The sequence below is a fragment of the Oryctolagus cuniculus genome, chromosome 7 (assembly GCF_051225735.1).
Source record: "Oryctolagus cuniculus isolate XC-2025 breed Fujian yellow rabbit chromosome 7, ASM5122573v1, whole genome shotgun sequence".
NCBI lineage: Eukaryota > Metazoa > Chordata > Mammalia > Lagomorpha > Leporidae > Oryctolagus > Oryctolagus cuniculus.
The window spans coordinates 17,127,514-17,271,692 of NC_142873.1; the positions used below are offsets into that span (position 1 = coordinate 17,127,514).

The window sequence follows — 144,179 nt, forward strand, 5'->3', positions numbered from 1 at the left end:
TAGAACTCATCTACAGCTGAAATCAGGGAAAAACAGTATCCTCATCAACCGTGTGGGAGTCCCCTTCTCTAAAGAAAGGCACTCACTGAACAGAAGGCTCCTCAGGCTGCAGAAAGACTCCCAGAAAGACTCACCAAAAGGAGCCCTTATTCCACGGGGAACTCCACATTTAAGATTCCATTGTCAGAGTCTGCGCGCCAGCGCTGGAAAGGGAGGAGGAAAATTGAAGAAGCTCAAACTGCCTCAGTAAAAGTTGAGCAAACATCAATCTTGGAGTTAAGACTTTGGTGGACCTGCGTGGAGAGTGTGGGAGCCCACAGTTTGGGACACCAATGGCAGACTCAACACACCAGCACTGGAACGCGAGGTGAGCCGAACCTCAATAGCCCAAGACACTGGCGGGCAAGCAGAAAGAGGAGACTAGAGGGAACGACCCCATGGGTAAAAGTTCACCAGGCTAACTAGAAGAGAGAGAGAGAGAGAAAAAAAGTGACCGATACGGACACGGGTTTCTCTCTCTCCGCTCACCTCTCATAGGCGAGCAAGACAAACAGCAGGTGCCATCTTGGACATACGTCATAAGCAGGGCAACCTCAGGTCTGCACCGGCCCTGAGCCTAGCAGAAAAACCTAACTCTGGGGCAGGGGGTGAATTAACAGGAGATTGCGACCTAGTGAATGTGTGGTGCTACTGAACTGAGGAACTGAGACTGTGAAAAAAGAGACCGTGGGGGAGAGAACTCACGGAACTCACGGAATTCACTTGAGTACTCTCCAGAGACGCTACAATTCGGTAACCTTGGCAACCCAGTGGGAGACTGCAGGAAAATTTGAGCCCACACTGAGGGCAGGACAGATTCCCTGTGTGGTCCTTGGGAAAGAGCTTCCGATCTCTGGCTCCTGTGGGTATATCATTTGCCTGCTAACTACCTCCAATTCTGTTCAGCTGTGCAGAATTACTTCCCTTTTGAATCAAAAGAAAGACAGAAAGACAGAAAGAAAAAGACAGAAAGAAAGAAAGAAAGAAAGAAAGAAAGAAAGAAAGAAAGAAAGAAAGAAAGAAAGGGAGAGAGATTTACCTTGCCTAACCTGGGAGTGTCACCTTTGGCACACCCTTAACCCTGAGGAACCAAACAGAGCTCTCAGGCCACACCCATCTCATGCCTATAAGGCTCCATCAAAAACAGACGGTCCATTTAATCTAGAGTCATAGTATAACAAGAAAAAACACCACAGTGAAGAAACCAAATATCTCCAATATGCCAAACAACAAAGGCAAAAACAGAGGTAATAAGAACAAGGAAGACACTATGATACCCCCAAATGAAAAAGAAACCCCAATTCAAGATTATGAAGATGATGAGATAGAAGAAGTGCAAGAAGCAGATCTCAAAAAATTTATAAGAACATTAAGAAGTTCTCAAAAACAAATTCTTGAACTACAGAAATCCTTAATGGACAAGATAGAAAATCTTTCTCATGAAAATGAAATGTTAAGGAGGAATCAAAATGAAATGAAACAACTAGTAGAACATGAAACGTACTACAAGGTAGGCAATTCATTACCCTTATTAACAAAAAATGTTATTTTAAGCATTTAATCTCAAATAAGCTATTTTGATAGATTCAATGGGGATAAGAAGAAGCCTGAGGCATATCCCAGCTGTGCAGGTGCATAAAATCTACTTGCCCAAAGAAACCAGTATCAGACTGGAGACCTCCAGAAGCAAACAGAAAATGTTCTCACACTGAAATATTTAATAATGACCATAGCAGCATCAATCAAGGAAAAAGAAAAAAAAAAACATTCCTGCTGATAAGTGAGAGGAAAATAACTCAACTAAAATCAAAAAATGTGACAGGATATTCGGTCTCCCCACAAAGTTGATTTAATTTATTTTTACGCTAGAGAAGAAAATAGTGCTATTTTTTCTCTGTATTAACTCTGTGTGTAATGATCACTGTTATTTTCCCTGTCATAATACATAATATTGTACTTTAACTTTTTTATATTTTGATATTTTTAAAGAACTTTTTCTTACAGTAGTCTCACAAGTATCCTGGGAAACAGCAGCAAGTCTGAAGTACAGAAAATGATGTCCTTGAGAAAGATCACACAATGTAGAACAATTCAGATACTCCAAATTAAATCTCCTGCTCATTAGTTGAATATGTGGTGTTCCTTTCCGTGATTCTTTGTTATTGCAGCAGGTTTGTGATCCTAAACCCTTTAGCTTTTTCTGAAATACTCAGTTAACTTCCAGATGCTTACACTTGCAACAAAATGATGCCTTTCCCCAAAAATAGCATTTGCTTGATTCAACATTGGCAATATGTAACTTAGAAACATGTATGACAATGTCTAGCACATTGTTTGATACCCTGTAGTTGTTCAACTGTCTACACACACAGTCTAATATAATTAAGGTTCCAAGTTTAATTGACACAGAAATACAAATGAATGGCATAGCTGAAACTTATTTTAAGGTCCTAGATACTCAGTCTAAGCTTTTTCTGTTCCTTTCCACTCTGCCCTGTTCTGGATAGTCGAGTTCTTAGATGAATTCTTATGGCTGGTTGATTTCTTACAGGATGGAGGGAACACACTTGAAGCATCTTTGAATGTTTTAGATTGTGCAAGGGTATGCTCCAGAGTAGCACGGGAGCCAGACCTGATGAGAATGTAAATTTGAATGGAAATTCTGGAAGTAGCAGGAGGAGATATACTTGGATATTCAGGTTGCTGTAGCTGGATAAGAATACAGAGGGGACAAAGTTCACTGGTCAGTGCATTACTCCCTCTGATTTTCCCTGCCAGTTCCTTTCAGCCCATTGATTTCCAGTGCTGATTGAGCCATGTTCATCTGCTGCTAAGAGGTCGCTTCATTTACTTTTTGCTCATTTTTTTTCTGCCTACTGGGCACTCCTCCACATATGCATGTCACTTCCACTAATCTCAATTGTCTCCTGTCAACAGACTGATATACTTTATTCACAGTGTGCGTGAGATTCAGGGTGGGTGGTTCAGGCAATCACTGCATAAAACTCCAACAGAATACACAGATTTCACTGTACTCTGCAGTCATTTCAGATCTAAAGCTACAATCTGGGTAAGACAATAGCCTCTAATGTTGGCAAGCAGGATTAATGCCCTGATCTCTCTGAATACAGATGATACCACAGTGCAGAAAATCACAAAACAGCCACCACCTTAAAGTCCCAAAGCTCTTTTTCCTGTCACACTCTCTAGAGGCCCTTTCATTTAGCAGGCATGTGAAGTTGTTTATGAAGACAGTACAGCATGTGGAGGAAATAGCTGCTTTTTCGAGGATGAGAACCTTTTGAATAATTTGTTTCAACAACCATTCCCTCTACTAGTGGATGCATTTCAAAATATACTTAAATACATCTTTTTTAAGAAGATTTTACTTACTTATTTGAAATAGTAACAGAGAATGAGAGGGCAGAGAGAGAGAGAGAGAGAGAGAGAGAGAGAGAGAAATGGTCTTCCAACTACTGGTTCACTTCTCAAATGCCTATAAGAGCTGGAAGTAGGCCAGGCTGAAGCCAGGCGCCAGGAACTCCATCCAACTCTCCCATGTGAGTGGCAGGAATCCAAGTACTTAGTCCACCATGTGCTGCCTCCCAAGTGCATTAGCAAGAAACTAGAGGTGAAGCAGAGTAACCGGAATTCCCAACTAGGCACTCTGGTATGGAGGAGGGTGTCATGAGGACCTTAACCCACAGTGCCACAATGCCTGTCCCAATATTTCTGTCAAGTCATCACATGGGTATAGGCATGAAGACTAGATTTGTTCATAAGAAGCATGCACACATTAATTGAAGGTGTTCTTTTATCACAGTCTCAATCATTAGGAACATGAAACCAGTTGGTTAATTGTACAGGAAGACTTATTTGAAAGGCAGAGAGACAGACAGACCAAAGGAGATCTCCTATCTGCTAAGTCATTCCCCCAAATGACTGTGATAGCCAAGACTGGGAATTCAATCTGGGTTTCCTATGTGGGTGGCAGGGACCCCAGCCACTTGAGCCACCACCAGCTGCCTCCCAGTGGCTACATGAAGTTGGAATCAGTAACAGGCAATGGGAATTCAAAGCCAGTATCTCCTGTAAGTGATATGGGCATCCCAAACAGCATCTTGACCCACAGAGCCCAATGGCTACCACTCAAACTGTCATGCAGATTCTAAATGCATTAGTGACAGGTGGACTATTTTTACTCTCTGTTCAAAATCATAAACATGTCTACAAAGAAGACAATAAAACATTTTTAAGACCACAGAGATAAGTCTTTAATGGCATTTTTTTTTTCAGGTTTGTTTTAACATTGAAGATTATCCCTTTGAATTTTTTTATATCACTTGGAAATATGATTTACTTTGTATTTATATTTAGTAATTGGCCATGCAGGTTTTGGCTTTAAATTTTATTATGCAACATTCAACAAGATTAACATTATCAAATGCTAATCAACTTTTAATAAGAATTATAAATGTTATCTCCTTGCTCAAGATAAGAAAAGTAGTCACTGCAATCAATCAGGCAGTCTAATCAATTTTAAAAATGAAATTAACCATGCTTCTTGTCAGAAAAAAAAGAAACCCTTGAAGAATAGTACACTAGGACTTTGCTACAGAAGGAGATAAACTCAGTTTTGTGAAATATTTTAATAGAATATTTAGTTTCTGTGTAATCTGCTCACTCTGATGGGTTTTCAAAAGGCAACTGGTATTTATTCTTATCAGTGTTTTCACTGACTTGATGGAGATTACAAAGTGTGTGCAATTTTTCTCTACTTTATTCCATACATGAATGATATCAAGAAGTGAATTTCAATAATCCTAACATTTATCCATGTCCTAAAATAATATAAACCTTGCAGGAATTTTTTTATTGAAGTAAAATTTTATTTTATTTTTTTAACTTTTATTTAATGAATATAAATTTCCAAAGTACAGCTTATGGATTACAATGGCTTTCCCCCCATAACTTCCCTCCCACCCACAACCCTCCCCTTTCTCACTCCCTCTCCTCTTCCATTCACATCAAGATTCATTTTCATTTCTCTTATATACAAAAGATCAGTTTAGCATATATTAAGTAAAGATTTCAACAGTTTGCACCCACATAGAAACACAAAGTGAAAAATACTGTTTGAGTACTAGTTATAGCATTAAATCACAATGTATAGCACATTAAGGACAGAGATCCTACATGAGGAGTAAGTGCACAGTGACTCCTGTTGTTGACTTAACGAATTGACATTCTTGTTTATGGCTTCAGTAATCTCCCTAGGCTCCAGTCATGAGCTGCCAAGGCTATGGAAGCCTTTTGAGTTCACTGACTCTTATATTTAGACAAGGTCGTAGTCAAAGTGGAAGTTCTCTCCTCCCTTCAGAGAAAGGTACCTCCTTTGATGACCTGTTCTTTCCATTGGGATCTCACTCATGGAGATCTTTCATTTAGGTCATTTTTTTTTTGCCAGAGTGTCTTGGCTTTCCATGCCTGAAATACTCTCATGGGCTTTTCAGTCAGATCCGCATGCCTTAAGGTCTGATTCTGAGGCCAGAGTGCTGTTTAGGACATCCGTCATTCTATGAGTCTGCTGTGTATCCTGCTTCCCATGTTGGATGGTTCTCTCCCTTTTTTGTTTTATTGGTTAGTATTTGCAGACACTAGTCTTGTTTATGTGATCCCTTTGGTTCTTAGTCCTATCATTATGATCAATTGTGAACAGAAATTGAACACTTGGACTAGTGAGATGGCATTGGTACATGCAATCTTGATGGGATTGAATTGGAATTCCCTGGTATGTTTCTAACTCTACCGTTTGGGACAAGTCAGCGTGAGCATGTCCCAAATTGTACATCCCTTCCCTCTCTTATTCCACTCTTATTTTTAACAGGGATCACTTTTCAGTTAAGTTTCAACACTTAAGAATAACTGTGTATTAATTACAGAATTAAACCAATAGTATTAAGTAGAACAGACGAAAAATACTAAGAGGGATAATGTATTAAGTTGTTCATTAACAGTTGGGGCAAGGGCTGATCAAGTCACCATTTCTCATAGTGTCCATTTCACTTTAACAGGTTTCCTTTTTGGTGCGCGCCTGTAGTCCCAGCTACTCGGGAGGCTGAGGCCGGAGGATCGCTTGAGTCCAGGAGTTCTGGGCTGTCGTGTGCTATGCCGATTGGGTGTCCGCACTAAGTTCGGCATCAATGTGGTGACCTCCCGGAAGCAGGGGACCACCAGGTTGCCTAAGGAGGGGTGAACCGGCCCAGGTCAGAAATGGAGCAGGTCAAAACTCCCGTGCTGATCAGGAATTTCAAAAACAAATATATTTTGTGAAAACAAAGATTCTTTCAAATGATAAAATTGTTTAAATTGCTGTCCTAACAAGTACTTTATTCACAATGTTTTAAAATAAGTCTTCTAAGATAGTAACATGTTATATAAAAATGAGTCATTCAATTTACTCAACCAATATAGAGTGCAGCAATATGCTGGGCACTAGACACATCAGTAAGAATCAGATTCCCTGGAAGTCAAGAACCATAAAGGAGACAGTCATGTGAACACAATAACAACCAATTTGTTAAATGTGATGACTGATGGGGAGTTACATACAACTGACTGTTTGAAGAGTTGGTTACGTATGTTACAAGGAGAGGTAATCTGAGTCATTAATGATGGTAATACAGTTTTTGCCACTTTGCTTTATTCTAGAAGTTCTAATAGATATCTAATGATGTCCCAACTTGATCTTAAGCTACATTTTTCAATGTTAGGTCAATTGAACATCTTTGCACATGCTTTTTTGCCGCTCATATGATACAACTTTAACATTAACTTCTATTAAATATTTAAGTGCTAACTCAACCTTTATGTATACCAAATCCTTTTATCTTCACACAAAATGGGTGGACTTTTTTTAAGGATAAGGAAATCAGAGATACAGTGGGTTTGAATAGTCTGTTCAAAGTCATGCAGTCACTAATTAGTGAACTTGGTTTGGTAAACCAAGCATTTAGCCCTAAAGTCACTCAGATGCCTAACTGCTTTGCTGAGATATACTTCAACTGGAAGCTCAAAAAACCCCATTTAATTTGACCTTTAATATGAATCGCAAGCCCCAAGAAATACCCCAAGGTACTGTTTACGATCATTTGCTAAGTATTAAACTAGTACTAATATTTTAAATGAGCTACTTTATTACCAGAAAGAAAAAACAGACATTTGAATTTGCCATTGGCATTAATGCTGCAACTCTACCTCATAACATAGCAGAAGCTATGTGCTTTATACAGAACTCTGAAAAAGGGAGATTTAAATGAGAGAGCAAGCATACTTGACAGCATATCCAATATTATCTATTAAGTATATACACTTGACATGGCAACACTTGAACAAGAACACACAATGATCATGTTTGCATGACATGGAGCTACCTTTTCAAAATAGTATCTAGTCTTGTTATTGAAAAGACTAATCAGGCCAGCGCCGCGGCTCACTAGGCTAATCCTCCGCCTAGCGGCGTCAGCACACCGGGTTCTAGTCCCGGTTGGGGCGCCGGATTCTGTGCCAGTTGCCCCTCTTCCAGGCCAGCTCTCTGCTGTGACCCAGAAGTGCAGTGGAGGATGGCCCAGGTGCTTGGGCCCTGCACCCCATGGGAGACCAGGAGAAGGCTCCTGGCTCCTGGCTCCTGCCATCGGGTCAGCGCAGTGTGCCGGCCGCAGCGTGCCGGCCGCGGCGGCCATTGGAGGGTGAACCAACGGCAAAGGAAGACCTTTCTCTCTGTCTCTCTCTCTCACTGTCCACTCTGCCTGTCAAAAAAATAAAAATAAAAAAAGACTACTCAAAATCATTTAGGCACACATACATAAAGTCCTCAAAAATCCTTTAAAACTACTTTCAAATGTTTTCTGATGCTACCATGTTACACACAAAAAATTATTTTGCAGTAATAATATCATTCAGAATATGAAACCATATCTATTAAAAGAAATCTGAGGTAAAACACTATTAAGGAATAGAAAGAGAATCAACATTTGTACGTATCATCTCAGTCAAACTCAGAATCAACCTTTACATCATTGTCACCACATATTCAGCTGTGGAGTATTGACAGGTAGAGGTTAATCAACAAGCCAGGGTCTGTTATGCAGCCAATGGACAGGAAAGCCAGAATCCATACCTAAAACATCTCCATACATTAATTTTCTCGATGGATCCATTCCTAAGATTCTTTGAAATTAACCAGAACATTTTAGGTGTTTACAGGACAAACTGAGCATTAAAATTCTCATAACATTATCCATACTCTAAATATGTTATCTGTGAACAGGTATATCGCACACACACACACACACACTTTTATACACAAAATGTTCTCTTTTATTATTCAGAATTTCAATAGTTCTGCTTCTCAGTATCAGGTGCCAAATCTACCAGGTAATTTACAAATGTCCAGTAGGTGTTATGACTCTCCTTTGTATCTGCCATCCACAGTAAAGGCAGCTACAGTTTCAGCACACACACAGATCATTCACTTTAAGATTTCTATTATCTTTCTCTCTCTCCCCCTCCCTGTCTCTCCTCCTCACCTGCCCTTTCCTTGTCTCTCTTCCTACTTCTCTCATCTCTCCCTGCAATTTTATTGCCATTTGTATATTGACACATAGTAAGAATCCTCATACCCTGTCATTTTCCATCTTTATACATGTAGATTTTCAACAAATTTGCACTCATTTAAATCCTCATCTATATGTACTTCTCAAGGTAATGAGTCAGAAACGTTGCATTCTTGTTAGACCAACAAAATATTCACCTTTTGTTTACATTTTCATTGTAGGGGAAAAAAGCAAATAAGGCAGTAAATATAATCACTTCAACCTTGGAAGAATGATGCTTGAATCTTCAAAGAATAATTGAGAGGTGATCTCTTTCAGATATGCCTGTCAGGGAAGTTCTCTCTAAGAAAGATTTAAATTTAAACAAAAATTCACAGCACCAGCATTGCGGATTAGTGGGTAAAGCTTCCACCTGTGATGCTGGCATCCCGTATCCATGCTGGTTCCTATTTCAGCTGCTCTACTTCCAATCAGTCTCCCTGCTCTTGTGTCTGGGAAAGCAGCAGAATGTGTTCCACATGCTTGGGCCCTTGTACCCAAATGGGAGATCTGGAAGAATGTCCCAGCTCCTGGCTTCAGTCTGGCCCAGCCCTGGCCACTGCAGCCATTTGGAGAGTGAACCAGCTACTGGAAGCTTGCTCTCTCTCTGTCTCTCTCTCTGTCTCTCTCTCATCACATGATGAGAAATAATGAATCTCAAGAAATTTGTTCTGAACAATGTCTAGAAATAAAAATATTATGTGTGATGTTCCTGAAGAAACTGCAAGCTTAATTTGCAAGAATGACTATTTATTTGAGAGGCAGAGTAACACCCAGAGAGAAGGCGATGTAGAGAGAGAGGACTTCCATCCGCTGGTTCATTCCCCAATTGGCCACAACTGCCAGAGTTGTGCTAGGCCAGAGCTGTGCTGATCCAAAGACCAAAGCCAGGAGCCAGGAGCTTCTTCCAGGTCTCCCACAAGGGTGCAGGGGTCCAAGGACCTGGGACATCTTCTACTACTCTCCCAGGACATAGCAGAGAGCTGGATTGGAAGTGGAGCAGCCGGGTCTTGAACAGGCACCCATATGGGATGCCAATGCTTCAGGTCAGGGCATTAACCCACTGTACCACAGTGCCAGCCCTCATATAAAGATAAAGAACATGAAAGTTAGCCAAAAATAGGTTTCCCACAGAGCTGTAAAGTAGATCTAAATTCAGCAGACATTTTCACATGCTATCTTGTAAAGTTATGTTTTATGTATATTTCTTTCTCTACAATAAGTATCTCATGTAATAAAGGTCAAGGGCCTTTCATTCCCTCTTGTGTCTTACCACATGGTTACTCAATTTACAATTTTACTGTAGAAATTTACAGAAATTAGTTCATGCCATGTCCTAGTCATAGAAATCATGAGGAAAAACGAATGTCCGACACTCATGCCTTGATAGCCTCAAAACAATGGCAAAATTCAAGGACTAAGGGTATAGCAGTGCTCATAGATAGAAAATGCCATCTCAAGCTTTTAATTAAAATCTAAGTTGACAGAGATATGCTGATACTGATAATTATCTAAAGTTTTTAAACAAATATTTAATCCTAATTATTTATATTGTTTTCTTTTTAAAAGTCCTACATTTTTGCTTGCCCCTCAACTTATATAATGAATTTCGTTTTCAAGACTGAATTTTCCATTGTTTCCCTCCTTCATACAACTAAGCACAGAAGGTTTTTAAGTAAAGATTAATGAGTTATTTTTAAAGTAGCTTTATATATTTTGTAGAATAGCTTGAAAAACAAGATGTTCATAACAAATACACATAAATAGTGTTCTTGTGATTCAACAGAAATTTTCAAAATTCATTTCATCATGAGCCTTAGTGAGCGTTCATGTTGGTCACCATCGATTTTCCTGCAAATTGAAAGGATAAATGGTGATTCCAGATTAATTCAGGATAAGGAAGGCATGTACAGATTTTAACAACAAAGGCACATTATTACTGATGCCAAGTTATCCTTTATTTCTTGTAGTGTCTCTGCTTTTTCAAATATGCCTCAAATAATCATTTGAATGTTCAGGGAACTGTTCTGACAATATAATGATTAGCACTGACTCATTTTTCTATCATCACTATCAAAATGGATCCCTACTCGTTTGAATAGATAAGTATGTCAGCAAGGATTATGATTAAGATTCAGTCACATAAAACATCATGCTGCACTGATATAGTTAAAATCTTTAATATAATATCAAAAATAGTATCTGGGAACCCTCTAGAACATTATAGAAAAAGAGTTCTTCATATGGTAATAGATTCAATTACCTTGCTACCACTCTAAAAATCTTACATCTTTTTGACATGTCAATGTTATTTCTTTTGATGAATGCTGCAACTTTTGGTCAGTTGGCTTATTCATGATTTCACAGAATTAATTTGTTACTGGTTTATACTTCCCTCAAGCAGGAAATGTACCTGTTATATAATATTATCATGACAATTGTGCACCCAGTACCTAATTAACTTGAAGAAAAATTTGGACAGGGCTTTTTTAAGAGGAATTTTTCATAGGCAGGGTTATTAAACATGTTAATATCTGTGTTCTCAACTCATTCAGAATATGGGCAAAACAATCACCACTTTGATTTATAGGAATTTGCTTTCTGAGCAGGAACTTAACCCAAGACATTGGTTTTCAAACACATTTCAATTCTTATTTAGTAGAAGCAAGGATGACCCCAAACCTCATCAACAATAAGTTATTCTCCTGTTAAACTTGCTGCTAAACAAGGAGCTACAGTTCTATTAAAATCCAGTTAAACATGCATCACATTAATAGATATAATTAGAACAACTGTAGAGGGTAAATGGCTCAAGTACTGTAGCTGCAAGAACTGTAGATCAGTGTTACAAGGGAAAATAATGGACAGTCTGCTAGGGATTTGTTTCTGCAATAATACCTCGTTACTGTAGCAATTTTATTTATTACCTTTTAGCTATTTTTAATAATTTCTCTAACCACTGGGCAAGGATTGTTTTGCTTTCCCATTTGCTTCTACTAATAAGGATACTGTGTCTGCTTTCATAGGGAAAATCAGACATTTTAGTAACAACATAGATTTTGCAATAATGCTCTACACTATGTAGCACTTAAAGATATTTTTAAATCACTTTTTCATTTTTCTAATGTTCACTCCTCAAACTATCATACAAAACTTAGATACAGATCTAGTTGTCTTTCTCACTGGGATGTAATTAGTAGTAACTGCCACCCTAAACACTGCAAGAATTAGGTAGCAGATGCAGTTACTGGTTTCTTTACATACTCTTCGACCCTCCCACAGTAGCTCTAACAATTTCTTCCCTGACTCTTTCTCAGTAATTCTTAGAAATACTTTGTACTGGCCAGCACAGCGGCTCAGTAGGCTAATCCTCCACCTTGCAGCGCCGGCACACCTGGTTCTAGTCCCGGTCGGGGCACCGGATTCTGTCCCGGTTGCCCCTCTTCCAGGCCAGCTCTCTGCTGTGGCCAGGGAGTGCAGTGGACTATGGCCCAGGTGCTTGGGCCCTGCACCCCATGGGAGACCAGGAGAAGCACCTGGCTCCTGCCATTGGATCAGCACGGTGCGCCAGCTGCAGGGGCCACTGGAGGGTGAACCAACGGCAAAGGAAGAACTTTCTCTCTCTCTCTCTCACTGTATACTCTGCCTGTCAAAAAAAAAAAAAAAAGAAGAAGAAGAAGAAGAAAAGAAAAAGAAAGAAATACTTTGTACTCCAGGCCCAGAGTCATGGAGCAGTGGGTTAAATCACCATATCCCATATCAGAATGCTGGTTCAAGTCACAGCGTCTCTACCTCCAATCCAGCTCCCTGCTAACATGTCTTGAAATGCAGGAGATGATGGCCCAAATACTTGTGACCTGCCACCCATATAGGAGACCAGGATGGAGTTCCTGGATCCTGGCTTTGGTTGACCCAGCACTGGATGTTGGAGCCATTTCGGGAATAATACAGTGGATGGAAAATCAATTTCTCTCTTTCTCTCTCTATCCCCCTCTCTCTTTTACTTTCACTCTGTCTTTCAAAAACATAAACACACACACATACATACATACATTTTTTTAAAGAAGGAAATCGTTTGTACTCCTTGTACCCTGTCCTTGTTAATCAAAACATGGAGGAATATTTTTGCATTTCACATGTGGCTCTCAAGAAAGGCTCCTTTTGGAGGCTGGCACTGTGGCATAATGGCATCCTAGTTGGCATCCAATATAGATGCCACTTCAAGTCCAGGCTGCTATACTTCTGATCCAGCCAACTGCTAATGTGCCTGGGAAAGCATCAGAGGATGGCCCAAGTGCTTGGGCCCCTGCCACCCATGTGGAAGACCCAGAAGAAACTACTGGTTCCTGACTTCAGTCTGGCCCTGGTGGCCATTGTGGCAATTTGGGGAGTGAATCAGCAGATCGAAGATTCTCTCTCTCTCTCTCTCTTTGTGTGTGTGTGTGTGTGTGTGTGTGTTGTCTTTCCCTCTCTCTGTAATTCTGCATTTCAAATAAAATAAATAATTCTTTAAAAAATATTCTTATCAGGGCCATCACCATTGTAGAATAGAGTTTGGTAAAGGATGACAAGTATTGTAAGTATTGTAAATGTAACTGTGTAGGACATAAATATTATTTTTGGTTTACTTACACTGAATTGGTGCTTGTATTAGAAAACCTGGTAAACCAAACTGCCCAAGGTAGAAAGTGTGGAAAATAAAAGAGGAAGACAAATCCAAGATATTGCAAAGTATAATTGACTTAAGACAAAAGCATAGTTTCAGGTAGCTGGGAGACAATGGATTTCCATGGCATGAAACAGCAGAAAAAATGGTTTTATAGACAAAGGTGACATGTCTAACCTGAGCATACTCTAATTTTACAAGAAATAGTAACATTCAAGGCATTTGATAAATGACACTCCAGGGCTGGTTTGGGAGGAAGAGCTTGGACTCAGTGGCTATTCGGGTTTTGTGTCAAGGCTTTGTATAATGGATGAATACATTGTGGAATTGTACACTAGTCAATTCTTCCTTGCTTCAGAACTGACTTTTTGCTTGGTGCATTGTTTTAGTGAACTTGCCCCCACCCTGTGTCAGAGTTAGCCCTTGGCAGGGATGAAGTGGTGGCAGTGGGTAGCTAAAGGAAGAAGCAGCACTGTGAGCTTGAGCTTCTGTTCATCATTTGGTTGTTTGTGCGACATAGTGTTGTATCTACAAGAAGGCAAATGTAGAATTCATTGACTATTTTTCACCCTCATAACTGCTAAGTATAGAAGTCTACACAGAGGAGTTGGTTTTTTTGGATTGACCATCATTGACAGTTAAAGAAGTTCTTTAGGAAAAGAAGTATTACTCACAATCATAGCTTGTATGCTTACCGAAGAGAAGAATAAATTATTTTCTATTAGAAATTATTTTCTTCAATGCATTCTTTATGCTTAGTCCTTCAGGATGGCTTCACTCATTTTTTTAAAAGTTGTTTTGAGTAACCACAATGTTCAAGCACTAGTTTTACCACCTTGTATACTACAAGTGAGTAAGAGTTAAATTTTATGTTCAAGAAGCTTCATATTAATAACGAAAGAAGAACAGAATAAGAACGAAAGTACCTAATTCCTTGAAAAGAGTACAACTGATGCACTCACACCATTCAGATAGAAGAAATTTTCTTGATTTGTAGTGCTCAAAGAAGTTTTTGTGGGGCAAGAAGGTATTGATTTGTCACTGAAGGAGCCTAAATATGTATGAGTGGGATATTAATTTCATATTCATATAGTGGGATGCAGACTGAAGTGAGCAAAGGCAAAGACACAGGAAAGGCCAACGTGAAACAACATATGAGTAGACAATGACTTCAGGAGAGGAGTCATCCTGGGGAAGAGTGGAAAATAAGGATGTTAGCTCATGGTATTAATAAAGTGAGAAGGATATCAATGGACTGTCAAAGACCTTGCATGATTTATGCTCAAATAAACAGCAAAAGGTATATAATGCATTTTATCTTATTGTCTTGAGTGTTTAATGTGAGAGTTATCTTTTTAACATTTTTAAGTACACAGCACAGTATTAACTATCTGTACATCTTGTGCAGCGGATCTCTAGAGCTTGTTCATCTTACATAGCTTATACTTTATATTCCTCAGTTGTAAAGTCCACTTCCCCCATCCCTAGCCCTCGACAACCACCAGTCTCCTCTGTTTCCACGAGTCTGCCTATTTTAGATGTTTCACAGAAACATCTGTGTTTCACAAAAACACAATCATGCAGTATCTTTTTTGTGACTGGCTTATTTCACTTGGCACAATGCCCTTTAGGATCATCCATGTTGTTTCAAAAGACAGAATTTCTTTCTTTTTTAAGGGCTGGATAATATCCCATGGTATGTATTCATCATACTTTTTAAAATCTATTTATCTATCTGTGGACATTTAAGATGTTTCCACTTCTTGACAATTGGGAATAGTCCTGAGTGAACATGCAAGTGCTGATATATTTGAGATTTTGTTTATTGATAAATACTCAGAAGTGAAATTTCTGGGTCTTCTGGTCATTTTGTTTTTAATATTTTGAGGAACCATTATAGTGTTATCCATTGGTGGCTATACCAATGCTGTAGAAGTGCTCCAGTGTCTCCAAATCCTTGCCAATTCCCATTGTCTGTCTTTTTTTTCTAGCCATCCTGATGGGTAGGAAATGTACCTCATTTTGGTTTTGATTTACATTTCACCCATTAGTGGTGATGAGCATCTTTTCATCTATCTGTTGGCCGTATGTATATCTGCTTTTGAGAAATGTAGATTGAAGTCCTAAACCCATTTTTAAACTGGATAGGTTGTTTTTACTAATGAATTGTAAGGATTCCTTACATATTTAGAAATTAATCCCTTATCAGGCACATGGCTTGCAAATATTTTTCCTATTTCATAGATTGTCTTTCACACTATTGATTGTTTACTTTGCTGTAAAAATACTTAGTAATAACATATGAGAAAATTTTCCCAATTTAGAGAAAGATATGGACATTCAAATACAGTAAGCACATAGAAACCCAAGCAAAGATTATCAGAAAATAGCTTTACCACAAAACATTAGTCAAATTTTCAAAAGTGAAACATAAAGAAAATATCTTAAAATTTTCAGGAAAGAAATGCCAGGTTGCCTTTAAAGGATCTCCAAATAGAATGACAGCAGAGTTTTCACCAGAAATCCTACAGGCTAGTAGAAAAAGGAAAACAATAGTCCACATTGTAAACAAACAAACAAAAAAACCCACCAAAACAACAACAAAAAACCTCTTTCAACCTAGAATGTTTTACCCAGTGGACTCCCATCTATAAATGAAGGTGAAATAAACAACTTCCAAGAGTACTAAAAGTTGAATGAATTTGTTACCACCTGGCCAGCCTTCAAAATGATACTAAAGGATGTAATACTTAGAAACAAAGAAAGATAATGAACGTCATGAAAGAATGTGAAGGCAGGAAAACCTCCTAGCAAAAGAACAAAGGAAACTGAAGAGAAACAATAGGAATATTTATGTAAAAATGGCAGGACCAAGTCATTATTTATCAATAATATCCTTGAATATAAATGCATTAAATTTTCCAATTAAAAGATATGAACAGGCTAAATGGATTAGAAAATAAAATCCATCTATACACTTCCGACATGAAACACACTTCAACTTTAAAGATACACAAAGACTGAAAGTGAAAGGATGGAAAAACATATTCCAAGCTGAAATAAAAAAATGAACAGGAGTATGAATACTCATATCAGACAAAATAGATGTTAAGGCCAAAACTATAAAAAGAGACAAGGTAATTATGTAATGATTAAGGGATTAACTCAACAGGAAGATGTGACTATAGTAAATCTATATGCACCAAATGCTAGGGAACCCAGATATTTAAAACAATGTTGCTCAGAGCCATGCTGCCAGAGGCTGGGCGTGCCGGGAGGGGGCGCGGAATGAGGCGCTCCAGGACACAGATGCAGATGAAAGGAAGTGAAGAACTGATAACTAAACTTCATGATCAAGAAGAAATAAGTATTCTTCATTGCTGGAAATGTAGAAAATGTATAGCAAATTCTGGTTGCTTCATGAAATATCTTGAGAATCAAGTGAATACGGATAAACGTCAACATTCAGGTGATGATCAGAATGTTTGTCACGTGTGGCACATGAATATAGAAGCACTTCCTGAATGCATAAACTGCCGGATACAAAAAGCCCAGTGGACAGTTGGAAAACTGAATTGCCCTTTCTGTGGGGCCCATTTAGGGGGCTTTAATTTTGTCAGCACTCCAAAATGTTCCTGTGGCCAGCCTGCAGCTGTATATCTCTCCAAGAGCGGGACCAATTATCAGCCAGCACAGGCAGGCAGTCTAATGAGGCCTTCGCTGAACTACTTGTCACATCCTAGAGTTCAGTCAGGTTGTGACAAGGAAATTCAGCTGACAGGCGGTGGCTCCCAAAACAGAAATCATATGCTTTTAAACATGGCCCTAAATAACAATGGCCCTGGGAGATTAACAGAAGCACTCTGCCGGGAGGTATGATCAACGTATTTCCAGATGAAGAACGAAAAATTGCTCTTCAGAACAAATCCAAAATACCAACTTGTTCTCCAGCTTGTGACTGGAAAATGCACTACAAGAGCTTTTCATAGAAAATCACATAGTTTGGATCTGAACATCAGTGAGAAACTGACTTTATTACCCACTTTGTACGAAATACATAGTAAGACTACCGCCTATCTCAGGCTCAATGAAACACGGTCTGTTGACCTTTCAGGTTTGCCTTGACAATCTGCTAAAAATAGCTGTTCCTTTCAGAATCCATCCAGTTTTGATCCTACTGTACTGCTGCAAAGATTTTCAGTGGCTCCCCATGAGACCCAGACACAAAGAGGAGGTGAATTTCAGTGTGGTCTAGAAGCTTCTTCCGTGTATTCTGACAATGCCAATACTACCAGCAACCTGACGTTTCTCATGGACCTGCCCTTGGCTGGCAGGAGCGTGCTGGAGACTTCAGACCACGAAGAACACCTCTCCCCTCTGGACTTCCTGAGCTCAGCCAGCTTTCCATTGGGTGCCATTAATCAGAGGCTAAATAAGAGAGAGAGGAACAAGTTGAGGAAGCTACGAAGGAAACGACAATGGCATGAAAGATGGCTACAGAAGCAGGTTAAATACCCAGGAGTGGGATTGCTGAATCATGTGACTTTGAACAATGAGATGAGTACAGTGATGAAAACAAATATGCAGAAGAAAAGGATAGCTACATCTGTGCTGTGGGTCTGGATGTTTATTTCAACCCTGACATGTGTTACCCTTGCCACCACATCTTCTGTGAGCCCTGCTTACCGACTCTGGCTAAAGACAATCCTGCAAGCACTCCCTGCCCATTGTGTTGGACAATTATATCTAGAGTCTTTTTCCAGACAGTTTGTTGCTCCATGCACCTGGGACAGCATCAGAGAACAGCCCAAGTGCTTGGGCCCCTGCACCCAAGTGGAAAACCCCAGGAAGAAGCTCCTGACTTCGACCGGGCCCAGCTCTAAAATCAGCCATTTGGGGAGTGACCCAGCAGATGGAAGCCCTCTCTCTCTGTCTCTCCTCTGTTTCTATGTAACTCTGACTTTAAAATAAAGAAATCTTTTTGAAAAAGTTAAAAAAAATAAAAAATAAAACAAATATTATTTGATCTAATGGGAGACATAAGACAATAATGAAGGACTTCAACACTCCATTTTTATCAGTGACAGATCAACAGAACAAAAATCAACAAAGAAACAACAGATCTAATCTACATTATCTACCAAATAGATCTAATTGATGTCTACAGAACACTTTATCCCAGTTTCAGCATACACATTCTTTTCATCAGAGCATGGGACATTCTCTAGGATAGACCGTATACTAAGCCATAAAAAAATTCTCAACAAATTCAAAACAAAAAATAAAATCATACCATGTATCTTTCCTGATCACAATGGAATGAATCTGGACATTAACATAAGGAACCCTAAATATTTTGAGATTTGATTATTGTTTATGGCCCATGTCTATACTCCTGAAGGATAGTGGTTTTTCTACCTACTACTTGTTGAATTCTGTGTTTAGTGGAGGGGTAAGCATTTGATTATGAAGAAAATTGGAAGTATGTCATTGTAAAACTTAAAAGAAAAATAAGAAAATGAGGGAAAGAAAAAATAAAAGAGAAAGAAAAGGAGGGAGATAGGATTGAGGGAGGAAAAATGGGGTGGGGTGGGAAATGTTATGCTTTTAAACCATATATATGAAATACATGAAATTTGTCCCTTTTTAAAAACAAAGAAGTAAAACAAAAGAAACCATATAAAATACACAAACACACACAGGCAGAACAATGAGCTCCTAAATGAAAAGTGGGTCATAGGAGAAATCAAAATATAAATAAAAAATTCCTTGGAATTAATGAAAATGACAACACAACATATCAAAACTTATGTAATATAGCAAAAACAATGTAAAGAGAAAAATTTATGACAATTAGTGCCTGCATCAAAAAAATTGTAAAGATATCAAATAAGTGATCTAATGGTGCAGCACAGGGACCTAGAAAAACAAGTATAAACCAAACCCAAAACTAGTAGGAGGAAAGAAATAATAAAAATTAGAGAAGAAATAAGAAAGAGAACTAGAAAACTATACAACAGATAAGTGAAATGAAGAGCTTTTTAAAAAAAAAAATCAATAAACCACTAGCCCAACTAAACCAAGGAGAAGATCAAAATTAACAAAATCAGAGTTGAAAAAGGAGATGTTACACTGATAACACAGAAATAATGAGAATCATCAGGTATCATTAAAACAATTATATGCCAACAAATTGGAAAATCTAGAAGAAATGTGCATATTTCTGGACATACACAGATCACCAAAATTGGAGGAAGAATAGATAGAAAATTTGAATAGACCAACAACCAAGGCTGAGATTGGATCAGTAGTAAAGTGCCTCTCAATAAAGTAAAGTCCAGGACTGGATGGTTTCACTGCTGAATTATACAAACTTTTAAAGAAGAACAAATAACAATTCTTCTTAAACTATTGAAAACAATTAAATGGGAGGGAATCCTCCCAAACTCTTTGATCACCGCATTACCTTAATTCCAAACCAAAAAGTGGAAACTATAGACCAATATCCCTAATGAATATAGATGCAAAAATCCTCAACACAATACTAACTAATCAAACCTGGCAACATATCAAAAAGATTACCCATCCAGATTAAGTGGGATTTATCCAAGAGAATTAAGGACGGGTTAACATATGCAAGTCAATAAACATGATGCATCATATTAACAAAAAGCAGAAATTAAAAAAAAATCTCAGTAGATGCAGAGAAAGCCTTGATAAAATACACCATTCTTTCATATATATAAAAAAACTTGTTAAAATTAGGTATAGAAGGAACATACCTCAACATAATCAAGGCAATGTATCACAAACCCATAGTCAACATCATATTGAAAGGCGAAAAGCTGAAAGTATTTCCACTAAGACCTAGAATTACATAAGGATGCCCACTCTCACCATTACTTTCAATATAGTTCTGGAAGTTTTAACCAGAGCCATTAGAAAAGAAAAAGAAATCAAAGGTGGAAGTCAAACTATCCCTGTTTGCAGAGGACATGATCTTACTATAGGGGAACTCAGAGACTCCACTAATAGACTATTGGAACTCATAAAAGAATCTGACAGAGTTGCAAGATATAAAATCAACACACAAAAATCAATGGCATTCATATATGCTAACATTGCTGTGGCTAAGCAAGAGCTTATAAGATTAGTCCAATTCACAATAGATAAAAAAATGTAAATATTTTGGGATAAATTTAACCAAGGATGTGAAAGTTCTCTGCAATGAAAATTACAAATAACTAAGGAAAGAACTAGAAGATACCACACACACACACACACACACACACGGAAAATTCTTCCATGCTTGTGGATTGGAATGATTAATATAATCAGAATATTCATTATACCCAAAGCAATTTATAGATTCAATGTACTCCCAATGAAAATAACAAGGACATTTTTCTCAGCTCTGAAAGAAATCCTAAAATTCATATGGAAGCACAAGAAACTCTAAATAGCCAAAGCAATCTTAAATAAGAAAACTCAAGTCAGAGGCATCACAATATCACTCCATCCCACTAGCCAGCCCTGGCTGTAAGGAAACTATGGTGTTCCCAGAGCTGCTGTCTGTGTGTGCCTCCCAGCCAAATTTGGTGTTGGTGGGGAAGGTGGGTTTTTCTCTCTGGTTAGGTCTGTGGGCGATGGGACAGCAGCTACCTGCCTGTGTCCAAAAATGGCCTGAGTCCTTCCCCAACTTGACTGCAGGTTTCTGCTCTAACAGGGAAGGGGGGAGGGAGAGAGATGCACTGCCTTTTTTTTTTTCCTGCCTCTGGGTGCTTGGTTGCCTGCTGTCTTAGAGTGTCCCTGTGGCACTCTAAAAGCAGTTCACCAAGCTCTCCCTCCTACTGCATCAGCAGTGCCATGGGCCCATGGATTCCTCTCTCACCTGGCTCATCAGGGTCCACATCTTCCTGTTGGATCCAGGCTTTTGTTATCTTCTATTGTGTATTTGCTCTTTTGAAGCAGGTCTGGAACATTCCTATTTCTTTCACAGGGTCTTCTTCTGTGGTTCTCCCACAGCTTTATCCTAACGTGCACCTTCTCCCTCTTTTTAAATATTAACTTCATTCCACATAAATCAGACCTTTCTGTTGCTATTCCACCATCTTGAAACTCCTCAATTTCCTTTATAATCACAGGTTTAATGCACCACTAACCATAGTGTTCAACGAGTGAAAAGTAGAAAGACTTCTGGGTTGAACTCTATTTAGAGGAGCATTAAGTCTTTGACTATAAAGTAAATTAAAAATATGCTATCTCCAAAATTAAAAAAACAAAACTTTTAATCTATGAGCATGGGATATCTTTCCAACTTTCAGCTTTAATTTCTTCTAGCTACATTTTGAAGTTTATAGTGTAGAAGCTTTTCATCCCCTCAGTTAAATTCAATCCTTAAATATTTTATTAGTTTTTATGCTATTGTAAAGGAAATTACTTTCTTAAGTGCCTTTTTAAATAGTGATGCTTTAATGTTGACTGGAAGTCCTCTAACTTTATTGAATTTATTTATTAGGTATTTTTTCAGGCTTTAATCAAGTATAATTGAGAAATAAAATTGTATATATTTATATTGTATTAGATATAGCTTTCATTATGTGTGCATGTATAAATGCACATATTATAAATCAATATAAATGTAATCAGCATATTAATCACTTTAAATACTTTTTTATGTGTGTTGTAAGAAGTTAAAAAACCTTTCCTATGCTGAATATTTTCTCCCATTTTATAAAAAAAGTTTATTGATTTGAAAAGCAATGTGACACATTCCCTCAGACTTACCCCTAAGGGTAAAGCTAAAAACTTGCTATGGGACACCAAAATCTCATTAAGTTGGCAGGTACCAATGCTATCTTACTATTTAAAGTGATCAGTTTAAGTTCATAACTGATCATAAAGATAGGATTAATTATCAAAGGATTACATAAATAAGACCAAGTGTCTGCTAATAACAATTGATAGAATTAAAAGGGGGAGAATAACCCAACATGGGAAGCAGGACACACAGCAGACTCATAGCATGACAATGTCCTAAACACCACTCTGGCCTCAGAATCAGCCATTAAGGCATTCAGATCTGGCTAAAAAGCCCATGAGAGCATTTCAGGCATGGAAGCCAAGACACTGTTTCAAAAATTGACCTAAATGAAAGATCTCTGAGAGTGAGATCCTGGTGGAAACAAGGGGCCATCAAAGGAGGAGGTACCTTTCTCTAAAGGGAGGAGAGAACTTCCACTTTGACTATGGTCTTGTCTAAATATGGTCGGACTTTGTGAACTCAAGAGGCTTCCATAGCCTTGGCATCTCATGAAAAGAGCCTCAAGTGATCACTGACATCATAAATAAGAGTGTCAATTGTTAAATCAACAACAGGAGTCACTGTGCACTTACTCCCCATGTGGGACCCTGTTCTTAATGTGTTGTACCATGAGAATTAACAATAAAACTTGTCTTCAAACAGTATTTTATACTTTGTGTGTCTGTGTGGGTGCAAATTGTTGAAATCTTTACTTAGTATAGAGTTGATCTTCTGTATATTAAGATAATTAAAAATGAATCTTAATGAAGATTGGGATGGGAGAGGGATTAGGAGGTGGGATGGTCTGGGGGTAGGAGGGCGTTTATGGGGGAAGAACTGCTATAATCCCAAAGTTGTACTTATGAAATTAATATTTATTAAATAAGAGGTTTCTAAAAAAAAGAAAAGCACACAAACACAGAGAAACACACACACACACACACACACACAGATTTGAGAGTGAGAGCAAGAGCAAGTGCAAGAACAAGAGAAAGGAACAGATGTATGTCTCCCATTCAGTGGTTTATCCTTAAATGCCTGTAGCAGCTGGACTAGCCAGGCTGGTTTTGGTATGGTGATTCTGGTTTTGTTTGAGAGAATTCCTTCCACTTCAATTTTCTGAAATACTTTCAGAAGAATTTGTGCTTATATTTCCTTGAGTACAGGGAAGTCATGAGAGTGCTGGGACTTTCTTTGGACAATCATTTTACGTTGGCACTTTGAATAAATTGGTAGACTGCCTTCTGTCCTCCAGTGCTACTGATGTTAAATTTCCTTATAATCTCCCAGAGAATTATTTGTGTGTAATGAAGTGCTGCAGCCTCCCTGCTTCAAGATTCTCCTGTCCTTGCCCTTAAAAAAAATTGATTGTGGCCAGCACCATGGCTCACGAGGCTAATCCTCTGCCTGTGCGCCAGAACCCCGGGTTCTAGTCACGGTCAGGGCGCTGGATTCTGTCCCAGTTGCTCTTCTTCCAATCCAGCTCTCTGCTGTGGCCCAGGAGTGCAGTGGAGGATGGCCCAGGTCCTTGGGCCCTGCACCTGCATGGGAGACAAGGAGGAAGCACCTGGCTCCTGGCTTTGGATTGGTGCAGCATGCCGGCCACAACACACCAGCCATAGTGGCCACTTGGGGGGTGAAACAACAGAAAAAGGAAGACCTTTCTGTCTCTCTCTGTCTCACTGTCTAACTCTGCCTGTCAAAAAATATTGATTGTAATATGTCTCAGTGAGGATCTCTTTGAATTCACCTAATTGAAGTTTTTGGTGAGCTTGATGTTTGTTATAGTCATGTATTTCATCAAATTGGGAGATTTTTAGCCATTACCTTCCATGTCTTTTTTGATCCTTCCTCTTTCCCCTCTCCTTTTGTTGACTCGCACAACGATCCCACCTGACGGTGTCACACATGATTTTTAGGCTCTGTTCTCTTGAATCTTTTCTGCTTCTTAGGTTTGCTTATTTTCTTCGTTCTATCTTCAATTTTGCTGATTCTTTCTTTCATCTGTTCAGATCTGTTTCTGGATCCCTCTAGAGAACTTTTCATTCCTGTTTTTGTTGTTTTCAGCTCTTAGAATTTTTTCCTTCTTCTGTTTCCTTTCTCTTTAATGATATTCTTATTTTGTTCATAGTTTTCCTTACTTTCTCCACTTTTTTAATTCTTTGCACATTTTATTCACTATTAAAGTCTTCATCTACTATATCTGCCATCAAGCCCTATTCAGGTACAGTGTCAGTTGATTTTTTTCTTTTCGATGGACCACACATTTCTATTTCTTTATATACCTTTGAATTTTTATTGACAAGTGGAGATTTGATTCTAATAATACAGTAACTCTGGAAAGCAGATTTTCCCTATTCCCCAAGATGTGCTATTTTTGTTCATTTTTCTTGATTATTTATAATAAGCTTTCACTGTGCTTTTAGCAGCTTGAGATGTTAACTTAGGACCTGCTTGGGTCTTTTCTGAGCTCTTCTTTGAGCATGCAGTCACTTTCACGTTTTCCCCAAGTAAGCAGTTGTTTTTCAATATTCTAATCTCCTTTAAAGCATGGCTCACAAAAAGGAAAATGAGAACAATGGAGAAAAAATATGTTGCCCTTTTAACTTTACTGGATATTTCAGCTGTAGAGATGGGGGGGGGACTTAGCACAATAGGGGTAGGTGCAAGAAAAATGTCTTCCAATTTTTGAAGATACTTCTCTGGCTAGATGTAGCACTCAGTGATCACAGCACAGATCCTGATATTTGAAGGACAAGGCATGGTTTTGTCCAGGCATTTCCTGAATGTTTCCTGCAAGCTGCTCCAAGAGCATGAGCACAGCTGCTGCCAAGGAGCTGACAGTGGGGGATGGGGAATTTGTGGTGTTCCTGCACTGAAAGCTGAAATTTGCTGAAATTAAGCACAATGTACCGTCCAACCATTTCACCATATTTGCAAACACTTAACAGAGTATAGAATTTTAAGCATTTGAAGTATTTACAACTGACAATATAATTGTTTTATAGGTTGAGAGATTCCTAGAGCTTTCTACTCATCATCTTCTTATAATGTTCTCCCTCAGCTTTTAAACAAAACTTTAATGAATGCAAATTTCATAGGTATGACTTTAGTTATGTGGAGATTCCTCCCCCTGTACTCGCCCTCCCACCCCCACTCTTCTCCCACCTCCTTCTCCCTCCCCCATCCCATTCTTCATTAAGATTAATTTTTAATTAACTTTATATACAAAAGGCATACTAAGTAAAGATTTCAACAATTAGCACACACACCCACACACAAAATACTGTTTGAGAACAACTTTTGCAGGTAATTAAATAGTACAGCTCATTAAGAACAGAAGTCCTACATGGGGAGTCAGTACACAGTGATTCCTGTTGTTGATTTAACAATTAACACTCTTATTTATGACATCAGTGATTACCAAAGGCTTTTGACATGAGTTGCCAAGGCTATGGAAGCCTTCTGAGTCCACAAACTCCATCTGTATTTAATCAGGGCCATGAGCAAAGTGGAAGTTCTCTCCTGCTTTCAGAGAATATTACATCCTTCTTTGATGGCCCCTTATTTGCACTGGTGTCTCACAGAGATTCTTCATATAGGCTCTCTCTCTCTTTTCTTTTTCCACTTGGCTTTCCATGCCTGAAATGCTGGACGAATTGTCAAGTTTCCCAATACACACACTCACACTTTTACATCCAGTATTCCAACTACATATTTACTAACTTTATGTAAAATAGCTTGTACCATTTACTTTCATCCTCAGATACCATGGTAAAGACTCTGTTGATGGAAATTCAAGAGAAACTTTCAGGATGACTTCTCTCACTCCTTAGCTCTATCTATTGATTCCATGCAATATCCTACTTTGTTATGTAACACTAAAATCACCAAGCTCACACTTAGTCACACAAACCCAGAGCAGGAACTCTGATTTCTACATCTACCCAATGTCATGCAGGGAGATTTCCAATTCATTATAAACCAACCCTCTTTGACATGCCACAAGTTACAACTATGTACTTGTTTTGACCGGAAAACAAAAGGGTCAAACCATACTACCTACAGTAAAGTTTCCCCCTCACCCCCAAAGAAACATAAAAATACATTATTCTTCTTCCAGACCATGCCTTTTACACGTCCAAACATCCTCTTGATGCTGTTAGGAACTTTACCCTTGAAGTCTGACATGTATTTCTAGTTAAAAGGTATAACCACCCCCATTGCTACCCTAGAAATGCACCCCAATTCCAGGCATCCCTGCAAACCTAATCCTCTTGATGTTAGCTTCCCACCAAAACCCATTCAGTTTGGGGTAAAGGCAAACATCCTTCCCCAATTACATATCAAACATGTGAAAACTGGACAGGATGTGGCTTAAAAGCTTTTGTTTTGGATTCTGTAACAGAGTAACATATGCTGCAGCACAACACTGCTGAGCTTCTATGTTCCCTAGTAAGAGAGCTCCCAGCAGAGTGCTTGCCATGTTCCCCAGTGACACCTGTCAGCCAGTCTCAGGGAGTCCCAGCGTCACTCAGCTGCTTCAGCACCGCTCTCTGAACAGCTTCTGCCACAGAGTGGTGCAGTCTTAACAGGTCTCTGGCACACCAAGCCCATTGCTAAAATAAGGGAACCCTGAGTGAACAATGCTCTTTCCTCTCATGAAAGCCAAATCATTAGGTATTAATTAACGGCAGGACAAAAGCCCCACAAATGTCGACCGCAACTTAAATAGTTGGCCATCACCATATACAAACTGAGAAGATCTGACACACTCTGTATTATAGGCAGACAAAGCATGGCCTGGTGCTGAGTTTTGTGAAAATTCAATTAACCCAACCATCTATTAGATGCATAAAGACAGAAGGAGAATGTTACTAGGTGTATTAGAATTGGTGATGTGTAATCATGTGAATCTGCGGTTTGCGAACAATACCATATAATCACTAACACATAGCAGGTTATCAGTAAGTTATACAGATGTTTTAGGTCACAGACATTATATTACGAATGGCATAAACGAAATGCTACCTTAGAAGGGTAGTGAATTTTTTTTTAACTTTTATTTAATGAATATAAATTTCCAAAGTACGATTTATGGATTACAATGGCTTCCCCCACATACTGTCCCTCCCACCCACTACTCTCCCCTTTCCCACTCCCTCTCCCCTTCCATTCACATCAAGATTCATTTTCGATTATCTTAATATACAGAAGATCAGCTTAGTATACATTAAGTACCCTTAGAAGGGTTGTGAAATTTTTCAGCTGATTTCGCCAACCTGATCCTACCAGGCACCCCTGGGGCAAGCACACTTCAATGGCCTAACGGGACAAGGTGTGGGAAACCGGCTGCGACGCTTATCTTCCCAAGGCCTTCTCCAGGGCCTTCCACACGCCACTCCGTAATTTTGTTCAAAGAAACTTTAGCGTTCTCACACCCAGAGAGACTCACAAGGTGCACATGCACCCATCTGCGGGACATGGAGTCCCCCACAAACTCCCGCCAACTCTGTGGGCGACCGTCCCCAGCCTGCCCGCTCTCCACACGCACCAAGCCGCGACTATCTCCACACTCGGGGCAACCAGGCCCAGTCCTGTCCGACCCGTCCTCCTTCCCCGGAAAAAGCCCCCACGGGGCGGCCCAGCACCAGCGCCTCCTCGCCACAGCCAACTTCAGGCAGCCACACGCGGAGTAAGCCACTGACACGTTTCGGGGCCACGCAGTGAAGCAACCCCCAAAAAGCTAAATTTAAAAAAGCTTCAGAACGCCCCAACCAAGGTGCAAACTTGGGCTTTCCACCGGCAGCAGAGCCCAAGACGCGGCCAGGAAGCGTGGGTGCCGCCTCCGTCCCGCCGCCGTGGAAGCCCGCGCGCCCCTCGCCCGCGGAGCACGCGCCCGGGCGCCAGCAACTTACCGCACCGCTTGCACAGCACTCGGCCGACCCCTTTCTTGAGGTTCAGGAAGAGGCTCGGAAGGCGGCCGGCGCGCGGCTGCTGCTGCTGCTGTCGGTCTCCGGCTCCATGAAGAAGATGTAGCTGCTGTCCTCCTTGAGCCTCCCGCAGGACGGGGAAGCCGGGTGGCCCCAGGTCCGCAGGCGCACCGTGAGCAGAGTCCATCTTCAGGCCCGGCTTTCACCGCCCACACCTGGTGCACCTTCACCAGACAGGGCGCCTCCTCCTCCGCAGGCTCGCTGGGGCTGGGCGCCGGGGTCGTGGGCCGGGAGGGCAGGGTCCCGTGGGCGGCGGACAGCGGGTCCTCGGCGGGCAGCCCCAGCGCCCCCTGCCGGCGGCTGGCGGCTGGCGCTCGGCGCCCCACGCCCCTGCCTCGCCGGCCGCCGCCGCCGCGTTCCTGTCGAGCGCCCCCTGCTGCCGCCGCGGCGGGCGCACCTTTCCCTGGATCACCGCGGCGGCGCGCTGAGCCGGCTCCTGCAGGGAGCCCGCGCTGGGCGGGGACGAGTAGCACACCGAGCCCCCGCGGGAGCCGAGTGGTCGCCGGCCGCCGCCCCCGGCGCCAGGGCCGCGGTCCCCAGCAGCAGCACCAGCAGCAGCAGCGGCGGCTACGGCGAGCGGGCGGCGGGGCCAGGACTCCCGGAGCGGCGCGGGGCGCGTCGCCATCTCATGGTGTGAGGTGCTTGCGGGCTGCCGGCTGTCGGGTGGGACTCTGCCTCTCTCTCTGGCGCTGCCTCCCTTTTCCTTCTCCTCCTCCCCTCTCCCCCACCCTCTTCCTCTTATTTATTTATTGGGGGGGGTAGGACAGTTGTTTATGGGAGGAGGTGGGAAGAAGTGGGTGGAACCACAGAAACGTTAAGAGGTTTAAGGGGAGGAAAAAAAAAGAAAAAACACCAAAATTAAGAAGAAAAGCCGCAGCCGCCGCCTCGGCTGCAGGGAGCGATAGGTTCCGCGCCGCCGCGCCCGAGCCGCGCTGTCGGGGCTGCTGTCGCCGGAGGACAACGCGGAGGTGGCGGAGCTGCTCGGCGGGTTACGGTCCTTTGTGTGAAGTGATGCTGCAGCGTCTGCTGCTGGGGCTGCGAGCGAGCGGCGCGGGAGCGCGGGAGGGAGAGCGCCCTGGAGGCGGGGCTGCCTGCCTGGAAGTCGCTGGGTGCCTGGGCGCTGCCCTGCGCCTCGCCGCCCCCTTTACCTGTGGTGCGGGCTCCCGTCGCGCCTCCCTGCCCCTTGCTGCTTCGGAAGCCCGGCCCGCCGGTCGCTCCCGCTGGGTCTGCCCTTTCCCTCGAGGTCTGCGCGGCCGCTGCTGCTGCTGCAATGGGAGGACGAGGTGGCGAACAGGCTGCAGTGCGAGTGGGCTGCGGAGATTCACTGGGGCTGGGAGGTGACGCGTCAGGAGCAGGGACCTGTCAGCGAGCCCAGGACAGCACCGACGCGGGTGCGAGGCAGGCCGGGCTGCGGGGGGCTCAGCCAGGCACGCGGGACGCACTGACAAGTTTCAGGTGAACCGGTGTCTTGACAGTCAGAAGGAAGCAACATGCTGTGGTAGACCAGCAATTAAACTAACATATCACACCTTTTTCTCGTGTGTGACGCCTCTGACTCGGTGCCTCAGTCACTCCAGGCTTCGTGACACCTGCGATTTCTTTCCTCCAAACTCCTGTTCCCCGAGATTTCTTAACAAATGTGCTACTGCTGAGAGGAGCTTAGCTTGAACAAAAGATTTGCTTGGTCAGGACATGTTGTATGAAGTTTACGACACTTTAACACTTAAATGCAAATCTGTAAGTTTTGATATGAGGTAAGGTCATCTTCACTCACTCCCAGAATTTTTTGATTTCTCTTACAACACACTGTTTATTTAGAAGCATGTTGTTCAGTCTCCAGGTGTTTGCACACATTCTTGAGATTCTTGAGTTGTTGGTTTTGAGCTTTAATCCATTGTGATCCGAGAAGGTGGATGGTATGGTTTTGATTTTTTTGAATTTGCTGAGACTTGCTTTATGGCCTAGTGTATGGTCTATCCTAGAGAGAGTCCATGCACCACTGAGAAGAATGTGTATTCTGCAACGGTGGGGTCAAAAGTTCTGTTGATATCAGTTAGGTCCATTTGGTCTATAGTGTCAGTTAGCTCTGTTGTTTCCTTGATGATTTTCTATCTGTTAGATCTATCCATTGATGAAAGTGGGATGTTGAAGTCCCCCATTACTATGCATCAAAGTCTATGTCTCCCTTTAGATCTGTTAACAGTTCTTTTAAATAGCTACTCTCTCTAATGGGGTGCATATAGATTTATTATAGTCACATCTTCCTATGTATTGATCCTTTAATCATTACATAGTGTCTGTCTTTGTCTCTTTTAACAGTTTTGTGTTAAAGCCTATTTTGTTTGATATTAGGATGGCTACACAGCCCTTTTTTCCCATTATCATGGAATATCTTTTTCCACCCTTTCATTTTCAGTGTACGTGTATCTTTGTTGATTAGGTGTTTCTTGTAATAAGCATATAGATGGTCTTGTTTTTTAATCCATTCGGGCAGTCTGTATCTCTTAACTGGAGAGCTGAGGCCATTTACATTCAGGTAACTATTGATAAGTAACTACTTGATCCTGTCATTTTTCTGTGAATATTCCTATTGTTTACTTTGGATTTATTTTGTAATTTTACTGTTTTTCACTGTGTTTGTAGTCTTTCTTGATGATGACTTTCTTGATTTGTTTCTGTGTGTAGCACATCCTTATGAATCTTTTGTAAGGTTGAATGCATGGTGATAAATTATTTCAATTTCTGTTTCTTATAGAAGGTCTTTATTTCACCTTCATTCATAGATGAGAGCTTTGCAGGGTACAGTATTCTAGGTTGACAGTTTCTTTCTCTTACTGTTTGGACTATATTTTGACATCATCTTCTAGCCTGTGGGGTTTCTGATGAGAAGTCAGTTGTGAGTCTAATTGGAGATCCTCTGATAGTAATCTGACATTTTTATCATGCACACTTTAGAATCTTTTCTTTATGCTTAACTGTGAAAAGTCTAAGTACAATGTGTCATGGTGAGGTGAAGATCTCTTCTCATTATCTGTTAGGAGTTCTATGTGCTTCCTGTACTTGGACATTTGTTTCTTTCTCCAAGTAATGGAATTTTTCTGTAATTATTTTATTGAGTAGGTCTTCTAGTCCTTTCTCTTTTCCACACCTTTAGAAACTCCTAAGACCCATATGCTGGACATTCTTCCAAGATTTGTCTTCTAACTCAGATATTCTTTCTTCTGTCTCATCAATTCTGTTGTTATAGGTTTCCACTGCATTTTTATTTGATCAGTTGAATTAATCATTGTAGTATATCATTTTCATTTCTTTTTAAAAATCTCAATTTCCTGGAAAAATTTTCATTCATAACATATATGGTTTTCTTTAGTTCATGGATTTGCTTCCAATTCTTTTGAGTAAAACTATGATTAATTTTTTGAATTCCATTTCTGGTATTGCCTCAATATTCATCTTATCATTATAATATTGGAATGTTGTGTATCTTTGGGGGGGTCATAGTGTCTCCCTTTTTCTTGTTTCTTGAAGTTCTGCATTTAGTTTTAGGCATTTGTAGAATTTTTGTCCCCTCTGATGGCTTTATCTTTGAGCTAAGCCTCTGTGGCTTAGTGGTTTGTCTACACATCAAGTGAATACCAAGAGGTGTGTGGTGAGTGTGGCCAAGGAGCTCTGGTCAGTGCTCCAGGATGGGGTGAGTATCCAGGGTAACACCCAGGTTGGGTGTGGTAGCTCTCTTCTGGTTAACTGGATAGAGAGGAGTGGTCACCTTTGTTGATGTGACCAGTCCTTGGTCACCTTTTGTTGTAACCACACCTTCTCCTCCAAGCTGAGGAATGCCCAAGTGCTAGCCCTCATTGTGTTCAACACTCATCTGTACCACCTTATGTACTACACATGATCTGCACAGTCCTTTCTGTGAGCATAGTTCTCTCTGCTATGAGCTGCTCTGGGCAGCCAAGGAGCATTGAGAGTGTGCAGCATTACTGTGTGATTGGCCATAACCCAGCTACACTCTGCCTCCTCTCACTTAGTCACATTGTTTTCTAAGACACGTGTGCCACACTGCCAAGGCATCATCATTGGGAGCACAGGTTCAGTGTAGACACCAGGGCTATGATAGGACCTTGGGCCAGAATAAGGAACTAATTATTAAAGATCCAGTAGCCTGGAGAGCAGGTGGGTTGGGAAGTTCTCTGCCTTAGATAGGCACTGAATGGATGGGGAAGTTAGAATTTCATAGTGGCTCTTGATGGGTGAGCCAGTGGTTGTGCTAATGAGGATCAGTATGCATGATTTTAAGCTGGGAGGTGATAATTAACAACAATGTTTGGAGGAGAATAACTAAGGGTAATGTGGAAGAGTGATAACCTAGAAGTAGGCTATTGGAAAAGTCTTAGTGTGAGCAATGACGTATTATATTGAAGAGAAGGCAACAGAAATAGAAAAGGGCTACTGTTGGCATCCCATGTCGGACTGCTGGTTCATGTCCTGCTCTTCTTCCAATTCTGCATCTTGCTAATGTATCTGGGATGAGAACAAAAGATGGCCAAGTACGTGGACCACTGCTCTCCATGTGGGATGTTGGGAGGGAGTTCCTGGCTCCTGGTTCATCTTGTCCCAGATCTGGCTATTGTAGAAATTTAAGGAGTGAAGCAATAAATAGAAGATCTATCTATATATCCCTGTATTTCTGTTCCTTCAAATAAGTAAACTATACACTATAGCTTTGCAATACAACTTTGTCAAGAAATGTGATACTTCTTACTATGTTCTTCCCAACCTTAGTTTGACTCTGCTGGGGTCTTTTGTAGTTCTATGTGAATTTTAAGATATACTTTTTCAATTTCTATGGAAAATGCCATTGGAATTTTGAGAGAGATTGCATTATTCTATAGTTTGCGTATTTATGAACTCTTTAATTATCCAAATCCATAAATATGTGATGACTTTCTGTTTATTTGTGCTTTGATTGCATTTTGTAGTTTTTAATGTAGAGATCTTTCACTTCCTCTGTTAAATTTATTCCTGAGTAATTCATTATTTTGATGCTATTAGAAATGATGTGGTTTTAATTTCATTTTAAAGATGGTTTGTTATTAGTGTACAAATGGTTACTTTTATTTACATGTAGATTTTTGTGTTCTTCAACTTTACTTAATTTGCTTATAAGTTCTAATAGTTTTTGGGTCTTTAGGTTTCTATATGTAAGACTTTATATCTGCAAACTGGGACTATTTTATTTCTTGCTTCATGATTTGGATGGCATTAATTCCTTTTATGGTCTAACTGCTCTGGAGGTCTTCCAGTAATATATTGCATGGAAGCAAGGAGAATGGGTGCCCTTTTATTTTACCAAATCTTTTAGAAAATATTTCCAATTTTCCCTATTGATTTTTATGTTTGTTGTATATTTGTCATAGATGGCCTCTATTGTACTGACTTAAGATACTTCTATGCTTAGTTTATTGAGAGGTTTTATTATGAATGGATTATAAACTTTGTTAAATAGTTTTCTGCATCTGTTGAGAATATCAAGTAGATTTTTATCTTTCAATCTGTTGATTTGGTGTATCACATGATTGATCTGTTTATGTTGAAACAACCTTTCATTGCAGAAATAAATCCCGATTGGTAGTGGTGTATAAATTTTGCTATGCTGTTAGATTCAGTTTGCCAGAATTTTGTCAAGAATTTTTGCACTAAGGGATATATAAATGATTAAGAAGAACAAATCAGAAATTTTGGAGGTGATAACCTTAATCATTGAAACAAAAAATATGATTGAGGGATTCATGGGACAATAGACCAAGTGAAGGAATGAATTTCTTGTCTGGAGGACAAGTCTTTTGAAGTGACTCAGCCATACACAAATAAAGAGAAAGGGATGAAAAAAGTCCTACCTGAAATATGGGATACCATTACATGATGATTTATTTCTGTTATAGGGATTCCTGAAAGAGAAGAGAAGGAAAAAACATTGAGGATTTGCTTAATGAAACAGTTTTTGAAAATCACATAGGTCTTGAAAAGACATGGACATCATGATACAGGTAGCTCAAAGGACCTCAAGCAGATTCAACTAAAAAAATCTCCAAGATGTTCAAATTGTCAAAATTAAGGACAAGAGGAGAACCTTAAAGATAGAAAAAATATCAAATTGAATATAAAGGAAAACCAATTAGACTAACAGCAGATGTCTCTGCAGAAATACAACAATCACAAGAGAGTGGGATGATATATAAATTTTCTTAAAAGAAAAAATTCTCCGGGGCTGGTGTTGTGGAATAGCAGGTAAAGCCACTGCCTTCAATACCAGCATCCCATGTGGGTGCTGGTTTGTTTCCCAGAAGCTCCACTTCTGATTCAGCTATTTGCTAATAGCCTGGGAAAAGCGGCAGAAAATGATCCAAGTATTTGGGCCCCTGCTGCTAACCTTGGAGATTTGGAGGAGGCTCTTGGCTCCTGGCTTCAGCTTGGCTCATCCCTGGCCATTGCAGCCTTCTAGGGAGTGAAGCAGTGAATGGGAGCTCTCTCTGTCTATCCTTCTTTTTATCTAACTCTGACTTTCAAATAAATAAATGAATCAAAAAATATTTCCAACCAGGAAGATTATCTCCAGAGAAGTTATCCTTTGGAAGAGAAGGAGAAATTAGGTATTTTCTTCCAGACCACTTGACAAGAAATTGTATTTCACCATCTCCAGACCAGCCTTACAGGAAATTCTGAAATGAGTCCTGCATTAGAAGTGGACAAGGAAACATATGACACTACCAAGTTCATGAACAGACCAGAATAAATCAGTGACCAGTCAACAAAATGATAAATGTTAGTCCTTATCTATCAATACTAACCTTGAATGTCAATGGATTAAATTCTCCTACCAAAAAATTTAGGTTGGCCAAATGGATTAAAAAAAAAATCAGACCTGAATATATACTGCTTACAAGAAACTCACTTCACTAATAGAGATATAGATAGATTTGAAGTGAAGGGCTGGGAAAAAATACAGGCAAATGGAAACCAAAATTGAGTAGCAATAGCTATACTCATATCACATAAAATGGACTTTAAATCCAAAAGTAAAAAGATAGAAAAGGAAGTTCAATTTATAAAAGCTCAATTCTCCAAGAAGATGTAACAGTAATAAACATAAACAATACCAACACAAGAACACTCAGACACATACAGCAAATACTATTAGACTTAGAGAGATTGACACCAATACAAAAACAGTGGTTGACTTCAACACCCATCTGCTAGTAAAGAATAGGTGTTCCAGACAGAAGATGAACAAAAATAAATCAGACTGGAACCATATTATTGAGCAAATGGACCTGACAGAAATTTGCAGGACATTTCTCCCAACAGGTACAGAATAACATTTCTCTCATTAGCACATGGAAAATTTTCTATGACAGACCAATATATTAAGCCACAACTCAAGTGTCAGTAACTAAAAAAATTGAAATCATATCTTGTATCTTCTCATATCACAAAGAATGAAATTAGAAGTCAACAAAAAGGAACAATATAACATTTAGGAATATAATGAAATTAGTTGCATGCTACTAAGTGATCCATAGATCATAACAGAAATTAAACGGGAAATCTAAATCTTTCCTGAAATAAATGAAAATGAAAACACAACATATCAAAACCTGTGTGACACTGCAAAAGCAGAAATTAAGAGGGACATTTAGAGCATTAAGAGCTTATATTAAAAAAGAGAAATGTCTCAAATAAATTATCCAACAATGTGTCTTGAAGACAGTAAAACAAGAATAAATCTAATTTAAAATTAGCAGGACATGAGAAATAATAAGATCAGAAAATAAATAAAATTGGAAGGATCAAGAAAAATAGCTGGTTTTGGAGTAGATAAAACAATATATCAGATGAACAAAAAATTAAAGAGAAAAAAATAAATTAGAGTTGAAAAAGAGACATTACAAGCAACACCACTTAAATGCAGTCTGTGTTAGCCCAACTAGTATTCCTTTATATGTAACTCAATGCTTTTATATTTTTTGCACTTAAGAATGTCTCCTTGTCCTTAACTTTTGACAATTAGACTACAAAATGCCTTGGAGAAAGTAATTTTTGGTTGAGTCTGCATGGTGTCCCTTGTGTTTCCTGTATCTGGATATCCACATGCCTTTCATACATAGGGAAATTTCAACTTTTTTATGTAGCAGTTTCTAAATGCCTTTTTCCTTCTCTTTTCCCTCAGAAATTCCTATAAAGCACATATTTTGTGATTTAATGGTACCCCATATTTCAAGTAAGTTTTTTTTTTCATTTTATTTATATGTGACTGTGATATTTGAAAAGGCTTTGTCCTTCTTTTCTTTGTTTTATGTATTCTGCTGTCAAAATCATTATATTTTTATTTCATTAATTGAAGTTTTCAGCTTCAAAATTTCTATTCAGACTTTTTAATGATTTCTATCTTCATAGTAAATTTTTTATTCATGTCACCCAACACCCCTCCCCATTTTTTAAACTATCTGTATTTCCTACTATCATGTTGAATTTTCTTAGGATCATTACTTTGAATTCTATTTCTGGCATTTTATAGAATTTTTTGTAAAAGCAGATATTATGTATTTGTAAGTCACTATGGAATAGGTATACAAACAGAGGTTATGCAGTGTTAGTATGCTGTTTCATACATACCTGTATGTAGGTATGAAAACATACTATGTATGTTTTACTTCCTCTATATTTTCCTTTAAATGTTGATTATATCACGTAAGATTTTTTAACATGGAAAATATTTATTTTTAACTAACTTGTACATATTTATGGCCTATAGATTAACATTTAATTTATATGTATACAAGCCATACTGATCAAATCAAATTAATCATTTTTGCCAATGAAATTTAAAGATTATTTGAAATTTGGAAAATCACATAACTCTACTCAACTAAAATGGATCCATCAGATGAAAAATTGGGTCTAAATTTATCCCAGCAATCAGAGTATGAGATGTGGATTCTGTGACCCAAAAGTCATTGAGTGAGTAATCAAATTAAAAATAATGAGATTGATTGCATTATTTTTACCTGAATTTTAAAAAGTATATTAATATTGAAAGAGAATTTAAGGGGCTTTGGGACTATTCAAAATGCATTCCTTAAACAATTGTTAAAAGTGTTTGAAATTCTCCTCCTTCCTTTTAGAGAAGGGATTATCAACTGCTAAAAGCTGATGTCCTTTGGAAGAAAAAATCATCTCAAATCTACAAGACCATATCTGCCTCTTAGTAGGTCAACCCATGTCCATGTTTGCTACATTCTGCTGTTTTTCCACAAATATTATTTATTGAAATGTGAATATGTTGTCCTACCATTCACTCTAATTCAAACACTTTACCATCTCCCCATTTCTCTGAATGTAATGGTCACACACATACCATGAGGGAAAAGGGAGGATGAAGAAAGGTGAGGAAATGGAGCAGTAAACGCCAACTAACCCATTTCAGGGTTTTATTGGATGCAGGCACTTCAGTCCAGTCATCTTCTATGCATTGGCCATCTGAATGACATCACCACAGCAAGAGACTAAAAATGCGGGATTCAAGTATGAGTGCTGTGTGGAAAAAGTCTTTAAGGTATTCTGTGGTGGCTCTAACATTCTGACAGAGAAATTAGATGGCAGAAAGACAGATGTGAGATCCTGGGGTACAGGGTGCAATTTCCAATGTATTAAGTGGTATACCAAAAATTTTCTTTGTAATAACAAAGTCTAATCATTTACTTTGCCTGTGTGCTATTTTTCTATTGCATCCTTTCTGTGGGAACATAGTGGGCCACAGGATGTGTTTCCAACATATCCTGACATCACCCAGGTGATGAAGTTAAATGTAGTAAGAAAAATAAATAGCAAGAGTTTTAAAAAATATTCTTTTTAATGATTTCTTGATTTCTAAAGCTGAAATGGTGTATTTAAGAATGGTCCAGAATGAAAATGCACTATATATTTTTCTAAAAATAAACTGGAAGGAAAGATTTTAAATGTTTTCATCACAGAGAATGATCACTATTTCAAAAAATATATATGCTTACCCTAATTGGACATCACACAATGTATAAATGTACCTAAATGTAACAGAGTATCATATAGATATGCATATTTTGATTTTAGTTAAAAATAAAAAATATTACTCAGACAATTAATGTTCCACTCCTACCCCAACCATGTCTTAAGAATATAATTTCCTTTTGCTACGTATTTGTTTTAAACATTTCTAAATTTAGTTAGGTAATAGTTTTTATTTTTAAGAGGAATTTTAGATTTGAAGAAGAATTGAGGAGCATATGTTAAGGGTTGCCATATGTTCTCTCTTGTTCTTGTTGTTCCCACTATGTGCATTATTAATAGTTGTGTGGTAACTTGTTTCAATTGATAAACCTATGTTAGTACACTACTACTGAATAAAGTCCATAGTTTACATTAGGGTACACTCGTGATGTTGCAAAGTTCTGTGTCTTTTGACAACCACATCCCTGCAAGTATCTGCCTTTATGGTATCCTATGTACTCCACCTATCCTTTCCTACGCCTGACTAGGCCTGGAAATTGCTGATCTTTTCACTGTATCTCCAGTTTTGCCTTTTTCATTTTAAAGATTTATTTATTTGAAAGGCAGAGTTATAGAGAGAGGAGAGAGATAGAGATAGAGATAGAGATAGAGATAGAGATAGAGATAGAGAATTCATTGGTTCATTCCCCAAATGACTGGGACTGGGCCAAGCTGAAGACAGAAGCCAGGAGCCAGGAACGTCATCCAGTTTTCACCCAGTTCTGCCATATGGGTGGCAGGGACCCAAGCATGTCAGCTGTCTTCTGATTCTTTCCCAGGTGCATTAGTGGGGTGCTGGATGGGAAAGTGGATCAGCCAGGACTGGAACCTGGGCCCATATAGCATACCAGTGATGCCAGAGGCAACTTAGCCCACCACACCACAATGCCAGCTCCTGCTTTTTCAAAATGTCCTTAAGTTTGTTCTCTCTGTAGACTTTCTTTTTATATTTCTCACACTATGTCTTGCTGATTCCCTTACTTTTTATTTGTTGAGATGGTCTTTGTTCTTTGTGTTTGAAGTATTCTTTCACTGAATAACCAAATTATACATTGGTGGATTTTTGTTGTTGTGGTTGCTCCTATTCTTCAAATGTTTTACTCTACTCTCTTATTGGTTGCATGTTTTCTGAATAATTGTCTGGTGTAACTGATATTCTTATTCCTCTGTAGGTAATGTGTTTTCTTTCATCATGCATTTGTTTTATTCTCTGTAGTTTGACTATAGTATTCATAGGTGTAGACTTCTTGGTATTCTTTCCATTTGATGTTCTGTGAGCTTCCTATACCTATGGTTTCATGTTCATCAGAAATTTTGGGAAATACACATGTACACATAACCTTATGTATTTCCTATTTCTTAAAAGATAGAAGTGGAATTGCAGAGTCCAAGGGTACACATATTTGCTAGATTTTGCAAAGTTGCCTTGCTGAAATATACCATAATCAGAGTAGAAGGATACCTATTACCATATCTTCTTATAAACATTGACTGCCACAAAATATTTTAAAATGTGTGATTAAATTACATCTTAAATTCTATTTAAATGGTTTTAATACACATCCACTTGCTTACTGTGATACATTTTACTTAAATTGTCTAGTGTTAATTGATTGTGAATTGCTTAATCCTATCCTTTGTTAGTTTACTGAGGTTGTTTGTCCTTTTCTTGCTTTGTAAAATCTCTTTATCTGCTAATAATGTTTTGTATATTTTGTCTTTAAATATTCTCATCAAAACTAGCATTTATCTTTCAGGTTATTTATGGTTTTTTTCTTATCAGATTTATTTATAATGATGCATTTTCTGAAGTTTTTAACATTTTGTTATCTGATATATACACTTCTCCTTTGGGAATTTTGGTACTATGCAAGCTTATGAAATATTCCTGACACTGAGCTAATTAACATATGCTATTAGTTTCTCTGTAATATTTTAAATTTTTACTTAGACTATTCACTCTGCATACAGCATAAAGTGTTCAACCATATTATTTTTCTTCAAATGAACTTATGGAAAACTGTCCCCTAATTTATATTAAAAGAAATTAATGTTATGTTAATACATACTAAATACATATTTTCTCAATTTTTACCTATATTTCTATGCTATTTCTTTTTTAGCTTTTACATGTTTCTAAGCTTTTCAATTGATCTAATCAATTTGTGTTCTTGTTATATTATTGTATAACACCATTTTAGTTTTCATACTTTCATATATTTTGATACCTGACATCACAAGTTCTCCCTTCTGTATTGAACTTTGAATTTTTTTTAATTTCATAGAAAGATTTTATTTATAGAACTAATACATTATATTTCAACTGGTTCAGTGTAACTACAAATTGTATTTTATATATGATTTTGTGTAATAAAGAGCCAATTAAAATCCCTGTCTAGGGTGGTAGATGGTTCCAATATTATTTTGGTCTGGAAACTTTTGGGCCATTTACAGAGGAGAGTAATAATAGCAATTACTGGTTTTTCACATGATGTGGTGTTTATCTAACAGACTTCAAGCCAGCACCTTTGGTTTTCAATTCACCATAAGCATCATTCTCTTGAATTAGCTGTTTGGAAATTTTTGAAGCATGCGATTTGATCTAGGTATTTAGAAGAGGATATGGATGGTTTCTTTAAGGAAAATATGACCCCCCCCCTTTTTTTTTTCAATTTAAGGCTAATGCTGAAAATGTGAAAAAAAAAAACAGTATGGAAAAAGCAGCAAAATTACTTACCAAAGAAGTGTTATTGAAAGTGTGCACATTTTGTCCTAAATGCATTCAGGAGGAACAATGATATTTAAGTTTATTCATTTACATGCTTGTTCATCCACATGTGAAGCTGCATAGATATATGTATCTCAGAGACCAATTCCTAACATCTGTCTCTTTCAACAATATCTGACCATTAGGGAGCTACAACTCCTTTGTAGTTGCTGGGGAAACAATGACAGAACTCAATCCAGGAATCAATTAAACTAAGGAGACTGTTTCATATCTTCATTTTCTGGGAAGAGAACAGGTGTTTAATAATTTACATAAATTATGCGAAATCTAAAGCATTTACAGTAACTAAACACTTAGCAACAGACATGAATGAGAGGTGAATTGGCTGATGATGTTTGGTATTGCAGCGGTGCCAGCTAGCACTGATATTGTTACAGTTTTTCAGAATTTCCATCGTAAACAGTTCTTCAGGGATTTATATTTTAGTCATAAAATCTGCCTCAGATTTTTTATTTTTTTTTTAACTTTGAAATTTAAATAATTTTTTTATATTTACTTATTCAAGTAAATTTTATCTAGGTTGTAAAATTTATTACAGCTTACTTTTATATCTTCTTCAACAACATTCTATTGAGATTCTAATTGAATGTCATTGAATTCATAGATTTATTTGGAGGGGAAGTGACACCTTTATAATATTGAAAATCCTCATCCAGGAACATGGAAAATGGAATCAAAAGATAAATTTAGTTTGATGCAAAAATTGAAATTAATGTACAGTTTTTCATAATATATGTTTCATGAACTTTTTGAAGACTTCTCCTATTTACATGCATTCAGTCCTTCTTTAAGTGTGTCAGCTAGGTTTCATATTTTTTTGAAAAATCTCATAGTGAAGCTATATGTGATGGTATAAAACCGGAAGATTAGAGGTTGTCCAAAGGGTTTCTGCTGGTTACACCTTCCCCTTGAAAATTTGCAAGGGAACTATGTCATCAGGCATTAAGCAAGTAAAAATCAGGTCAGATCAGTGCTGGGCACTCATGCACACTTTGTGAAAAAGCTGGGCCAAATGTGAATTTATATGTTTTCTCCAGTATGAGTTCCTCATTTCTTGGGTCCAAAAGCAAATTCATTCAACTTCCAATGTATATGTACTGAGCATTGCTTTAGGACCTAAGTATATAGAAGGTCATAAAAAGAGGACCAAAAACTCTACATTATCCACACAGAGCCTACATTCTTGTTGGATTGAAGCTTTCCTTATTACCTCCCTCTGTCTGTGAGTGAAATACAGAAAGCCAACAGCAAGGACAGCTTTACCTAATTTGATACTTGGAATGAAAGATAGAAGATAAGAGATTATAAAAGTAGTCATGCCACTAGCAGTCATAGACAGATGACTCTTGGTCAGGAAGCCGGGTTTGCACACACACACAGGGTATATAAGGTATAAATCGTGTGTAGATATCATCCAATGAATGCCTGCTTTGTTGTTGGCACCCTACTAATGACATTTTACATTTTACTTCATCTTCAGAGATAGAAACTATCCTCCTTTTATGGAGGAAGAATCAGAGACTCAGAGATTAAAACAATACATCAAAGCTTACATTGCTTCAAATGTTATGTATGCTCTTTTCTTCCTGTTACTCTAACTAACCAGTTATTAATTCATCCACCATTTAGTGAACTTTATTGAATATCATTTCTGGCTTGTAATGTGTAAGGTACTGCAGATAAATGTGGTAGATAAAATAGTCTCTTCCCTCAGGAGCTGTCATGGTGGCAACAGTGAAATACAAACAAAAATTATAATGTGCCAGATTGGTTCCAGAATAGCTGCACAGAGAGGCCCTGCACTTGCCTCCACCACAGAAGAGAACCAGAACATCAAAGGAAGGACTACATTTCCAGGAGATTGAGAGAGAATTTCAGTAAAGGTGTGATAGGAACCCTGAATGGCAGAGACTTCACAAGCCAGCAGAGAGAGAGAGAGAGAGGGAATAAAGTACATCACACTTTCTACCCTGGCTGGGAGGTCAGGGGGAGGCCATTTTGCTGGGAAAAGATAAGGGAAAAGCTTTATGATCCCTCCCCCCATCATTTTCACATACTGACAGTCCTCACACAGAATTTCACAGTCCTCACTGGCCTAATAGCTTGACTGGGGTCCAAGCAACTGCTTTTCTCCAAAAAAGATACCCACATTGGCTACCCCCACCCCTACAGCTCCAGACCTGAGCAGCTGTGGTACAGTTGCTTTCAAACTCCATTTTGCCTTAACGAACTGCAAGAAACCCCAGTGCTACCAGAAGCTCCCAGGAGCTGCAACCAGGGTTCCTCACAGGGCAGAGAACAGGACCTTTTGCATCCTGAAGCTGCAGGAGCGATGCTTACTTACCCACCATGATCTAGGGGAGATTCTACTGCTTCTTGGAGCTTGGTACCAGCAGCAACCTATACACAAGCCACGAAGACCAGACCCGAGGAACCCCCCACCCCCGCATCTCCTAGAACAGGGTGCTGGGTGGCCAGGGCACAAACCCCAGCATCAGCATTGCAAGCTCTGTGGGAATTGGGGGATATCTTTTCTCTGTACTGAAGCTCTGGAACAGTGACTGTTGGTGCTACAATCTATGGAGTAACTTAAACCCAAATGTGGGATAAGGAGGATTCTGTAGATGTTCCTGTGCTTCAAGTTGGCAGCTACAGAACCAAAATCCCCAGGAAAACCTGTTCTCACCTGTGGGACCTGGGGAAGGATTCTGCTGCATTCTGAAGCTCTGGAACCATGAGTCTTGATTTAATAAGTTACAGGGACACCTGTGCTCTCCTGTGGGACCAGAGGAAGGCCCTATCTATATTTCTCTCTCTCCAGGCTTGCACCTGAACCTGCTAATGAGCAATCCCAGTATAACCTGAAATAACCATGTAATACCTTAGTAAGGTACCTTCTGAGTACAGCTCTGGTACTGTGACTGTTGTTTTATTCTACGGTAACCTGAGTTCCCTCTGAAGTACCTAAGGACCCCAGTGCATTCTGCAGATCTGGGTATTGACTATTACATGAGTCCTGGGACCTGGGAAAGGCCCTCACTGAAACCCGTTGATCTAGGGTTGCAGCTGCTATTGCACAACCCCCAGCACAACCTGTGGTCAACCTGTAGGGTGTAGTAAGTTATCCCTCAATGTCTTCAGCTCAGGGACTGCGACTGTTGGGTCAATATTCCACATAGTCACTGCAGATCGATCCATGGGAACTGGGAGAACTCTATCTGAATTCTAGTGCCCCAGACGCATGCTTGTCAGTGTGTAACCCCAGGCATACACTGAATGTCAAATGTGAGACCTGGTTAAGATATCCACTGCATTCTGCAGCCCTAGGACTGTGATTCTTGACTCTCTGAATCCTGGAAACAACTATCCTTGACCTTGTGGACCTGGAGAAGCCTCTTTCTCCATTTCGATGCTACAGGTCCATGGCTACCAGTGTACAATCCCCAGCATAGCCTATGATTTTCCCATGGTAACTCAGCAAGGTATCCTTCTTGTCCTGCAGCTCCAGGCTGTGACTATTGGCACTACATTCCTCAGAGTTACCAGGACCCATATCACAGGACCTTGGGAAGACCCTACATGGATTCAACTATTCCAGGCTCACAAGTACCCACGTACATCCCCATACATAAGGATTTTCTCATATCACCCAGGGCTAGAACTGGGAATGTTGATGCTATAAGCCCTGCAATCAACAAGACCTGCAGGAAAGAATCTAGGGAGGGTCCCATCCATATTACACAGTTCCAGGGCCATAGCTATGGGTGCCAGAAGCCCCAATGTTACTCAGGCTTGTCTGATGGGGTGCCAGGAATATAGCTACTGCCATCACAAACTCCAACATGATTGACAACTCTTTGTGGCTTGAAAGTACACACCTTTGGAAGTCCATGTCCACTTTAAAGTCAGACTACTACCTCCACGAGCTGCTACAGACTATAAACTAGACAACTATGGCTCCCATAGATAACTTACACTGATTACAGCTAAAGAAATCACTAAATGTTTACGCTTCTGAGCTCATATGAAACCAAAGCAAAAGCAACAACCTAACTGAAACTGCCTTTCATCTAAACAAAACAGTTTTTCTCATGAAAGCTGCTCCATGGCCAGCACTGTGGCTCAGTAGGCTAATCCAATGCCTGAGGCGCCAGCACACCGGGTTCTACTCCTGGTCAGGGCACCGGATTCTGTCCCAGTGGCTCCTCTTCCAGTCCAGCTCTCTGCTGTGGCCAGGGAGTGCAGTGGAGGATGGCCCAAGTGCTTGGGCTCTGCACCTGCATGGGAGACCAGGAGAAGCACCTGGCTCCTGGCTTCAGATCAGTGTGGTGCGCCGGCCACAGTGGCCATTGGGCAGTGACCAATGGAAAAAGAAGACCTTTCTCTCTATCTCTCTCTCTCACTGTCCACTCTGCCTGTCAAAAAAAAAAAAAAAGCTGCTCCATGAAGATGAAAGAACTGTTAAACCTGATGCAAAGATGACAACACAGGGACACTGGGAATGTGAAAAAGCAAGGGAACATGGCAACTTGCAAAGAATTCAGGAGTTTTTCAGAAATAGAACCTTGAGTTGAGAAAAAATGGTGAAGTGCCTTAAGAGGAATTCAAATAATGATCCTGAGGAAACTTAGCGTAGTGAGGGAGAATACAGATAAACAATTCAAATAAATGAAGAAAACAATGCATAACATTGATGAGAAATTCAGCTAAGAGAGATCATTCAAAAGAACTAATACAGTTTGGAGCTAAAACTTTCAATCAATGAAATAAATAATACAACTGAGAGTTTCAAAAACAGAATAGACCAAGCAGAAGTGAAGAATTTCTGCTATTGAGGACAAGGTTTTTGAAATAACCAAGTCAGAGAAAAACAATTTTTAAAATGAATGAAGAAATGAGATGCCATTTAGTGATCAAATATTTTTAACAAATTTAAAAATAATGACCTCATACCATGTGTCTTCTAGACCACAAAAGCATAAAACTATAAATAACACAAGAGGAACAATATAAAACTTACAAATATGTGAAAATTGAGCAATATGTTCCTGAATGACTGATGGATTACTAAAGAAACCATTATATGTAGTGAAATAAGTCAGTCCCCAAAAGACAAATACCAAATGTTCTTCATAATCTGTGGTAACTAATAAAGTACCTAAAAGGTATAGGAGTGAAATAGAGACTTTGAGCGCTTGTCTCAACTGTTGAGAAACAGTTTTTTTTTTCTACATACTATTTGTTGAACTCTTTACTTAGTATAAGGTTAATCTTATCTCAGAACCAGGTGGCTTTGCAACATTTATTTTTTTATTTGAAGGGAGAGATGGAGAGGGAGACACACACACACAGAGAAGGAGAGAGAGAGATAGAGAGAGAGATTGAGAGATCTTCCATTAATTGGTTCCCTCCCCAAATGGCTGCAAAGTTCAGAGCTGGGCTGATCCAAAGCCAGAAACTAGGAGTTTCTTTTGGATCTCCCACATGGGTGGCAGGAGCCCAGGGACTTGGGTCATCTTCTGCTGCATTCCCAGTCACATTAGCAGGGAGCTGGATTGGAACTGGAGCATCCAGGCCTCAAATTGGTGCCCATATGGGGTGCTGGAATTATAGGCAGAGGCTTTACACACTACACCACAATGCTGTCCCCTGTAACTCAAAAATTTATGAAACACTTAAAGAGGTGCTGCCTCCAATACTGCTCAAACTTTAAAATAATGAAAAGGCTGAAACTTCACCAAATTATTTTTTGAGGCCAGCATTACTCTGATACCCCACAAAATAAATAAAATTATATAAATAAAAGCACAGCATAAAAAGGAAACTAAAATGGACATCACGTTCTGGTCCTGGTTGCTCCTCTTCCTGTCCAGCTCTCTGCTGTGGCCCGAGAGGGCAGTGGAGGATGGCCCAAGTGCTTGGGCCCCTGCACCTGCATAGGAGACTGGGAAGAGGCACCTGGCTCCTGGTTTCGGATCAGCGTAGCTCCGGCTGTTGAGGCCACTTGGGGAGTGAACCAATGGAGGGAAGACCTTTCTCTCTCTCTCTCTCTCTCTCTCTCTCTGTCTGTAACTCTACCTGTCAAATAAATAAACAAGTAAATATTTAAACAATTAAAAATAAAAAAGGAAACTAAAGACCAATATCCTTGATGATCATAGATGCAAAAGTTCTCAACAAGATATTAGCAGCCAAATATAGCATTACATCACAAAGATTATGTATTAAGATAAAGTGGGATTTCTTCCTATGATGCAAAGATGTTTTGACATTCAGAAACCAATCAATGTATAAAAGGCAGGCATTTTGGCTCAATAAGTTAAAGTACAACTTGGAATTTCCACGTCATATATCAAAGTGCTGATTTAAATTGTGAATGCTCTGCTTCCAGTAAAACTTCCTGCTAATGCAGCATGGGCGGGAGCAGATGGTGGCTCAAGGGCTTGAACTCCTGCCACTGACATGGTAGACTTGGATGGAATTCTAGACTGGTTTCAGCTTTGTCCAGCCACATCTTTGCATGCATTTGAGGGAGTGAACCAGTAAGTGGGAGGCAACAGTCTTTCTCTTTGTAATTCTGCCTTTCAAGTAGATGGAAACAAATATATAAATATCAAATGGAGGAATCTGGAACACATCATGCTGAGTGAAATAAGCCAGTCCCAAAGGGAAAATATCATATGTTCTCCCTGATCGGCAACAACTAACTGAGCACCAAAGGGGAAACTTGTTGAAATGAAATGGACACTATGAGAAACAGTGACTTGATCAGCTCTTGTTCTGACGGTTGATGTACAATGTAATACTTTATCCATTTTAGTATTTTTTTTGTTCTAGTACCATTGGTTAAACTCTGTAATTAACACACAATTATTCTTAGGTGTTTAAATTTTAACTGAAAAGTGATCCCTGCTAGGAATTTGGAAAACATTATGCTGAGTGAAATACACCAATCCCAAAGGGACAAATACCACTTGTTCTCCTTGATAGGTGACAACTAACTGAGCACCAAAAAGGAAACCTGTTAAAGTGAAATGAACACTATGAGAAACGGTGACTTGATCAGCCCTCACCCTGACTATCGATGAGCAACTTGATATGTTATCCCTCTTAGTATTTTTTGTTTGTTTGTTCTACTTAATACTTTTGGTTGAATACTGTAATAAATACACAATTCTTCTTAAGTGCTGAAACTTAACTGAAAAATGATCACTGTTAAATATAAGAGTGGGAATAAGAGAGGGGAGAGATGTGCAATTCGGGACATGCTCAAGCTGACTTACCTCGAACGGTAAAGTTAGAAACATACCAGGGGATTCCAATTCAATCCCATCAAGGTGGCATGTACCAATGCCATCTCACTAGTCCCAGTGATCAATTTCTGTTCACAATTGATCATAATAATAGGACTAAGAACCAAAGGGATCACATAAGCAAGAATAGTGTCTGCAAATATTAGCTGATAGAATAAAAAAGGGAGAGAATGATCCAACATGGGAAGTGAGATACACAGCAGACCCATAGAATGGCAGATGTTCTAAACAGCACTCTGGCCTCAGAATCAGCCCTTAAGGCATACGGATCCAGCTGAAAAGCCCATGAGAGTATTTCAGGCATGGAAAGCCAAGACACTCTGGGGGAAAACAAAAACCTAAATGAAAGAACTCCACGAGTGAGATTCCAGTGGAAAGAACGGGTCATCAAAGAAGGAGGTACCTTTCTCTGAAGGGAGGAGAGAACTTCCACTTTGACCATGGCCTTGTCTAAAAATTATCAGAATCAGTGAACTCAGGGGGCTTCCATAGCCTTGGTAGCTCATGACAAGATCCTAGGTTGATTACTGATGCCATAAACAAGAGTGTCAATTTGTTAAGTCAACAACAGGAGTCACTGTGCACTTACTCCTCATGTAGGATCTTTGTCCTTAGTGTGCAGTACATTGAGATTTAATGCTATAACTACTACTCAAACAGTATTTTTCACTTTATGTTTCTGTGTGGGAGCAAACTGTTGAAATCTTTACTTAATGTATGCTAAACTGATCTTCTGTATATAAAGAGAAATGAAAATGAATCTTGATGTGAATGGAAGGGGAGAGAGAGTGGGAAAGGGGAGGGTTGCGGGTGGGAGGGACGTTATGGGGGGTGAAGCCATTGTAATCCATAAGCTGTACTTTGGAAATTTATATTCATTAAATAAAAGTTTAAAAAAAACAGTGCTTGGCACACACTTGACATTGCATATTGCTTTGGATTTATTAATGGATTTTAATGTTCACATTTTGAAGTTGATCAACACTTTATTTAAATAGCACATTTGTGAGAAATCTGCTTTTTTTAAAAACAGTTGTCCTATATCTAAGCCTATATCACCCATTTTATGTGTCTTCATATGTGTGGGTAGAGTTGGGATGCCTTTAGACAAACAATGGTAAAAATTTGATTCTTTTTATTAATTGATAATGGCCAATTTGATTCCAACATAAATTGCATTTTCTACTAATTCTTTCTGCTTGAGCACCTGGTCAATAATCTGTGGTATTATTAAGGGTCAAAATATGTATGTCTGAATAAGAATTAAGTTATTAACTCAGTTCTCTTTGGATAGCAAACATTACATTTGTTTATATATTAATAGTTGCCTCTTAACTGATGCTTGGTGCTTCTAAAACTTTGACTTTTACTTATTTCTCCTGATATCAAGATTTTAGAAGAGAAGTCTAAATTTGTTTTTAATACAAGGTACACCTTTCGTTGGTAGGCAGTTACTTTTTTCTGCATCATGTGAATTTCTCCAAGTAATTCATATAGAATTCACAAAGAATCAAGTGTTAATAAAAAAAAAGAATATTGGCTTTCCCTCACAATATGGATTATTTCTCATGATATCGTTACCAAAATTAGGGACATTCCAGGCATATAATACATGAAGTAAAAGGATTCCTCCATTCATTTCTGTTTTTTTAAGACTCATTTATTTATTTGTAAGTCAGAGTTAGAGAGAGAGAGAGAGAGAGAGAGAGAGAGATCTTCCATCCACTGCTTAAGCCCTCAGATACCTGTAACAGCTAGCTTTGGGCCAAGCTGAAGCCAGGCCCTAAGGGCTTCATTTGATCTCCCACAAAACACTTGGGCAATCTTCCACTGCATTCCCAGATGCATTAGCAAGAAGCTGGATCAGAAGTGGAACCACCAGGACAGGAACCGGCACCCATAAGGGATGCTGACATCACTGTACCACAATGCCAGATCTGGCTTCCATTTTTTATTAGGACTTTATTTACTAATTTAATTGAAAGGCAGAATAGAGAGAGAGAGGACAAGACAAAGAGAGAGGCCTTCCATTCACTGGTGCATTCCCAAATGGCTACAACAGCCAGGTGTCTGGGTCAGGCCAAAACCAGTAGCCAGGAACTCCATCGTAGTCTCACACTTGGGTGGCAGATGCCCAAGCACTTGGGCTACCACGGCCTTCCTTCTCAGACACAGTATCAGAAGAGGAGCAGCTGGGACTCGACCTGCCACTCGGACACAGGATACCAGTATTCCAAATGGCACCTAAACACAACGCACCACGGTCTCCTCAGTTTGAAAATATTTTATGTACATCAAACTCTGAAGCAGAGGTACTAAGGATATTATTTTCACAGTGTAAAACTACAGATGCTTTGAGGAAGACAGAAATATAAAAGAAAATGTTAAATATACAATAGCAATGTATTGTAAAGCCAAATTCAAAGACTTTCAGAAAATGAGAGGAAAGGGGCCGGCGCCGCGGCTCACTAGGCTAATCCTCCGCCTAGCGGCGCCGGCACACCGGGTTCTAGTCCCGGTTGGGGCACCGGATTCTGTCCCGGTTGCCCCTCTTCCAGGCCAGCCCTCTGCTATGGCCCGGGAGTGCAGTGGAGGATGGCCCAAGTGCTTGGGCCCTGCACCCCATGGGAGACCAGGAAAAGCACCTGGCTCCTGGCTCCTGCCATCAGATCAGCGCGGTGTGCTGGCCGCAGCGCGCCAGCCACGGCGGCCATTGGAGGGTGAACCAACGGCAAAAGGAAGACCTTTCTCTCTGTCTCTCTCTCTCACTGTCCATTCTGCCTGTCAAAAAAAAAAAAAAAAGAAAAAAGAAAATGAGAGGAAAGGACTACTTTCCCAGTAGAAGTTTTATTGATGTATTAAATAGTGGTCACTATCTCTGATTTATGGAAAGTGGTTCTCAAATGTTTATAGAGTCTGAGAGAAGTTTTCTGAACAATTCGAGTTTCTACTTTCCTGCACAGGCTTCTCAGTTCTTTGTTCTCACTGTCTTAGCTTGAAAAATCATGTTTATTCTGAAAGTGAACTTTCCTGGTCTAAGTAAAAAATTTGCCAATATTATCTTGATTATAAGACATATAAAAGACACAAGTTATAAAATACTAAGTTTTAAAGGCATTTTATCAATATCTGCTCATTTTTAGAATATCACAACCCAGCCAGCAAAGCTGAAGTAAATTATTCAAATTAAAAAGCAATGTAATTGTCTGTTTTAAAAAATGTATTTCTAAACCTGAATTTTACTCTACTAATGGCATTTACTAAAATCCTTCTCTTGAGTCTTAGGTCTTGGAAGATAATTTGTTTAAAGATCTCACCACGTGGAATTGTCCAATATGAAGAATGGTGCTGAGTACTACAGTTCACATAGAGATGTTGTCATGTGTCTGTTCATCTGGAAGACCTGCTACTGGCTGATCCGTTTTCTGTTTACTAACATGGACTAGCAAGAACCAAGTGAGCTGATAAATAGAGAAAATCTGGGGGTGCAGAATCTTAAAGAGCTGACTTAATCTTGCAGTGTGCACTAAAGCTTTCTGCTCTAGAAAATTTAGGTGCCTAAATCTGGGAAGACACATTGGGAATAATAGGTAAAAAATAAAGAAAAGTAAGCCATTTGTGATACCTTAAAGTGTAGATAGAATAATTACAGAAATTGCTTTAACTATGTTCAACTATATTATTTTTTTTAAGTAGCAAATAAATTAGATCTTTATAAATTCAGTGACAACAAACAACTATAATTGTAAGAGAATATAAAAGTTTTCAAGTATGGCATGTATGAAAATGAAAACTGGGTAAGTTGCATTCTAGTACAGAATTATCTATATTTTCGATATTATATCTGCAGTATTTGTCATTGTAGTTTTAGTTGATAATCATTCTAACTTTCATCTTTAAAAGAAATACTTGCAATTCATCAATAAATCATTTTCATCTGCAAGTATGTAGCATTGGCACGAATAATAGCTATAGCAATATTTAAATGTTTTATGCTTCTAAAATACTAAGAATGATTTCCTTAAAAGATAACATATTTCTTAATTTACCCTGATTCACATATATTACTGTTTTTAAATTCTTCCTAGTATTTTTCCAAATTGGTAATTTTTAACTTTTTTATTAACCAATAACAAAATATGTCAAAAATATTTTCTTGTGATAAAGTGAAAAATATCATCATGTAATATATACAGGGTATGTGTGTGTGTATTAACATTTACATTTATAATTTCACCCTTGAAATTGATGGCCTAAAAGTAAAATGGGAGAATCATCTAGATCTAAAGATATAGACAAGTGCAATTTAATATAATTTTGCTTAGCCTATAGCCCTATAGAAAGACTGTTAACCAGTTAAAACAAAATTCTTAAAGAAAGAAAATAACTATGCCTGTATTTGTGAAATAAGACAATTCTTTTAAAGCATTCAATAATAATTTAATTTGGCCGGCGCCGCGGCTCACTAGGCTAATCCTCCGCCTTGCGGCGCCGGCACACCGGGTTCTAGTCCCGGTCGGGGCGCCGGATTCTGTCCCGGTTGCCCCTCTTCCAGGCCAGCCCTCTGCTGTGGCCAGGGAGTGCAGTGGAGGATGGCCCAAGTGCTTGGGCCCTGCACCCCATGGGAGACCAGGAAAAGCACCTGGCTCCTGGCTCCTGCCATCGGATCAGCGCGGTGCGCCGGCCGCAGCGCGCCGGCCGCGGCGGCCATTGGAGGGTGAACCAACGGCAAAGGAAGACCTTTCTCTCTGTCTCTCTCTCTCTCACTGTCCACTCTGCCTGTCAAAAAAAAAATAATAATAATTTAATTTGTTTACTACTGTTATTCATTGAATTAAATGTATCCATATTTAAGTACATTCTTTGAAGCAATAAATCTCAGTAATTCATAATATGACCTTATTTGTAAAAGATGGTTCTTATAGAGATTCCCAAGTTAAAATGCAACAATTCAATGGACTTTAATCTCATGACCAGTGCCCTTATGAAAAGGGAAAGAGTTTGGGGACATGTATACACACAGAGAGATTTTGCATGTAAAGAGAGATGGGGAGAAGATAGCTCTCGAAAAACCAAGCAGAAAGCCCTAAACTGGATCCTTCTCTTACTACCCTAAAAAGAAAACTGCCAGTATCTTGATTTCAAAGTTCTGGCTATAGCAGCAAATTTTCTGTTACTTAAGGCAGTCAAGTTGTGTTACTTTTCAATATAACTCAAACATATAAATGCAATCTGTGGAATATGTGCATTTAAAATAATGCAAAGGTTGTTACTTCTTTGGGACAGTGTAAATGCAAAATATAATCCTTCATATCTTTTAGGAATTTTGATTCAGAATGTCAGCACAATAAAATTCACTGGCAGTGTTTAAAGTAATAATATATGTATATATACTAAAATCACACAAATAGACCAATTAAGAAGATGTCACTCAAGATGATCTTTTTCTTATTTTTTAAATATTTATGTATTTGTCTTATTTGAAAAGCAGATAGATAGAGATTTTCCATCTGTTTTTTTCACTTCCTAAATGCCCACAACAGTCAGGGAAGGTACAGGCTCAATCCTAGGCCTGTAACTGCATCCAAGTTTTCCATGTAGGTGGCAGGGATCCAAGTACTTGAGTCATCAGCTGCCACCTCCAAGGGTGCACATTGACAGGAAGTTGGCATTGGGAGTGGAGTTGTGACTCAAACCAAGGTACTCTGATGTGGAATGTGAGCATCCCAAGTGGCATCTTAAATTTTACACTAAATGCTCGCCTGGGGCCATACTTTTCAAAATTTAATTGTGAAATTAACTATCACTTTTGTTTAATGAAATCAAATACCTCAGAAGTGAAAATACCTGCCTGCTTTCTATAGATTTTCAAAGTGATCTTTTCAGAGGCATATGGTGTTTTCGCCTACTGAGTTTCACAACTCAGTAAATAAGGCAGATCTATTTTAATAGGAAAAATTACTGGAAAGCTGTTAGCTGTTAAGGTAACTTTATCATCATTGTGCATTCTAGAATAAATTAACAAATCCATTTTAATATATATTAGTCACCAATAAAATGAAATATATGCATATATTTAATGTTCAGGTCAAAGAAACTACACACTGATAATTTAGCATTATACCATAGAAAGAAGGACAAATTTTATTTTTAACAAATAGTTTTCTTAAGTCAATACAAAAATGATAGTAGAGTTTAAGAAAAAAGGAAGAATCAGCTGAATCTTAAATAGTCTGAGATTATTTTTACCTAAATGTCACATCTATCCTGTTATTTATTTGACCTCTGTGGGATGACTGTATGAGAGTGGGAAGACACCAAACTGATTTTCTTACACCTGTTTCTTACCTGTAGAATATGACAAATCAAGCAGTTACTTTCCAAATTAAAGGGACAAGCTGTGACCCAGACCAAATTGGGCTCCTATTCAGAGGGTTGGGTATGGCAGAACTAATATTTTGTGTTCCTGCATGAAACATTTTAAGAATCATGCTTGCAATCATTTATTATTTAAACACTGATTCAAACATATTAAGCTTATTTATGACTTTATTTAATCTACCCTTTTAAAATTAAATATTCATCCTCTAAATATTAAACTTAACTGATTTAGGAACAAAAGCAAATCATAAAACATAACAAAAATACAGATGCAAATAAAAACAAATCTTATGATTTACATTAAAATTCATATAAAGTATGATGTTAATATCTTTTTGTTTTGTTTTTTTTTTTTGTTTTTTGTTTTTTGGTTTTTTTTTTGACAGGCAGAGTGGACAGTGAGAAGGAGAGACAGAGAGAAAGGTCTTCCTTTTCTATTGGTTCACCCTCCAATGGCCACTGTGGCCGGCGCACCATGCTGATCTGAAGCCAGGAGCCAGGTGCTTCTCCCGGTCTCCCATGCGGGTGCAGGGCCCAAGGACTTGGGCCATCCTCCACTGCACTGCCAGGCCACAACATAGAGCTGGACTGGAAGAGGAGTGACCGGGACAGGATCCGGCGCCCGGACCAGGACTAGAACCCTGTGTGCCAGTGTCTCAGGTGGAGGATTAGCCTATCGAGCCTTGGCACTGGCCTGATGTTAATATCTTTACTTTTCATTGTAAAAGCTATTGTGACTACCTTAAATATGACGGATTTTAGTTATTCAAAATGTTAAATTGATAGGATTCTGCCTTATGCTAGATGTAATCAACCTTGAAAAATACACATAATTCTGAGATTAAATTCAGAGTAAATTATTTGTGTAGTTTTTGATATTATACATTTCTGCTTTTAATTTAATTTTCTAATCCGAGGCAATATTTTCTCTATATTTTGTAATCCAGGTCCTCCAAATAACTTTTTAAAAATAACTTTTTAGCAGCATGATTCTAAGATGACACAGTAAGAAATACAGAAATCTTTCTTCTCACTTTGACAACAATTGTACAGGCAGAATTAGCCTGGTGTGACTACTTCAGAACTCAAGACTGTGAAGAGCTTTCACTTTCCAAGGTAAAGATCACCAGTAAATTAGAATTAACTTTGCTCAAACCTGGCACAGCAGTTGTTATCATTCCCTCCCTCACATCTGGTGGCACGAAACCAGGCACGTGCTCCTGGAGAGGTTACATGGTGACAAAATCTTGTCTTTCAAATAGTGGGGTTTGTGTTCTCTTCATTTCTGCTCCTGATCATAGAGGTTCAAAGAGACTCGGAGCAATTTTTGCCCACATACAGCTCTTTTCCTTCCCTATGGTGAACTCTTCCTCTGTGGCTAAAGTGCAGAGGAGTTAAAGTGCTAATGCCTTTGCTTCCTTGATTTTACTCATTTTCTTTTTTTTAGAGCTAATCATTAAGGAAGATGACTTGCAAAATGAATGGCTGTACAAGGAATATTAAAAACTAACCATGCATGCATATAGAAATGCAGCATCAGAGAAAACCTAAGGCATTACATTTACACCTTAGGTTCATCTTTGGCATAGAGACAGACTACAAATATCAGAAACTAAAATTAAAAAATAGAAATCCCCAGGGAATGATTATATTTCAGAAGTCACCACATTATTTGATTCAGATTTCCAAAAAATCACAAGACATATAAAGAAATGGAAAAATATGCATCATTTACAAGACAAACAAAAATAAAAATAAAAAAGAAGCTTTCTCTCTGTCTCTATCTCTCTCACTGTCCACTCTGCCAGTCAAAAATAAATAAATAAATAAAAAAGAAGCTATCCATGAATAAGACCAATGGCAGACAGTACACAAAGACTTTAAAAATGCTCAAAAAACTCAAGGAAAACAGGAAAAATGTCAAGAATCTAATGTATGAATATGCATGAATAGTATAGAAATATAAATAAAGGTAGAGTCCAAAGGAAGTCATAAAGAATTCTATAGTTCAAAATTACACTAACCATATAACCAAATGGCTAGAAAGATTTAGAGGGTTATTTGAGTAGGCTGAAGAAAACGTCATATAAGTTTAAGACAAAAAGATTGAAATGGTTAATTTGTGGGATGGAGTGAGAGTGAAGAAAGGTTAGAGATCTGAGGACTCTGCCAAGCAGACCCACACATGTATTGAGGGAGAGAACAAGAGAGAGGAGCAGAGAGATTTTTGAAGAAATAATGGACAGAAATTTCCCAGTGAAAGACATGAGTGTCAACACTGGCAAAGCACAACACATTCTAACATGGCTCTTTGGACCACTTGGGGGGTGAACGAGCAGGTCAATGATTCTCTCTCTCTCTTTCTGTCTCTCATTCTGGCTCTATTGCTCTGCCTTTCAAATCAATTAATCAGTCAATCAAAAAATGGCAGAAAAAAGCATAGATTTTTATTGCTTTATTGTGACTAAATGGAAAATATCCTGGGTGAGACTAAACTTACAACTTGGATAAAATCTCTATGATTCACTGTTATTATTAATATTGTTAAAAGCTAAGAGTAGTGAACTCTTTCCCTGCACCCAAAACTGCTATGAGTTTTTCAGACATTAGTTTACTTAACTTTATAACAATAAATAAATAAATCCATATCGACATTTCAATCCAGTTGTTGAAAGACAAAGAAATTATCTTGAAAATAGCAACAGTTTAGTGACATTACAATAAGATTATCAACACATTTCTTATTTGAAGATGAGAATGCAGTGGACTAAGGTTAACAAGTGCTAAAAGAAAAACTTTCAGTCTACAATCTTGTATGTATAAAATTATTATTCAATAATGATGGACAAATTAGCACATTATTAGATAAATCTGTTTTAGGCAGAGGGTGGCACTGCGTCATAATGGGGAATGCCACCACCTGCAGTGCCAGCATTTCATATGGGCACTGGTTCCAGTCTCAGCTGCTCCACTTCCAATCCAGCTCTCTGCTATGGCCTGAGAAAGCAGTAAAAGATGGCCCAAGTCCTTGGGCCCCTGCACCCACATGGGAGACCCAGAAGAAGCTCCTGGCTTCTGGCTTCAGATTGGCACAGCTCGGCCATTGCGGCTATTTGGGGAGTGAACCAGTGGATGGAAGTCCCTGCTCTCTCTTTATCTACCTCTGCTTCTCTGTAGTTGGGCCTGTCTAATAAATTAATAAATCTTAAAAAAATACTTGAGGGAGTATGTCACCACCAATTGTGTGAAATCCTAAAGGGAACCCTGTAGGTAGAAGTGGAGGGATACTGGAAACTCAATGCCATAAGAATAAATAAATATATCAATAGAGAAAAACATATGGGCAGTCATAAAAGCTAGTTTATTATAATAAAGACTCATAACTTAATTTTCTGTCTACATAAAAAGACTAATGCACTAAAATTTATTAACAAATACACAAAATATAATTCTGTTACATCAAAACTTGAAAAGGGTAGGTAGAACTGTAAATGAGGAGAGCTTTAGTGCAGTAATAAAAATAAGTTGGTATAAACTCACATTAGAGTGTTTATAACTTTAAAATGTTAATTGAAATTTTCATAGTAACAACAGAGGAAAAGAATATACATAGAAAGAAATGAGAAAGCTTTTTGAATGTTTTTCTGCAAAAATAAATCAACTAAAAAGAGAGATTAAGAAAAGCTATAGGTTGGGGCAGATGTTGCGACACAACAGGTTAAGCTGCTATTTGTGAGTCCAAGTTCCAGTTACCCTGCTTTTGATCCAGATTTCTGCTGATGTGTTCTCAGAGGCAGTGAATGATGGATGGGGCAAGTGCCTGAGCCCCTGCAGCTCATACAGGAGACCCTGATGGAGTTCCTGGTTCTGGGTTTCAGCCTGCCCAGTTCTGGCTATTGTAGGGATTTGAAGAATGAACCAGTGGATAAACAATCAATCTCTCTCTCACTCTCTCTCTCTCTCTCTCTCTCTCTCTTTCTGTGTGTGTATGTGTTTGACTCTTCCTTTAAAATACATGTCCTCTTTTTATAAACTTTTATTTAATAAATATAAATTTCCAATGTACAACTTTTGGATTACAGTGGCTTTTCCCCCCCATAACCTCCCTCCCACCCACAACCATCCGATCTCCCACTCCCTCTCCCATCCCATTCACATCAATTCATTTTGAATTATCTTTATAACAGAAGATCACTTTAGTATATACTAAGTAAAGATTTCAACAGTTTGCACCCACACAGAAACGCAAAGTGTAAAGTACTGTTTGAGTACTAGTTATAACGTTAATTCACATAGTACAATACATTAAGGACAGAGATCCTACATGGGGAGTAAGTGCACAGTGACTCCTGTTGTTGATTTAACAATTGAGACTCTTGTTGATGGCATCAGTAATCACCCTAGGCTCTTGTCATGAGCTTCCATAGCTATGCAAGCCTCTTGAGTTTGCCAACTCTGATCCTAATTTGACAAGGCCATAGTCAAAGTGGAAGTTCTCTCCTCCCTTCAGAGAAATGTACCTCCTTCTTTGATGGCCCATTCTTTCCGCTGGGATCTCACTCACAGAGATCTTTCATTTAGGTCATTTTTTTTTTTTTGCAACAGTGTCTTGCCTTTCCATGCCTGAAATACTGTCATGGGCTTTTCAGCCAGATCCGAATGCCTTAAGGGCTGATTCTGAGGCCAGAGTGCTGTTTAGGGTGTCGGCCATTTTATGAGTCTACTATGAAAATACACGTCTTCTTAAGTAGCTATGGGAGAATTTTCCATTATAGATTATATTTTCAGCCACAAATTGAGTCTTGATAGATTTTTAAAGTTAATTTCAAATCCTGACTCTACCGCTGTCTTCTCTCCTTCCATGAATAACTTTCTTTAATGTCTAAACATTTGTTTTCCATATGTAAAATGGAGAGAAAAGTCCTATTTATTTATAGAGTTGGTATGAAGTTAAACAAGCTAATATATGTAAAACTCATAGAAGCTTTAAGTGCAGGAAAAGTGCTCACAACTCTTAGCTTCTAATAGTGTAAATAATAACAGTACATAATAGAGATTTTAGCCAAGTACTAGGTTGAAACTCATCCAGTATATTTTCCATTTAGTCACAATAAAACAGTAAAAATCTACACTTTTTTCTGCATTGTTAAGATTGATTAATCAATTTGAAATGCAGAGCAATTGAGACAGACTAAGAGAAAAAGAAAGAAAGAGAGAGAGAGAGAAAGAGAGAGAGAGAGAAAAGATGTGTTCCTTCTGCTGTTTCACTCCTCAAATGGCTGCAATGGCAGGAGCTGTGCTGATCTTAAGCCAGGAACCAGGAGCTTCTTCTGGGTCTCCCATGTATGTGCAGGGGCCCAAGGACTTGGTCCATCTTCCGCTGCTCTCCCAGGCCATAGCAGAGAGCTGAATCAGAAGTGGAGCACCAGAACTCAAACCAGGACCCACATGGAATACTGGCAGCACTAACAGTGGCTTCACCCTAGGCTACACAGCAGCACCAGACCCTTCTTTGCTTATTTTAAAAATAAACCTCTTAATGGAACAGAAACATATCTTGCCACACTAAAAAGACGGAGGAAGAAATGGCCAACTAGTAGCATGTTAGTCTATAATTCAATATATGAAATGCATCCCCACTCTAATTGGGTTTCTCTGCATGATTCCTGATTCCTTGGACCAAAATATAATCCGAGGTAAGAAATATCTAAAGAAAAATTTATCTAGGAAATTGTATACATTGCTCTTTGCACTAAGAATCTACATTTTCTTTAATTTCAGTTCTTAATCTCATCAAAGCAATACATGCATATGATCAATAACTCAAAATATTCACCAAGACATCATTTATTAATTGGGTTATTGTCTCTTTGTAACACTATTTTCACAAAGTTACTGCTTCAAACAAGGCACTTAATTACCGCAGGCTTTCTGTGGATCAGGAGTCAGGTTGCAGCTTCCCTGGATGTTCTGCTTCAGTGTCGTACAAGGCTGGTGTGAAATTTTTCTCAGGTTCTAGTCTCCTCTGATGACTTCACCAAGGAATGACCCTCTTCTGATCTCATTTATTATTGACCACATTTACTTTCTCATAGACTTTTGGACTAATGGCCATGTCTTACTAGCCTTGCTGGGATGGTCTCATCTTCTTGTCTCTGGAGTGCATGCTCCCATGTAGACAGATTTAATATAAAGTAACATTAACATTCCATCACCTTTGCTTTATTGGTTGTAAGCCTGCCTCAAATCCTGCCCACACTCAGGGGAGATCACTCAAAGCTGTGAATGCAAGGAGATATACCCCCCTGTAGTATTTCCCCCACACATAGTTTAAAATCAGCCCTCAAATCCCCGTATCAATCTAGTTTTGATATCTGTGAACCAATAACTTCCTGCTCTTTTATCTGTTCCTGATATTTTTCAGAAAAGTTTACTTCCATATATTTAAGGAATAGGTCCATAAGACTTAATTCTTAAAACTATCAATTTTAGAAAAATTTTAATCACCTGCAACAGAATACAAGCTTTTATCCATGTGATATATCGTACTGCAACACCAATCCATTACACACATTCACATTCAGAAACACTTATGTAGTATGTGAATATAGAATCTATAGATTTAAATAGCTACTTTATTGTCCTGTTTATTATTTTTCATTATATTATAGTTTGTTGTTTTATATAGAATATCATTCATTGTTTACAAAAAGAATTCATAAATTTCTTTCCATCTCTAATGTATAGCATCCAATTATCTATCATTTTGGAGCAACTGACTTTCAATGAATTTGTTAATTGACTTGTTTTTCATTTTGTTAGTCTCTTATATACTTAATCAAAATTCAATCACAAATACTCTCTTCATGCAGTTATCTAAATCTCCTTTTACTGCATTGAAATATAAAAGGTATATCTCAATGTCAGGTTCTTGGAGTACTTAGTATCATCTAAAATTGTCTTCGGAGGAATATAATTTATTTTTGTTCCACAATTGTCATCCAAGAGTTTTCTTTAACTTTTATTCCAGAGAAGTTTTTGACATCTCTCTTGAAACTCTGGTTCCTATGACCTCCTGTTTATACCTTAATTTTGTTAGAGCTTTATTGAGAAAGGATTCATTAAAGTAAAACTTATGAGATCCCATATGCTTTCTATCCTAACTAAATGGTAATATGGCTGAACACAGAATTCTAGGTTAACAGTCACCTTCTAATTTTTTCAAACATTGCTCCATTATTTCACTGATTTTATTGCTACCTTTTACAAGCTAAACAACTTTTTGGTCCCTAATCATTTCAAGTATCCTTTCTTATTTGGTACTTTAGTGTTTTTTAGCTTAAAATTCTGAAAATTTTTGATGATACACATTGGGATAGTTCGATTTTAATAACTGTTTCTGGTACTTCACTGAGTGCTTTCAAACTGGAAATACACACTTCGCAATTCCATGAGATATACTGAAGTATTTGTTCAATGATTTTCATTTTTTTGTTTTATTTTTTCCTTTTCTGATTTCTAGTATCTTATTGCTATACTCCACACCCAAATTCCAATGGTTAAAATATTTTCCTCTAATTTTCCACATGTATCAATGAGTGATTTAAGGGAGATTTTCTCAGGTTTATTTATTTATTTATTTTTGACAGGCAGAGTGGACAGTCAGAGAGAGAAAGAAGAAAGGTCTTCCTTTTCCACTGGTTCACCCTCCAATGGCTGCTGTGGCTGGCGCACCACGCTGATCTGAAGCCAGGAGCCAGGTTCTTCTCCTGGTCTCCCATGCGGGTGCAGGGCCCAAGGACTTGGGCCATCCTCTACTGCACTCCTGGGCCACAGCAGAGAGCTGGCCTGGAAGAGGAGCAAACAGGACAGAATCTGGCACCCTGACCGGGACTAGAACCCAGAGTGCCCTGCCGCAGGTGGAGGATTAGCCTATTGAGCTGCAGCACAGTCCCAGTTTAATTTGTAATTCTATAGTGATTCCAAATTTTGTTAATAAGATTTTGAAGACTGAAATTGCTTTAGGAGTTTATATTTATTTCCTTTTTTCATGTATATACTTTGTATCAGTTCTAAGTTATTAATGATACTGGGGCTGGTATTGTGGCTCAGTAGGTTAACCCTCCACTTGCAGCACTGGCATCCCATAAAGGTGCCAGTTCTAGTCTCAGCTGCTCCACTTCCAATCCACCTCTGCTGTGGCCTGGGAAGGCAGTAGAAGATGACCCAAGTGCTTGGCCCCCTCAGCTTCTTGGGAGATGTGGAGGAAGCTCCTGGCTCCTGGCTTCCGATCAGCCCAGCTCCGGCTGTTGAAGTCATTTGGAGAATCTCTCCCTCTCACTGTCTGTGTCACTCTCAAATAAATAAATGAAATCTTCAAAAAATGATTCTAAGGATAAATATTTCCATTCTCCCTCAGGAATTTTATTCCCCAACTAGGCGTCTATTTTCCAGTAAGCTTTTGGTTATGATCTTTTACACTTAGAAGTTTTACTCAGTCTCTGGCTATTTTTGGATATCATCTCACATTAAGGAGGGTAACACTAAAAGCTGAATGGAAACTACACAGAGAGGATTGTTTTACTGACTGTGAATTTCACTGTGGGATGAACTGATTGGAACTTTTCTGATGAGAACCACTGATGACATTATCTTTGAATCTTTATCCTTTGATCGGTCCAAATCCCTAGATACAAATTTTCTAGACTCTTCACAAATAGTATTAGTCAACTGACTCAGACCAAAAGCAGAAAGAACCAAGGAGGTCTCATTATTTAAGAAATTCAATTTCTCTGCTAGCACCGCGGCTCACTAGGCTAATTCTCCACCTGCTGCACCAGTACTCCAGGTTCTAGTCCCAGTTGGGGCACTGTTCCTGTCTCAGTTGCTCTTCTTCCAGTCCAGATCTCTGCTGTGGCCCGGGATGGCAGTGGAGGATGGCCCAAGTGCTTGGGCTCCTGCACCCGCATGGGAGACCAGGAAAAGCACCTGGCTCCTGGCTTCAGATCAGTGCAATGAGCCAGCCGTAGTGGCCATTGGGGGGGGTGGTGAACCAACGGAAGGAAGACCTTTCTCTCTGTCTCTCTCTCTCACTGTCTAACTCTGCCTATCCCCCCCCCCAAAAAAAATTCAATTTCTCTTCACTTCTCTGTTTTACTGTAGGGACATGAATACTATCTCTAGGAAAGGGTATCTTCTAAGGTATCTCTAGGAAAGAAAATGTTTTGTTTTTCCACCTATACAGGATAAATTTCTAGTCTCTATAGTCTTTTGGTGAATGTTTATGTATGTATTTGGGGGGAAGTGCAGTTGTCTCACTCTCCAAAGAAGGACAAGGATTCTTGAGGAAGTTCAAGGATGATTCTGACAGTGTTAAAAAACTTTCTACTGACTCCCCTATTTGGATGGTTCATTTTGCTGTGGGATTCAGTTTTGCCCATGAATGGGATAATGTACAACGTTTCTGGTCTGCTGATTCAGAGATGCCTGTTGGCTGTTGTGCTTTATGGTTTCCAGACTGTGCTCCCTATCCCTTTCCTCCGTTTCACTTGATTATTTTGTGTAGAAATTAAAATGCTGTGTTATCCTTACAGTGGAAAGTCAGAACTGGAATAAAAGGAGTATATTTAACTTTTTTATTAAATTGCATTAATTTAAGAGAGAGTGAGAGAGAGACCTTCCATTTGCTGGTTTACTTCCCAAAGGCTTGCAAGACCTGGGGCTGGATCAGTCCAAAGCCAAGACCCTGGAAATCAGTCTGGGCTTCCACATGGGTGGTAGGAACCCAAGTACTTGAGCCATCATCATTTGCTACCTCTTAGAGTTCTTATTTTCAGGAAACTGAAATTGGAGGCAGAGGCAGGACTTGAACCCAGGCACTCTGATATGGAAACAGAGGACCCAAGCCACATCTTAAACACTGTTTCAAATGCTCCCCTTTAAATGGTATACATTTACACTGCCACCTTTCATCTGAATTTTGGGGAATCTTTTTATCCAGTAAAGAGACTATTGTTTTTTTCAGCAAAATAATTGGAAAAAAAATGATGTGGTGTACAACAACAGGTAATCATGAAAATAATTTGCACAATGATAGCTGTAATTGTGTTTTGCAGCTACTGTAAGAAATCACCACCAATCAAGGGGCTGAAAAGAACAAAAACTGCTTCCCTCGCTGTGCTGGAGGTCAGGATCTCAATACTGAGGTCTTGGGACAGATGAATCTGCGAAGCTCTGGGAAAGCATCTATTCCATGCCACTCTCCTAGACCCTGAGGGCTATGAGCTAGCCATGGGATTTCTCGGTTTGCAGCTATACCACTGCGATCTCTTTCTCCATTTTCAAAGCAGCTTCTCTTTTCCTCTGTGCTTTACCTGATCTATCGGCCCCCAGTCATTTTTTTCCAAATAAAGTGACATTCACAGAATCCAAGTATTTGTATTTGGAGATAAATATAAACACCCCCATCTAATAATCTAAACATTTGATTCAATAGATTATGATAGCACTATTTTTAAAATATAAATTAGGTGTTTTTTCCCCTCAAATTTAAGCCTCTTTCCAAGTGAAGAACATAAAGTTGGGCATTTAAAAAAAAACTATGTTTAGTATGTCATTTAGTATGCACATGTAATGTACAATTTGTCTAGTGCTTTCAAATTTTGATTTTATACTAACAGATATAAAAAGAATAGATGAACAAACTAAGCTACAAAACTGAATTTCCTACTCACTAATGCAGAACAAAATAAGAGTGTTACTAGACCAAGCATCTCGGGACAGATGATATTCATTGTGTGTGCAGTGTGGCAACACAGAATATGAAGTATGAACTGACATAGTGCTGTACTTATCAGAAATGGTTCACAGAACACATACTGCTAAGACTTGACCTATCTAAAATAAGTAAAAATGCACTCATTCAAAAAGGCAAAAACAAGCTCAAGTTCTATGTGATTTGTTGATTCAATAACTTAAATTCCTCTAATGCTATTAGAAGATAATTGGGATTGATCAGTGACTGTGGAAGTTTGTTTCTTTTTAGAAATATGAAATAATCTGCAGTGAGACATTGAGTAAAACTTGAGACTGTAGATACCTAGACAGGCTTATGAAGAAAGAATAATAAAAATGATATGATTTTTTAGTAATCTAACAGAAATATTGTTAGTCCGTGTTTTAAACTGAGCTCTCAAAGATCTTTTACATATTTTGGAATTACCAATTTTTAATATTATGCAATTTTTAGATTTTTTACATGAGAAAATAATTTTTAAAGTAAGACATAAACTTGAGTATATATGTGACAAACTTAAAGTGCTAATATTTATGGCAGCTAAGATTTGCTGATTCAAAAACTAATTACAATTCTAATTAAATTTATTACAATATTATTCTAGGAGCAAAATTTATTTTCTTATAATACTGACATATTGATGGCTGACTGTTGGCTTAATTACGGCTAAGCTATTATTAGAACATCAACTCCGCATTGTCTTTCTAGATAACTTGACTTGTCCAGATTTCTATAGTTTGTCAATTCAACTGGTTAAAGTCTGCTACCAGCGAATAAGATTGCTGAATGGATAATCTAAGTCAGCCATGAAAAAGAAACTCATTGTGCTATTAACATAGGTCTTTCCCTTTTATAATGACTAAGCCAGCTTTGTTAGGGATTTATCCAAAAGCTATCAAGAGAAAACTACTAAAATGATAACTTAAATAAATTAAAGGTTATTTTTCACTTACATTTAAAAAGTTAACATTTAGTCAGCCTAGAGACTGCCTACTGGCATCTTTCTTCTTTGTGGCACTTTTGTTATAAAGACTTATTTATTTGAAAGTCAGAGTTACATAGAGAGAGAAGGAGAGGCAGAGAGAGAGAGGTCTTCCATCCGCTGGTTCACTCCCCAGTTGGCTGCAATGGCTGGAGCTGCGCCAATCCAAAGTCAGGAGCCAGGAGCTTCCTCTGGGTCTTCCACGCAGGTGCAGGGGCCCAAGGACTTGGGCCATTTTCTACTGCTTTCCCAGGCCACAGCAGAGAGCTGGATCGGAAGTGGAGGAGCTGGGTCTTTAACTGACGCCCATATGGGATGCCAGCACTGCAGGCAGTGGCTTTCCCCACTATTCCAGTGTGCCGGACCCTCTATCTGTTCTTAGAGGTTTCACTTATTTGGTCATATTTTAGAAAGCACAGTGGTGCAGGATCAAGCAGAAACAGTCCATGAAACCCCCTGGTGTGTTTTCCTATATACTGTCTTTCCTAGAAGTGCTACACTCTGTTAGCTAAGGAGATACCACACCTTGCCACACAGCTAGCCCTTGAGCAAGGAAGTCTCTGTGTGTAGCAGAGTGAACAGTGGCTCCCTGTAGACATATGTCTTAATCTCAAGAATTTTAATTTATTACCTAATCTGACAAAAGATTCTTTGCAGATGAAATTGTTAAAATCTTGAGATAAGGAGATTAACCTGGACTACTGGGATAACTACAAATCAATCACAAATCCTTACAAGTCAAGAATCCTACCCCTGTGGGTCAGAGATCTGCCCATGAAAAGCAAGTACAAGTTACGTGACTTAAGAAGGAATTAACTTGCAATAGTTTTAAAGATAGAGAAAGTGATCATGAGGCGAAGAATGTGACAGGCATATAGAAGCTGCAATGGTTAAAGAAATGTGAGTTCTCTGAGAGCCTGAAGAAAGAATCCAGGGTGCTGGTGCTTTTGAGATTAGGCTGTTGAACCTGTACCAGTATTCTGACCTACACTGTGGTAAGATAATGTATGCTGACTTTAAGCCACTAAGTTTCTGGTAGATTGCTATAACACAGAAAAGAGATACACTGAGAAATATTTTTAAACATTTATTTGTGCAAAAGGAAGAGTGAAAGAGGAATGGGAAGAGAGAGAGAGAGAGAGAGAGAGAGAGAGAGAGAGAGAGAGAGAAAATCTCCCATCCTCTGATTCACTTATCAAAGGGCTGCAGAAGCCAGGGCTAGGCCAGGCAGAAGCCAAGAGCCAGGAAATTCATGCAGGTCTCCCCATGGGTAGAAGAATACCAGGTACTTTGGCAGCCATGTGCCTTTCCAGGCACAACTGGCAAGGAGTTGTATTGGAAGTGGAGAAGCCAAGACAAACTAGCACTCTAATATGGGATGCTGGCATCACAAGTTGTGGTATAACCCAAAGGCCACAAAAGTAGCTACATGAATTCTGTTTTTAAATGTGGAGAATCAGTGTTCTTAAGTATTTAGTCAAAGAAGACGCCGAGAATGAGTATTAGGTAGCAATATTCTATTTGTATCAATCTCCCCTCAACCTATTTTTCTCCACCTGCCTCCACTGAAAACCAATTAATTAGAATGAACTATTATCCCAATCAGTTTGGAATGCAATTAATCTAATAGTTTAAAAGTTCAACTCTAGATAATATAAGAAGTATTATTAAATGTTTTAAGAATAACTTCTAAGTATGCATTTCTTAATGCTCTGAAGAAGTGAAATTCTTCATTAAAATTACTAAGAGACAAATGTGGTTTCAGATTCTTACAACTAACACTCTCTTCCCTGGGACCTTAAATATCTCACTTCTAGCATTTTTGAGGTCTCAGCTTAAATAATTCCTTTTCCAAGAAACTTCCCTTGAACCATCCTGTATGCTATAAGCATTACCTCTGTTTCCATTTCTCTCTCTACTGTACCACTAAATATATTTCCCATTATTGAGGTTAACTTATTTATTAAGCATTTTACTTGAATATTTTCCTATCATCCCTATAAGAATATGACTCTATCCAGCTGTATTTATTATTTATCTTGTACACTCCTGACCATTAAATATTAGAAGAGTGTCTGACACATATCATGGATTCAGTAAGATTTCTCTGAAGTAGTAAGAGCCCAGAGTGCTTTGGCCTCAATGAATGAATGAATTTTTATTAGTTAAAGAACACTAAACCATATACTTGAAGAAGCTGTATTAGAAACTGAAAAATATATAAGGACTATTACAGGAATATAAGCTGAAATTATCAGAAATTTTAAGCAACATTGACAATGTTGTAGTTCGCATTGCATCTAAAAGTTGACAAGAACATATTGGGTTAAGTCCTTTTTAGGAAAAGCAAAATTACATGAAAAAGAAAGCATCTTGCAATAGACTAAAGGAGTACTCCTTTAGTGTTAGAGCTTATTTGGATCATATGGGGTTTTTAAAAATGAATATTCCTGATTCCTAAACATAGGGGTTTTAAGAAACCAGACCCCACTGAAAACCTGAACATGAAAAATGTAATAAGTAACTAAAAATGCAATAGGTCTACTAAATATTTTGTGGTTTATTCTTAAATAGAAGAATTAAATGTGTAAATATTTCAAATGAGCATTGTTGAAAAATGAAGTAAGGAAGTTACTGAGCATTGAGCAAAGAGGGCAGAATTTAGACACTTTTCTTAAGTAAAATCAATGGGACTGATGACCAGTTTGGATGGAGAGAAAGGTACAGTATTCAGGTTGCTGTCATTTTCCTCTGAGAACAGTCATTATTGTTACCTGTGAGGCAAAGGAGTCTCAGACGTGCAAAGGAGTCTCAGACGTGCACAGGAAGAGAAAAGCCCAATCATCTCAGAATCCCAACTGATCCCAAACCTTGGCTAACCAATGTGTTAAATGAAGAGGAGTAGATCATAGCAGTGCCAGAAACACTGCCCAACAGAGCTCAGACCTAATTGCAGAATCACAAACAAGTAAAGTGTTTCTTGAGTCAACCACTGAATTTGGGGGTGTTTTTAAATCCATCGCCATGCCAAAATCCAAGGGCGAAAGAAAGTGTCTTGAAAATAAGAGCATGTTACAAAAACAGAGTCAAAGCCAGAGACACAGATTTTGGATACACAAACATGCAGAGAAAAGCTAACGCCATTTTAGAGAATAAAATGATCCATGGTATGATCCAGAAAAGAAAAATTTTAATGGCAGAATGATATGTGTACCCAATCTTTATGATCTAAGCAAACAAAAAAGATTCACCATAATGCAGAACAGTCAATAGTTGAGTCATGGAAGCCCAGATGAAAATTTTTGTGTTGAGTGTGAAGTAGTGACTTCCTAAGTATTATTAAGTGTTAGAGAGAAATCAAATATAATTTTGGTCGTAAGTCTACTAATTTTGCAATGAAGAGATCATCAGTGTCTTCCATAGTAGTAATTTCATTCAAGTGTTATGGTTGAGAAGAAAATGAAAAGAAGTAGAAATAAACTATGTGTGTGTCTTTGTGTAGGTAGATGTGGGTTGCATAGGGAGTTGGTCATATTTCAGTCTGACACTAAATAAATAGATGAAAAAATAAGTAGATTGGATACCCAGGAAATGGGAGGACCAAATGATAACTTTATAATTGTGGTCATATAGTCATTGAAATTTCCCCTTCCCTTCTTGGAGGGGAAAAAGGAGGAACCACACATTTCTTTCTGGGAGAGAAAGGAAAGATTTTAGAAGTGATGATTAATATACACTACTTTAAGATAAATTTTAAAAATATGGGTTTCTGGTAAATATAAAAAGATAAGCTCTATGCTTTTATTTTAAACTAGAGAGAAAACCAGGCTTTGATTTTTTTACTCAGTTCAGTCCTACACAAAGTAAAGTAATTTTGTGTAGTTTTTAATGACAGAGAGGAAAACCATATGATTGATAAAATCATTTGATACCATGTGTCCTTTTGATCCAAAACAGGGTACTTAGTTCTTTTGTATTACTTTATACACAAATATTTATTCACAAATATAAATATATATAAAACAGGGATGGAGGGCTTACCGGGGCTGCTCCTTGGGGCAGCAATAGGGAGAGCCCCTTCCTGGGCAGCAACAGCTCCTCTGCCCTACTGCAGGATGAGGTGCAGGATCTAGACAAGGACAAGTACGATTTGGAGGTGTTCAGTAAGAATATACTCAACTTCTTCAGAAGCTCTGACCAGAGTGTTTTTCTAGCTTCTTCTGCATCCAGGTAGTCAACACTGAATCCACAATTGATGTTGTGTTGAATAGGATGCCTCAGTGAGGGACATGAATTCCTTCAGCCCTGTGATGCCAACATCCCCTTTATCAATGATAAACCAAATCAGGTTTGAAGCTGAGCCAGATTTAAAGGATCTCTTCCTGACTGTCAATGAACCTGAACGCCACACTACAATTGAAACTTTCATCACTTATAGAATCATTAGTAAGATGTCTCATGGGGAATTTGACTCCAGTGAATCTGAAGTTCAGAGATGTTATCAAGATTTTCTTTGGTTGAAGGGAAAACTCGAGGAAGCACACCCCGCTCTGATTATTCCAGAAATACCTGAAAATTTATAGTGAAAGGAATGGTGGAGTGCTTTAATGATGACTTCACTGAGACACGAAGGAAGCCATTAGATAGATTGTTTAACCAAATTGCTGATCACTCAACTTTAACATTTAATGAAGACTTGATTGATTTTTTTTTTTTTTTTACTGCACAAGCATGGGGACTGTCTTCTCACAGGAAGCAAGGGCCCAGATTGCTCAGCAGGATGGGGCAAGGGACAGAGCAGTGGTGCCCTCCGTGAGAGGAGCTAGAAACCGCCCTGAGGAGTTCATGGAAATGAGTAACTTTATTGAAACGTTTAGCCAGCAAATAAACTTAGTAGATAAAATATCTCAAAGAATTTACAAGGAAGAAAGGGAATCTGTTGATGAAAGACTGTGGCCCCATTCATGTTCTGTGGTCAGCGTCAGAAGAGGATTTGGTTAACACCAGAAAAGGTGTTGCCAGCTGCATCAACAAAACAGCATGGTACTGGTACAGAATCAGATGAATAGACCAATGGAACAGAATAGAAACACCAGAAATCAATCCAAACATCTGCAGCCAACTTATATTTGATCAACTTATATTTGCTCCAATTCCTGGAGCAAGGACAATCTATTCAACAAATGGTGCTGGGAAAACTGGATTCCCACATGCAGAAGCATGAAGTAAGACCCCTACCTTACACCTTGCACAAAAATCCACTCAACATGGATTAAAGATCTAAATCTACAATCCGACACCATCAAATTTTTAGAGAACATCGGAGAAACCCTGCAAGATATAGGCACAGGCAAAGACTTCATGGAAAAGACCCTGGAGGCACAGGCAGTCAAAGCCAAAATTAACAATTGGGATTACATCAAATTTAGAAGTTTCTGTACAGCAAAAGAAACAGTCAGGAAAGTGAAGAGGCAACCAACAGAATTGGAAAAATATTTGTAAACTATGCAACAGATAACAGTTTAGTAACCAGAATCTACAAAGATCAAGAAACTGGTCACCACTGACTCCCATGCTCTGGATGATAGCAGTTGAGTGAAGAATTTCTGTCAATGTGTTTTGATATCTTTCTCTTACCACATATGCACTGGGACTCTGTGGTCATGAAACTTTGGCTGACCTATTTTGCCACTTCCTAAAATACTTCTCCATTCCAACATAAACTTCACAGTAAAATGTTAAATACAATACATCTTTTGCTCTAATTTAAGACATTCTCAGGGTTTGGTGTTTGTTCCATATTTTATATGCAACACCTATTCTCCTTCAATATGCAAAGGTAAATGAGTTGCAAAGCATTTTACATACTTTTAGAATGCATCTTTATTTTAGAGGGAAAAAAAGTCTCTTTGGAAAAGCTAAGAGGTAAAAACCACATTATTTGACTGCTTTTCAACAGAGTAAACACATAAACAGCCTGTTGAAATGCAGATCCCTTAGCAAGGGAATGATGTTTCTTTTCTTAGGAGCTTAGCTGGAGTCTTATTGATCTACTTTATAAGACAAGTTCCCATTGGAGTTAGACTGATTTGTTCATTTTTATTTGATTGATACTTAAGGTTTTGAAAACATGAAAATGTACGTCTAAAATATGTTCTTTAAAATTTAATAAGAAAAAGCTGAGTAGATTCAGGCCAGGAGCATAAGCTTTTCAAAAAATAATTCCGAAAAGAAATTATTTAAAAGCTAAATGGGGCAGCTTGGAGTTAGATTTCCTGTACCAACTCATATCAAAACATGTGCACCTTAGATCTTTCACCAAAGGATATTGTTTATTCTGTCCAATCTAGCTGTCCCCAAGATGTGCAACATAGACATTTTGACAACTGAACAAATTTATTTAGTAAAGCAGCTGAAGGAAACACTCAAGGAACACATTGAAACTGATTCTAAATGCCATTTAGAGGTGGCATGAATGATGCTGCTTTGGAAAGACACTTATTTCTTAATCAGCCCCGTGAAACATTTGTGCTATTAGAAGTCAACTATATATAGCAAGCATGATTGATATTTTATTCAGAGGAAAATATCTCTGAGATCACCACAGAGCTAGTTTATCCATAACTATAATGAAACAGGTCTTGTTGCTATGTTGTTTTAATATTAAATTAAATAGACACTGTAATAGCATGGGGTTCACAGGCCATATGTCAGCAAACAAGCAAATTGAAGAAATGCTTCACATAGTCACCACATTAGGAACAAACAGAAACACACCAAGAAAAAAAGAATGTAGCTCTTGCAAAGGAGATTTACTAAAAGAGACATAAGAGTAGCAAAGATGAAGCTTTTCTGCAAATAAAGTAATTTATTATGTTATTCATCAAGTATCTATTAAAAACCGCAAATTTGGTAGATATTTTGCCAATTGCATTAGATGCTTATTAAAAACCCAGTGATTCTTCTTACTTGTCAAAACATCAACAAGTTAGTACAATGTTATTTACTGAAATCTGTGTTAACATGATGACAGTGGACCTAATTCATATTTCATATGAGGGCCTTTATATACTTTTAGGGTTCAAAATCACTTATTTGGGTCATAGGATTTGTTGGCATCTAAAAAGGCATTTAACATCTGCAAAATATCTTTATGAAGGGTGGGCGCTGTGGCACAGTGGGTTAAAGACCTGGTCTGAAATGCAGGCATCCCATATGGACGTTGGTTCGAGACCCAGCTGCTCCTCTTCTGATCCAGCTCTCTGCTATGGCCTGGGAAAGCAGTAGAAGATGGCCCAAGTCCTTGGGCCCCTGCACCTACATGGGAGACCCAGAAGAAGCTCCTGGCTCCTGACTTTGGATCGGCACTGCTCTGGCCATTGCGGCCATCTAGGGAGTGAACCAGCGGATAGAAGACCTTTCTCTCTGTCTCTACCTCTCTCTGTAACTCTGTCTTTCAAATAAATAAATAAATCTTAAAAAAAATTATGAAATTGAAAATAAAAATATATAACAAAGGCTTAATTAGAATACTCAAACACATTATCATAATATAATCAATGGTAATTCAATTTTTATTTAATTATAGAAATATGTAGGCACACATTTGTCCCAGTAGTTAAAACATTATCATCCCATATCAGAGTGCCTAGGTTCAAGACCCTGCCAGTTCCAAATGGCCCATGAATGGAAGATTCTCTTTCTCTCTCTCTCTTTCTCTCTGGCCTTCTCCTTTCAGATAAATAAAAATAAATTTAACTAAATTATAGAAATAATAGCCAAATAAAATAAAAAGCAATATCACAAAGATAAAATTATCTGTAAAAATTATTTTGAATGCTCATTTTAACATGTAATAAAGAATTTCAGAAATAAATGTCAAGACCTTATCAAGATTTTACCATAGTAAATATATTGTCATCAAATGTCCCACAAAAGTTCTATTTAGATATACTAGATTTTGTCAGTTAAAAAACACTACACTCTTCTTATAAAAATGTTATCTATATTTTAATTACAGAAAGGAAGCTAGTATATGTGGAGCTGACCAACCTATGCTATATATTATGTCTAAGAGGAAAAGAATTTTTATTGCAGATATTGTCATTTCTGGAAGGTACAACTATGCACTAGTGTTTATTACTAGTGGTATTTTGAGACAGATGTGTTTTGTCTTTCATTTGACTTCTGTGCCCAAGAAAAAGTTACCTCTGCCTTTATACAGCTTACTATCTAGTGGCAAAGGGGATATTAATATAATTATCAATGCAATAAATTTATTTAAATGCTAAACAATTTAGGTGATTAAAATTCCTTGAATATAATTTGTATGTGTGAAACATACAAACCCTCATCAGAAAAGATATTCAGACTGTAAATAAGCATGCAAAGTGGTGTTCTACATTATGTCATCAGGGAAATGCAAATTAAAACAACGATGTAGTAACACTAAATACCTATTGGCACAGCCAAAATCCAGAATATGGACAACATCAAATCCGATGAGAATGTGGAACAAAAGTGACTGTAATACATTTACGGTGGGGATACAAAATGGTGTAGCCACATTGACAGATAGTTTGGTTGGTTCTTATAAAACAGCACACATCTCACCATATGAACCAATTCTGTTATTCTTGGTGCTATAGATGTTGGAAACATATGTCTGCACTAAAGCAAGAATATGGATATGTATAGCAGTTTTATTCATAATTGCTAAAATTTGGAAGCAACCTAAGTGTCCTTGAATAGATGAGCGGATAAATATACTGTGGTAATCCAGTTGGAAGAATATTATTAAGCACTGGAAATATGAACTCTCAAGCCTAAAATGACATGAAGGAAATTTCACGACTACATTCTTCATGATGCAAACTGTGTAACTCTGGAAAAGGCGGAAGTGTGATTGTCAGGGTCCCGATTAAGGTCCAGGAGGATGAAAAGGAAAAGCCCATGGGGACACTTCAAACTGAAGCTTCTCTGTATGCTCTATAATAGTGAATATATTGCAGGATTCATAAAATGGACACTAAATGTGAACCCTTATATGAACCATAGAGTTAATAATGATGTGTCAGTGTAGGTTCATCAGTTGTAACAAAGGCACAGCTCCAGTAAGAGGAATTATCATGGGTAGGCTACACACAGGAAGGGCTAGAGGGCATATAAGGAATCTCTGTACAGCTCATTCAATTTTCCATTAACCTAAAACTGCTCTAAGAAAATAAAATGTATGATAAACTGGACAAAGCACACAAAAACACACACTCACACACAAAATTATCATCAAGACAAGGAGACCAGAGATGGTACGTCTTTTCTTTACTTCTTGAATCCTCTCTATTTTTATTTAAGTTTGCATTTTTAAGTTCACTTGAGAAATTTTGATTCATCTCATAGAAATAAAAATGGATTCATCATGCAGCAGATACTTATTGAGCAGCTGCTTATGGCAGATACTGTATATGGACTCATACCCAAAATGAAGATTTTAATATACAGAAATAAGATACAGCCAGACATGGAAAGAGAGAAGGAGAACGCATTTCATGTGAAGAATTGAAAATATTTAATATTCCAGAGATAAAAGAGAGTATAATGAACTTAGATTATTTTTTGATGATTAAATTTCCAGTTTAAGAAGTGGACTATATAGAGGCGCTGATCACCCAGGAGCAGTACAGCAATTCTGGATATATATGGCTTTCCTTGTCTGCATTTCTTTCTTTTTTCTGTTTTATTGACATGATCTTAATGTCTCTTGGGTAAATACAAAGCTGGAAACTCAGTTCAAAAACTTGTACTTTGCACTACTGCTCTTAACTTCAAGGTAGAGCACCTGATGTAATTCCTGCCAATGAGGCCTGGTGAAGCTCAATTCTTGGTTGGTAGTGTTTGTATGAATCTGTATGTGTGTCTGCATTATGTGAAACTATTTGCATCATTTTGCTTTTCCTACTGGCTATTTCTAAAGAGTCTGAATGTAGCCGCAGGCCACTAAGAGATATGTTACCCCAATAATGGAAAACTCACCTGCAAATAAAACAAACATAAACACATGGCCAGATGGAAAGAGAAAGATTGAGATTTATTGATCCTATTTATGCTCCATAAGAAATTGTGTAAGTCTAAAGTTGTTCTTTAAATGAACATTGAAGCTATTTGTAACAAAATGTCTTTCATTTTAATTAATTAATTTATTTATGTTTTGAAGCCTTTTTCAATTTATCACTTTCATATAAAAGAGTTCAGACTAATCAACATTGAAGCCAATATTATTTATGTAATTTTCAACTTTGCATTGATGGGAATACAGACATGTATTTTCTGCAAATAAATATTAGGCACTGTTTGGGTTAAAAAAGAAAAAAAAATAGGTGGGAATTTGTGAACCAGACCAATTAGTATATAAGAAATAATAGCTAAATATTACTACCTGTTGTTCAGTTGTAGAATTTCATCTTACTGATTTCACCATTATGCCATTCTATAAGAGTTTATATTATAATTAGTATAAGGACCTTTGTACCGAATGAGAGAATTTTTTCTTACCTCCTACATTTATATTCTACATAAGGCTAATATTGATTTCTTCAAAGCAAGGCTAATATAGTCGGTGTTATATATAGACTCTTGTGTTGAAAAATAATTGGCTGTCATTTTAATTACAGTTAACATCATTGACATTTTTTTAACACAGCTTATATCCCTTTAGTAGTGTTTTAGCAGAGAAACAGTAAGCTTCTGAAATCATACAGTTTAGAAAGTTTTATAAAATTCTTACAGTCTTATAAAGCTGTTTGAAGCTAATCTGAAAATTACCAAGTGTTTTTGAGATAATTATAGCCTGCAATATGGTAATACAAATGAAGATGAATACAGTATTCAATAGAAATGAAAACACAAATAGTAGTATGATTGATTGATGACTGTGAATTCTTGCAGTGGCCTTAAATAGGAATCACTTAATTTTCTCTACAGTTTGAAGCATCATAGTCATTGAGAGGAAGACGGCAATGTCAGATCAGAATCAAACTCATGTCAGAGGTTAATTTATACATAAATCCAAACAAAGATGAACAATTCTCTCAGTGTGAAATTTTTAAAATGCCTCAGGTTGTTAGGATGAGGAATGCTGAAATGTAGTTTGAAGATTCATTTAGATATAATGTTCAATGTTCTCTTTCCCTTCATTTTTGCTTTATGGTCAGTCAGAATTTAAACACAGCAGGCACAGACTAAATGAGTAGTGTGGTTTCCAAAAGCACCTATGAGAAGAAGATATATAAAATGGTCTAAATTAAAGACAGTGGCAATGACAATGAAAACAAAGAAAACTTGGGAGATTGTTAAGTAATCTCTGATATCAATGAAAAATCTTTGTGTTTCACTGTAGAAAAATATTACCTGGATTCTTAAAAAAGAAATTACAGTGATAACATAGGGAACTCTAAATTCCCTTAATCTTTGCTCTTTGAAAAATGTTCTTTAGAACAAAGATAGACTAAAACAGATATCTGAAATTCCTGAAATTACAGGCAGTTTTCTTCTCTAGAATAAAGCTGAATAGTCTTCATAGATACTCAAAGGAGTTTTTGACCACAAGATCACTAAAATTAAGTTCTGTAGAGATTACTTTCAGATGTGAATTTTTTAGGGTTGATTCCATATCTGTTATGTGCCTTGGGATAATTTGAGATTGAATTGGGACATGCAAAGCAAAGCAGTTTCCCCAAATGGTTATAATATGGTCAAGCTTGGATTTGATTGATTTTTTTCATTTGCATATTGAAGACACTGTTTAGGAGACAAAAGAGATTTGTCACTTCCTTATTAAACTGTATTTTTTTGTTTGTGTTCTTGGTGTTCCTTGTAAGTAAAACTCTTTCAGAGTTTCCTTTTCTTTTGAGATCAAATGAGCTCTGACATGAAGCACAAAAGACACAAAAATGAACAATGAGATGTTGCCACTTCTTTTGTGTTTTATTTTCACTTTGCACAATCAAACTAAGCCCTGCCTGGCAATATGGCTTTGATGACATCAGGGGTACCAGAATATGAATTTTACTTTTCAAGTTGCTATTCATATTTTTATTTATTTTTTGTTTATAAAAGTAGAATTTCTCTCTCTCTTAGAAATTCTGTCTTCTCTCCCTCCATTCCTTTTCCTTTCTCAAAAATATTCTTCTTACTCCTGACAAGATGATAAGTGTGCTCTCCTCCTGTTTACTCCAATTTTGCCATTGAAACTACCCACTTATTTTTAATAGAATTTAAAAAGAATAATAGCAGCCATAGAAACTAGAAAATCAGAACATTCATTTGTCAATTCATCCCCTAATACATGAATATGAAGGAGGTATTCCTGGGGAAGCATATAGAAGAAGAATCTTAATTCAAATGTGTCGAGGGAAAGATGGAATTTAACCCCTTGTAATCAGGGCACTTCTGTTTTGACATTTGCTGTGGGGACCACCACTTTCAGGCAACCTCAGCTTGGATTTACTCATGTCAGGATCCAACAGAGTATCCTACGGCTGGCTCCAAATGATAATCTAGCAAAGATTAAGGATACTTCCAACCTAAAACAGGGCTCATGTATATAGGGAAAATAATCACTAGGTATACAGCTAATAAACCTTGCTATGACTGTTTCCTTATTTCATCCTTGTTCCATATTCATTAATTACTATCAAAATTATAAATATACTCAAATTACCTTAATTTTTCTGTTTTTTAACCCAGAAAACTTTTATTTAAGTTATATAAATTCCATGCATTTCATAAATACAACTTTAGGGACATAGTGATTCTTCTCACCTCACCTGCCCTCCCACCAACACTTCCACCCTTCTTCCTACATCATCTATTCTCATTCTAATTTTTTACTAAGATCTATTTTCATTTAACTTTAAACACATAAGATCAATTCTATACTAAGTAAAGAATTCAACACATAGTATGGAATATAAACCTCTTCCATACAGTCTAGAAAAGAGCTAGTCAAAGTCATTGCATCTCACAGCATCAATTTCACCCCCACAGATTACCTTTTAGGTGTTGTATTAGTTACCATAAATCAGGGAGAACATACGGTATTTGTCCTTTTGGAATTGGCTTATTTCACTATGTTTTCTAGTTGCATCCATTTTGTTGCAAATGATAGGATTTTGTTTTGTTGTTGTTTTTTACCATTCTCCAGTATTCCATGATGTACATACCCCATAATTATAGTCTTCACTTGACATTTGGGCTGATACAATATCTTAGTTATTGTGACTTGTGTTGTAATAAACAGGGGGTACTATTAGCTCTTTCATATGCTGATTTTATTTCCCTCAGGTAAATTTCCAGGAGTGGAATGCTGGTCATATGGTCTATGTTCAACTTTCTGAGGTCACTCCATTCTGTATTCCACAGTGGCTGGACCAGTTAACATTCCTACCAACAGTGGATTAGGTACCTTTTTCCTCACATATTCACCTGCATTTTTGTTTGTTGATTTCTGTATGAAAGGCATTCTATAGGGGTGAAGTGAAAGCTCATTGTGGTTTTTATTTGCATTTCTCTGATGGCTAGTGATCCTTAGCACTTTTTATATGTCTGTTGGCCATTTGGATTTCCTCTTTTGAAAAATATCTGTTTTTAAGTCTTTTGTCCATTTCTTAACTGGGTTATTTGTTTCATAGTTTTTGAGTTTCTTAAGCTCTTTATGTATTCTAGATATTAACCCTTTATCAGTTGCATAGTTTGCAAGTAATTTTTCCATTCTATCAGAAGGCCTGCGCCGTGGCTCAGTAGGCTAATCTTCTGCCTGTGGTGCTGGCACACCGAGTTCTAGTCCAGGTCGGGGAGCCGAATTCTGTCCCGGTTTCCCCTCTTTCAGGCCAGTTCTCTGCTATGGCCCAAGAGTGCAGTGGAGGATGGCCCAAGTCCTTGGGCTCTGCACCCACATGGGAGGCCATTGGAGGGTGAATCAATGGCAGAGGAAGACCTTTCTCTCTTGTCTCTCTCTCGGTCCACTCTGCCTGTCAAAAAAAAAAAAAAAGAAGAAGAAGAAGAAAGAAAGAAACAACAGAGACAATGTACAAGACCCAAATTTGTTTTCTGAAAGGATTAACAAAATTTACAATCCTGGAGACATACTGAAGTACAAGGAAAAGAGACTCAATGTAGTTACGCCTGGGGTGAAAGAGGACACTAATACAACTTTGCATATATAAGAAGCATTATATGGGAATATTATTAACAAGTGTATACCAACAAATTAGTTAACTTAGAGGAAAGGACAATTCCTGGAAAGACACAAACAGTTGAAGCTGATTTGAAAAAAAATCAAATATAAATATACATATAAAAGAAGTAAGGAGTTTAAGTTATTAATCAAGGTACTTCTCACAAAGCAAAGCCAGGTGCACATAGCTTCACATGAAAATTTCTCCAAACATTTGAAAAATAATTAACCTCAACCAGTTACAAATTGTCCCATAATAAAGAGTAGAGATGATTTTTAGCAGCTAATCTTATGAGACCAGTGTTGCCTTGATATTAAAATGAGATAAAAAATTACAAAGGAGGAAAACTGCCTGCTTAAGAATCTGGTTATAAATACCTTCAACAAAATACTATCAAGCCATATAAGGTATTATATAAAAAGTATCACACACAATACCCGAGTATATTTTACTCCAAGAAAGAAAAAAAAAAAAAGGATTAACATCTTGCTAGGAAACAATGTAAGACAGCACACCAACAGGGATTACAAAAATAGGTGATAATATCAGTAAATGCAAAGGAAAAAAATATGCTTTGAAACCCTCCAACACTCTTCCATTATAAAAACACTCAAAAAACAAGGAATAGAAGGGAACTTCCTCTACCTAATTAAGAGCATCTACAAAAGCCCATAGCTAATGTCTTACTTAATGGTAAAAAATTCGATTTCCCCTTAAGTTCAGGAATAAGATGGTGTTGTCCACTGCCACATTTCATTCAGCACTGCACTAAAAGTTCTGGCCAGGACAATTAGGTGAGAAAAACCAATAAAAGGCAGTCATCATGGGAAGGATGGAGTAAAACTACATATAACATCATTTTATCTGTAGAAAATACTAAAAAATCCAATAAAATCTATTAGAACTATTAAGCAAGTTCTGCACACTTTTAGGGCACAAGAATAATATATGAAAATCAATTGTATTTCTGCATACTAGTGATTAACCATCCAAAAGACATTAGGAAATCAATTCCATTTAAAATAGCAAGAAAAAATAAAATGCTTTAGAAATAAACTAAATAAATTTCAATATTTGTACACTGAAAACAACAACATATTGTTGAAAGATATTAAAGAAGATGTAAATATGTAGGAAAATAGATCTCTGTCACTTTTCAGAAGACAATAATAAGCAGTGGCATCAGCAAGTTGGCTAAATGAGGTGTCTGGTGCACTCCCCTCCACACAAAAATGACCAAACCAAAGAAAACAGCAACAGTTAAATCACTGGAATATTTGAGGCAGAGCATCAGAGTGTGGTGGCGATGTTGCAGAGATACCATGGAACACAGAGATACGCAATAGCCGTATAAAGAAGGAACTAAGCACACAGCATCCAAGGTTCTATCTCACAATATTCACACTAGACAAGTACTTTACTTGGTGATAAAACACAAAGATAAGTAGGAGCCCCTCAGGAGTCCTCACTAATGCCAAAGACGTTTGCAGTGTTTACCACCATATGCCCTTGCAGCCTTCTTAGGTCCTGAGCCCAGTCTGGAGAGTTCCTCCTTAGAAACAATGCTACACTGTCCTGGAGCAATATTCCAGCAAACACTCTGCTCTTTTCCACCCAGATTCCTGCTGCATAGAGTCATGGTAACGCTCGGCCCACCCAGGGTCCTTTGAAACAACTACAGCTCTGCTAAACTTAGCTCCACAACCCTGCTAAGACAGTACCCAACCTGCCGTAACCCTGGGAAGAAAACAGATGGCTCACTCTTAGTGTCTCAGCAGGCAGAGGCCCTTAGAAAATAATCAGGTTGGGTCCAGTGCTGTGGCATAGTGGGTAAAGCCGTTGCCTGCAGTGTTGGCATTCCATGTGAGAGCCGGTTTGAGTCCCAGATGCTTCACTTCCAATCCAGCTCTCTACTATGGCCTGGAAAAGCACGAGAAGATGGCCCAACTCCTTGGGCCCCTGCACCTGCATGGGGGACTTGGAAAAAGCTCCTAGCTCCTGGATTCATATCTGCCAGCTCTGGCCATTGCAGCCAGTTGGGGAGTGAACCAGCAGATGGAAGACCTCTCTCTCTCTCTCTCTCTCTCTCTCTCTCTCTGCCTCTTCTGCTATCTCTGTGTGGCTCTGACTTTGAAATAAGTGAAAAGACAGAAAAGAAAGAAAGACAGGAAGGAAGGAAGGAAGGAAGGAAGGAAGGAAGGAAGGAAGGAAGGAAGGAAAAAATAATCAGGTTGTCTTCCCTATTCTTCCATGGCTCAGACATAAGCACATGACCTGTGTGTTCACCCTTGAACACAGGACTTAACCAGGAAACCAGACCTAACAGCTCAATACACTGAAGCCCCAGTGAGGAGCTCCAAGGAAGAGAGAAGCCTTTCCCACTCTCACACTGCCCTAGAAATCAGTCAGCTTCATTTACCCACCCTAAACTCTGAAACAGCTAGGCAGGCAGCACTGAACAGCTCAGCCCAAACAGATACAGGGAAGCAGACAAGCAGCCCACCCACCCACCCACTCACAATGCCAACAAGCAGCCAAGCAGCCTTGACTGAGTGCTCACCATGCTGTATCCCCAGGGAGACAACTGGGAGCCCTCACCTGTCTTCTTGTTGCCCCTAAAAGCAATTGAGCAGCCCATTCTCAGAGGCTTGGCTCATGGAGGCCCTGAAAAGAACACACTAAGCCCAACTCATCCACCGTTGGCTCTTGAAGGAAGTCTTACAACCCCAGCAACCCAACAAATGGATAAATCCTCAAATATCACTGAAGGTTGATTATAACTGAAGAAGATATATGGACACTCTACTAAACCACTCACCTGAAACAGAAGCTAATGGGGCATATCCAAACAACACCACAGGACACTGAAATCTACCCTGTAAAATCAGTACAGTCAACTGACCAATCCTATGCAAAGTTATCAATGGAGGACACAGAAGCTTGGAAAAGCAAGGTTCAGATGCAAGACAACGAGACATTTTAGTGACCCCCTCCACATGGGAGCACCAATGTGAACAGTTGTTCACTCACCAAGTCACATCTGGAAGAGCTGTGGAAGCTGGGTGAGGGACAACAATGCTTGCCTTTAATATGATCTTCAGAAAGTCACATTAAAGAAAGCAGGAAGGAAAAACTTGCCCATATCACCCCTCCCTTAGCACCGCATAGCACAACCTAGAGAGATGCTTCCTTCCTGGGGGAGGGAGAAAGAATTAAGTTCATTTCCTATGTTTGAATCCCAGTGCCAGGTCTAATATGATTAAATTTAATGTTATACAGGGACCCGGGGCTCTAGCAGATTAAGTATCTGTACCTTTCATAGATAGGTGACCTCTGCCACCTCTCTATCAACCTCCTGAATAAAATGGAAGGAACATGTAAGACAAGAGAGGGAGTTTAAAACTTTGCTTTGGAGTTCAAGGTCAGACCCACTGCCAAGGGACACAGCATCTGTTAAATCCTAAAGGCCTCTACCTGAGTCCAGTGCTTGCAGATGGAGCCTCTAGTCTTGTTTCAGCAAGAGACCTGCACTCTGGTGAATAGACTCTTTTCTTTGTGCATCCGCAAAAGACTCAAGTGGAGCTAGTATACACCCCTAAGAGCCTAGTGACTGAGAGCCAGGTGAAATCCAGCCTGATTTCAATATCAGATGGACACCTGTGCTCTTGTAAGGTAAACTTGTTTCTGGTGTGTATCACTGCCAGCCTCATGTGGACCATGTGTGCACCCTCAAATTGCACAGACCTAATAACTCTGAGGTGTGATGACCCCTCTCCCACAGTGATTGCCTAGACACCTTTCGGGCTGCCTCAATCACCCTTCCATAAACCTTGAGGAAATAATAAGGAATCACATGACTACTTTGGTATTTAAGGCCAGGCCAGTAAATCCCAATAATGAGCAGATCCTAATGGTTCCTGCCATCAGGCCAATGCCTGCACATGGAGCCTCCAGAGACTTTGGTGCCATGTGGAGATCTGGAGCCCCAGCTATACTGTCTTATATCCTAGAGACCAAAATTGCTGGTTGGTAGGAATGGTGTCAGGCAGAAAATGCACTTCAATAGTAGACAGACAACAGAAGGGTGGGTTGAATGAGTCTAAGTAGACTGAAGGTTCTGGATATGATATAGCATCATGATGTTAGTAGCCAGAGGAACAGGCTCTTGAGTCGACCACAGCCACAGGAACAGACCTGTAGTGATGGACCATTCCTTTTCAGACACTTCCCCCAGTTTATTCTGAACAACAGACAAAGACAAACTGCATATTAGGAACAATTCTGAACTTAGGTAGTCTTTTGGGATGGAAACAGTGAAAAAAACACCAAAGTGGAATGGCAACACTCTTTAATTTAGAGTGCCATATAGTGATGAAAAAGCAGTATATTAATACTGAGAAAAAATAGACTGTTTAGAATTTCAAGAGGCAGCCACAAATTATAACCAATTCTTCAATGTTCAGGTGATGTCAAACAAAAAAAAAACATAAGAAATTCTGTGGGAGGAGGATGCAGGAAGTATTATCATCTAGACATTCCCAGAAAAACAAAGGGTGAGAGAATTTATTACCTTGAGAAACATCTTACAAGAAATGATAGAGATTTCTTCAAACTGAAAGAAACAGATGCTGATGAGTAAGAAGAAAATATCAGAAGGTAGGAAACTCACTGGTAAGAGTAACTATAAGGACAAATTCAGAATAATCAGATAATATGACATAGTTCATAAGCTATTTGTATCTTCAGCATGAAGAATAAAAAATAGAAATAAACACTAATCACTACATTAAAATGTTGAAATAAGCAATACAGAGGATATTAAAAGAAACATCAAAAATGAAAAACATGAAGAATGGAGTGCAAATGTTGAGCTCTACTAGTATTTATTTTTTATTTCTTTCCCTATTTTTACAACCAATATTACATTTCTACTATATCAAAAATGGTTTGGTATAAGCAAAAGAAGATTGTGTAAGCATCATAGTAAGCACAAAGCAAAAATCTATAATAGATTTACCAGAAATAACAGGCAAGGAATCAAAACACAATAAAGAAAAATCATTCTAACCACAAGTGAAGATTATGAGAGAGATGGAATATAAATGAAGGAACTACAACAAACTAGAAATCAAATAGAAAATTGGCAGTAGTAATTACCTTAAATGTAAATGGATTAATTTCTCTGATTAAAAGTAAAGGAGTAGAACCAACACGGTGGTATAGATTGTTCAACTACTGCCTGCAGCTCCAGGATCCCATAAGGGCACCAGTTTGAGTCTTAGTTGTTCCACTTCCAATCCAACTCCCTGCTTCCCCAGGCACATTAGCAGGGAGCAGGATCTTAAGTGGAGTATTGGGACTTGAAGCAGGGCCTGTATGGGGATGCTGGCACTGCAGATGGAGGCTTAACCCACTTTGCCACACAGCTGGCCCCAAGATCTTTATTTATTTGAAAAATAGTGTGACAGAGAGATGGGGGAGATCAGGGAGAGGGTAGATCTTCCATCCCACAGGTGCATTCCCAAATGGCTGTGAAAGCTGGGGCCAGGCCAGATCAAATCCGGGATCCTGGACTAGATCAATGTCTTCCACATGGGTGACTATAGCCCAAGTACTTAGGCCATCATCCATTGCTTTCCAAGGCATACTAGCATGGAGCAGAATCTGTGGACATATATGGAAGGTGTGGATGCACACAACTCAGGACCCCAGCAGCCAACAGGCTCAGCACCAGCTTTGGAGAATGAGATGAAACTAGACTAGAGCAGCCAAAGTCATTTGTGATAAAAATGTGGGAAGAGCCTTTGTGAGTCCTGTTTGGAGGCCTGTGGGGGCCAGTGTATCTACCAACCTCGAAGGAAATTAAGGGGGGCATTTCTCTCTCTACCCAGCACTGGCCCCTGTAACTAGCTGAGAGAGGGCATGTGCCATTTTGGACATATGTAACAGCTGCACCAGCATGTGCCCATGCACCCAGCAACCAGCCAAGAGGAGATGCCTGAGTCTATCTGAGAGAGATGACAAAGGGTAGGGTGCTCGTGACTGTGGAGGCCTTGTGTGCCAGGACTGTGAAAACACTATGGCTTCCTGGGAGAGTTCAGAGTGTGGCTAGGACTTGAGGCAGTCACTGTGGGCAGTTCCCCATGCTCAGGGACCCCTGATTCCCTGGTGAGGATCATTGCTGCAGGATCCATGCTCACACCAATAAGTGCATGTATCCTTTGTGTGGTCATTGTGGCGGGGGGACAAATATTGTACTCACTGGCACTAGTGCCCAGGCATTGGTCTCCTTTGAGGAGAGGAGGTGAGTATTAAACTACACCAACAGAGCAGAACAAACTCCCTTCTGATAAAAAAAAAAGAAGCAGAGATTTACCACACCCTTCTTAGTGTCAATTTGGACACTCCTTTCACTCTGGAGCACTGAACAGAGCTTATACATAAAAAACAAAGCTGGTAGTATCACAATACCAGATTTCAAGATAATACAAGGCAGTTATAATCAAAACAGCCTGGTACTGGTACAAAAACAGATGCATAGACCAATGGAACAGAATGGAAATTCCAGAAATCAACCCACATATCTACATTCAACTTCAGAAATATGAATATAGACCTACCATAAGACCCAGACATCCGAAATTTACCCAAGGGAACTGAAATCAGCATATGAAAGAGTTAACAGTACCCCTATGTTTATTGCAGCTCAATTCATAATAGCTAAGATATGTAATCCACCCAAATGCCCATCAACTGAAGACCTATAAAGATATTATGGAATACTACACAGCGGTAAAAAAAATGAAGTCTTGTCATTTATAACAAAATAGATAAAATTGGCAAACATCACACTTAGTGAAATAATCCATCCCTAAAGAATATATTCTCCCTGATCTCTGACACCTAATAGAGCATCTAAAAGTAATCTATAGAAGTGGAATGGACACTTTGAGATTCATTGATTTGAACAGCCCTTGTCTTGACTGCTGAAGGACAGTTTTTCTTTCTTACTATTTGTTGAACTCTTTACTTAGCATAGAGTTAATCATGTGTATAAAGTTAATTGAAAATAGATCTTAGTGAAAAAATAACTCCATAATGTTAAGAAAATGTTTTAAACCTGTGGCTCCAAAGTGCAATTGAATGCTATAAATCAAAGCAACAAAATGCCCCATATATATGTTTGTTTTAGTTTAGGTGATACATGTACTTGCCCATGCACATGCATGAAAGTATTTGGTTTCTTAGACAAGTGTATGCATGTATTTATATGAGACTTAATAACCATGGGGAACACATACACATAAACCTAAGTCTCACACTGAGTGACCATTTTGTAAATAAAGACACCATTCCCCTAGAGAGACATCAGAATAACAATTGTCAGGCACTATGTAATATAGCATAATATTAAAACAATCTCAGAAAGGAATATTTACTTTAAGACATAAAAATAAAAATGAAACAACAAAAGATAAATTGATAGTGATAGAACATACCACATACCACTATGCAGCTACCTATAAAGGTTATTTAGTCATAAAGAAATCACACCTTCATTAACATAGCACTCAGGGACACCTCTGATAGAGCAGACCTCTAGTGTTTCATTCTGGTTCCTTTTCACTCCTTAGAGGTATAGAATGTGAGCCAGCTATAGTGAAAGAAACTATACCTGTTCTCATTTTTCAACCATATTTCCCATTCCTTCTGTGCATGTCCTACACGGCACTTAAATCCATGTTGTTACTGAAAGAGTTGTTTTCTTATTACCAAGAAATCATATAGGATATTGTTCAAGAACCTGCCTCTAATTCTAGACTCCTTGGGTTTAAATGCCAGTTCTGCCATTCCCACCTGTATGACCTCAGGCAAGATTCTTCATCACTCCAAGGCTGAGATTCTTCATGTGTACAATTGGAAATAAAATAGGATTGATGAAAAGATTAAATGAGTTCATGCACTTTGTACAGCTCTTGAAACTTTGTGATGCTTGAGTGGATGTCAGCTATTATTTTTATTTCTCTCTCCTGCTAAGTACTCTCTGAATGCTGCCTGTGTGTTCTGCCTCACTGGTCTTTGGGTAGGCATAATAATATTAATAATCAAATAACATAAGCAATGATTACTGAAAACATTATATGTCAAGCATTGTGTGAAATGCTCCAAATAATTTCCACTGATCCTCATAGTACCTATACAAAGCAATTTAAGGAACTTCTCAAAGCTGTTTAAGTCATTTGAAGAGTGCATCACTATTAAGGAAGTCAGAGAATTTGATTAGATCCACATGTAAGATGCATTGCAAAAGACATTTACATAATGCCCTTTGGGTGTCTACTTCTTATATTCCAACAAAGCATGGAGGAGAGCAACTCTGGAGAACCCATTATGAACTTTCCTTACTCTGCTCCCTGGACCAGAAGGTCCTGTTATATGCAGCTTCTGTATCATTGCTTAATATTTAGGCTACAAGTATTTCATGTAGGCAGTTTACAGCTCTGGACTTTCATCAAGTATACAAACATTTTCTGAAACAATACAGTAAGTGTCAAGAAGTTTAACTGTACAATAGAATAGAAATTTGAAATAGTTATTAATTACTACTACAGTTTAAGGAAGTCACCTGAAATCGAAACTATGTGACTGCTTTGTTTAAGGGAGAGAACACTTCTCTCTAAATTAGGTGCTACATATTGGTTATAAAAAAAAAGACAGAAGCTGTGTGCATGTGTGGGCACTGATTTTATGCCTATTTTATTTGATTAAGGCAAGATATATACTGTCCAGTTCATAGAATTTATTTCTAACCTTTCTCTTTGTCATGCACCAATATATCCTAGACTAGATGACACCTCAGGGTCATCATTTTAATGTTTTTAAGCCTGAGAATTCTAACTCCAGCATTTCATTAAGTAATTGGTACGGATGTACAACTGATTATTTACTGTGTTCTTTGGGAGAGAGGATTATGATTTAGACTTCTTGATTATTTGCTTATATACCACGCTCTCCTCCTAACCCCATACAAGTTCCTAGCAGAATAGTAAGCAGTCACTAGAGATTTTGAATTTTTTCAACCTCCAGTGCTGTGAACTTGACTTGTTTAGGGTTGAAGAGAAATCTGAAACACATTGAAAGGACAAAGGATTAGAAAGGCCTTCCTACTTTCTATCTAGATCAGCACGTTCAAGAGGTTGATGATATGTATCACTGAGAGATGTAATTTGTGTGTAATGTGTGTGTATGTGTGTGTGTGTGAGAGAGAGAGAGAGAAAGAGAGAGAGATTATATCTGAGTGTTGTTCAGTTACATATTTACTTATGCTGTTTTTTTTTTTTTTTAAATATGGAACGCTTCACGAATTTGCGTGTCATCCTTGCGCAGGGGCCATGCTAATCTTCTCTGTATCGTTCCAATTTTAGTATATGTGCTGCCGAAGCGAGCACACTTATGCTGTTTTTTAAAACTAAAAATTTCAGATCTACTCTCACATTTGTTCTTCTGAAGGCAAAAACAATCCTGTTGGCATAAACATCAAGATTAGAAAAATCAGATAAAAAGGATTAATATTTAATTCAGAGGATAAAAAGACATTCACTAGAAGCCAGCAATTGTATTGTAATATGATGCTTTTTGTAAAGTCTTTGCATCTTCCTATTGAGAGTAGTTATATTTGAACATAGCATTCACCCTTCATTCACTTGCTATGTTTCTTCTTTCATTCATTTATTGCTTATTTATTAAGAAATATGTATGTTGTCTCTTATGCCATAACATAAAAGAAGGAGGTATAAATATATCCGGTGAAATTGTGGTAGACAATGTCAGTACCTGGACCCTGACGCTTAGATATCATGAACATCACTGCTATGTGTTCTGATGATGGGACTTCATCTGTGCTGGAGATCAGCTCTGCTAAATTAATCTTCTCAAGCAGGCAGGAAGTGATAAGAAATTAACACCCCTCTAGTTTCACATTTATGTTATGGTTTTACTTCTACTGTTGACTCTCAGGAGTTGATCTATAAATACCCTGGCTCCCTTTCACTATTATTGGGATTATAGAGAGCCATTTATGTGGTGCATTAATAAGTCTCTGCAGTTTGGGCCTTCTTGGCCATGCTAGTAAGTATCCTAAATGTCATATTGCTTTCTTGTATTGGATATTGGGTCCCCACGCCTCTTCTCTATGGGTGCAGGTAAATTTCTTTCACTAGTATTCTAACCTCAAGGCATTGTCATGGGAGAAACAAACCAGTACTTGCTATCATGTAAAATGATACTCCATTCTAGTGCATATGAAAATAAAGATATATGACTCCTGCAAAAGAAATCATCTGAAACACTTGCAAATCTATTTCTAGACATAATGAACCAATATCTTTGGTAGAGAAGCTTTGATATCTGTACTTGCAATTTGCTCTCTAGTTGATTTCCATGCTCACTCAAGTTTGAGAACCATTAACCTTTTGGTTGTCAAAGCATTCCACATTCAGAAGTATGGAACAAGATCCCTACCTTACATATTTTACAAAAATCAATTCAAAATGGATCAAAGAACATTGGGGAAACATGACAAATCATTGGCATAGGCAAAGATTTCGTGGAAAAGACTCCAGAAGCTGACATAATCAAAGCCAAATTAACAAATGGTATTACTTCCAGCTAAAAAGCTTCTGCACTGCAAAGAAAACACTCAGTAACTGTGAACAGGCAACTGACAGAATGAGAAAAAACATTTGCAAACTCACTACTGATACTGATACTGATTAATATCCATAATGTATAAAGAGGCCAAGAAACTCAACAATGAAACAAATAATCCAGTGTGTTTTGAAATGGGCAAAGGACTTGAACAGTAGTTTTTCAAAGAAGAAGATTCAAATGGCCAACAGACACATGAAAGAATGCTCAGGATGATTAGATAGCAGGGGAATGCAGATCAAAACCGTAAGGAGGTTTCACCTCACCCCAGTCAGAATGGCTCTCATAGAGAAATCAACAAACAATAACTACAGGCAAGGAAGTGTGGGAAAGGATACCCTAACCCACTGTTGGTGAGAATGTAAAATAGTGCAGCCATCTGAAAATAGGTCTACCTTATGACCCAGCCATCCAATTCCTGGAATTTACCAAAATGAAATGAAATCAATGTGTATAAGAGTTATTTGTATGCCTACCTTTATTGTAGATCAATTTACAATAGATAAGATAGAGAATCAACCTGGATGCCCATCAGCTGAAGACTAGATAAAGAAATTATGGGATTTGTACACCATGGTATACTACACAGTGGTTAAAAAAATGAAATTCTGTCTTTTGCTACAAAATGGATGTAATTTGAAACCATGATACTTAGTGAAATAAGCCAGTTCCAAAAAGATAAATACCATGTTTCCCCTGATCTATGGTAACTAATAGAGTACAAAAAATGTAGGGGCCAGCACTGTGGCACAGCAGGTAAAGTCACCACCTGCAGTGCCAGCATCCATATGGGTGCTGGTTCAAGTCCCAGTTGCTCCACTTCTGATCCAGCTTGCTGCTATGGCCTGGGGAAGCAGTAGAAGATGACCCAAGTCCTTATGCCTCTGCACTGCATGGGAGACCCAGAAGAAGCTCCTGGCTCCTGGCTTTAGATTGGCGCAGCTCCGGCCATTGTAGCCAATTGGGGAGTGAACCATCAGATAGAAGATCTTTCTCTCCCTCTCTCTCTCTCTCTGCCTCTCTTTTTCTTTCTGTGTAACTCTTTCATAAATAAATAAATCTTTAAAATGTAATGTATATGAATGAAATTGACATTTTGAGTTTTGATTATTGTTTATAGACCTTGTCTCTATGGTTGAGGAACAGTGTTTTTATTCTTCTTGCTAGTCATTGAATTCTTTACTTAATGGAGTATTAAGCTTATGATTATAAAATAAACTGAAACTATGTCATTATAAAAATTAAAAGAATAAAAGGAAGGTGTTGGGAAGGTCGGAGCATGGGAGGTAGGGAGGCTGCAGTGGGGAGTATCATTCTGCCCTAAATCTGTATATATGAAATACATGAAATTTGGTCATCTAATATAAATAAAAATATTTTAAAAAGTAAATTTTTCACAAATTTATGTAATGAAAAAAGTGATTCACACTTCAAAAACTTAATTTAAAATATCCTGAAAGATAACACTACTTGCAATAACCATTCTTCTTAGTAAATATGTATTTTTTTAATTCTCCATGATGGCTCTATCCCATTCTTGTCACATGTCTATTTGGAATTTAATTCAGACTCCACATCCCAAAGGAAAGTTCATTTTTCATTTCTCTCTTTATAAAAAGATCAAAAAAAAATCAGAAACTGATAACAAAAGTATAGAAATTTAGTTTAGTGTGTTGGCCTCAAAGTTGTGATTGATACTGCATGCATTATTAATATCCGCCAGTGTCATAATTGCTGTTATTTATTACAGATTAATTTTTTAAAGATGTATTTATTTATTTGAAACTCAGAGTTATTTGGGCCGTGCACCCGCATGGGAGACCAGGAGGAAGCACCTGGCTCCTGGCTTCGGATCGGCGCAGCGTGCCAGTCGCAAAGCACTGGCCATAGCAGCCACTTGGGGGGTGAACCAATGGAAAAAGGAAGACCTTTCACTCTGTCTCTCTCTCTCTCTCATTGCCTAACTCTGCCTGTCAGAAAGAAAGAAAGAAAGAAAGAAAGAAAGAAAGAAAGAAAGAAAGAAAGAAAGAAAGAAAGAAGGAGAGAGAGAAAGAGAGAAAGAGAGAGTTACATAGAGAGAGGAGAGGCAGAGGCAGAAAGAGAGAAAAAGTCTTCTGTCCGATGGTTCACTCCACCAGTTGTCCACAATGGCCGGAGCTGAGCTGATCCAAAGCCAGGAGCCAGGAGCTTTTTCCAGGTCTCCCATATGGGTGCAGGGGCCCAAGGATTTGGGCCAGCTGCTACTGCTTTTCCAGGCATAGCAGAGAGCTGGACTGGAAATGGAGCAGCCAGGTCTCGAATTGGCACCCATATGGGATGCTGGTGCTTCAGGCCAGGACGTTAACCCACTGAGCCACAGCGCCGGCCTCAATAGGTTAATTTTTTAAATGACTGTTACTTCACTTTTTTAAAGATTTATTAATTTATTTTAAAGTCACAGTTAGAGAAAGAGAGAAGAAGAGGGAAAGTCAGAGTGAGATTGTCCATCTGCTGGTTCACTCCTCAAATGGCTGTAATGGCTGGATTTGAGCTGATCTGAAACCAGGAGCCAGGAGGTTCGTCCTGGTCTCCTGTGTGGGTGCAGGGTCCCAGAGACTTGGACCACCTTCTACTGCTTTGTCAGGTACAGTAGCAGGGAACTGGATTAGAAGTGGTGGAGCAGCCAGCCCTGCAGGCAGCAGCTCAACTGGCTATACCACAACACCAGCCCCTGTTACTTCACTTTTAACTCTCCAAAGACAAGGATGCCTTAGAATCCATAAAGAATCAGGAAATGTGTCGAATTTGAATGAGGTTAATATTTGTCTATTGCTGTTTTAAAAGTGTTGAGTTCATGGATATCAATGATGTTACCATTTAGACAAAGTGGATTTTTGGTGTGCTGTGACTTACTAACTGAAGTAAAGTATATAAGTTTCTGTCAAACATTTAATTCAATTAGTACACTGAAAAATATTTGAATTTTCACCAGATTTAATACTAAATTAAAAGTGTTTGAACTCAGGACCCTTTCTTTTCCCATTACACAGTTTTAATGATTATTCAACTTTTAATTAAAGGTTTGAGCAAATTATATTCTTAATGAGTATTGCAATTATTAAGATTAATCATAACTGTAATAGCTTTTAAATTAACACAGTCTTTCGCTTAACAAATCTTTGTGCAATAGGGCAAGAAATAATTACACTTTATTTTTCTTAAATGTGTTAGTAATTAACATTTTTAATTTTGTATCTGAAAAAAATGCCTTGATTCAAATATAAAAGGAAATTAATGAAGATTGCAGTTTGTAATTTAAACTGAAGTCACAGGATATACCTATTAGTTGTTAAAACTAGATTTTTCCTTAAGGTTTTTGAACATACTTTCTTGTGATTTTTAAAGATGATAAGATTTTCCTGATGCCATAACGTTCAGAGTATGTTCAAGAAACTGATGTGTAAAACTCTGAAATAAAGTAAACTAAGGTTGAGAAGTACAAATAAAAGCAAAAAAATATATAGATGTAGACAGGTCAAATATTGGGAATCTAGAACCGAGGTTACTCTAATCAAAGGAGGATTGGGCTTTGATTTTTTGCAGTAGATTAGAAACTAAGTAAAATGCTCATACTTTGGGCCTGCCAAAGGTTTTAATAAGAAGGTGTGAGAAATAAAGACTCAATAGAATCAGATATGGTAGATACAAGTTAAATGACTGGCAAGATAATGAAGATTTTTAGTGGAGACAGAGGCAGGTAAAGAAAAAAATGTGAAAAAGTTCAGGTACTTGTATCAGCAATCCAGACCACTTGAGTTAGTGGAATTCTCTGTAAATCTTGTAAGAACATATTCTTTCACTTTCACTTCAGGTCTAAATGGAAATCTCAGAATGTATGTACTATCAACAAAAAGGATTCACAAAGAATACAAGAATAAATTCAGACGTAAAAGTTTTATTCAGGTATGCTCCATTTTCTCTTTGTCAATCCATGTCAATGAATGTGTTTTGATAAAAGAATGATTTTTTCATTGCAGAAAATCTGCAGTTGTAGAAAATTGCAATGTTGTAAAGAAGCTTGGGCTGAATCATGAGAAGCAATGTGGAGAGAGTCTTGGAGGATTGCGTTTGTCTTGGACATACCAGCTGAAGACAACAGTATTAGCCAACAACACATGGAGCAAGAGAACCACTAGCCAGATTTCAAGAAAAATGAAGTTCCAAAAAAATGATAAATTGTTTTTTGGGGTGGTTTGGTACATGGCAATGAAAGACTGAAACAAGCCATGACCGAGACTTAATGGCAAACTTTATTCTTTCTTCCTTAAAAAAATAAATAAAACCAAAATCATCTATTAATATAGTTTTGACTATTCCCCCTTTAACTCTTAGTTTCTTTTTTATTAAAAAAATAAAATCTGAAAGTGTAGTAGTATTTTACTGCTACAAATACATATGCCATGAACATTTTTATCATTTTGTCAACAAAATTTATTTCATTAGTGAATGTATACTAAATATAAAAATACAATAAAAATGGTCAATTCTTTTAATCAATAAGATTTATGTTATAATGTTTAGTTTGATCAGTTATATAATTTCTGTTATATTACCTGTAACAGGCAACATGTGACTGTGAAGATAACCTTATTTTTTCACAAAATATGATTATATGCCAACTGCTATTTTAGGAAGTCTTATTGTTAATTATTACAGAATTTCATAGGGTTAGGAAATATTTTAATTTTAGGCATTAAAAAGGCTACCAAAATGTTTTCTGTTTGCCAGTATATGTCCCCCTAGAAAACTTGGAGCAATCCATGACTCTATCCCTAGAAGGTTTTTGCTTGCCTTCCCTCTGTTCCGCAGTGAGAACTCTAACCCTAGCAACATCACACATTTCCTCTTTTGCTCATTTGATAAGGTTAACACTTCAGATCCTCCTATTCAGATGCCACCTATTGATTTTCTAATCCACTGTCATTTTCAAGGCTGTATCATTTAGTTTAGAGTTCTAACCTGATAGTTATTTTCTTTCAGATCTTAAATAATATTTTGCTATCATCTTCAGGCTGCCAACATTTTTTGTTTGCATTGACCTGTCAGAATTACTTTTGTTCCTTTGAAGGTAATATATCTTTTTGTTAGTATCTTGCTGCCTTCTTGTATTTCTCTTTGTCGGATTTTACAGTTTTACTTTGATAGTTCTACAAGTGGATTTCTTTGGATTTATCCCACTTAGAGTTTGTACAGTCCCTTGAATTTGAGTTCTATTTTTTGTCTTTCATCAGTTTTAGAAAATTCTTGGCCATTTTATCTCCCAAGAGAGTTTCTGCCTTGTATTTTTCTTTTCTCCTCCGTGACTCCAATTACACTAAGTCAGACCTTTCATCATTTGTCCTGTATCTATTATGCTCTTGAAAGTACATTTCAACCTTTGCATCTCAACCCTTACCATCTGGATGGCTTCTACTGATTCAATGATCCTTCTTTTTGGGGATCTTGTCTGATGTTACATCTCTAGTGTTTTGATACCAGTTGTTGTAGTCTTCCATTTTATAATTTCTACTAGTTGCTTATAATTTATATACATATGTATATATACCTATTTATATGTATTTTCTACTTGTTTTTTTTTTCCTTTTTGTGTGAAAATATCTGTCACATCTCTGAGAACTGCAACTTTTGGATCGCCTCTAAGTAGGATTCTACAGTTTGCTACTTTGCTTGCTTTCCTTTTTTATTCTTCCATCTCCTGGATTGGTAGTTTTTTGAACTTATTATGGCTTTTTTAAATTAAAATAAATTAAAAATAAAAAAAAATTAAAAAGAAATTGATATTCCAGATATAGTTATCTTCTACTAGAAAATATTATGTCACACTGCTAGAACAGGTACATACTAATTCATTTCATTTCATGTGGTAGTTGAGTTTGATCAAACCAAGGTTTTCCATTTTGCAAAGGCAAATATGTTTCCAATTCGTTCTTATTCTTATTTTTTAGCACCGCAAGATCCAATGTGAGTGGGTGTGAATGTATGTATACGTGTGTATTTATGTGGTATTTGTCAATGTGTAGTGGGCTCTACAACACTTTTTCTTTTTCTACCTGATACTGTGAAACTCCTGGAATCTCTTTTCTTCATCCTAATTTACTAGCAATTACTTTCTCTTGATGTTAAATCTGTTAATGCAATGCCACTTTATAAGCCAATAAATGCCTTGACTTTTAAAAGTGCTTTCAAAATTTGGGCTTGCTTAAAAGTTTTTCCTTCACTCTAATTTGTTAGTCTTCACTGACTTGGTAACCCAAAAAATTCAGCTTTGATATTCCTTTTCCACAACGTTGTGGAAAGTTAATCTCTGTTTACTGTGTGTGAAGTTGATATCTTGAAATCTGATTATTGTTTCTAACCCTTGTCTATACTCGTAAAGAGTAGTGCTCTTTCTACATTCTGCTTGCATTCTTTATATAATGGAGTATTACACCTGTGTTTATAAAGTAAATTGGATGTTATCACAAAAATTAAGAAGGAAGGAAGGAGGAGGGAGGGAGTGTGGGAAGTGTCATTATGTGCTTAAAGTTGTGTATATGAAATATATGGAATCTGTTCTCTTTATATGAATAAGAAAATTTTTAAAATATAGCCACCACTTTCTGTTTGGATTATTAGTTTCATCCTTATAATAGTAAGTTTTTTATGGGGAAATACATCCAATAATTTGAGTTTGCTTCTATATTTTATCCTCTTTGTGATTCTCCCTTCTCAAGCCCTAAATGTTTTGATGTACTCTGGAGTCCTCAAAGACTCAATTTGTTTTTCTTCTTTTCATTTATTCATGTTTATGTTTATTCTTAATGGGGATTCAATGCACAAAAAGCTAATGTACCACTAACTACCAGTTATTCTCAATTTTTAAAATTAATTTCAGGTACTTAATTCTATGTCTACAGTTTGAATTTTATTACTAACTTTCATAGCATTGCAGTAAGGCTTTTTACGTTTTGTCTTATTTTCACATTCACTTTTCCAAATATACTAGTATAAATAGGGGAAATTTGTCTCAGAAAGACCAATTGACTTAACTGCTACATCAAATTAAGTAAATGATGATGCTATTATGATAACAAAGTTTGGGGTATGGGGAATATTTACAGTAATCCAAATTACCTTCTCTTTATGTTTCCTTGGATTCCTCCCACTTTTTAGTTTTAGAAAAACTTCACACATTTCCTAATATGAAAAAGTAAAAATTTGAAGGCATCTTTTGCTCATGCTGCTATGTGGTCTCAGAGAAGGCAAAAATGAAGAAACAGAGAATCCTACTATTTGTTTCAGTTGGGTGGTGTTGAGAAACTTTGTCAAAGGATAGGGACAAAGAAGGGGCAGTTGCTGTTTGTTGTCTGTCGATGTGACTAGAGGATGTGGTCCTTTAATAGCTGTAGTGAAACTGCCTTTCCAGTTGTTATGAGAAAGGGAGAAAAATAATACTAACGCAAAAAGTCCCTAAAGGGATTTTCAAATCACAGAAAAATTTTACGTTCACACTTCTATAATACTTTGCCTGCTTTGCCTGTTATTTTCACTTCAACTCAGATTTTATCTATTTGGGCAGTGTTACCTTCAGGGAGTCCATACAAGCCGAAATGCAAAAAAAAAAAAAAAAAAAAAAAAAAAGGGAGTACACTGCCAGAAATATTCTCACTGGTTTCTGCAATTACCTCCTTTTAATAATCCATTTATTAGTGGTTAAATTTTAGTTCCCTGTGTTCCAATGTCACTACTTGAGAAGAGCATTTATTTATTTATTTATTTATTTTGGACAGGCAGAGTGGACAGTGAGAGAGAGAGACAGAGAAAAAGGTCTTCCTTTTGCCGTTGGTTCACCCTCCAATGGTAACCGCGGCCAGTGCACTGTGGCCAGCACACTGCACTGATCCGAAGGCAGGAGCCAGGTGCTTATCCTGGTCTCCCATGGGGTGTAGGGCCCAAGCACTTGGGCCATCCTCCACTGCACTCCAGGGCCACAGCAGAGAGCTGGCCTGGAAGAGGGGCAACTGGGACAGAATCCGGTGCCCCGACCGGGACTAGAACCCGGTGTGCCGGTGCCGCAAGGCAGAGGATTAGCCTATTGAGCCACGGCGTTGGCAAGAGCATTTTACTTTTTATGGGCAGGAAAAATCATGCCAACAAAAGTATAAACATTCTATGTATAATTATGAACGACCTTGCAGGAGTAAGCCAACACATTCTGCAGAATTGATAGCCAGAAAGGAGTTGGTATTGAGTCCAATAAAGTGAAAAGGAACTTTGTGAATAAAGGGAGCTTTAAGGGTGGGAAGGTGATCAGTGAGAGAGGGAGGAGGGCCAAGTAGATTAAACTAAAGTCACAGCGATATGACTGCGCCAGACTGTTCACACTACTTTTGAAACTAAAATTTGATTCCCAAAAAATGACAGATGTTGCAACGTTGGCCAATTAAGAGACAAAAACCTGTAATAATATTATGCTCTTCTGACTATATAACAGTTACTTGAACACAAGTCAGATCATCAAGTACTATCCAACATGTATAGGCAATTTGTTACTAAATAAAAGAAAATATTAAATAAAGGTAGCAGTAGGAAAAATAGATGTATATATTAAAATTTATAGGATCAGTCCAAGTTATTTTTACTTTGTGAAAAGCAAAGAGGCATAACGTTGTGTAATATGTAATACTTATAATTTTATTCCCTTTTTAACCAAGTGAACTGTTATTTAAATATTGTTAAAACCAATTTAAAACCTTAGAAGTAAAGAGTTTTAAAAGCCACTCATGAACTCAATAAAAGATCGCACTCTGTGATTTTGTTTCACATATCTCCCAACTAGTCTTTTTTTCCTCACATATTTCATACACACACAGGCATGCATATGAGAACATACATACAAGTGCATGTTATAACAAGTTTCTCATTTACTGGATTTCCCAAGACCAAACAGTACCAAAAGTGTAAAAACATTTATTTCTGTTTCTATTTTTTTCTTCTTTGTTCCCTAAACCCTACATTGATTCTTCAGAAATCCTCATTAAAAATGTATTTGAGAGATGTGAGAAATAAATTGTCTGATACTGTTTTTACTTAGGGTTCAATTAAAATGCATTGCATTCAAAATGCAGAATGGCAAGAATGATTGAAACAATGAGTTCTAGAAAATTAACAATTTTTAGATTCAGAAAGAAGTCTAGAGTTCATCTCCTCCAACCCTCTCTTTTTTTTGGAAATCATAGCCAAGACAAAGGCTTTTGTAACTTGCCTACATCCTCATGATTTCCCATAGAGGAGGAATAACTAACAATATCGTTTCCTTTAGACCAGAAATCATTACAGTCTTCAGCCATACTCAGAAATTTAGGTGAGAGAGTGTGTGTGTGTCTGTGTGTGTGTTGCTACATAAATCAAATTTCAAATGACGATTTTTATACCTTTATCATCAATTATATTTTCTTTCAATAATTATAATTTCAAATCAATAAATTCTATTCTCTATATCTAGCCAAATTTCAGTAACATTATAACACCGTCAACCAGCTTTATATAGAAGTTATGCTGAATTAGAGTAAATACAGGAGTCTTTTTACTTACTGACTATAGATCCCTGGATGTCCTTCCAGTCCACGGCGGGGGTGACCATCTCTGTCATGGACATCGACGAGGCGCCCTACTTCCCCTCCAACCACCAGCTGATCCGCCTGGAGGAGGGCGTGCCCCCGGCACCGTGCTCACCACCTTTCCCACCGTGGACCCCGACCGCTTCATGCAGCAGGCAGTGAGATACTCGGAGCTGTCAGACCCGGCAAACTGGCTGCACATCAGCACGGCCGCCATGCTGGACCGCGAGTCCCTGTACATCAGCAACAACGTCTACGAGGCCGCCTTCCTGGCAGCTGACAATGGGATCCCCCCAGCCAGCGGCACCGGGACCCTGCAGTTCTATCTCATGGACATCAATGACAGCGCCCCAGAGCTGCTGCCCAAGGAGGCGCAGATCTGCGGGAAGCCCAACCTGAATGCCATCAACATCACGGCCGCTGACGCCGACCCTAACATCGGCCCCTACGTCTTCGAGCTGCCCTTCGTCCCGGCCGCCGTGCGCAAGAACTGGACCATCACACGCCCGAACGGTGACTACGCTCAGCTCAGCTTGCACGTCCTGTACCTGGACGCCGGGATGTACAACGTCCCCATCATCGTCACAGACTCCGGGAACCCCCGCTGTCCAACATGTCCATCATCAAGGTCCAGGTGTGCCCGTGTGACGAGAACAGGGACTGCACCGCCACTGGTCTGTTGGCAGTGGCTGGTCTGGGCACAGGCGCCACTGCGGCCACCCTCCTCTGCACCGTCATCCTGCTGACCATGGTCCTGCTGTTTGTGGATGAAGCGGCAGGAGAAGGAGCGCCACGTGAAGCAGCTGCTCATAGAACACTAGGACGACGTGCGCGACAACATCCTGGAGTAGGATGAGGTGGGCGGTGGTGAAGAGGACCAGGACTATGATCTCAGCCAGCTGCAGCAGCCCGAGGTCACGGAGCCCGCCCTGAGCAAGGCCCCCGCGTGTGGCTAGTGGACGAGCGGCCCGTGGGCGCCAAGCCCCAGTACCCGGCCAGGCCCATTGTGCCCCACACGAGGGGACATGGACAATTCATCAGTGAGGGGCTCCGGACAGCGGACAAGGACCCCACTGCACCCCCATACGACTCCCTGCTGGCAGCGAGAACGACCCCACTGCACCCTCATAGGACTCCCTGCTGGCAGCGGACAAGGACCCCACTGCACCCCCATACGACTCCCTGCTGATCTTCCACTATGAGCTCCATGCAGGCTCCGTCAGCTCCCTCAACTCGTCCAGCTCCGAGGACCAAGACTACGATTACCTCAACGACTGGGGGCCAGGTTCAAGAAGCGGGCCGACCTGTACAGCGGTGGCGACCAGGACTAGCAGGCCTCACGCTGCAGATGGCAGCAGGCGGATGCCCCTCCCCGCCCCCGCCAGGCCCCACAGTGAGCCAGAGGCACTGTCTTAACTTGAATTCCTTAGAGCAGAAGCGCTGTTTAAAAAAAAAAGAAAAGGCAGAACCGCGGCTTACTTGGCTAATCCTCCGCCTGCAGCACAGGCACCCCAGGTTCTAGTCCCGGTTGGAGCACCGGATTCTGTCCCTGTTGCCCCTCTTCCAGTCCAGCTCTCTGCTGTGGCCTGGGAAGGCAGTGAAGGATGGCCCACGTGCTTGGGCCCTGCACCCCATGGGAGAACAGGAAAAGCACCTGGCTCCTGGCTTCGTATCAGTGCAGTGCACCGGCCACAGCAGCCATTGGAAGGTGAACCAACGGAAGAAAAGGAAGACCTTTCTCTATCACTCTCTCAGTGTCCACTCTGCCTGTCAAAAAAATAAAAATAAAAATAAAATAAAATAAAAAATGAAAAAAATGGAAAAAAAAACAAAAGTAAAAAATGGAAGTGTCTTTTGGTACAAAAAAACAAACAAATAAGCAAAAAACAGGGCCTGGGGAGCAATTCAGTGTTTACTGGGGTTCTGGTGGACCTGTGGGGTCACGGGACATACTGAATATCTTTTGATAGTCAACCCTTCTAAGTCATACTAACTGTGGAAGTATTATCAATGCACATGTTCTAAAAGGATCCTGAAACTTTATATTTCACAAAACAGAGTGAATGACATAATGAATGGCTGTCTACAAATTTGAGCACTTTTTGTATACCTGATCTAAACTTGAGGTGAAACAATTTTAGCAGCATGAATCCGAATTAAAGGGCAAGTGAATAATTTTCCTAGGGAGCATGCATCAGGAAAACTGTAGCATTTTGTAAGAGGTGGTTATTTGGTTTTGAATTATCTAAATTATTTTATGTATTGCCTCGATTCTCTAGGCGATTAATCATCTTCACAATGAAATGGAATGTCTTACTTAAAGATAAATTTTCTTGATTTTTAAAAACGAACTGGAAGTCTACTTTCTTCCCTTCCAAAACAACATAAATAATCGAGGCCTTTCAATTCACTTTAACATAGAACTAGAGACCGGCGCCACGGCTCAATAGGCTAATCCTCCACCTGCGGCGCTGGCACACCGGGTTCTAGTCCTGGATGGGGTGCCAGATTCTGTCCCGGTTGCCCCTCTTCCAGGCCAGCTCTCTGCTGTGGCCCAGGAGTGCAGTGTAGGCAGGCCCAAGTACTTGGGCCCTACACCCCATGGGAGACCAGGATAATACCTGGCTCCTGCCATCGGATCAGCATGGTGCACCGGCCGCAGCACGCCAGCTGCAGCGGCCACTGGAGGGTGAACCAACAGCAAAGGAAGACCTTTCTCTCTCTCTCTCTCTCTCACTGTCCACTCTGCCTGTCAAAAAAAAAAATAGAACTAGATAATTAAACTAAATTTTAAAAATAAACTTAAAAAGACCTATTGGGGAAAATATCCCTACTACCAAAAGCAATTCTAAAGTAGCCGAAAACAAATTTATTTCTGAATATCCAGGAAAGCAAGTGGAAAGTAAAACATGAATGTTATTACTGCACTATTCATTTCTTTATCAAATACCAGTTGATGTTCTGGACAATGCATTAGGCAGTGTTGATAAGAAAAAACATTCTAGCCACAGTATATTTCTACAGAAGTTACAAAAAAGCAAATTACAGGCTTTCTAAACAGTACTATTTGAATGATAAACATAAGAATAAGGATAAAAGACCTTATGTATAATACATCTTTTTATTTTCCCACATACTCATCACAGAAAATTTTCAAACTGAAAAAATAAAAATGTGAAGGAAATCAAAACGTTCTGTGCCGGCCGCAGCGCGCTGGCCGCAGCGGCCATTGTAGGGTGAACCAACGGCAAAGGAAGCCTTTCTCTCTGTGTCTCTCTCACTGTCCACTCTGAGTGTCAAAAAAAAATTTAAAAAAAAAAGAAAATCAAAATGTTCTCGGTATTTCCACCTGCACTGATGTGGAGATAAATATACTAACATTCCTCCACACATTTAAGTACCATATTTATATACATACACATGAAAAATTGAATATACTTTTCATATAATTCAAAATTCAGACACTCAGTTTCCTCTTGGTAGACATTTTTCCTTGCTGTTTTTTTTCTAATATAAACAACAGCATAGTAAACACCTTTGGAAACATATCCCTTATTGCTTCTCTGATGACTAATCTCTAACACTGACTTCCCACAGATCACTGAGCCGTACCTGCCAGTATTTGTGTCCTTGTGACAGTCCATCCACTTGAATTTTAGCAGGTTCTGTGACTTGCAACAAACAAAATCTGGCAGAAATTAATTGTTCTATGATGTAAGTTCCAAGATATGGTCTGAAGATATTTTTGGATTCCATTTTGATTTCCTGAAACATTCACTCTTAAGACTTGAGCAACTTTGCTAGCAGTTTAACAACTCCTAGAACACTGACAAAAAAAAGAAAAAAAGCCATACGAAGACACACTAAATATGAGATGCCACATGAAGGAAAAGTCAGCAAGACAGGGAAAGAGGCAGAGAGGAAGAACAAGAAAGAAAGAGATCAAGAAAAATCACTGAGACTTTAGAGATATTGAGACACCCCACTGAAACTGGATTCTCCAGCTCAGCAGTGTCCATTGACATCAAATCAATCACACTAACTGCCTAGCTGAGCTGTTCCAAAGTGCCTGATATAGAGGCAGGTGTGGCTCAATGGGTTAAGCTGCCACCTGCAGTGCAGGCATCTCATATCTGAGTGCTGGAAACAAACAGCAGATTTATTTTTTTAATTTAACTTTTATTTAATAAATATAAATTTCCAAAGTACAGCTTTTGGATATCAGTGGATTTCCTGCCCATACTTCCCTCCCACCCACAACCCTCCCACCTCCCACTCCCTCTCCCATCCCATTCACATCAAGATTCATTTTTAATTATCTTTATATACAGAAGATCAATTTTGTATCTATTAAGTAAAGACTTCAACAGTTTGAAGTCTTCAAGTCATTAATTTCCCCCTTGGAAACTAAGTTAAGCAAAGAATCACTGATTCTTATAATTAATACATGAAGGATATTTATGATAACTTTCAAGGTAAGAACACTTAAACATAAGAAATTGTGCAAATAAAGATTATGAATAGGCATAGAAAAATTCAAATTTGAAATATTTTTTCTGTCATTCTATATATTTTATAATTTCTAAAATTATAATACATTCCTGTCAGCATCAAAGAAAAAATAAAAATAAATATGGAATTGAAGATGTAGAAAAGCAATCACTAAAATGATCTAACAAATTTATTTGGCTTGTTGTATATCACAGCATAAAATGTAGTTCAAAATCATGCTGTAGTAATATGAACTGTAGATTTGTACATTTCATTAAAGGTGTAGACTCTGATATTTCTGTTAAGATCTTAAAATATTTTATATCCCATGATGTCTGAAACATATGCACACACAGAATAGTGTCTTGTTTTTAACATTTAAATAATCATATAAAATCATGTATCATAATTTTTTCCATTCCCCTGTGTGTTCCAATTCAATACTTATTCACTCAGACACAACTTTCACAATCAACTATCTTTGAAATACTTTGCCTATATTTATTTAATCATCACTCTCACACTTTGTGACGTACTACCTGAAGCAATGAAGGATGTAGTGCTACCACTTCCCTAAGAGTTAACATTACAAATCTACTGCTTTAGGGCTTAAATTTGAAGTGCATCTATTTTAATGAGTTGTGTCTAGACATCTAAAACTGGTAATAGATTACTTTTTTGTGGATTCCTCTTAGGAAACAGAGAATACATTAATTCAATACTATTTTCCATAAAATGAAAACTATGGTTTTCAAATGTTGATATTTTTATATTTAAAAATAAAGGTAACAGATAATTGAAAACATTTTTTTTCTCTTCATAGTTCAATAATCCACAGTAAATTTACTCTAATAATACTGAATTTTAAAAAAAGTTTGTTGGCTTACTTATTTTTATATTTATTTGAAAGGCAGAGAGACAAAGAATGGGACAGACAAAGATCTCTCATCTGCTGTTTTACTACTCAAACGCCTGCTAGAGTCTGAGCTGGTGCAGGCCAAGGCCTGAAGCCTGTAACACAATCCAGGTTTCCCACATGGGTGATAGGGACCAAAGACTGAATCAATTCTGGTGTGTGCATTAGCAGGAAGCTAGACTTGGAAGGATTGGAAAATGGATCAGAGATACTCTGATATGGGATGTGGGCTTCCCAGGTGACATCAAAACAGCTGTGCCAAATGTCTCCTCCCAATTTTTGTTTCTTAGGTGCAGTGAAAATTCTAGATTGCCAATCATGCTTTCTTTTTTTCTTTTCTTTCTTTCTTTTTTTTTTTTTTTTTTGACAGGAAGAGTTACAGACAGTGAGAGAGAGGAGACAGAGAGAAAGGTCTTCCGTCCGTTGGTTCACCCCACAAATGGCCGCTATGGCCAGCACTGCACCAATCTGAAGCCAGGAGCCAGGTGCTTCCTTCTGGTCTCCCATGTGGGTGCAGGGCCCAAGCACTTGGGCCATCCTCCACTGCCCTCCCAGGCCACAGCAGAGAGCTGGACTGAAAGAGGAGCAACCGGGACAGAGCCAGTGCCCCAACCTGGACTAGAACCCAGGGTGCCAGTGCCACAGGCAGAGGATTAGCCAAGTGAGCCACGGTGCTGGCCAAATCATGCTTTCTTGAGGTATTCTTCACAGCAGTTAATAAGATTTATAGTACTCTGGGGAATTATTACAAACAATGTAACTCATATTAGCCTATTTTAAGAAATATCTGTCCAAATTATCTATAAAATTTCTGTTTTTGGATTGAAGAAAACTGATAAAATATAACACAAAAATGCCTACTCTGAGATAATTGCAGGATGATCAGTGTGGCAGATGAAAAACAGAACTTTCACTGCTATTTCATTGAAGCATAATCAACAGGTTGATTTAAATAAAAAATAGGAGAGAACGTTAAGAAAATATTATTAAAGGTTTGTCTTTTAAAAACATATTTCTATATAATTTGCTCTTTTTATTCTCTATAGCCATTACTGAGACAGTGGGCAGAGGGAGTGGTTAAGCCACCTGGGAGTTTTCTCAAGCTCTAAGGGATATGAGTTTGATTCCTTTCGCTCTGAATAGAAACAGATCACCTGTATGGACAAGGTTCACCTCAGCTTAGGGGGCCAAGGCTGCAGCTCACATGGTCATACATCAGCCTGCTAATAACATTCTTATCAGTCACTGTGACAGAAACAGAACCATACAAGGAGCAAAACGGGGCATTAGATAGATTCTGGGTATCTCTAGCTACTTTTTTTAAAAAAAGATTTATTTATTTATTTGAATGTCAGAGTTACACACACACACACACACACACACACACACAGGTCTTCTATCTGCTGGTTCACTCCCCAAATGGCCACAACGGCCAGAGCTGCACTAATCTGGAACTAGGAGCCAGGAGCTTCTTCCGGGTCTCCCACATGGGTGCAGGGGCCCAAGGACTTGGGCCATCTTCTACTGCTTTCCCAGGCTATAACAGAGAACCAGATCAGAAGTGGAGCAGCTGGGACTTGAACTGGCGCCCATATGGGATGCCAGCACTGCAGGCCAGGGTGTTAACCCACTGCGACACAGTGCTGGCCCCTCTACATACTTCTAAGATGCTCTGTTGATTCCTAAAAAGGTGAAGAGTCCTGCAGTATACGTGGTTTTGAGCACTAATCAATCTTAAAGTGGAAATGTTTTTCATAGAGAGAACAAAATTAGGATGTCTCCCTATTTTGGCTGGAGTAGTTTTAGACCCTCCTATATTTTCCAGAAGTAAAAATGCAGCTCATATGCCTCATGCTTTACAGGATGTGAGTATGTATTATGATTGTGTTACAGGCTTTTTTCTTGGCATGATTTCTGCAGTATACTCTAGATGCATAGTAGGTACTCAATGAATATTCAAGAATTAAATTTGCCCTTTTTTTGAAAAAAAAAAATTTTAATTAAGCATTTAGCCATTAGCTTGTAGGTAAGGAGGACCTGGAGTGAATGATGTTACTTAATTGTTCTAATACTGCTTATCAGGAACTCAGTAGGTGTTCAGAAGCTCCTTGTAATGATGGATGTTGTCGCTCCCCGTCTTCGTGGAGGAACGACACAGGACCCTGCGCTGTTCTTTTGTCTGCTCGGCCCTCCCCGGGTTTGCTGTTGGTTCTTCCCGGGTTGGCTACCGACCCTTCCACCTCCGTGGAAGGGCAGTTCCCCCTGGCCACTTTCCCCACTTCCGCAGGGGAGCAGCACACCACCGGCCGGCTTTCTCGGGGGCTGCACAGGTGTTCCTTCAGATAGATGTTCCCCTTAGATGTTCCTGGTGCATGTTGTCTCTCTCCTCCTTTATAGTCCTCTTCCACCAATCCCAACTCTGCTACCCACATGCCGAGTACGCTGCTCTCCTCCAATCAGGAGCAGGTCCTGCTGTTTATTGGTTGAACTGGAGGCAGCTGTGTAGAAGCTGCTTCTCCCTTCTCAGCGCCATATTGTGGGAGAGCAGATGCATAGAATAAGTCTTAATTCCAGTAACTTAGTCTAGTCCGAGTTGCTCCCAGTTGCTCCCCACAGATGTTGCCCATTTTCATGCAAGACTTGGTTTTATGTAGCTATTTGTCATTGCTTTTGATAATACCTCTTTTGCACAAAATCTTTTAGGGCTTAGAGACTAGACTTATTTTTTTTTAAATCATTCCCTTTGTAGTATTGAGATGGTCTAGGATGCTTATGGCTTCTTTCCAGTTGCACAAGCTGGTCACCCTTGCAAAAAATATCATATACAATTGGAGTGAAAATGTTAAAAAGTGATATCAAGCAAATATCAATAATTTTTACAAATAGGACATAACTTGCTTTCCAATTTCAATACAGCAATGGATTTCAGATATTACATTCCTAGCAAAAAAATGTTAATAACAGCTAGAGTATACAGGTAATTGGAGACATAATCAATGGACTACAGGAAGTAAGTGGAATGAGGATATTTAGAATTCTTATATAAAATATATAAAATTATTTAAAAATATAATGACAGCTGGCGCTGCGGCTCAATAAGCTATTCCTCCGCCTTGCGGTGCCGGCACACCGGGTTCTAGTCCTGGTTGGGGTGCCAGATTGTGTCCTGGTTGCCCCTCTTCCAGGCCAGCTCTCTGCTGTGGCCCAGGAGTGCAGTGGAGGATGGCCCATGTCCTTGGGCCCTGCACCCCATGGGAGACCAGGAGAAGCACCTGGCTCCTGGCTTTGGATCACTGCAGTGCGCCAGCTGCGGCAGCCATTGGAGGGTGAACCAATGGCGAAAGGAAGACCTTTCTCTCTGTCTCTCTCACTGCCCACTCAGCCTGTCAAAAAAAATATATATAATGACATATCAGTAATAATGCAATGATCTTTCATTGTAATGAGACATTTATTCAAATGCCTTTTTAGACACACCATCTATTTGTAGTTAGTAGCCTTTGCCTTTGCATTTAGAAACATCTACAAACCTTACTGTTATTGATTTCCTGAACTCTTTTCTGCTTAAATTTTGAAAATTATATAACTTGCTAAGAATATTTAAAATGAAGCAAACAATGATAAGTTAGAAAGCACGATGATCTATTTTTAAATTTACACTCAAAACAAAGGAGAGAAGTCTGTGAAATTAACGAAGATATCTGAATAAAATTGTGTTGAGTACTGATAGTAGCAATAAGAATGTTTCTAAAACATCCAGCATGGAGCTCCGTAATCAGAAAGTGCTTGTCTTCCCACATATGTTTCAAATCTCTGATGTCTGATTTGTTGATTTCAGAACAGATTCTTCTCTCCCTCTCTCCTTTGGAGGGTCAATTTTGGACTACTCCTTCAACTTATGAACTCTCAGTTACCTGGTTATCTTATGCTACAACTCCGTGGATTTCAGATAATTACAATGCAAGCCCACATCGATAACCAGGTCATAAGATTCCACATCAGGCTAGAGTGAATTCCTATACTTATCTGAAGTGGATTTTCATAATGGGCAAAAACTTTAACCATTGAATGGCATACATTAAAAACAAAAAACCCATTAGTTTATTTGATTTGATAAAGGCAATAATTTTTGGAATGAAGGTCTCAAACAGGCAATAAAATTGTTAATATTTCTTAAGGATTTACAAGGCACTGTCCTGAGTATACAGCATGCTTATCTCTTTCAAAATCTTTAACAGTCTGAGATTTAGGTACTTTCATTTTTCATTTTACATGCAAAATATTAAAGACATAGAAGAGTTAAGTACTTGGCTACAGTTACCAAATGAACAAGATAAAAAAAGGAAAAATGTACAAGTATAGATTTCTATATCTGTTCTAATGAATGCCCAACTGTATCAGCAATGAAATTTAGTTTTGACAAATGATTATATTGATCTTATATCTCAGTGCTCCAGTACAGAGAGGGATGACCTAGGCACTTAGACTCCATAGAGATGAACCTGTGGAAGTATATGATCTTTGCACATTACTGTGTTGCATAAAAGTCAAGTAGCACTGGGTTGCAAGTGCCTTCCAATACAGCAGATCAGTGACTTAACACATGGATGTCCTTCTGTCCTTTAATTTCTTGAAACAAACATATGTTAACAAAGTATTCTAACCACATGAGTCCTAAAGAGATGATCAGTTCATAGCACAAGTTTTCTGCTACCCTCTGTACTTAACTGTTATGAGCAGCATCTTTCCATCCACCTATTCTATTAGAGCCAGGCTAATTTACTTTGCATTTTTAAGTTAGATGGCACATCCACTAAGAAGTCCCTAGCCTACTCATATATCAAAGTTAAGGTCTCTATTCTTTCATAACTTTCTGTTACTTTCTACTTCATATCAGCATTAAAACATAAATTCCTTAGAAATATAAAGAAAAATTGTGAGATTTTTATAGTGAGTGTCTTGATAAATTTCACCAATCATTATCTCTGCCTTTGTTGTTAATTATTGTTTAAAAGCTTGTTTCTTTTTTCATAAGACTTATCTGAAAGACAGAACAGAGATAGCGAAAGGGAAGGACAGGAAGAGAGTGTTCATCTACTGGTTCACTCCTCAAATTACTGCAAAAAAATAAAAAATAAAATAAAAACAGTTCTGAGCCAGGTCAAAGCCAGGGAACCAGGAATTCCGTCCTGATCTCCCAGATGGGAAGCAGGGCCACAACTACTTGTGCTGTCTTCTACTGCCTTCCCAGGTGCACTAGCAGAAAGCTGGATTGGAAGCAGAGCAACTGAGATTCTAATGGCACTATGCATAGCAAGCAGTAGCTTAATCCACTACACCACAATAGTGGCCCCTGTTGTTAATTATTTTACAACTATAGAGATAGAAATGATTTGCAGAATGCTAATATAATACAAAATATGAAGTCATTTTTACATCTGAACAGCAATTATTACCTATTTTTTAATTTTAATAGGCAGAAAGCTGCATCTTATTCTCCAATATTTTCTACTTTCAGAAATTTTAATAAATATGTGACATAGTACAATATAAGTATTGAATTAGATAATTAAATTTATAATGTTGTTGACCTGTATCACACAATTTGTACCACAGGTTCAGATAGAAATTTGAGTGATGTTATCTTCCTCAATGCTACAGTACCTGACAGTGATTCTATTTTTTCTATCATTTCTTCATCAGTTTTGAAATCATCTTTGAAATGATCTCATTTTTCAAATAGAGTTGTGAACATCAGAAAAAATGTTAGACAATCTGTTTATGACATCATTCCATTCATAATAATTATTATATAATAATTATGTAAAAGTATTATCTATCCTATACTTATGTAGATTTTGATATAAGTTGAGTGGTATTGAAATGAATGACATGAGAACTCTTAAAATTTTGGAAGTATATTGCTTCTACTTATTCTTTTGATGTATTGCTACTTCTAAAACTGGAGTCAGTAGGAAGCTAGCTACTGAGAAATTTAACCTAAAAATTGTGTATTAGAATGACAAGTCTACTGGTTTAAAACAAATTATTATGCCTGTGTTGACAACACAGGTATTTGTGTTTTCTCATTAAGTATCTCTTCTATTTGATTATGCTGTGGACTACTTGAAATATCTCCTTCAGTTTAGACTGCATACCTACTTAGACCTGAAGACTGCAAGCAAGTAATCTTTTTATTACTCCTAATTCTCAGTGTGTCTGGTCATGTTATAGAATACTTGGAAACCAATTCAATACTATTGCATTCAGTTATCTTGCAAACTTCTTAAATTTAAGGAATCAATTACCACCTATTATATTCTGCACACATGATTCATTCAATAGTCATAAAGCAGTTATTCCAAAGGTGAATCAATTTTCATCCTACCTAAACATAAGATTTAGGAAGACCTCTTTTTGAATTATTTATTAGCTATCACTGATGCTCAATTAAAATGATATTAAATTATATAGTTGAAAGAATTTTTTAAAAACCCATCTATTTCTCTAAATTTTTGGCTCTTTCTCTCCAATACAGGGGTGAATGAGAAATACGGAAGTAAGCAAGCATGCCATTTTTCCAAAAGCAGCCACAATAGAATCCACTGGAGTGAAATAGAACATTTAGAGTTGAGTTTGGCACTCAGCTCTTTCAACCAGTCCTATATTTGTGACATGATTCACTGGGCCAACCACCCAGAGGAACTCTGTGTCTGGCTGTCCAATTTGGAAATATGGAAAAGAGTTCATGACCACCATGCCTTGTAAACCCATATTTCTGAAAATTATATTTATCTATTGAAAAGGGCTGTGAGATAGCCAGATGTGTGTATTGGGAAAAAATCAACCATTTTGTAAAAAGGCTTTTGTGTACAATTTCTAAAAATTGATTGGTATCACTTGAATTGGTTACACATTGCTTTCTGGCAGAGTAATTTCTGTGTTTCTATAGTTGGCTAAAAATGATCAGCATTCAAATTCCATCCAAAGATTCTACAAATACATCATCAGTGATATGGTGTCTTATTGAATATACATGGCATAGTGAAAAAAGCATGAACTTTTGTGTCAGAGAAATCTGGATATGAATGGATATGAATCAGAATTCATTCTTATGTAAGAATGAAGAGATTCATTAACTAAATCTCCCCAGATTTAGTTCTTCAACCATCTGAAAAATCACCTCATTGGAAGGTGGTGAGGATTACCTGAGATAACCTATGCAAATTCTGATAACAACCTCCTTATGCAGCACTGAACATCAATGTGTCCACGTTGCAAATAAGGCTATTAGAGTCCAAGTAATTCCTTCAGAATCGGAGAGGAAGCAAGTCTGTAATCTCATGACAAAATGTAAATGTGTCTCACAATCAAAATATGTCTAAAAAGTAGTAATCTCACAAATATCACCTTCCTGATAAAAGTTTAAATTCTCCTAATAACAATCATTATTATTATGTCAATAGCATTCACATCATTTTCTCACAGTTGTTACATTCATTGAATTATCATACACGCATCAACATCACTTTTGTAAGCACAAGTTCCAAATCAAAAGCCCAGTTAAGGTTGCAGGTCTATAACGTGTAGTCACAGCTTTTGTAAATCTTAGCTTGCCCATTTTCAAATTGTTGTTGATCATAGTGTTGTTGTATCATTTAAGTAAAATAGTTGGTGGACTATTTTTAGAGATGAATATATAGAGTGGCTGTAAATTTTTATTATATTAGCAATTTGAATGATAGTTGTTAAGATGAAACATGACTATTGAATATGTGGCCTTAGTAATGCTCAATATTGACAGTTTTCACTAGAATTTTTTAGGTATAGTTTAAAGGTGATTCTCAAAGAGAAATGCATTGCTTAAGACATTATTAGGAACTTACAGTGAATGAGACAGACAAAGCATTATAAATGGAGTTGAGGTTTTGCAGTGTCATCAATGAATCAAGTAATCATATGGATAAGCTATAACCAGTCTAATTCTCATCTTCCTCATCAAAAATTTTCAAAATAGCAATTACACACTTACCTCCAAGAGTGTAGAACAGATTATAAAATATTAATAGAAGATATGAATTGAAAATCAGTATTAAGGTAAAATTACTTGGATCTTTAACCCTTTACCATGGTAATTATTCTCTAAATCAATATTGGAATGGTAATGAGTGCTATGATTAGACGTGTCTTTTGATCAAATACTGGAATTCATGAGTTTGATTAATGAAGAAAGATTATTAATTTTACGGTTTCCAAAATTATATAAGTAGAAACAAGGTCATTTATTGTATTCAAATACAAGAATCCCTATGATTGAATGACACAGATCAGAAATAAGTCTAGGAGACATACTAATAACTGTCTCTGCATCTGAATAAATGAACTATTAGTAATTAGAATTCACAAAGCACATAGGCTAATGGATGGAATAACACAATTCCACAGCTATTTTAAAGTTTTTAGTCCTCATTTATTCAAATGTCTCTACTAAGGACAACACTGATGGAGTACTTTGACCCTTTGTACATCACTTCTTTCCAAGGCAAAATTTTACTTGTTCTCTTTCTCATTACGGTTCTGCTTGAAAATGATTAGAATTGAAGGTGAAGAAACCTGGGCATTCATTTAGATGATTAATTATTAAGAAAATTTTTTTCAGTTTGAAAAAACTGATACACAACCTTATTCTCCCCTCACCATTGGCTGAGAGTGAGATGTGATTCCCAGAAGTAGGATTTGTTTTCCTGGTGATGATGGAATTACTATCAGGATTAGCCTTCCACTAACTGAGCTGATTTCACCTCATTGGCAAGACAATTTAAATGTCCTCATGACATTCACTTACAAGTGCTGTAGTTATCTAAAGCAAAAAGGATGAACTGACTTTGAAATTGATTTACTCACATGTCCATATTTATATTAACAGATGGATCAAATTTTCTAAGAGTACTGATTTAAATGTAACTGACTCTTGCTTATGTTTGAATCTTTTTCCTTTAAAGGAAATGGGCTAGATTATATAAACATCTATTTCATTCATATCCTTTGTGTTGTTTTCGCACCTGTAGATTTTCTAGCTAATACATAGGAATCAAAATGATAACTACTGGTATTTAGAAAGTCCATATCCAGTGATTTCCATTAAATTTAATACTATGTTCCTACCTTGTGTTGCGTGGGTTTTTTGGGTACTGATAGCTTCTAAGCAATAAGTTGAAATATATTTCATGGGTAACATGGAAATAACATTTTCACTATGTTGTATACTCCTATATTATATATGGTCTGAAATATTTATGGAAGCAAGTATTTTTTCAAGATAAATAAAATGATAAGCTGTCATTGGATCATTTACAGAAATTTTCTTTAACTAAAATTATAACTGTTGTTATCATAACTAAGGTAATAGTGGAGCAAGTTTGCCTAACACAGAAAGTTTTAATGTGAAAGAGATAATAACAAAGGGAATAAATGATGTTTGTGGCCTAAGCATACTGTAAACAGGTAAACCAGTTTTGGTAATCACATACATTACTTTCTTTCATTAGATATAAGTAAAATTTGACACAATTGAGGATTAAAGTTCTTTCCTTTTCCCCTCTACCCAAACCTGTTGTCAAGTGAGAGCAATTCTAGGATTAGACTTTAACACAAACACACATTAGCAAATAGGCATAAACTCAAGTAGCGTATACTTTTGAAAACACTCAGTTGTGTGACTTCATCCTGTGCAGAGAACCTTGAATGGAAGGTTTATTAGAGAGTATTGTGACATTATCCTAGAGTAACACTTCTGTTTGTATTTTTTTTTCTGGGCAAGTGACATAAATTTATTGATTAAAAGTTGGGCCAGGCTCACTGGGCTAATCCTCAACCTGCAGCACTGGTACTCCGGGTTCTAGTCCTGATTGGGGCGCTGGTTCTGTCCTGGTTGCCCCTCTTCCAGTCCAGCTCTCTGCTGTGGCCCGGGAAGGCAATGGAGGATGGTCCAAGTGCTTGGGCCCTGCACCCGCATGGGAGACCAGGAGGAAGCACCTGGCTCCTGGCTTTGGATCCGCGCAGTGCCGGCCTTAGTGGCCATTTGGGGGTGAACCAAGGGAAGGAAGACCTTTCTTTCTCTCTGTCTCTCTCTCTCTCACTGTCTAACTCTGCCTGTCAGAAAAAAAAAAGTTGGGTCAGTTGGGGTTTTGGTCTATGGCATGATTCTGAAGGTTCAGCTGCTGATTTTTTTATTTATTTTATTTTTACAGGCAGAGTGGATAGTGATAGAGAGAGACAGACAGAAAGGTCTTCCTTTGCCGTTGGTTTACCCTCCAATGGCCTCCATGGCCAGCATGATGCGGCTGGCGCACCACGCTGATCCAAAGACAGGAGCCAGGTGCTTCTCCTGGTCTTCCATGGGGTGCAGGGCCCAAGCACTTGGGCCATCCTCCACTGCACTCCCGGGCCACAGCAGAGAGCTGGCCTGGAAGAGGGGCAACCAGGAAAGAATCCGGCACCCCGACAGGGACTAGAACCCGGTGTGCCGGCGCCGCTAGGTGGAGGATTAACCTGTTGATCCGCGGCGCTGGTCAGCTACTGATTTTTATATAAATACTACTCATGGACACTGAGGATGCTTGAACAGCATTTACCTCAAACAAAATACTTTGAATAACACGTAAGCAGGAAAAACAATTCTCTGCTGTGCTAAAAAAGAAATCTTTATACTGATGATCAGAGAAAAGTGAGCTCCTAGCTCAACTATTTTAGTATTAGGTTACCGTGTGTGTGTGTGTGTGTGTACTCAGATTTGAAGAAGCTTCACGTATCTATGTATACACATGCACACACATACACAAATCTGTAAAGCTCCTTCAAATCTGAGCTATTTATGGTATACATAAAATTAATTTGCATCTATAAATAAGTACAGTTAATGTTAACATTTCAAAAAATATAAATAATTCAATTTTTAATTCTTGCATATTTCAGAAGAAATTATCTTACATTGTATAGATGACCTATGGCAAATTTAAAATTGCTCATCAACTACTCCAGTTTAATATTTTTTTTCAAAATCATGACAGCTCATTTTCCACAACAGGACCTATTCAGAACCAGTTATAGGTGATTGTTATGTACCCAGATTTTTTAATTTTCAACAGTCCTTTTCTTAGTAATATTCTGATTTATTGATGAGTAGACATATAGCCTAATTCCCTATTTTGGTGATGATTAAATCACTTCAATTCCCTCTAATTCTTTTAAATGGAGAACTCAAAAGTAAAGAACGATTAGCCTCAAATTAAACTTTCCCCGCAAAAAAAATGCATTATACATGGTATTTAATGGTTAAGTTTGCACTGAATATTGCATAGAACTTAGTCACCTGTCTCCTGATATGAGTGGTGTTGAGACTGGCCAGCAGGTTAAAATTGTGAAAATTTGCTTCCTTTTTATGTATCATTTTTCTTCTAGTTGCAAAAACATACCTTTTCATTACACGGGTACTCAATCACTCTTCAGATAATTGCCATTATCTGTTGATCACTGGTATTTCTAATAACTAATGATTATATTAGCAGTTGACAAAAACTGAAAATTTGTAATTTTGGGCCAGCACTGTGGTATAGCAAGTACAGCCATTGCCTGCAGTGTCGGCATCCCACATGGTTGCTGCTACAAATCCTGGCTGCTCCACATAAGATTCAGTTCTCTGCTATGGCTTGGGAAAGCAGTAGAAGTAGGCCCCAGTGCTTGGGCCTCTGCACCCATGTGGGAGACCCAGAAGAAGCTCCTGACTCCTGGCTTTGGAGCCGTGCAGCTCCAGCCATTGTAGCCATCCAGGGAGAGAACCAGCAGATGGACAACATATTTCTCTCTTTCTATGCCTCTGCTTCTCTGTAACTCTGCCTTTCAAATAGATAAATGTCTTTAAAAAAAGAAAATCTGCAATTTAATCTAAAGTTAGTTATTTTTTAAAGTTTTTCTTGCTTGAAACAGAAAAAAAGAGAGGAGAGGGGAGGGGAAGGGTGGGGAGAAGGGGCAGGGAGGGGAGGGTAGAGGAGGAGAGTGGAGGGGGAGGAGGGGAGGGTGGTGAGGGGAGGAGAGTAGAGGGAAGAAGAGAGGAGGTGAGGGGAGGAGAAGAGAGGAGGGGAGAGGCAGGTCATTCATCTGCTGATTAACACCCCAAATGGCCATAACACCCAGGGCTGGGCAAGGCTGAAGCCAGGATCCATCCAAGTCTCCCATATAAGTGTCAGGGTCCCAAGCACTGGTGCTGTCATGCTACTGCCTTGCAGATGTGTTAGCAAGGAGCTCAACAGGAAGCAGAGTGGCTGAGACATAACCACTCTCAGATTGGGGCTGTGTGTGTCTCAAGCTGCAGAATGTCTGCTCCTAGAGTTATTAGTTATTCTTATTAGTTATTAGTTTTTATTTCTAAATTAGAGCTTTCTGTGACTGCACAGTTATTCATTTATACAGAAGATAGCTTTCTCATTGTAAAGGAATAATAATCATTTCTTTACTTCTACTTTCTCAAAAATATTCATTTAATAATCATATTTTGAAAACATCATTCTTGGCGGCAAGGGGAGTCGATGTGACACAGACACCAGTGGGGAGAGGAGGGACGCCCAGGGCTCCCAGTCCACACATCAGCGCTGGAAGTGGAGGTGAGCTCAGTAACCGGAGACATTGGCGGGGAAACGGCGGACAGAATTTTAGAGGGAAGCAGGCTTTGAAGTGGGAAAGTTCAACAGACTGACTACAGGAGAGAATGAAAAAAAAAAAAAAGGTGGGGCGTACTGGTACAGACAAGTTCCTCTCTCCGCCAACCTTGCAAAGGTGAGCAAGAGACAAAGAGCTGGGATATACATAATAAAAGGGGAGAGTTAAGGCTACAATTCAGTAGCCTAGGCAACCCAGTGGGAGTCTGCAGGAGAAACGGAGCCTGCACAGACTCTTTGGGTAGAAGCCAGAGATCGGAAGCTAAATACCATCCATTCTGCTCAGCCTTGCAGTATTACTTACCTCCTGAACAAAAAATAAAATAAAACAAAATAAATGAATAAATAAATAAAGAGAGATTTACCATGCATAACTTGAGGGTGTCACCTTTGCACACCTGTAACCCTGAAGAACCAAGCAGAGCTCTCAGGCCACACCCATCCCAAGCCTCCAAGGCTCCTCCAACAGCAGGCAGTCCATTTAACACAGACATAGTATAAAAAAAAAACACCTCACAGTGAGGGAAAAAGAATTAACCATGCCAAGCAATAAACACAGAAATCGAGGGAACAAGATAAATGATGACACTTTGATGCCTCCAAATAAACAAAACACCCCAAGCCAAGATTATGAAGATGATGAGATAGAAGAAATGCAAGATACGGATTTCAAAAAATTTGTGATAAGAACATTTAGAAGTTTTCAAAAGCAAATCCTTGAACTACAGAAATCCTTATTGGACAGGATTGAAAATCTCTCTCGTGAAAATGAAATTTTAAGGAAGAATCAAAATGAAACGCAGAAACTAGTAGAACAGGAAAGTGTGATAGTGAAGAGAAATCAAAATGAAATGAAGAGCTCAATAGATCAAATGACAAACACATTAGAGAGCCTTAAAAACAGAATGGGTGAAGCAGAATAGAGAATATCGGACTTAGAAGACAGAGAACAGGAAAGGATACAGTCAAACCAAAGAAAAGAAGAGGAAATTAGAAATCTAAAAAATATTGTTGGGAATCTACAGGATACTATTAAAAAAAAACCAACATTCAGGTTCCAGGAGTTCCTGAAAGCACAGAGAGAGAGAAAGGATTAGAAGATCTTTTTACTGAGATACTAGCAGAGAACTTTCCAGGTTTGGAGAAGGACAGAGACATCCTAGTACAGGAAGCTCACAGAACCCCCAGTAAACATGACCAAAAGAGATCCTCACCACGACACATTGTAATTAAACTCACCACAGTGAAAGATAAAGAAAAGATCCTAAAATGTGCAAGAGAGAAAGTCAGATTACTCTCAGAGGATCTCCAATCAGACTCACAGCAGACTTCTCATCAGAAACACTACAGGCTAGGAGGGAATGGCGAGACATAGCACAGGTGCTAAGAGAGAAAAATTGCCAGCCCAGAATATTATATCCTGCTAAGCTCTCATTTGTGAATGAAGGTGAAATAAAGACCTTTCGTAGCAAACAGAAATTGAAAGACTTTGTGGCCACTCGTCCGGCCCTGCAGAAGATACTTAAAGATGTGCTACACTCAGAAACACAGAAACACGGCCATCAATATGAAAGAAGGGAAAGGAAGAACACCTACCAGTAAAAGAGCATAGGAAGCTCAAAGCATATACTAGAAAATATCTCTGGGAAAATGGCAGGGCAAAGTCACTATGTATCAATAGTCACATTAAACGTTAATGGACTTAACTCTTCAGTTAAAAGACACCGATTGGCTGACTGCCTTAAGGAACAACACCCAACTATTTGTTGCCTACAAGAAACACATCTCTCTAACAAAGATGCTTGCAGATTGAAAGTGAAAGGTTGGAAAAAGATATTCCATGCCAACAAAAACCAAAAAAAGCAGGTGTAGCCATATTAATATCAGACAAAATAAACTTTAATACAAAAACTGTTAAGAGAGACAAAGAGGGGCACTATATAATGATTAAGGGTTCAATTCAACAGAAAGATGTAACTACTATAAATGTATATGCACCTATTACAGGGCACCAGTCTATTTAAAAGATATGTTAAGGGACTTAAAGGGAGACTTAGACCCCAATACAATAGTACTGGGGGACTTCAATACTCCACTCTCAGAAATAGACAGATCATCCGGACAGAAGGTCAACAAGGAAACAGCAGATTTAATCGACACTATTGCACAAATGGATCTAACAGATATATACAGAACTTTCAATCCTAAAGCTAAAGATTTTACATTCTTCTCAGCAGTACGTGGAACCTTCTCTATGACTGATCACATACTAGGCCATAAAGCAAGTCTCAGCAAATTTAAAAGAATTAGAATCATACCATGCAGCTTCTCAGACCACAGTGGAATGAAGCAGGAAATTAGCAACTCAGGAAACCCCAGAAAGTATGCAAACACATGGAGACTGAACAACATGCTCCTGAATGAACACTGGGTCATTCAAGAAATCAAAAGAGAAATCAGAAACTTTCTGGAAGTAAATGAGGATAACAACACAACATATCAAAACTTATGGGATACAGCAAAAGCAGTATCGAGAGGCAAGTTTTTAGCAATAGGGGCCTATATCAAGAAATTGGAAAGACACCAAATAAATGAGCTTTCAGCGCACCTCAAGGACCTAGAAAAACTGCAGCAAACCAGACCCAAATCTAGTAGGAGAAGAGAAATAATTAAAATCAGAGAAGAAATTAACAGGATTGAATCCAAAAAAATTTACAAAAAATCAGCCAAGCGAAGATGTGGTTTTTTGAAAAAATAAACAAAATTGACACCCCATTGGCCCAACTAACTAAAAAAAGAAGAGAAAAGACCCAAATCAATAAAATCAGAGATGAAAAAGGAAACATAACAACAGACACCACAGAAATAAAAAGAATAATCAGAAATTACTACAAGGACTTGTATGCCAGCAAACAAGAAAATCTATCAGAAATGGATAGATTCCTGGACACATGCAATCTACCAAAATTGAACCATGAAGACATAGAAAACCTAAATAGACCCATAACTGAAACAGAAATTGAAACAGTAATAAAGGCCCTCCCAACAAAGAAAAGCCCAGGACCAGATGGATTCACTGCTGAATTCTACCAGACATTTAAAGAAGAACTAATTCCATTTCTTCTCAAACTATTCAGAACAATCAAAAAAGATGGAATCCTCCCAAATTCTTTCTATGAAGCCAGCATCACCTCAATCCCTAACCCAGAGAAAGATGCAGCACTGAAAGAAAATTATACACCAATATCCCTGATGAACATAGATGCAAAAATCCTCAATAAAATTCTCGCCAATAGAATACAACAACACATCAGGAAAATCATCCACCCAGACCAAGTGGAATTTATCCCTGGTATGCAGGGATGGTTCAACATTTGCAAATCAATCAATGTGATTCACCACATTAACAGACTGCAGAAGAAAAACCATATGATTATCTCAATAGATGCAGAGAAAGCATTCGATAAAATTCAACACCCTTTCATGATTAAAACTCTAAGCAAATTGGGTATAGAAGGAACATTCCTCAATATAATCAAAGCAATTTATGAAAAACCCACGGCCAGCATCCTATTGAATGGGGAAAAGTTGGAAGCATTTCCACTGAGATCTGGTACCAGACAGGGATGCCCACTCTCACCACTGCTATTTAACATAGTTCTGGAAGTTTTAGCCAGAGCCATCAGACAAGAAAAAGAAATTAAAGGAATACAAAAATTGAGAAGGAAGAAGTCAAACTATTCCTCTTTGCAGACGATATGATTCTTTACTTAGAGGATCCAAAGAACTCTACTAAGAGACTATTAGAACTCATAGAGGAGTTTGGCAAAGTGGCAGGATATAAAATCAATGCACAAAAATCAACGGCCTTTGTATACACAAGCAATGCCATGGCTGAGAAAGAACTGCTAAGATCAATCCCATTCATAATAGCTACAAAAAAACAATCAAATACCTTGGAATAAACTTAACCAAGGAAGTTAAAGATCTCTACGATGAGAATTACAAAATCTTAAAGACAGAAATAGAAGAGGATACCAAAAAATGGAAAAATCTTCCATGCTCATGGATTGGAAGAATCAACATCATCAAAATGTCCATTCTCCCAAAAGCAATTTATACATTCAATGCAATACCAATCAAGATACCAAAGACATTCTTCTCAGATCTAGAAAAAATGATGCTGAAATGCATATGGAGGCACAAGAGACCTCGAATAGCTAAAGCAATCTTGTACAACAAAAACAAAGCTGGAGGCATCACAATACCAGATTTCAGGACATACTACAGGGCAGTTGTAATCAAAACAGCATGGTACTGGTACAGAAACAGATGGATAGACCAATGGAACAGAATTGAAACACCAGAAATCAACCCAAACATCTACAGCCAACTTATATTTGATCAAGGATCTAAAACCAATTCCTGGAGCAAGGACAGTCTATTCAATAAATGGTGCTGGGAAAACTGGATTTCCACATGCAGAAGCATGAAGCAAGACCCCTACCTTACACCTTACACAAAAATCCACTCAACATGGATTAAAGACCTAAATCTATGACCTGACACCATCAAGTTATTAGAGAACATTGGAGAAACCCTTCAAGATATTGGCACAGGCAAGGAATTTCTAGAAAAGTCCTGGGAGGCACAGGCAGTCAAAGCCAAAATCAACTATTGGGATTGCATCAAATTGAGAAGTTTCTGTACTGCAAAAGAAACAGTCAGGAGAGTGAAGAGACAAGCAACAGAATGGGAAAAAAATATTTGCAAACTATGCAACAGATAAAGGGTTAATAACCAGAATCTACAAAGAGATCAAGAAACTCCACAAAAACAAAACCAACAACCCACTTAAGAGATGGGCCAAGGACCTCAATAGACATTTTTCAAAAGAGGAAATCCAAATGGCCAACAGGCACATGAAAAAATGTTCAAGGTCACTAGCAATCAGGGAAATGCAAATCAAAACCACAATGAGGTTTCACCTCACCCCGGTTAGAATGGCTCAACAGATGCTGGCGAGGATGCGGGGGAAAAGGGACACTAACCCACTGCTGGTGGGAATGCAAACTGGTCAAGCCACTATGGAAGTCAATCTGGAGATTCCTCTGAAACCTGAATATAACCCTACTGTTCGACCCAGCCATCCCACTCCTTGGGATTTACCCAAAGGAATTTAAATTGGCAAACAAAGAAGCGGTCTGCACCCTAATGTTTATTGCAGCACAATTCACAATAGCCAAGACCTGGAACCAACCTAAATGCCCATCAATGGTAGACTGGATAAAGAAATAATGGGATATGTACTCTTTAGAATACTATACCGCAGTAAGAAACAACGAAATCCAGTCATTTGCAACAACATGGAGGAATCTGGAACACATCATGCTGAGTGAAATAAGCCAGTCCCAAAGGGACAAATACCATATGTTCTCCCTGATCGGTGACAACTGACTGAACACCAAAAAGGAAACCTGTTGAAGTGAAATGGACACTATGAGAAATGGTGACTTGATCAGCATAGCCCTGACTGTTAATGAGCAACTTAATACATTATCCCTCTTAGTAGTTTTTTTTTGTCTGCTCTACTTAATATGACTAGTTTAATTCTGTTATTAATACACAGTTATTCTTAAGTGTTGAAATTTAACTGAAATGTGATCCCTGTTAAACATAAGAGTGGGAATAAGAGAGGGAAGAGATGTACAATTTGGGACATGCTGAAGCTGACTTGCCCCAAATGGTAGAGTTAGAAACATACCAGGGGACTCCAATTTAATCCCATCAAGGTGGCATGTACCAATGCCATCTCACTAGTCCAAGTGATCAATTTCAGTTCACAATTGATCATAATGAAAGGACCAAGAGTCAAAGGGAGCACATAAACAAGTCTAGTACCTGCTAACACTAACCGATAGAATAAATAAAGGGGAGAGTGATCCAACATGGGAAGCGAGATACTCAGCAGACTCATAGAATGGCGGATGTCCTAAACAGCTCTCTGGCCTCAGAATCAGCCTTAAAGGCATTCCGATCTGGCTGAAAAGCCCATGAGAGTATTTCAGGCATGGAAAGCCAAGACACTCTGGCAAAAACAAGCGAAAATTACCTAAATGAAAAATCTCTGTGAGTGAGATCCCAGTGGAAAGAACAGGTCTTCAAAGAAGGAGGTACCTTTCTCTGAAGGGAGGAGAGAACCTCCACTTTGAATATGACCTTGTCTAAACAAGATAAGAGTCGGAGAACTCAAGGGGCTTCCATAGTCTTGGAAACTCATGACTGGAGCATAGGGAGATTACTGATGCCATAATCAGGAGTGGCAATTTGTAAAGTCAACAACAGGAGTCACTGTGCACTTACTCCTCATGTAGGATCTCTGTCCTTAATGTGCTGTACATTGAGACTTAATGCTATAACGAGTACTCAAACAGTATATTTCACTTTGTGTTTCTATGGGGATGCAAATTGTTGAAATCTTTACTTAATGTATACTAAACTGATCTTCTGATAAAAAAAGAAAGAAGAAGAAATTATCAATTCCCAACTCGACTCTCACTGGGATTAAACATGACAATAGGTCTGATCTGATTTCATCATCATTTAAAAAATCATCTACTATTTTTCACTTTATGTTTCTGTGTGGGAGCATACTGTTGAAATCTTTAGTTAATGTATGCTAAATTGATCTTCTGTATATAAAGAGAATCAAAAATGAATCTTGATGTGAATGGAAGGGGAGAGGGAGTGGGAAAGGGGAGGGTTGTGGGTGGGAGGGACGGTATGGGGGGGAAGCCATTGTAATCCATAAGCCGTACTTTGGAAATTTATTATTTATTAATTAAATAAAAGTTAAAAAAAAAGAAAACATCATTCTTATGCTTTTAATTTTTAATGGGAAATTTAGTTTGCTCTAAAATTATGTGGCTAATTCAGTGATCAACCATGCCATTAGTGCTATCTGGAAATAAAAATATGAATTGCATATTTGATTGTTTTCATGTGGTTATTTCAACAGTCATCAATATCTAAAAACATTCTCATTGTAGCCCATACCATGTCTAACATTATCTTATGAACTGATGAAATAACCATCTGAAGTCACTGTTATTACCTAGATTTTTTTCTGCAAACTTTAATGGCAGATTTGTGGTGTATTCCTTAGTCACACCCTAATCCTGATATTCTCTTATTTCTCAATCTCCCACAGCCATACAATGTTTATCTTTCCACAGTGGCCACAGGATACTCTCTTAGGGAGATTCAGCTCTCTGATTTGCCTAAATGATTACATAATCCTTAAAATGCAGTAAGGTCATAGGAATCCAGATTCCTGTAAATTCTGTGACTTTTCAGATGTAAATGATTATCAAGCCAGATGAGTATTTCTATTTTCTAAACTTTTGTGTATGAACTGAATTTTTGCATTTTTTGAAATAGCTATTTTGGATTTCTTGGATTTTTATTTTATATATCGATGTTGGACACTATGAAAAATAAATGAGGAATCTCAAAAACTCATTCATAGCCTAAACATTTGATAATATTTTTCTTTCATCATAGTTAATTTCATGTACCAGCCCACAATAGAATATTGGTTATACAGCACTATTATAGGCAAGTACTTATTATTATGTCCAGAGCATCCTTCCAAGCCAATGCAATCCATTTTTCAAGTTTTGATGTTGATGTTACATCACTATATCTTATTTCACTGGATTCTTATTGTGATTTATTTCCCTCAAGGTAGTTAGTTGTTCTTAGAGGGTTTTTCTTAGATTTATTTATTTATTTAAAGGCAGAGTTGCAGCAGAGAGGCAGAAGTGAGAGGGAGAGGGAGAGGGAGAGAGAGAGAGAGAGCAAGAGCGAGAGAGAGAGAGAGAGAGAGGTCTCCATCTGCTGGTTTATTCCCCAAATGGCCACAATGGCCAGAGGTGGGCTGATCCAAAGCCAGGAGCTAGGACCTTCTTCTGGGTCTCCCATGTGAGTGCAGGGGCCCAAGGACTTGGGCCATCTTCTATTGCTTTCCCAGGCCATAGTGGAGAGCTGGATGGAAATCGAACAACTGGGACTCATACCAGCACCAATATAGGCTCCGGACAATGCAGGCAGTGGCTCTTCCTGCCATGTCACAATGTCAGCTCCGATTCCTAGAATTAAACTACTTCCATAAAAAGTACCTGGGAGATTCCAAGAAACTGACAACCTAAGCAATATGCAAATTGCTTTGGGTTCTGTCTCTCTATCTTTCTCCCCTATGCTTCCCCCCCTTCTTTGTTCCTCTTATATTATTAGAAGTCTGATAATTTCCTCTGCTTAATTCTTTCCCATTTCCAGTGTTCCAACATCCTTCTGACTATTGCAGGATAATAAAATAGCATATCTCCCCTACTTGGCAGTGGCTTCTTACATCCCATTAAGCCATTGTTTCTTGCTTTCAAAAAAAAATGTTTGCAATTGCAGCCATTCCTTCTTCAATGAATATTTGGTGCACAAATTTTATATTTATGCCCTGGATTCTACTTCTGTACCTCTGCACACACAATAACATTTTGTGTTCCAAAGCTGAAACATACCTGAACATTATAAAAGACATCTTGACTAGTAATCAAACTTGACCTGCATAATTCTGACAATGCATATGATTCAACTGAGGTAATTACAGTATGAATAGTTCAGATGAAAGTCTTGTAAGGCAGGAAATGACAGCTCTGTCATAACTGTCGATAGTCTTATAGTGATAATAAAGCACAAAAAATTATCAGACTCATTCCACTATGAGAAACAGTAAAATGTGCTTCCTCGCAGGAAGCTAAGTTCCAGGAGGATCCCCTAGACATGACCAGGAACATCGTGTGCTAGGTACTTTTCCTCCTATTTCTAAGTATAGCCCTGCAAGAATTCTTAATTCTGAAAAGCTCATGTTTTAGCTGTGCTATCTCTTTAGTGGATTTTGACAGCAAATTTTGTAGTTTTTTTTTTATTTGTGAGACTTCTGAATAAAAATGTTTGACAATCAACTTGTGCTCAATTTCTTGGCATGATGGCTTTAAGAATGCCTCAAGAGTAAAAAAAAAAAAAAAAAAAAAAAGGCCTGATGGTCTATGGTCTCATTTTTCTGCAATTCTTTTCTCCATAGAATGTTAATATCCAAAGTTATGACTGTTTTAGAATCTTTTCCATACTCCTAAAAATCATGTTTATTGTATTGTATGCAAACTATACGATTGGTCTTACAAAAATATTTATATGTTTTATGTTTCTGTCTTTTTAAAAGAAATGGGTATTTGGGGTAGTATTTTATCTAGTCATCCTTCTGTTTTTTTTAAAGAGTAAATAATGTATATGACTTGAGAGGACGGCACCATGGCTCACTTGGTAATCCTCCACCTGCGATGCCGGCACCCCTGGTTCTAGTCCTGGTTGGGGCACCGGATTCTGTTTCGGTTGCTCCTCTTCCAGCCCAACTCTCTGCTGTGGCCCAGGAAGGCAGTGGAGGATGGCCCAAGTGCTTGGGCCCTACACTTGCATGGGAGACCAGGAGGAAGCACTTGGCTCCTGACTTTGGGTCGGTGCAGCAAGCTGGCCGTAGCGGCCATTTGGGGGGTGAATCAACGGAAGGAAGAGCTTTCTCTCTGTCTCTCTCTCACTAACTCTGCCTGTCCCAAAAAATACTGTAAATAACTTGAGAATTTATTAGCTTGCTTTCCTGAAGATAGTGATTTTGCAAATATAATAATAATTTACATGGATAACAGTGTTTTTATAACAGAATTGAATATTCAATGTAAGTTTCTTTTGTGAATTGATTGCATAAAGTATTCTCTTTTCCAAAGCAATGCCTAGAATTTGGCATTTATTTCCTTTCTGTGTATAGTCTGCAAGAGATAACAGATAGTGACCAAATTCCCACACATGCTGGATTGGAAGGGCCCATGGATGAGTCTGTATTTGGCTGTCACTGTGCTTTTTTTTTTTCTTAAAAAGAAAAGATTTTATTTATTGATTTGAGAGGCAAAGTTACAGAGAGAGAGAGGTCTTCCATCCCCTGGTTCACTCCTCAAATGAGAGCTCAGTCAGAGCTTAGCTGATCCAAAGCCATGAGCTTCTTCTGGCTCTCCCATGTGGGTGACAATCATATAGCAGCATTCTTATGAAAATTATGATAGCTCACCTGGGGTTTAACCAGACCTTTTGGTATAAGGCATTGGACTGAGTCCTCCCCGTGTGTTACCTTCCATCTTGGTAAAAACTCCCAGATGTAGATGGTGTTATTCTCATTATAAAGGTAAGCAGACAGAGACTCAGAGTGTACATGGCCTGGGCAAGTAAATGGCAAAGCTCAGTGCATTAATTATCAACTGCTATGCAACACCAACTCAAAAGATTGTGAACAGAACATGTGCTCCCTCACAATGTTTGCAAGTCAGGAATCCAGGAGTCTCTCAGCTAGGTGGTTCTGCTTGGGGTCATTTATGAAACTGATGCTGGCAGAAACTGTAGTCATTTCAGCATTCAACAGGGGAGAAAGTTCTTGCAAGCTCATTCACATGGTTTTTTGCAAAGCCTCAAAATATCCGCTTCCAACTTTACTCATGTATCCCTCTCCACTTGGCTGCCTCAAGATGTGGGAGCTGGTTTCCTTCAGCATGAGCAAGGCAAAAAAGAGCCCACAAGAGTGCCCAAGTGGTCAGCCACAGACTTCATTAGAAGTGAAGTAGTGGGAGGATGGCACTGTGGCGTAGTGGGTAAAACTACCACCTGCAGTGCCAGCATCCCATATGGGTGCTGGTTCAAGTCCCGGCTGCTCCACTTCCTATACAGATCTCTGCTATGCCATTAGAAAGCAGTAGAAGATGGCCCAAGTACTTGGGCCCCTGCACCCACATGGGAGATCGAGAAGAAACTCCTGGCTCTGGCTTCAGATTGGCGCAGCTCTGACTGTTGTGTCCAGTTGGGGAGTGAACCAGCATGAATGGAAGAACTCTCTCGCTCACTCGCTCGCTCACTTTGCCTCTCCTTCTCTCTCTGTGTAACTCTGACTTTCAAATAAAGAAATAAAATCTTAAAAAAAAAAAGAGATGCAGTAGTGGTATGGACCATGTAGCTTAGCAGGGTAAGCCACTGTAGCAGGATTCACATACCAAGTCAAGACACCAAGGCCACTTAACAGGAAGTAGTCTTTTATCAGGTGGAATTTCTTACCCAAAATCCTGATCTCAGAACAAAGAAGAGTTTTTCCTTATATATGGTTTTAGCCTCTTTGTCTCCCCTACATGGTTACCTGCATATATTTGTTTGGATATTCTAATGTTACATAGCAGCATGACAACATAGTTACTGAAGATTATTTTTCCTGCACACATACTGGGCTATACGCTCTCTGGCAAAGGTTAGCGTCATTGTTCTGTACTAACAAGCAGAACCTGAAATGGTTGCACACAAGCAGATAGGGACTATACTGGAAGCATTCATAGGCAAACAGATAGAGCCACATTTCATTTCAAGGACAGATGTGATGCCTCCCTTTCTTTTTCTGACCTTGGGAAGGCCTCTACCACAACTTTCATCATGTCAGTTAGAAATAAGTTTAATTAAAAAGACAGAGGCCTCCGGGCCGGCATTGTGGCATAGCAGGTAAAGCCGCTGTCCGCAGTGCTGGCATCCCATATGGGCGCCAGTTCGAGTCCTGGCTGCTCCACTTCTGATCCAGCTTTCTGCTGAGGCCTGGGAAAGCAGTAGAAGATGGTCAAGTCCTTGGGCCCCTCCACCCATGTAGGAGACCCAGAAGAAGCTCCTGGCTCTGATCGACATAGCTCCAGCCTTTGTGGCCATCTGGGGTATAAACCAGCAGATGGAAGACCTCTCTCTCTCTCTCTCGCTCTCTCTCTCTGCCTCTCTCTGTAACTCTTTCAACTAAATAAATAACATAAATCTTTTAAAAAAAGAAAGAAACAACCATTGAAAATACAGTAGGAGCCCCATGTTCTCCCCAGCGCCCTCTCTGGTGGAGGTAATCACCATTTAACTGCATGTCATTCACATGCATGGTTTTTCCATGTTTTGGCCACCTATGGATGTATCCACACACAATGTCATTGTTTTTCATGTTCCCCCATGAACACACACACACTCTCCTTCTTTCCAACCATGGAGGTAGCTGCCAATGCATACTGGGGGGCATCATTCTCATCTCTGCCTTTTCCACTCCCTTATTATTCCTAAGGAAAATCTGGCAGCATATGGTTTTAATATACACTGCTGTACATATCCTTTTGGAACTTGCTTTCTCCACATATCATTATGTTTGTAAGATATTTTCCCCTGGGGCCAGCATTGTGGTGTAGCAGGTAAAGCCACCAGCTGTGACACCAGCATCCCAAATGGGTGCCAGTTTGTGTCCTGGCTGCTCCACTTCCCACCCAGCTCCCTGTTAATGGCCTGCAAAAAGCAAGGAAAGATGGCCCAAGTAGTTGGGCCCCTGCCACCCATGTGGGAGACCCAGAAGAAGCTCCTGGCTCCTGGCTCCTGGCTCCTGGCTCCCAGTTCCTGGCTCCTGGCTTTGGCCTGGCCCAGCACTGGCCTTTATGGCCATCTGGGGAGTGAACCAGCAGATGGAAGATCTCTCCATCTCTGTCTCTCCCTCTCTCTCTGTAACTCTGACTTTAAATAAATTAATTAATTTAAAGAAAAAAAGGTAGTTTCCCTCCAATGTTTACTCCCAGAAAGACATAACTTAAAAAACTAAACCTAGAGAGACAGGAAAAGAATAAGAGCAAGGAGAAATGAAAGCCATGACCAGGCCTCTGTGCTGTGGATCTCAGCTCGGCTTGGCCCTACTCTGCTTGGCAGGTGCTGGCTGACATCCAACAGCCGGTTCCCCTGGGCCACACCCTGGTGTTTGATCTTAGTCTCACTGCTCGCACAAGAGGAAGTGATGAGGGGTGAGGACCCAGGAGAACAGTGCTCTCTGAGTGGAGGGTGCTCTTTCTCGGGGTGAAACAGCTGGTTCATGTCTTTTATGTTTTATCCAAGAAAGCTTTGCCTGTCCCAAGTATACAAAGATTACATTCCATGAGTATGTTCCTTTTAGAAATGTGCAAGTTTGGGGTTTTACCTAAGGGCCAGGATCCATGGTGAGTTAGCATGTGTGAGGCCGTGAGGTAAGGGCTGATGGTTGTGTTTGCTCTGTGGACATCAGGTGACACAGCACCATTTGTGGGAACTTGGCCTTCTCCCATCTTGGCACCTTTGTCAAAACCAATTGACCATTCAGGTGTGGCTCCAGTTCTGGACTCTATTTGGCTCCTTTTAAAAAATCATGTTGGTTTTTGTTTGTTCTACTTAATACTTTTGGTTGAATACTGTAATCAATACACAATTCTTCTTAGGTGCTGAAACTTAACTGAAAAGTGATTGCTGTTAAATATAAGAGTGGGAATAAGAGAGGGAAGAGATGTGCAATTTGGGACATGCTCAAGCTGACTTACCTCAAACGGTAGAGTTAGAAACATACCAGGGGACTCCAATTCAATCCCATCAAGGTGGCATGTACCAATGCCATCTCACTAGTCCCAGTGATCAATTTCTGTTCACAATTGATCGTAATGATAGGACTAAGAACCAAAGGGATCACATAAACAAGAATAGTGTCTGCAAATACTAGCTGATAGAATCAAAAAGGGAGAGAATGGTCCAACATGGGAAGCGAGATACACAGCAGACCCATAGAATGGCAAATGTCCTAACAGCACTCTGGCCTCATAATCAGCCCTTAAGGCACGCGGATCTGGCTGAAATGCCCATGAGAGTATTTCAGGCATGGAAAGCCAAGACACTCTGGGGAAAAAAAAAAAAAAAAAAACACAAACCTAAATGAAAGATCTCCACGAGTGAGATCCTAGTGGAAAGAATGGGTCATCAAAGAAGGAGGTACCTTTCTCTGAAGGGAGGAGAGAACTTCCACTTTGACCATGGCATTGTCTAAAAATGATCAGAGTCAGTGAACCCAGGGGGCTTCCATAGCCTTGGCAGTTCATGACAAGAGCCGAGGGTGATTACTGATGCCATAAACAAGAGTGTCAATTTGTTAATTCAACAATAGGAGTCACTGTGCACTACTCCTCATGTAGGATCTTTGTCCTTAGTGTGCTGTACATTGAGATTTAATGCTATAACTAGTACTCAAACAGTATTTTTCACTTTATGTTTCTGTGCGGGAGCAAACTGTTGAAATCTTTACTTAATGTATGCTAAACTGATCTTCTGTATATAAAGAGAATCAAAAATGAATCTTGACATGAATGGAAGGGGATAGGGAGTGGATAAGGGGAGGGTTGCGGGTTGGAGGGACGTTATGGGGGGGAGTCATTGTAATCAATATTCTGTACTTTGGAAATTTATATTCATTAAATAAAAGTTAAAAAAATCATGTTGGTTATTCCAGATCTTTTGCTTACCCATAAAACTCTTGGAAACAGTTATTAATTTCTACCCCCCCAAAAAAAAAACCCTACAGGAATTTTGAATGGCATGGCATTGAATCTATAGGTTAATTTGGGAACTGGCATCTTCTTCATACACTTTAACTGCATCCCGCATAATTGAGTATGTTGTGTGTTCATTCTCATTTGGTTCTGTTTTCATATTTCCTCTGGGATCTTCTCTCTGGATTATTCTGAAGTTTATTGTCAGATTTCCAAATATCCGGATACTTCTGTTGTCTGTTGGTCACTGATCCCCCATTTGATCATATTATGTTCATAAAATATACTCCATCACTCAATCCTTTTACATTTTTGAGGTTTGTTTTATAATCCAGATTATGGGGAATGTTCCATGGATACTTGAAAATCAAAAGTGTATTCTACTACTGTCAGCTTGTGTGTTCTCTACATAGTTCAGTTAAATTCTGTTCATAGTTCACCCTGTATCCTTGCTGATTTGGGGACCAATAGTCCTGTCAGTCACTAACAGTGGGTTTTTGAAAGCCTCAACTATAATTCTGAAGTTCACTTTGTCCCCTTGCAACTCTATCAGTTTTTTGTTTCTTTTTTTTTCAGGTTATGTGTTTGGCATATTTATTTTCAGCATCATGATGTCTTTCTGGTAGCTTGATCTTTTTGTCATTATGTAGTATCTCCCTCTGACTCTGACAATTTTCTTGGTTCTGAAGCATTTTTTATCTGCTATAAACACAGCCACTCCTGCTTTTTTGATGAATAGTTGCATGGCCTATCTTTCCTTAACCTTTTATTTTCAATCTACCTGTATCACGTTGAAGTGAGTTTCTCAGAGACAACATATTGTTGGATCATTTTTTACTCCAAATTGCCAATTTTTGATTCAGTTGGCAACTTATATCATCTGCATTTAATAAAATTGTTGATATATTAGGGCTTAGGTCAATCATTTTGTTATTTTTTCTATGTGTGTATGTTTCTTCTGTTTCTCGGTGCTCTGCATCTTAACTTCCTGGCGGTTACTTGGACAATTTTCACAATTCCTATTGATTTGTTTATATTATGTTTTAAAAAGTTTCACCCAGGTATCCCAAGTGGGTGGCAGGGATCCAGGTACAACAGCACTTACCCACAACCTTCCTAGGCATATTAGCAGGAAGCTGGATCAGAAGCAGAGTAGTCAACTGGCACTTTAACAGTTAAAGGGATACAGGTGATCTAAGCTGTGGCTTAGCCCACTGTGCCACAACACCTGCCCCCTACAGTACTTTTGAACATACTGCTTTGTATAGTTTTCTTAGTAATTGCTTTAGAAGTTATGCTATATATGTATATATATAAATATATATGTAATTTATCACAGTCTCCTTGCACCACTGTTTTGCCACTTCAAGTGTAAGAAAATTAAGTTCTTAACCTCTCCAAATTTAAAATTCAATTATCCTTAGTATTTCTTGTATGTACACAGAGAACCACATCTGAGAATGTGTTGTAAAATGACAGTGATAGACAATTATATTTACTCCTGTTTTTGCCGATTTTGGTGTTGTTTTCTGAAGTTCCAAGCCTTCTTCTTTTATCATTTAAGCATTTCCTTCTGTTCTTTAAGGGTTGGTTTTCTAGTAACAAACCCTTTTTGCCTTTTTATTTATCTTTTTCTTTTTCTTTTTTTTCTTTTTCTTTTTTTTTTTTTTTTTTTTTGACAGGCAGAGTTAGAGAGAGACAGAGAGAAAGGTCTTCCTTTTTCCGTTGGTTCACCCCCCAAGTGGCCGCTACGGCCAGCGTGTTGCAGCCGATCCAAAGCCAGGAACCAGGTGTTTCCTCCTGGTCTCCCATGCGGGTGCAGGTCCCAAGGACATGGGCTATCCTCCACTGCCTTCCCGGGCCACAGCAGAGAGTTGGACTGGAAGAGGAGCAACGAGGACAGAATCTGGCACCCCAACCAGGACTAGAACCCGGGTGCAGTTGCCACAGGTGGAGAATTAGCCTAGTGAGCCAAAGTGCAGGCCCCCTTTTTTTCTTCTTTCTTTTTTTTCTTTCTTTTTTTTTCTTTTTTTGACAGGCAGAGTGGACAGTGAGAGAGAGAGACAGAGAGAAAGGTCTTCCTTTGCCGTTGGGTCACCCTCCAATGGCCACCGCGGCCGACACGCCACGCTGATCCGATGGCAGGAGCCAGGTACTTATCCTGGTCTCCCATGAGGTGAAGGGCCCAAATACTTGGGCCATCCTCCACTGCACTTCCCTGGCCACAGCAGAGAGCTGGCCTGGATGAGGGGCAACTGGGAACAGAATCCGGCGCCCCGACCGGGACTAGAACCCGGTGTGTCGGTGCCGCAAGGCAGAGGATTAGCCTAGTGAGCCGCGGCGCCGGCCCCCCTTTTTTCTTTATCTTTATTTTCCCATGATTCCTGAAGGATATTTTTAGTTCACTGTTGATAGTTCTTTCCTTACCACACTAGAACATGTTTTGCCTCTTCTTCTAACCCTCCATGGTTTTAGAAGAGAAATCCAGAGTATTCACTTGGGTGTTCCTTTATAAATATGCGATCTTTACTCTGGTTGCTTTCAAAATTTTTTCTTTGGCTTCAGTTTTCAGAAGCTTAATTAATGACGTTTCTTGACATGGATGACTTTGGTTTATCCTGCTTGAAACTATCCAGCCTCTTGAAGCTTTGACCAAATTTGGGAATTTTTCAGGTTTAATTTCTCTTTAGATTTTTATATTATTTGAGAGACAGAGGAGGAAAGGGAGGGAGAGAAACCTCCCATCTGTCGGTCTACTCCCCAAATGCCCGCAACAGCTGAAGCTGGGAGCCCGGAAATCACTCTAGATCTCCCACTTGAGTGGCAGGAATCCACCTACTTGAGCTCCCCAGGGTCTGCATAGGCTGGAAGCTGGTATCAGGAGCTGAGGCGCCCGCGCCTCGCCCCGCCCCATCCCTCCACCCAGCCCCGCTTCCTCTCCGCCCCCTCTGTTTCCCGAGCCTATCAGAGTGCGGAGGAGGTGGGGATGATCTACATATTCATGAGGCCGCCAGCTGACCCACAGCCAGAACTTGCTTTCCTCTTCAGAACCTAGGCGATTGTGACATCAGGAGTGACGTCTGAAGTTATCCTTAAAGGCGCAGTACCCTCCCTGACCCCGAGATGGCTTTGCCGCCCTGCGTGAAATCCTAGCAGGCGCACACTGACTGTCAAGGTGTTCAGAACCGGGGGTCTCGGACTGGTCAGGATGGAGCCCAGGCCCTCAGCCCGCCCCCGGGGACAAGCGCTGATCTCTGCCCGTCACAGCAACGGGGCTTCTGTCCGGGGCCCCTCTGGTTCCGGATCAGCTCCAGGTCAAGCCCACCACCATGTCCCGTCGATAGGCTGCCACACTTGGTCCGGAGCGCGCCCCTTGTCCCCTCCCCTGGGCGCGCACCTGCCCGGCCCCGCCTGTGCTCCCCGCGGTAGCCGGCAGAGGGCGAGCGTGAGCGTCCGAGTCCGGCCCTGTCTGCCAGGGAGCGGGGACAAACATACCATTAACCAAAACGTCTCCCCGCGGGGGACACGAGGGCGAGGGAGTCGTGCCGGCTTCCATGCGTGGTATCCGGGCCCGGAGGGGGCCCTCCAGGCAGGGTTCACGGCCATGTAAACAGGGCTGCGTGGAAGTCGCCCAGCGTCCGCGTCCTCAAGCGCAGGACACAGGGTCCACGCTGGTCCTGCTGGGACACGGAGCTCAGTGCAGGAACGGGGCCGCCACTGCCGCGCGAGTCTGAGTGGGAGAACGAGTGCATGATCACGGCCCAGCCCGCCGGGCGGAGGTTCCTTTAGGGCCATTGTACAGACAGGCAAGCTGAGGCTGGAGGAGGGGGAGGGTGGGGAGGGTGGGCCCGGCTGAGGCTGAGCAGGGCCGGCTGCGGGGCTGAGCCGGGGAGAGAGAGGCCGGCAGCTGGGCCCTGGCCACACCGGCTCCAGCCCACGACGCCTGTGTTCCAAGGAAGCCAACCCCGCACATCGCCACCTGCGCTGCCCTCCCCTGAGAGGCCCTCTGATGGCCGCGGGGTGGGGATGAGCCCCTGGCCCCTGATGCGCACCTGCCCCTTCTCTGCCCCCACTGCGCACCTGCCCCCGCCCCGTCCGGCCGTGGTCACCCCCGAACTCCCTGCGGGCTCCCGGTCCGGGTCCGGGTGGGGCTCTGGTTGGAAGGGGAATGGAGTCCCGGCGGAGCGCCCCCCCCCCCCGCGCGCGCCTCCCAGAAGTTTCTCTCTGGCCTCCACCGTCCACGTGTCCGCAGCTTCTGGGGTCTGTAGCTGGGAATTGTTGGCCGTGATCTGATTTTTTTAAAAAAGAGATTGATTCGGAAGTGGGAGTTGAGAGAGAGAGAGAGAAAGATCTTCCATCCGCTGATTCACTCCCCAGCTGTCCGCAGCTGCCCCGATCAGGAGCCAGGGTCCAGGAGCTTCTCCCGGGTCTCCCACGCGGGTGCAGGGGCCCAAGGACCTGGGCCATCTTCCACTGCTTTCCCAGGCCACAGCAGGGAGCTGGATTTGAAGAGGAGCCGCCCGACTCGAACCCGCGCCCATGTGGGATGCACCCGGCGCCGTCTTCTCTTTAATCAAACCTCCGCCCGCCCTGCGCTCTGCTCTGGGCCGTTCGGTCCGGGCGCCATTAGAACCCCGGGCCCTGAGCGTAGTCCTGGGGGCTCCAGCCCGGTTCCTGGATTCCGCCCCTCCAGGGCTTCAGGCAGCAGTGTGGTCCGCCCGCCTCCCTGACAGGCACTGCTCGCGGTCTCCCCGGGGAGCGTGCGGGAGCCCCCACGCCAGGGAATGCTTGGCGCGGCGCGGGCGACGCCCCGGGCCTGGGTCCTCGCCCTGCCCGGCCTGGCCGCTGGGCCTCGGCCTCCGCGGGTGGAAATGCGCCGGGGTGGGGGGCTCCGGGTGAGAGGGGACGGCCGCGGCCTCCGCCCTTCTCCCCTGCTCTCCCACACACCGCGTCCGCTTCCCGCCTCGGCCCTGCCACCCCGGGACCCGCACAGCCCTGGGGTCGTTATCCGTGGCGACCAGGAGGTTAGGAGGCAAATGATGGCGCGGGGCGCGGCCTCCGCAATGAGACCCACACGTGCCGCGTCCGCGCTGTCCCGGGCACCAGCGCTCTGCTTCCCGCCTCGGCCCTGCCTCCCCAGGACCGGCACAGCCCTGGGGGACGCACAGCCCTGGGGTCCTCATCCGAGGAGACCACAAGGCTCGGAGGCAAATGAAGGCGCGGGGCGCGGCCTCCGCAACGAGTCCAGCACACGCTGGGTCCGCGCTGTCCCGGGCACGAGCGCCTCGCTGGGCTTTTCCTCGCCAGGGCCGAGTGCGGTCCAGGTGCGGGGGCCAGGTGCGGACCGGGCACTGCCTCCTGGGCACCCCCGGCCGGCTCTGGAGCTCGCGTGGGAGCTCCCAGACCTGAGGGAGGAAGCGCCCGTCCTGGGGGAGATGCGACGCGGGGTGGGCACTGGAGGAGGGGGGCGCCATCCGGCTCCCAGCACCCCCCAGCCCCGTGGCAGCCCCGCTGCCCAAAGCAGAGACAGCCAAGGCCGCTGCAGAGCCCCCAGGGTCCCCCGAGGTCCTGCCCTGCAGGCAGGGCACACCCTTGGCGCCCCATGCATACACTGCCGCCCCAGCGCCCGCAGCCCGGGGTCCTGGCCCCTCCTCCCTGCACGGAGTGCGCCCCCTACCCTGGCCCTGGGCCTCGGCCTCCAGGAAAGGGCCGTGGGAGGTGGTGGGAGGGGTCCGGCGGCTCCACGGGCCCTGCACGCCCGGCCAGGCACAGGAGCTGGCAAGCGGGCAGCTGGGCTGGGAGCAGCCGCTCCTCCCGGGGGGCGGGGGCGGGGGCGAGGGGCTGCTCCCCATCAGAGCCAAGGGCGCTGCTGCAGCCTGGTGCCATGGGTGGCCACTCGCTGACCAGCCAGAGCTCCCATCGCAGCCGCCCCCTCCATCTCTCTCTCCCTCTCCCCCTCCAGCTCCCCCTCCAGCCCGCGACTGGGTGGGGGTAGGGTCGGCCGCGCGCCCTGCACCAGCCTAGAGGTGTGGGGCGCCCCGGTGCCCAGCAAGGCTGGCGAGGCCGCGGTGAAATGGCAGCTGTGCTATGACACCACGGCCAAAATGAGGTGGATGGTGATTGGGGCCGGGCCCACGTGGGCCGGCGTTGTGGCCCTGGGGCCCTGTGGCCGGCTCAGCTGGGCGTCTGAGGCACGGGGGGGGGGGATGGCTGTGGGCAGGCGGCCCCCGGGGACTCCAGGCAGAGCTGGGGGCAACCGCGTGGGGCAGGGCTAGGGCAGCTCCACTGATCTTGGGCACCCTTCCGGAAGCTTCTAGGGGGCCAGGCCATGGCCCTTGGGGCTGGGACCGGGCCCTGGAAGAGGGAAAGATTCCGGGACGGGCTGGGGGCCGTGGGGCCGGGCTGGCGGCCGGGAGAGGCCCAGGCCCTCCACCCAGGGACTTGGAGCCTGCGGCCAGGGGCCCGGTCTCGTCCCCCTCCGGGAAGCAGCCTGGGTCTCATGGCCGTGGCTCCGGGGCCCTGTCCTCTGTAGCTGCCGGGAGTGGGTGGGGGTCCCCAGAACCCGAGCTCTCGGTCTCCCCTTGGCCAGCATTTATCATGTGCCTACTGTATCCCAGCCCCGCCTCCGGTGCTCAAGAGAAAGGCAGGTGGGGGCAGCGGGGGCCAGAGCTGAGTCCCGGCAGCTGGCAAAATGGACAAAGAGGAAAGGGGGCTGAGGACAGGGCCAGTGCAAAGGCCCTGGGGCAGCACGGAGCCAGGAGGCCAGCATGGCTGGAGCAGAGCTGGGGGGGCAGGGTGGCCCCACAGCAGAGGCCTAGGCTCCCGTTCAGGGGAGGGGGTTATGCCCGTCCCCCAGCGAGCCAGGGGCGCAAGTCAGCGGGGGTTCCAGTAGAGGTGCGGCCTGGGGGCACTTGGGTGCTCGCCCCTTCCCACCCCTCAGCAGGAGCCCTGAGCCACATCACCCCCCCACCAGGCCCCCAGCACAGCGTGGCCGCCCTGGGGCCGGGGAGGGGCCACGTGCCCACCAGGGCCACGCCGGCCTCACTGTGCAGGGCTGAGGCATCCGAGCCCAGCGGGGCCGCGGCTTCTGCAGGAGCAGCATCTACACTGGGCCAGCCGGGGTCCAGGGCGGGAAAACAGGACCTGTAGCCAGTGTGGCCGAGAGAGCCGCTTCCGTGGCTTTGTCCCTTCCGTGGGGGGGCCCACGGATGAGGCGAGAGTGCAGGCGCGGGGGGCCAAGGACAGGTGCCAGCCACCACCAGCCTCGGTCTCCCCTGCCCACTGCCCAGGCTAGAACTGCAGGACGGGCATGTGGGGTCGGCTGTGGTCGGACCCCCAGGAGGCTCTGCCATGAACCTGCAGCCAGGCCGGGGGCTCGTGGGCACGGGCTGGCGCTGAGGAGGGGGCGCTGGCAGAGGGTCTGAGGTCTGGGGGCCGAGGGCACGGCTGTGCAAAGGCCCTGGGGTGGGATGGAGCTGTGGGTGGCCGGGCGGGGCCCTAAGGAGCCATGTCCGGGTTTAGGCGGGCGGGCGTCCCCATGCCCGTCTGAGTGCCACCCGCTGCCTCCCTTGCTCTGTGCTGGCGCTGGGGTGGGGGTCAGGGTGCTCTGTCTCCTGGCCCTCGGCCGCCGCCCACTGTGCCCACATCTGAGGCTCTGAGGAGCTGCCAGTCCGCTACAAACCATGGAATGTGTCCCGGAGCCCGGCAGGAATGTTGGCGGGGGTGGGGCCGGGCTGGGCAGGGGCTGCAGGGACACAGGCGCCTTCTCCGCCCCCGCCCTGGACGCTGTGAGGAGAGGGGCTGGGCTGGGCTCCTGGGCAGGTGAGTAAGTGAATGAATGAATGAATGAGTAGCCGGCCCCAGTGAGGACACAGTCGGTTGGCGCCTCTGGCCGTGCTGTCTCCGAGGCCAGCAGCCGGGTGGCCGGGTGTCCACCCCTCCCCGGGCGCTCAGAGGGGGCAGCGGCCCCCGGGTGTCCCACCCAGGGGCTCTCGGGGGGCTCTGAGCTCGGCCGGGCCCAGCTTGGCCGCTTGCGCGGGGTGGACGGGGCTCCGGGCAGTGGCCATGGCAGTGGCGGGGTGGGAGGAAGTGAGGGAGCCACGCGAGGCCGCAGACGCCACGCTGGGGGGAGGGGCTGAGCCAGGCAATGTGGGGGGGTCCGCAGGCGGCGGGGGTCCACGTGGCAGTGCTGAGGGCCCCGGAGGTGGCGGGGGGCAGAGAGACTGGCGCGAGTGTCCTCACCTGGGGGGATCCTCCAGCAGCAGGAGGGTACCACCCGAATGTCCTGGCCGGGGTGGGGGCTGAGCCAGGGTGCCTGGGTGGTCCGCGCAGCGGGGCGGGGGCGGGGTGGACAGATGGGTGGGTGATGGGTGATGGACGGATGGATGGGTGGGTGGGTGACAGGTGGGTGGGTGTGGGGCGTGCAGCACCCAGGGCCGCCCGGGAAGCTCTGTCAGGGCCAGGCGCAGCGCCCCCCCTGCTGGTCCCGCCCCTCCGAGACCCCCGCCAGAGCTGAGCCTATCAGAAGCCAGGAGCCAAGAGCTTCTTCTAGCTCTCCCATGCAGGTGCAGGGGCCCAAGGACATGGGCCATCTTCCACTGCTATTCCTAGGCCGTAGCAGAGAGCTGGATGGGAAGTGGAGCATCCAAGACTTGAACCGGCACCCATATGGGATGCTGGTACTGCAGACTGCATCTTTACCTGCTATGCCATAGCGCTGGCCCCTAGATAGGTTTTCAATCCTACTTCCTCTCCTCTCCTTCTATAATTCTTATACAAATTTACCTTATTAACCTACAGAGCCATGAGATTTTCTTCATTTTGTTTCAGCCTATTTTCTCTCTGTTGTTCTGATGGTTACATTCTACTGTCGGGTCCTCGAGATCACCGGCTCCTTCCTACATCATCACCACTCGACCACCTGGCCCACTCAGCAGGTTTATTAAGCTTACTGCGTGTTTTAGTCCTATCATTTCCACTGGGTTATTGTTCTACAGCTTCTGTCTCTTGTGCTGGGATTTCCCCCTTTTTCATGTTTTTCCAGCATTGCTGTGTCAGCTACTTTAACATCCTAGTCAGAGTTCAGCCTCTGACTCATTTGGGGGTTGGCATCTTAGCTCTCTTTTTCATTCAACCTGAGATCTTCCTGGTTCTTGGTGTGACACGGCATTTTCCACTGTATCCTGAACATCTCGGGTGCTGGGAGACTCTGGATCCTCTGTGACCTTCTGTTTTTCAGTCGGCAGACCCCTGTTGAGATGTAGCACCAGGACCAGAAGAATGTGTATATCCAGCTTCCAGTGGGTCCACAGACACCACCCAGGCGTGTCCCTGGCCTCACAGCAGGTGAAAGCAGCGGAAGTGAGGCTCTTCCTGGTGGAATGAGACACTGGTTATATGAACTTCATTCTGAATGTCGCTCCCTCCTGACACCAGGGAGGAGACTTGGAGCAGGAGTGGTGGAGGAAGGTGAACTGCCAACTAGCCGTGCCTCTCCTCCCTCATTCTGCTGAACTCACTAACACCAGACAGGAGAGGCTCAGCTCCCCAGGAGGCTTCACTGGCACAAGGGCAGGAGCAACGAGCAGGGTCAACCACCCTGACCAGTGTCTCTCTTGTTACTGCCCAGGGAGAGTGAAGATTCCGTTCCCTATAGGGGCCCCCAGTGACAGCAAGGGCCAGTGGGGCTGAAGCAGGGGACCTCAGTGTGAGACCTGCTGATAAGCCCCACCTCACTTCATTAATTCTTGTTGCTGCCAGGTGGAGCTGCAGGTTCAACATGCCACCAAGAGACTCGGAGTATCACCCGCTCTCCACTCTTGATCTCAGCCAAAAGGCCAAGAAACAATACGCCTGCTCCCACCAGGTTCCGATTGTAAAAGACCAACCCTCCACCCCCCACCAGCAGCAGCCAACACCACCCAGGAGGATATCCAGGCTCTGCCTGCCTCTGCCCAGTGGAGGCTTAGGTTTTGCTTAGCTTATTCCTCCCGACTGTTTCCTCCAATTCAAAGTTGTACTTCAAATATTCCATTGTTGGAATAGTTTAAGCATAGTGGGGTAACCTGCTACAAACATTGCCAGCATCCTCTATGGGCACCGGTTCGAATACTGGCTGCTCTACTTTCCACCCAGCTCCTTGCTAGTGTGCCTGGGAAACAGCAGAAGATGGCGCAAGTGCTTGGGCCCCTGCACTCACATGGGGCACCTGGAAGAAGCTTCTGGCTCCTGGCATTGGCCTGGCCCAGCCCCAGCCGTAAGTAGCCATTTGGGGAGTAAACCAGCAGATGGAAGACCTCTCTCTCTCTCTTTCTCTCTCTCTCTCTGTAACTCTTTCAAATAAATAAATCTCTTTTTTTTCTAATTCTATGGCTATTTATTCCTGGAAGTACATGTTAGTATTTCAAACCATGTCTCTGCAGGTGTTTTGTTGTGTCATTGTTTGGTGTTATGAAACACTCATACAAGCACACTGCTATAAAATCTCTCTGTGAC

The 144,179-nt window shown here is 40.0% G+C and overlaps 1 non-coding gene and 5 pseudogenes across 1 annotated transcript; 4 read left to right on the top strand and 2 right to left on the bottom strand.

Moving 5' to 3' along the window:
- The first annotated feature begins 6,131 nt into the window (after nt 1-6,131).
- Nucleotides 6,132-6,386, top strand: LOC149125327 (signal recognition particle RNA; annotated as a pseudogene).
- Nucleotides 6,387-16,666: 10,280 nt separating this feature from the next.
- LOC100353229 (E3 ubiquitin-protein ligase RNF180 pseudogene) lies at nt 16,667-27,861 on the top strand (annotated as a pseudogene).
- A 229-nt stretch (nt 27,862-28,090) lies between these two features.
- LOC103345831 (uncharacterized) lies at nt 28,091-28,785 on the bottom strand (annotated as a pseudogene).
- An 8,942-nt stretch (nt 28,786-37,727) lies between these two features.
- Nucleotides 37,728-71,565, top strand: LOC103345830 (sorting nexin-7-like; annotated as a pseudogene).
- Nucleotides 71,566-90,076: 18,511 nt separating this feature from the next.
- Nucleotides 90,077-90,183, bottom strand: LOC127485972 (U6 spliceosomal RNA). Its single transcript, XR_007912797.1, has one exon. It is a non-coding gene; the product is annotated as a U6 spliceosomal RNA (small nuclear RNA).
- Nucleotides 90,184-101,070: 10,887 nt separating this feature from the next.
- Nucleotides 101,071-102,836, top strand: LOC138850297 (cadherin-4 pseudogene; annotated as a pseudogene).
- The last annotated feature ends 41,343 nt before the right edge of the window (nt 102,837-144,179 follow it).